Below are 144179 nucleotides of genomic sequence, written 5' to 3' on the forward strand. Positions count from 1 at the left end.
ATTATATACTGGTGGTCAGCAAAATTATGCACGGTCTTCCTACTATATATATACTGTGCAAAACTGAAATGCACCACAGGTATGGATGGATAGTATACTTGACGACACAGAGGTAGGTAGAGCAGTGGCCTACTGTACCGTACTGCTATATATTATATACTGGTGGTCAGCAAAATTATGCACTGTTCTCCTACTATATATATACTGCGCACACTGAAATGCACCACAAGTATGTATGTATAGTATACTTGACGACACAGAGGTAGGTAGAGCAGTGGCCTACTGTACCGTACTGCTATATATTATATACTGGTGGTCAGCAAAATAATGCACTGTCTTCCTACTATATATATATATATACTGTGCAAAACTGAAATGCACCACAGGTATGGATGGATAGTATACTTGACGACACAGAGGTAGGTAGAGCAGTGGCCTACTGTACCGTACTGCTATATATTATATACTGGTGGTCAGCAAAATTATGCACTGTCCTCCTACTATATATATACTGTGCAAAACTTAAATGCACCACAGGTATGGATGGGATAGTATACTTGACGACACAGAAGTAGGTAGAGCAGTGGCCTACTGTACCGTACTGCTATATATTATATACTGGTGGTCAGCAAAATAATGCACTGTCTTCCTACTATATATATACTGTGCAAAACTTAAATGCACCACAGGTATGGATGAATAGTTTACTTGATGACACAGAGGTAGGTAGAGCAGTGGCCTACTGTACCGTACTGCTATATATTATATACTGGTGGTCAGCAAAATTATGCACTGTCCTCCTACTATATATATATACTGTGCAAAACTTAAATGCACCACAGGTATGGATGGATGGTATACTTGACGACACAGAGGTAGGTAGAGCAGTGGCCTACTGTACCGTACTGCTATATATTATATACTGGTGGTCAGCAAAATTATGCACTGTTCTCCTACTATATATATACTGCGCACACTGAAATGCACCACAAGTATGTATGTATAGTATACTTGACGACACAGAGGTAGGTAGAGCAGTGGCCTACTGTACCGTACTGCTATATATTATATACTGGTGGTCAGCAAAATTATGCACTGTCCTCCTACTATATATATACTGCGCACAACTGAAATGCACCACAGGTATGGATGGATAGTATACTTGATGACACAGAGGTAGGTAGAGCAGTGGCCTACTGTACCGTACTGCTATATATTATATACTGATGGTCAGCAATATTATGCACTATCCTCCTACTATATATATATACTGTGCAAAACTTAAATTCACCACAGGTATGGATGGATAGTATACTTGACGACACAGAGGTAGGTAGAGCAGTGGCCTACTGTACCGTACTGCTATATATTATATACTGGTGGTCAGCAAAATTATGCACTGTCCTCCTACTACATATACTGCGCACACTGAAATGCACCACAAGTATGTATGTATAGTATACTTGACGACACAGAGGTAGGTAGAGCAGTGGCCTACTGTACCGTACTGCTATATATTATATACTGGTGGTCAGCAAAATAATGCACTGTCTTCCTACTATATATATACTGTTCAAAACAAAAATGCACCACAGGTATGGATGGGATAGTATACTTGACGACACAGAGGTAGGTAGAGCAGTGGCCTACTGTACCGTACTGCTATATATTATATACTGGTGGTCAGCAAAATAATGCACGGTCTTCCTACTATATATATACTGTGCAAAACTGAAATGCACCACAGGTATGGATGGATAGTATACTTGACGACACAGAGGTAGGTAGAGCAGTGGCCTACTGTACCGTACTGCTATATATTATATACTGGTGGTCAGCAAAATTATGCACTGTTCTCCTACTATATATATACTGCGCACACTGAAATGCACCACAAGTATGTATGTATAGTATACTTGACGACACAGAGGTAGGTAGAGCAGTGGCCTACTGTACCGTACTGCTATATATTATATACTGGTGGTCAGCAAAATAATGCACTGTCTTCCTACTATATATATATACTGTGCAAAACTGAAATGCACCACAGGTATGGATGGATAGTATACTTGACGACACAGAGGTAGGTAGAGCAGTGGCCTACTGTACCGTACTGCTATATATTATATACTGGTGGTCAGCAAAATTATGCACTGTCCTCCTACTATATATATACTGCGCACACTGAAATGCACCACAAGTATGTATGTATAGTATACTTGACGACACAGAGGTAGGTAGAGCAGTGGCCTACTGTACCGTACTGCTATATATTATATACTGGTGGTCAGCAAAATTACGCACTGTCCTCCTACTATATATATACTGCGCACACTGAAATGCACCACAAGTATGTATGTATAGTATACTTGACGACACAGAGGTAGGTAGAGCAGTGGCCTACTGTACCGTACTGCTATGTATTATATACTGGTGGTCAGCAAAATAATGCACTGTCTTCCTACTATATATATACTCTGCAAAACTTAAATGCACCACAGGTATGGATGCGATAGTATACTTGACGACACAGAGGTAGGTAGAGCAGTGGCCTACTGTACCGTACTGCTATATATTATATACTGGTGGTCAGCAAAATAATGCACTGTCTTCCTACTATATATATATACTGTGCAAAACTGAAATGCACCACAGGTATGGATGGATAGTATACTTGACGACACAGAGGTAGGTAGAGCAGTGGCCTACTGTACCGTACTGCTATGTATTATATACTGGTGGTCAGCAAAATTATGCACTGTCCTCCTACTATATATATACTGTGCAAAACTTAAATGCACCACAGGTATGGATGGGATAGTATACTTGACGACACAGAGGTAGGTAGAGCAGTGGCCTACTGTACCGTACTGCTATATATTATATACTGGTGGTCAGCAAAATAATGCACTGTCTTCCTACTATATATATACTGTGCAAAACTTAAATGCACCACAGGTATGGATGGATAGTTTACTTGATGACACAGAGGTAGGTAGAGCAGTGGCCTACTGTACCGTACTGCTATATATTATATACTGGTGGTCAGCAAAATGATGCACTGTCCTCCTACTATATATATACTGTGCAAAATTTAAATGCACCACAGGTATGGATGGGATAGTATACTTGATGACACAGAGGTAGGTAGAGCAGTGGCCTACTGTACCGTACTGCTATATATTATATACTGGTGGTCAGCAAAATAATGCACTGTCTTCCTACTATATATATACTGTGCAAAACTTAAAAGCACCACAGGTATGGATGGATAGTTTACTTGATGACACAGAGGTAGATAGAGCAGTGGCCTACTGTACCGTACTGCTATATATTATATACTGGTGGTCAGCAAAATTATGCACTGTCCTCCTACTATATATATATACTGTGCAAAACTTAAATGCACCACAGGTATGGATGGATAGTATACTTGACGACACAGAGGTAGGTAGAGCAGTGGCCTACTGTACCGTACTGCTATATATTATATACTGGTGGTCAGCAAAATTATGCACTGTCCTCCTACTATATATATATATATATACTGTGCAAAACTGAAATGCACCACAGGTATGGATGGATAGTATACTTGACGACACAGAGGTAGGTAGAGCAGTGGCCTACTGTACCGTACTGCTATATATTATATACTGGTGGTCAGCAAAATTATGCACTGTTCTCCTTCTATATATATACTGCGCACACTGAAATGCACCACAAGAATGTATGTATAGTATACTTGATGACACAGAGGTAGGTAGAGCAGTGGCCTACTGTACCGTACTGCTATATATTATATACTGGTGGTCAGCAAAATAATGCACTGTCTTCCTACTATATATATACTGTGCAAAACTTAAATGCACCACAGGTATGGATGGATAGTTTACTTGATGACACAGAGGTAGGCAGAGCAGTGGCCTACTGTACCGTACTGCTAAATATATTATATACTGGTGGTCAGCAAAATTATGCACTGTCCTCCTACTATATATATATACTGTGCAAAACTTAAATGCACCACAGGTATGGATGGATAGTATACTTGACGACACAGAGGTAGGTAGAGCAGTGGCCTACTGTATCGTACTGCTATATATTATATACTGGTGGTCAGCAAAATTATGCACTGTTCTCCTACTATATATATACTGCGCACACTGAAATGCACCACAAGTATGTATGTATAGTATACTTGACGACACAGAGGTAGGTAGAGCAGTGGCCTACTGTACCGTACTGCTATATATTATATACTGGTGGTCAGCAAAATGATGCACTGTCCTCCTACTATATATATACTGCGCACAACTGAAATGCACCACAGGTATGGATGGATAGTATACTTGACGACACAGAGGTAGGTAGAGCAGTGGCCTACTGTACCGTACTGCTATATATTATATACTGGTGGTCAGCAAAATCATGCACTGTCCTCCTACTATATATATACTGCGCAAAACTTAAATGCACCACAGGTATGGATGGATAGTATACTTGACGACACAGAGGTAGTTAGAGCAGTGGCCTACTGTACCGTACTGCTATATATTATATACTGATGGTCAGCAATATTATGCACTATCCTCCTACTATATATATATACTGTGCAAAACTTAAATTCACCACAGGTATGGATGGATAGTATACTTGACGACACAGAGGTAGGTAGAGCAGTGGCCTACTGTACCGTACTGCTATATATTATATACTGGTGGTCAGCAAAATTATGCACTGTCCTCCTACTATATATACTGCGCACACTGAAATGCACCACAAGTATGTATGTATAGTATACTTGACGACACAGAGGTAGGTAGAGCAGTGGCCTACTGTACCGTACTGCTATATATTATATACTGGTGGTCAGCAAAATAATGCACTGTCTTCCTACTATATATATACTGTGCAAAACTTAAATGCACCACAGGTATGGATGGGATAGTATACTTGACGACACAGAGGTAGGTAGAGCAGTGGCCTACTGTACCGTACTGCTATATATTATATACTGGTGGTCAGCAAAATAATGCACGGTCTTCCTACTATATATATACTGTGCAAAACTGAAATGCACCACAGGTATGGATGGATAGTATACTAGACGACACAGAGGTAGGTAGAGCAGTGGCCTACTGTACCGTACTGCTATATATTATATACTGGTGGTCAGCAAAATTATGCACTGTTCTCCTACTATATATATACTGCGCACACTGAAATGCACCACAAGTATGTATGTATAGTATACTTGACGACACAGAGGTAGGTAGAGCAGTGGCCTACTGTACCGTACTGCTATATATTATATACTGGTGGTCAGCAAAATAATGCACTGTCTTCCTACTATATATATATACTGTGCAAAACTGAAATGCACCACAGGTATGGATGGATAGTATACTTGACGACACAGAGGTAGGTAGAGCAGTGGCCTACTGTACCGTACTGCTATATATTATATACTGGTGGTCAGAAAAATTATGCACTGTCCTCCTACTATATATATACTGCGCACACTGAAATGCACCACAAGTATGTATGTATAGTATACTTGACGACACAGAGGTAGGTAGAGCAGTGGCCTACTGTACCGTACTGCTATATATTATATACTGGTGGTCAGCAAAATTACGCACTGTCCTCCTACTATATATATACTGCGCACACTGAAATGCACCACAAGTATGTATGTATAGTATACTTGACGACACAGAGGTAGGTAGAGCAGTGGCCTACTGTACCGTACTGCTATATATTATATACTGGTGGTCAGCAAAATAATGCACTGTCTTCCTACTATATATATACTGTGCAAAACTTAAATGCACCACAGGTATGGATGCGATAGTATACTTGACGACACAGAGGTAGGTAGAGCAGTGGCCTACTGTACCGTACTGCTATATATTATATACTGGTGGTCAGCAAAATAATGCACTGTCTTCCTACTATATATATATATATACTGTGCAAAACTGAAATGCACCACAGGTATGGATGGATAGTATACTTGACGACACAGAGGTAGGTAGAGCAGTGGCCTACTGTACCGTACTGCTATGTATTATATACTGGTGGTCAGCAAAATTATGCACTGTCCTCCTACTATATATATACTGTGCAAAACTTAAATGCACCACAGGTATGGATGGGATAGTATACTTGACGACACAGAGGTAGGTAGAGCAGTGGCCTACTGTACCGTACTGCTATATATTATATACTGGTGGTCAGCAAAATAATGCACTGTCTTCCTACTATATATATACTGTGCAAAACTTAAATGCACCACAAGTATGGATGGATAGTTTACTTGATGACACAGAGGTAGGTAGAGCAGTGGCCTACTGTACCGTACTGCTATATATTATATACTGGTGGTCAGCAAAATGATGCACTGTCCTCCTACTATATATATACTGCGCACAACTGAAATGCACCACAGGTATGGATGGATAGTATACTTGACGACACAGAGGTAGGTAGAGCAGTGGCCTACTGTACCGTACTGCTATATATTATATACTGGTGGTCAGCAAAATCATGCACTGTCCTCCTACTATATATATACTGCGCAAAACTTAAATGCACCACAGGTATGGATGGATAGTATACTTGACGACACAGAGGTAGTTAGAGCAGTGGCCTACTGTACCGTACTGCTATATATTATATACTGATGGTCAGCAATATTATGCACTATCCTCCTACTATATATATATACTGTGCAAAACTTAAATTCACCACAGGTATGGATGGATAGTATACTTGACGACACAGAGGTAGGTAGAGCAGTGGCCTACTGTACCGTACTGCTATATATTATATACTGGTGGTCAGCAAAATTATGCACTGTTATCCTACTATATATATACTGCGCACACTGAAATGCACCACAAGTATGTATGTATAGTATACTTGACGACACAGAGGTAGGTAGAGCAGTGGCCTACTGTACCGTACTGCTATATATTATATACTGGTGGTCAGCAAAATAATGCACTGTCTTCCTACTATATATATATACTGTGCAAAACTGAAATGCACCACAGGTATGGATGGATAGTATACTTGACGACACAGAGGTAGGTAGAGCAGTGGCCTACTGTACCGTACTGCTAAATATATTATATACTGGTGGTCAGAAAAATTATGCACTGTCCTCCTACTATATATATACTGCGCACACTGAAATGCACCACAAGTATGTATGTATAGTATACTTGACGACACAGAGGTAGGTAGAGCAGTGGCCTACTGTACCGTACTGCTATATATTATATACTGGTGGTCAGCAAAATTACGCACTGTCCTCCTACTATATATATACTGCGCACACTGAAATGCACCACAAGTATGTATGTATAGTATACTTGACGACACAGAGGTAGGTAGAGCAGTGGCCTACTGTACCGTACTGCTATATATTATATACTGGTGGTCAGCAAAATAATGCACTGTCTTCCTACTATATATATACTGTGCAAAACTTAAATAAACCACAGGTATGGATGCGATAGTATACTTGACGACACAGAGGTAGGTAGAGCAGTGGCCTACTGTACCGTACTGCTATATATTATATACCGGTGGTCAGCAAAATAATGCACTGTCTTCCTACTATATATATATATATATACTGTGCAAAACTGAAATGCACCACAGGTATGGATGGATAGTATACTTGACGACACAGAGGTAGGTAGAGCAGTGGCCTACTGTACCGTACTGCTATGTATTATATACTGGTGGTCAGCAAAATTATGCACTGTCCTCCTACTATATATATACTGTGCAAAACTTAAATGCACCACAGGTATGGATGGGATAGTATACTTGACGACACAGAGGTAGGTAGAGCAGTGGCCTACTGTACCGTACTGCTATATATTATATACTGGTGGTCAGCAAAATAATGCACTGTCTTCCTACTATATATATACTGTGCAAAACTTAAATGCACCACAAGTATGGATGGATAGTTTACTTGATGACACAGAGGTAGGTAGAGCAGTGGCCTACTGTACCGTACTGCTATATATTATATACTGGTGGTCAGCAAAATGATGCACTGTCCTCCTACTATATATATACTGTGCAAAACTTAAATGCACCACAGGTATGGATGGGATAGTATACTTGATGACACAGAGGTAGGTAGAGCAGTGGCCTACTGTACCGTACTGCTATATATTATATACTGGTGGTCAGCAAAATAATGCACTGTCTTCCTACTATATATATACTGTGCAAAACTTAAATGCACCACAGGTATGGATGGATAGTTTACTTGATGACACAGAGGTAGATAGAGCAGTGGCCTACTGTACCGTACTGCTATATATTATATACTGGTGGTCAGCAAAATTATGCACTGTCCTCCTACTATATATATATACTGTGCAAAACTTAAATGCACCACAGGTATGGATGGATAGTATACTTGACGACACAGAGGTAGGTAGAGCAGTGGCCTACTGTACCGTACTGCTATATATTATATACTGGTGGTCAGCAAAATTATGCACTGTCCTCCTACTATATATATATATACTGTGCAAAACTGAAATGCACCACAGGTATGGATGGATAGTATACTTGACGACACAGAGGTAGGTAAAACAGTGGCCTACTGTACCGTACCTCTATATATTATATACTGGTGGTCAGCAAAATTATGCACTGTTCTCCTTCTATATATATACTGCGCACACTGAAATGCACCACAAGAATGTATGTATAGTATACTTGATGACACAGAGGTAGGTAGAGCAGTGGCCTACTGTACCGTACTGCTATATATTATATACTGGTGGTCAGCAAAATAATGCACTGTCTTCCTACTATATATATACTGTGCAAAACTTAAATGCACCACAGGTATGGATGGATAGTTTACTTGATGACACAGAGGTAGGTAGAGCAGTGGCCTACTGTACCGTACTGCTAAATATATTATATACTGGTGGTCAGCAAAATTATGCACTGTCCTCCTACTATATATATATACTGTGCAAAACTTAAATGCACCACAGGTATGGATGGATAGTATACTTGACGACACAGAGGTAGGTAGAGCAGTGGCCTACTGTATCGTACTGCTATATATTATATACTGGTGGTCAGCAAAATTATGCACTGTTCTCCTACTATATATATACTGCGCACACTGAAATGCACCACAAGTATGTATGTATAGTATACTTGACGACACAGAGGTAGGTAGAGCAGTGGCCTACTGTACCGTACTGCTATATATTATATACTGGTGGTCAGCAAAATCATGCACTGTCCTCCTACTATATATATACTGCGCAAAACTTAAATGCACCACAGGTATGGATGGATAGTATACTTGACGACACAGAGGTAGTTAGAGCAGTGGCCTACTGTACCGTACTGCTATATATTATATACTGGTGGTCAGCAATATTATGCACTGTCCTCCTACTATATATATATACTGTGCAAAACTTAAATTCACCACAGGTATGGATGGATAGTATACTTGACGACACAGAGGTAGGTAGAGCAGTGGCCTACTGTACCGTACTGCTATATATTATATACTGGTGGTCAGCAAAATTATGCACTGTCCTCCTACTATATATATACTGCGCACACTGAAATGCACCACAAGTATGTATGTATAGTATACTTGACGACACAGAGGTAGGTAGAGCAGTGGCCTACTGTACCGTACTGCTATATATTATATACTGGTGGTCAGCAAAATTATGCACTGTTCTCCTACTATATATATACTGCGCACACTGTAATGCACCACAAGAATGTATGTAAAGTATACTTGATGACACAGAGGTAGGTAGAGCAGTGGCCTACTATTCCGTACTGCTATATATTATATACTGGTGGTCAGCAAAATAATGCACTGTCTTCCTACTATATATATACTGTGCAAAACTTAAATGCACCACAGGTATGGATGGATAGTTTACTTGATGACACAGAGGTAGGTAGAGCAGTGGCCTACTGTACCGTACTGCTATATATTATATACTGGTGGTCAGCAAAATTATGCACTGTCCTCCTACTATATATATATACTGTGCAAAACTTAAATGCACCACAGGTATGGATGGATAGTATACTTGACGACACAGAGGTAGGTAGAGCAGTGGCCTACTGTACCGTACTGCTATATATTATATACTGGTGGTCATCAAAATTATGCACTGTTCTCCTACTATATATATACTGTGCAAAACTTAAATGCACCACAGGTATGGATGGGATAGTATACTTGACGACACAGAAGTAGGTAGAGCAGTGGCCTACTGTACCGTACTGCTATATATTATATACTGGTGGTCAGCAAAATTATGCACTGTCCTCCTACTATATATATATACTGTGCAAAACCTAAATGCACCACAGGTATGGATGGATAGTATACTTGACGACACAGAGTTAGGTAGAGCAGTGGCCTACTGTACCGTACTGCTATATATTATATACTGGTGGTCAGCAAAATTATGCACTGTTCTCCTACTATATATATACTGCTCACACTGAAATGCACCACAAGTATGTATGTATAGTATACTTGACGACACAGAGGTAGGTAGAGCAGTGGCCTACTGTACCGTACTGCTATATATTATATACTGGTGGTCAGCAAAATAATGCACTGTCTTCCTACTATATATATATACTGTGCAAAACTGAAATGCACCACAGGTATGGATGGATAGTATACTTGACGACACAGAGGTAGGTAGAGCAGTGGCCTACTGTACCGTACTGCTATATATTATATACTGGTGGTCAGCAAAATAATGCACTGTCTTCCTACTATATATATACTGTGCAAAACTTAAATGCACCACAGGTATGGATGGATAGTATACTTGACGACACAGAGGTAGGTAGAGCAGAGGCCTACTGTACCATACTGCTATATATTATATACTGGTGGTCATCAAAATAATGCACTGTTCTCCTACTATATATATACTGCGCAAACTGAAATGCACCACAAGTATGTATGTATAGTATACTTGACGACACAGAGGTAGGTAGAGCAGTGGCCTACTGTACCGTACTGCTATATATTATATACTGGTGGTCAGCAAAATGATGCACTGTCCTCCTACTATATATATACTGCGCACAACTGAAATGCACCACAGGTATGGATGGATAGTATACTTGATGACACAGAGGTAGGTAGAGCAGTGGCCTACTGTACCGTACTGCTATATATTATAAACTGGTGGTCAGCAAAATCATGCACTGTCCTCCTACTATATGTATACTGTGCAAAACTTAAATGCACCACAGGTATGGATGGATAGTATACTTGACGACACAGAGGTAGGTAGAGCAGTGGCCTACTGTACCGTACTGCTATATATTATATACTGGTGGTCAGCAAAATAATGCACTGTCTTCCTACTATATATATATACTGTGCAAAACTGAAATGCACCACAGGTATGGATGGATAGTATACTTGACGACACAGAGGTAGGTAGAGCAGTGGCCTACTGTACCGTACTGCTATATATTATATACTGGTGGTCAGCAAAATTATGCACTGTCCTCCTACTATATATATACTGTGCAAAACTTAAATGCACCACAGGTATGGATGGGATAGTATACTTGACGACACAGAGGTAGGTAGAGCAGTGGCCTACTGTACCGTACTGCTATATATTATATACTGGTGGTCAGCAAAATAATGCACTGTCTTCCTACTATATATATACTGTGCAAAACTTAAATGCACCACAGGTATGGATGGATAGTTTACTTGATGACACAGAGGTAGGTAGAGCAGTGGCCTACTGTACCGTACTGCTATATATTATATACTGGTGGTCAGCAAAATGATGCACTGTCCTCCTACTATATATATACTGTGCAAAACTTAAATGCACCACAGGTATGGATGGGATAGTACACTTGATGACACAGAGGTAGGTAGAGCAGTGGCCTACTGTACCGTACTGCTATATATTATATACTGGTGGTCAGCAAAATAATGCACTGTCTTCCTACTATATATATACTGTGCAAAACTTAAATGCACCACAGGTATGGATGGATAGTTTACTTGATGACACAGAGGTAGGTAGAGCAGTGGCCTACTGTACCGTACTGCTATATATTATATACTGGTTGTCAGCAAAATTATGCACTGTCCTCCTACTATATATATATATATACTGTGCAAAACTTAAATGCACCACAGGTATGGATGGATAGTATACTTGACGACACAGAGGTAGGTAGAGCAGTGGCCTACTGTACCGTACTGCTATATATTATATACTGGTGGTCAGCAAAATTATGCACTGTCCTCCTACTATATATATATATATATATATATATATATACTGTGCAAAACTGAAATGCACCACAGGTATGGATGGATAGTTTACTTGACGACACAGAGGTAGGTAGAGCAGTGGCCTACTGTACCGTACTGCTATATATTATATACTGGTGGTCAGCAAAATTATGCACTGTTCTCCTTCTATATATATACTGCGCACACTGAAATGCACCACAAGAATGTATGTATAGTATACTTGATGACACAGAGGTAGGTAGAGCAGTGGCCTACTGTACCGTACTGCTATATATTATATACTGGTGGTCAGCAAAGTAATGCACTGTCTTCCTACTATATATATACTGTGCAAAACTTAAATGCACCACAGGTATGGATGCGATAGTATACTTGACGACACAGAGGTAGGTAGAGCAGTGGCCTACTGTACCGTACTGCTATATATTATATACTGGTGGTCAGCAAAATAATGCACTGTTCTCCTACTATATATATACTGCGCACACTGAAATGCACCACAAGTATGTATGTATAGTATACTTGACGACACAGAGGTAGGTAGAGCAGTGGCCTACTGTACCGTACTGCTATATATTATATACTGGTGGTCAGCAAAATGATGCACTGTCCTCCTACTATATATATACTGCGCACAACTGAAAAGCACCACAGGTATGGATGGATAGTATACTTGATGACACAGAGGTAGGTAGAGCAGTGGCCTACTGTACCGTACTGCTATATATTATAAACTGGTGGTCAGCAAAATCATGCACTGTCCTCCTACTATATGTATACTGTGCAAAACTTAAATGCACCACAGGTATGGATGGATAGTATACTTGACGACACAGAGGTAGGTAGAGCAGTGGCCTACTGTACCGTACTGCTATATATTATATACTGGTGGTCAGCAAAATAATGCACTGTCTTCCTACTATATATATATAGTGTGCAAAACTGAAATGCACCACAGGTATGGATGGATAGTATACTTGACGACACAGAGGTAGGTAGAGCAGTGGCCTACTGTACCGTACTGCTATATATTATATACTGGTGGTCAGCAAAATTATGCACTGTCCTCCTACTATATATATACTGTGCAAAACTTAAATGCACCACAGGTATGGATGGGATAGTATACTTGACGACACAGAGGTAGGTAGAGCAGTGGCCTACTGTACCGTACTGCTATATATTATATACTGGTGGTCAGCAAAATAATGCACTGTCTTCCTACTATATATATACTGTGCAAAACTTAAATGCACCACAGGTATGGATGGATAGTTTACTTGATGACACAGAGGTAGGTAGAGCAGTGGCCTACTGTACCGTACTGCTATATATTATATACTGGTGGTCAGCAAAATAATGCACTGTCTTCCTACTATATATATACTGTGCAAAACTTAAATGCACCACAGGTATGGATGGATAGTTTACTTGATGACACAGAGGTAGGTAGAGCAGTGGCCTACTGTACCGTACTGCTATATATTATATACTGGTTGTCAGCAAAATTATGCACTGTCCTCCTACTATATATATATATATACTGTGCAAAACTTAAATGCACCACAGGTATGGATGGATAGTATACTTGACGACACAGAGGTAGGTAGAGCAGTGGCCTACTGTACCGTACTGCTATATATTATATACTGGTGGTCAGCAAAATGATGCACTGTCCTCCTACTATATATATATATATATATATATACTGTGCAAAATTGAAATGCACCACAGGTATGGATGGATAGTTTACTTGACGACACAGAGGTAGGTAGAGCAGTGGCCTACTGTACCGTACTGCTATATATTATATACTGGTGGTCAGCAAAATTATGCACTGTTCTCCTTCTATATATATACTGCGCACACTGAAATGCACCACAAGAATGTATGTATAGTATACTTGATGACACAGAGGTAGGTAGAGCAGTGGCCTACTGTACCGTACTGCTATATATTATATACTGGTGGTCAGCAAAGTAATGCACTGTCTTCCTACTATATATATACTGTGCAAAACTTAAATGCACCACAGGTATGGATGCGATAGTATACTTGACGACACAGAGGTAGGTAGAGCAGTGGCCTACTGTACCATACTGCTATATATTATATACTGGTGGTCAGCAAAATAATGCACTGTTCTCCTACTATATATATACTGCGCACACTGAAATGCACCACAAGTATGTATGTATAGTATACTTGACGACACAGAGGTAGGTAGAGCAGTGGCCTACTGTACCGTACTGCTATATATTATATACTGGTGGTCAGCAAAATGATGCACTGTCCTCCTACTATATATATACTGCGCACAACTGAAATGCACCACAGGTATGGATGGATAGTATACTTGATGACACAGAGGTAGGTAGAGCAGTGGCCTACTGTACCGTACTGCTATATATTATAAACTGGTGGTCAGCAAAATCATGCACTGTCCTCCTACTATATATATACTGTGCAAAACTTAAATGCACCACAGGTATGGATGGATAGTATACTTGACGACACAGAGGTAGGTAGAGCAGTGGCCTACTGTACCGTACTGCTATATATTATATACTGGTGGTCAGCAATATAATGCACTGTCTTCCTACTATATATATATACTGTGCAAAACTGAAATGCACCACAGGTATGGATGGATAGTATACTTGATGACACAGAGGTAGGTAGAGCAGTGGCCTACTGTATCGTACTGCTATATATTATATACTGGTGGTCAGCAAAATTATGCACTGTTCTCCTACTATATATATACTGCGCACACTGAAATGCACCACAAGTATGTATGTATAGTATACTTGACGACACAGAGGTAGGTAGAGCAGTGGCCTACTGTACCGTACTGCTATATATTATATACTGGTGGTCAGCAAAATGATGCACTGTCCTCCTATTATATATATACTGCGCACAACTGAAATGCACCACAGGTATGGATGGATAGTATACTTGACGACACAGAGGTAGGTAGAGCAGTGGCCTACTGTACCGTACTGCTATATATTATATACTGGTGGTCAGCAAAATCATGCACTGTCCTCCTACTATATATATACTGCGCAAAACTTAAATGCACCACAGGTATGGATGGATAGTATACTTGACGACACAGAGGTAGTTAGAGCAGTGGCCTACTGTACCGTACTGCTATATATTATATACTGGTGGTCAGCAATATTATGCACTGTCCTCCTACTATATATATATATACTGTGCAAAACTTAAATTCACCACAGGTATGGATGGATAGTATACTTGACGACACAGAGGTAGGTAGAGCAGTGGCCTACTGTACCGTACTGCTATATATTATATACTGGTGGTCAGCAAAATTATGCACTGTCCTCCTACTATATATATACTGCGCACACTGAAATGCACCACAGGTATGGATGGGATAGTATACTTGACGACACAGAGGTAGGTAAAGCAGTGGCCTACTGTACCGTACTGCTATATATTATATACTGGTGGTCAGCAAAATAATGCAATGTCTTCCTACTATATATATACTGTGCAAAACTGAAATGCACCACAGGTATGGATGGATAGTATACTTGACGACACAGAGGTAGGTAGAGCAGTGGCCTACTGTACCGTACTGCTATATATTATATACTGGTGGTCAGCAAAATTATGCACTGTTCTCCTACTATATATATACTGCGCACACTGAAATGCACCACAAGTTTGTATGTATAGTATACTTGACGACACAGAGGTAGGTAGAGCAGTGGCCTACTGTACCGTACTGCTATATATTATATACTGGTGGTCAGCAAAATAATGCACTGTCTTCCTACTATATATATATACTGTGCAAAACTGAAATGCACCACAGGTAAGGATAGATAGTATACTTGACGACACAGAGGTAGGTAGAGCAGTGGCCTACTGTACCGTACTGCTATATATTATATACTGGTGGTCAGCAAAATTATGCACTGTCCTCCTACTATATATATACTGTGCAAAACTTAAATGCACCACAGGTATGGATGGGATAGTATACTTGACGACACAGAAGTAGGTAGAGCAGTGGCCTACTGTACCGTACTGCTATATATTATATACTGGTGGTCAGCAAAATTATGCACTGTTCTCCTACTATATATATACTGCGCACACTGTAATGCACCACAAGAATGTATGTATAGTATACTTGATGACACAGAGGTAGGTAGAGCAGTGGCCTACTATTCCGTACTGCTATATATTATATACTGGTGGTCAGCAAAATAATGCACTGTCTTCCTACTATATATATACTGTGCAAAACTTAAATGCACCACAGGTATGGATGCGATAGTATACTTGACGACACAGAGGTAGGTAGAGCAGTGGCCTACTGTACCGTACTGCTATATATTATATACTGGTGGTCAGCAAAATAATGCACTGTCTTCCTACTATATATATACTGTGCAAAACTTAAATGCACCACAGGTATGGATGGATAGTTTACTTGATGACACAGAGGTAGGTAGAGCAGTGGCCTACTGTACCGTACTGCTATATATTATATACTGGTGGTCAGCAAAATTATGCACTGTCCTCCTACTATATATATATACTGTGCAAAACTTAAATGCACCACAGGTATGGATGGATAGTATACTTGACGACACAGAGGTAGGTAGAGCAGTGGCCTACTGTACCGTACTGCTATATATTATATACTGGTGGTCAGCAAAATTATGCACTGTTCTCCTACTATATATATACTGTGCAAAACTTAAATGCACCACAGGTATGGATGGGATAGTATACTTGACGACACAGAAGTAGGTAGAGCAGTGGCCTACTGTACCGTACTGCTATATATTATATACTGGTGGTCAGCAAAATTATGCACTGTCCTCCTACTATATATATATACTGTGCAAAACTTAAATGCACCACAGGTATGGATGGATAGTATACTTGACGACACAGAGGTAGGTAGAGCAGTGGCCTACTGTACCGTACTGCTATATATTATATACTGGTGGTCAGCAAAATTATGCACTGTTCTCCTACTATATATATACTGCGCACACTGAAATGCACCACAAGTATGTATGTATAGTATACTTGACGACACAGAGGTAGGTAGAGCAGTGGCCTACTGTACCGTACTGCTATATATTATATACTGGTGGTCAGCAAAATAATGCACTGTCTTCCTACTATATATATATACTGTGCAAAACTGAAATGCACCACAGGTATGGATGGATAGTATACTTGACGACACAGAGGTAGGTAGAGCAGTGGCCTACTGTACCGTACTGCTATATATTATATACTGGTGGTCAGCAAAATAATGCACTGTCTTCCTACTATATATATACTGTGCAAAACTTAAATGCACCACAGGTATGGATGGATAGTATACTTGACGATACAGAGGTAGGTAGAGCAGTGGCCTACTGTACCGTACTGCTATATATTATATACTGGTGGTCATCAAAATAATGCACTGTTCTCCTACTATATATATACTGCGCACACTGAAATGCACCACAGGTATGTATGTATAGTATACTTGACGACACAGAGGTAGGTAGAGCAGTGGCCTACTGTACCGTACTGCTATATATTATATACTGGTGATCAGCAAAATGATGCACTGTCCTCCTACTATATATATACTGCCACAACTGAAATGCACCACAGGTATGGATGGATAGTATACTTGATGACACAGAGGTAGGTAGAGCAGTGGCCTACTGTACCGTACTGCTATATATTATAAACTGGTGGTCAGCAAAATCATGCACTGTCCTCCTACTATATATATACTGTGCAAAACTTAAATGCACCACAGGTATGGATGGATAGTATACTTGACGACACAGAGGTAGGTAGAGCAGTGGCCTACTGTACCGTACTGCTATATATTATATACTGGTGGTCAGCAAAATAATGCACTGTCTTCCTACTATATATATATACTGTGCAAAACTGAAATGCACCACAGGTATGGATGGATAGTATACTTGACGACACAGAGGTAGGTAGAGCAGTGGCCTACTGTACCGTACTGCTATATATTATATACTGGTGGTCAGCAAAATTATGCACTGTCCTCCTACTATATATATACTGTGCAAAACTTAAATGCACCACAGGTATGGATGGGATAGTATACTTGACGACACAGAGGTAGGTAGAGCAGTGGCCTACTGTACCGTACTGCTATATATTATATACTGGTGGTCAGCAAAATAATGCACTGTCTTCCTACTATATATATACTGTGCAAAACGTAAATGCACCACAGGTATGGATGGATAGTTTACTTGATGACGCAGAGGTAGGTAGAGCAGTGGCCTACTGTACCGTACTGCTATATATTATATACTGGTGGTCAGCAAAATAATGCACTGTTCTCCTACTATATCTATACTGCGCACACTGAAATGCACCACAAGTATGTATGTATGTATACTTGACGACACAGAGGTAGGTAGAGCAGTGGCCTACTGTACCGTACTGCTATATATTATATACTGGTGGTCAGCAAAATGATGCACTGTCCTCCTACTATATATATACTGCGCACAACTGAAATGCACCACAGGTATGGATGGATAGTATACTTGATGACACAGAGGTAGGTAGAGCAGTGGCCTACTGTACCGTACTGCTATATATTATATACTGGTGGTCAGCAAAATTATGCACTGTCCTCCTACTATATATATATATATATATATATATATACTGTGCAAAACTGAAATGCACCACAGGTATGGATGGATAGTTTACTTGACGACACAGAGGTACGTAGAGCAGTGGCCTACTGTACCATACTGCTATATATTATATACTGGTGGTCAGCAAAATAATGCACTGTTCTCCTACTATATCTATACTGCGCACACTGAAATGCACCACAAGTATGTATGTATAGTATACTTGACGACACAGAGGTAGGTAGAGCAGTGGCCTACTGTACCGTACTGCTATATATTATATACTGGTGGTCAGCAAAATGATGCACTGTCCTCCTACTATATATATACTGCGCACAACTGAAATGCACCACAGGTATGGATGGATAGTATACTTGATGACACAGAGGTAGGTAGAGCAGTGGCCTACTGTACCGTACTGCTATATATTATAAACTGGTGGTCAGCAAAATCATGCACTGTCCTCCTACTATATATATACTGTGCAAAACTTAAATGCACCACAGGTATGGATGGATAGTATACTTGACGACACAGAGGTAGGTAGAGCAGTGGCCTACTGTACCGTACTGCTATATATTATATACTGGTGGTCAGCAAAATAATGCACTGTCTTCCTACTATATATATATACTGTGCAAAACTGAAATGCACCACAGGTATGGATGGATAGTATACTTGACGACACAGAGGTAGGTAGAGCAGTGGCCTACTGTACCGTACTGCTATATATTATATACTGGTGGTCAGCAAAATTATGCACTGTCCTCCTACTATATATATACTGTGCAAAACTTAAATGCACCACAGGTATGGATGGGATAGTATACTTGACGACACAGAGGTAGGTAGAGCAGTGGCCTACTGTACCGTACTGCTATATATTATATACTGGTGGTCAGCAAAATAATGCACTGTCTTCCTACTATATATATACTGTGCAAAACTTAAATGCACCACAGGTATGGATGGATAGTTTACTTGATGACACAGAGGTAGGTAGAGCAGTGGCCTACTGTACCGTACTGCTATATATTATATACTGGTGGTCAGCAAAATGATGCACTGTCCTCCTACTATATATATATACTGTGCAAAACTTGAATGCACCACAGGTATGGATGGGATAGTATACTTGATGACACAGAGGTAGGTAGAACAGTGGCCTACTGTACCGTACTGCTATATATTATATACTGGTGGTCAGCAAAATAATGCACTGTCTTCCTACTATATATATACTGTGCAAAACTTAAATGCACCACAGGTATGGATGGATAGTTTACTTGATGACACAGAGGTAGGTAGAGCAGTGGCCTACTGTACCGTACTGCTATATATTATATACTGGTGGTCAGCAAAATTATGCACTGTCCTCCTACTATATATATATACTGTGCAAAACTTAAATGCACCACTGGTATGGATGGATAGTATACTTGACGACACAGAGGTAGGTAGAGCAGTGGCCTACTGTACCGTACTGCTATATATTATATACTGGTGGTCAGCAAAATTATGCACTGTCCTCCTACTATATATATATATATATATATATATACTGTGCAAAACTGAAATGCACCACAGGTATGGATGGATAGTTTACTTGACGACACAGAGGTATGTAGAGCAGTGGCCTACTGTACCGTACTGCTATATATTATATACTGGTGGTCAGCAAAATTATGCACTGTTCTCCTTCTATATATATACTGCGCACACTGAAATGCACCACAAGAATGTATGTATAGTATACTTGATGACACAGAGGTAGGTAGAGCAGTGGCCTACTGTACCGTACTGCTATATATTATATACTGGTGGTCAGCAAAATTATGCACTGTTCTCCTACTATATATATACTGCGCACACTGAAATGCACCACAAGTATGTATGTATAGTATACTTGACGACACAGAGGTAGGTAGAGCAGTGGCCTACTGTACCGTACTGCTATATATTATATACTGGTGGTCAGCAAAATAATGCACTGTCTTCCTACTATATATATATACTGTGCAAAACTGAAATGCACCACAGGTATGGATGGATAGTATACTTGACGACACAGAGGTAGGTAGAGCAGTGGCCTACTGTACCGTACTGCTATATATTATATACTGGTGGTCAGCAAAATAATGCACTGTCTTCCTACTATATATATACTGTGCAAAACTTAAATGCACCACAGGTATGGATGGATAGTATACTTGACGACACAGAGGTAGGTAGAGCAGTGGCCTACTGTACCGTACTGCTATATATTATATACTGGTGGTCATCAAAATAATGCACTGTTCTCCTACTATATATATACTGCGCACACTGAAATGCACCACAGGTATGTATGTATAGTATACTTGACGACACAGAGGTAGGTAGAGCAGTGGCCTACTGTACCGTACTGCTATATATTATATACTGGTGGTCAGCAAAATGATGCACTGTCCTCCTACTATATATATATACTGCGCACAACTGAAATGCACCACAGGTATGGATGGATAGTATACTTGATGACACAGAGGTAGGTAGAGCAGTGGCCTACTGTACCGTACTGCTATATATTATAAACTGGTGGTCAGCAAAATCATGCACTGTCCTCCTACTATATATATACTGTGCAAAACTTAAATGCACCACAGGTATGGATGGATAGTATACTTGACGACACAGAGGTAGGTAGAGCAGTGGCCTACTGTACCGTACTGCTATATATTATATACTGGTGGTCAGCAAAATAATGCACTGTCTTCCTACTATATATATATACTGTGCAAAACTGAAATGCACCACAGGTATGGATGGATAGTATACTTGACGACACAGAGGTAGGTAGAGCAGTGGCCTACTGTACCGTACTGCTATATATTATATACTGGTGGTCAGCAAAATTATGCACTGTCCTCCTACTATATATATACTGTGCAAAACTTAAATGCACCACAGGTATGGATGGGATAGTATACTTGACGACACAGAGGTAGGTAGAGCAGTGGCCTACTGTACCGTACTGCTATATATTATATACTGGTGGTCAGCAAAATAATGCACTGTCTTCCTACTATATATATACTGTGCAAAACGTAAATGCACCACAGGTATGGATGGATAGTTTACTTGATGACGCAGAGGTAGGTAGAGCAGTGGCCTACTGTACCGTACTGCTATATATTATATACTGGTGGTCAGCAAAATAATGCACTGTTCTCCTACTATATCTATACTGCGCACACTGAAATGCACCACAAGTATGTATGTATAGTATACTTGACGACACAGAGGTAGGTAGAGCAGTGGCCTACTGTACCGTACTGCTATATATTATATACTGGTGGTCAGCAAAATGATGCACTGTCCTCCTACTATATATATACTGCGCACAACTGAAATGCACCACAGGTATGGATGGATAGTATACTTGATGACACAGAGGTAGGTAGAGCAGTGGCCTACTGTACCGTACTGCTATATATTATATACTGGTGGTCAGCAAAATTATGCACTGTCCTCCTACTATATATATATATATATATATATATACTGTGCAAAACTGAAATGCACCACAGGTATGGATGGATAGTTTACTTGACGACACAGAGGTAGGTAGAGCAGTGGCCTACTGTACCGTACTGCTATATATTATATACTGGTGGTCAGCAAAATAATGCACTGTTCTCCTACTATATCTATACTGCGCACACTGAAATGCACCACAAGTATGTATGTATAGTATACTTGACGACACAGAGGTAGGTAGAGCAGTGGCCTACTGTACCGTACTGCTATATATTATATACTGGTGGTCATCAAAATGATGCACTGTCCTCCTACTATATATATACTGCGCACAACTGAAATGCACCACAGGTATGGATGGATAGTATACTTGATGACACAGAGGTAGGTAGAGCAGTGGCCTACTGTACCGTACTGCTATATATTATAAACTGGTGGTCAGCAAAATCATGCACTGTCCTCCTACTATATATATACTGTGCAAAACTTAAATGCACCACAGGTATGGATGGATAATATACTTGACGACACAGAGGTAGGTAGAGCAGTGGCCTACTGTACCGTACTGCTATATATTATATACTGGTGGTCAGCAAAATAATGCACTGTCTTCCTACTATATATATATACTGTGCAAAACTGAAATGCACCACAGGTATGGATGGATAGTATACTTGACGACACAGAGGTAGGTAGAGCAGTGGCCTACTGTACCGTACTGCTATATATTATATACTGGTGGTCAGCAAAATTATGCACTGTCCTCCTACTATATATATACTGTGCAAAACTTAAATGCACCACAGGTATGGATGGGATAGTATACTTGACGACACAGAGGTAGGTAGAGCAGTGGCCTACTGTACCGTACTGCTATATATTATATACTGGTGGTCAGCAAAATAATGCACTGTCTTCCTACTATATATATACTGTGCAAAACTTAAATGCACCACAGGTATGGATGGATAGTTTACTTGATGACACAGAGGTAGGTAGAGCAGTGGCCTACTGTACCGTACTGCTATATATTATATACTGGTGGTCAGCAAAATGATGCACTGTCCTCCTACTATATATATATACTGTGCAAAACTTGAATGCACCACAGGTATGGATGGGATAGTATACTTGATGACACAGAGGTAGGTAGAACAGTGGCCTACTGTACCGTACTGCTATATATTATATACTGGTGGTCAGCAAAATTATGCACTGTCCTCCTACTATATATATATATATATATATATACTGTGCAAAACTGAAATGCACCACAGGTATGGATGGATAGTTTACTTGACGACACAGAGGTATGTAGAGCAGTGGCCTACTGTACCGTACTGCTATATATTATATACTGGTGGTCAGCAAAATTATGCACTGTTCTCCTTCTATATATATACTGCGCACACTGAAATGCACCACAAGAATGTATGTATAGTATACTTGATGACACAGAGGTAGGTAGAGCAGTGGCCTACTGTACCGTACTGCTATATATTATATACTGGTGGTCAGGAAAGTAATGCACTGTCTTCCTACTATATATATACTGTGCAAAACTTAAATGCACCACAGGTATGGATGCGATAGTATACTTGACGACACAGAGGTAGGTAGAGCAGTGGCCTACTGTACCGTACTGCTATATATTATATACTGGTGGTCAGCAAAATAATGCACTGTCTTCCTACTATATATATACTGTGCAAAACTTAAATGCACCACAGGTATGGATGGATAGTTTACTTGATGACACAGAGGTAGGTAGAGCAGTGGCCTACTGTACCGTACTGCTATATATTATATACTGGTGGTCAGCAAAATTATGCACTGTCCTCCTACTATATATATATACTGTGCAAAACTTAAATGCACCACAGGTATGGATGGATAGTATACTTGACGACACAGAGGTAGGTAGAGCAGTGGCCTACTGTACCGTACTGCTATATATTATATACTGGTGGTCAGCAAAATAATGCACTGTCTTCCTACTATATATATATACTGTGCAAAACTGAAATGCACCACAGGTATGGATGGGATAGTATACTTGACGACACAGAGGTAGGTAGAGCAGTGGCCTACTGTACCGTACTGCTATATATTATATACTGGTGGTCAGCAAAATAATGCACTGTCTTCCTACTATATATATACTGTGCAAAACGTAAATGCACCACAGGTATGGATGGATAGTTTACTTGATGACGCAGAGGTAGGTAGAGCAGTGGCCTACTGTACCGTACTGCTATATATTATATACTGGTGGTCAGCAAAATGATGCACTGTCCTCCTACTATATATATACTGTGCAAAACTTAAATGCACCACAGGTATGGATGGGATAGTATACTTGATGACACAGAGGTAGGTAGAGCAGTGGCCTACTGTACCGTACTGCTATATATTATATACTGGTGGTCAGCAAAATAATGCACTGTCTTCCTACTATATATATACTGTGCAAAACTTAAATGCACCACAGGTATGGATGGATAGTTTACTTGATGACACAGAGGTAGGTAGAGCAGTGGCCTACTGTACCGTACTGCTATATATTATATACTGGTTGTCAGCAAAATTATGCACTGTCCTCCTACTATATATATATATACTGTGCAAAACTTAAATGCACCACAGGTATGGATGGATAGTATACTTGACGACACAGAGGTAGGTAGAGCAGTGGCCTACTGTACCGTACTGCTATATATTATATACTGGTGGTCAGCAAAATTATGCACTGTCCTCCTACTATATATATATATATATATATATATATACTGTGCAAAACTGAAATGCACCACAGGTATGGATGGATAGTTTACTTGACGACACAGAGGTAGGTAGAGCAGTGGCCTACTGTACCGTACTGCTATATATTATATACTGGTGGTCAGCAAAATAATGCACTGTTCTCCTACTATATCTATACTGCGCACACTGAAATGCACCACAAGTATGTATGTATAGTATACTTGACGACACAGAGGTAGGTAGAGCAGTGGCCTACTGTACCGTACTGCTATATATTATATACTGGTGGTCAGCAAAATGATGCACTGTCCTCCTACTATATATATACTGCGCACAACTGAAATGCACCACAGGTATGGATGGATAGTATACTTGATGACACAGAGGTAGGTAGAGCAGTGGCCTACTGTACCGTACTGCTATATATTATAAACTGGTGGTCAGCAAAATCATGCACTGTCCTCCTACTATATATATACTGTGCAAAACTTAAATGCACCACAGGTATGGATGGATAGTATACTTGACGACACAGAGGTAGGTAGAGCAGTGGCCTACTGTACCGTACTGCTATATATTATATACTGGTGGTCAGCAAAATAATGCACTGTCTTCCTACTATATATATATACTGTGCAAAACTGAAATGCACCACAGGTATGGATGGATAGTATACTTGACGACACAGAGGTAGGTAGAGCAGTGGCCTACTGTACCGTACTGCTATATATTATATACTGGTGGTCAGCAAAATTATGCACTGTCCTCCTACTATATATATACTGTGCAAAACTTAAATGCACCACAGGTATGGATGGGATAGTATACTTGACGACACAGAGGTAGGTAGAGCAGTGGCCTACTGTACCGTACTGCTATATATTATATACTGGTGGTCAGCAAAATAATGCACTGTCTTCCTACTATATATATACTGTGCAAAACTTAAATGCACCACAGGTATGGATGGATAGTTTACTTGATGACACAGAGGTAGGTAGAGCAGTGGCCTACTGTACCGTACTGCTATATATTATATACTGGTGGTCAGCAAAATGATGCACTGTCCTCCTACTATATATATATACTGTGCAAAACTTGAACGCACCACAGGTATGGATGGGATAGTATACTTGATGACACAGAGGTAGGTAGAACAGTGGCCTACTGTACCGTACTGCTATATATTATATACTGGTGGTCAGCAAAATAATGCACTGTCTTCCTACTATATATATACTGTGCAAAACTTAAATGCACCACAGGTATGGATGGATAGTTTACTTGATGACACAGAGGTAGGTAGAGCAGTGGCCTACTGTACCGTACTGCTATATATTATATACTGGTGGTCAGCAAAATTATGCACTGTCCTCCTACTATATATATATACTGTGCAAAACTTAAATGCACCACTGGTATGGATGGATAGTATACTTGACGACACAGAGGTAGGTAGAGCAGTGGCCTACTGTACCGTACTGCTATATATTATATACTGGTGGTCAGCAAAATTATGCACTGTCCTCCTACTATATATATATATATATATATATACTGTGCAAAACTGAAATGCACCACAGGTATGGATGGATAGTTTACTTGACGACACAGAGGTATGTAGAGCAGTGGCCTACTGTACCGTACTGCTATATATTATATACTGGTGGTCAGCAAAATTATGCACTGTTCTCCTTCTATATATATACTGCGCACACTGAAATGCACCACAAGAATGTATGTATAGTATACTTGATGACACAGAGGTAGGTAGAGCAGTGGCCTACTGTACCGTACTGCTATATATTATATACTGGTGGTCAGGAAAGTAATGCACTGTCTTCCTACTATATATATACTGTGCAAAACTTAAATGCACCACAGGTATGGATGCGATAGTATACTTGACGACACAGAGGTAGGTAGAGCAGTGGCCTACTGTACCGTACTGCTATATATTATATACTGGTGGTCAGCAAAATAATGCACTGTCTTCCTACTATATATATACTGTGCAAAACTTAAATGCACCACAGGTATGGATGGATAGTTTACTTGATGACACAGAGGTAGGTAGAGCAGTGGCCTACTGTACCGTACTGCTATATATTATATACTGGTGGTCAGCAAAATTATGCACTGTCCTCCTACTATATATATATATACTGTGCAAAACTTAAATGCACCACAGGTATGGATGGATAGTATACTTGACGACACAGAGGTAGGTAGAGCAGTGGCCTACTGTACCGTACTGCTATATATTATATACTGGTGGTCAGCAAAATTATGCACTGTTCTCCTACTATATATATACTGCGCACACTGAAATGCAAAAACAAGTATGTATGTATAGTATGCTTGACAACACAGAGGTAGGTAGAGCAGTGGCCTACTGTACCGTACTGCTATATATTATATACTGGTGGTCAGCAAAATGATGCACTGTCCTCCTACTATATATATACTGCGCACAACTGAAATGCACCACAGATATGGATGGATAGTATACTTGACGACACAGAGGTAGGTAGAGCAGTGGCCTACTGTACCGTACTGCTATATATTATATACTGGTGGTCAGCAAAATCATGCACTGTCCTCATACTATATATATACTGTGCAAAACTTAAATGCACCACAGGTATGGATGGATAGTATACTTGACGACACAGAGGTAGTTAGAGCAGTGGCCTACTGTACCGTACTGCTATATATTATATACTGGTGGTCAGCAATATTATGCACTGTCCTCCTACTATATATATATATATACTGTCCAAAACTTAAATTCACCACAGGTATGGATGGATAGTATACTTGACGACACAGAGGTAGGTAGAGCAGTGGCCTACTGTACCGTACTGCTATATATTATATACTGGTGGTCAGCAAAATTATGCACTGTCCTCCTACTGTATATATACTGCGCACACTGAAATGCACCACAAGTATGTATGTATAGTATACTTGACGACACAGAGGTAGGTAGAGCAGTGGCCTACTGTACCGTACTGCTATATATTATATACTGGTGGTCAGCAAAATAATGCACTGTCTTCCTACTATATATATACTGTGCAAAACTTAAATGCACCACAGGTATGGATGGATAGTTTACTTGATGACACAGAGGTAGGTAGAGCAGTGGCCTACTGTACCGTACTGCTATATATTATATACTGGTGGTCAGCAAAATATTGCACTGTCTTCCTACTATATATATACTGTGCAAAACTGAAATGCACCACAGGTATGGATGGATTGTATACTTGACGACACAGAGGTAGGTAGAGCAGTGGCCTACTGTACCGTACTGCTATATATTATATACTGGTGGTCAGCAAAATTATGCACTGTTCTCCTACTATATATATACTGCACACACTGAAATGCACCACAAGTTTGTATGTATAGTATACTTGACGACACAGAGGTAGGTAGAGCAGTGGCCTACTGTACCGTACTGCTATATATTATATACTGGTGGTCAGCAAAATAATGCACTGTCTTCCTACTATATATATATATACTGTGCAAAACTGAAATGCACCACAGGTATGGATGGATAGTATACTTGACGACACAGAGGTAGGTAGAGCAGTGGCCTACTGTACCGTACTGCTATATATTATATACTGGTGGTCAGCAAAATTATGCACTGTCCTCCTACTATATATATACTGTGCAAAACTTAAATGCACCACAGGTATGGATGGGATAGTATACTTGACGACACAGAAGTAGGTAGAGCAGTGGCCTACTGTACCGTACTGCTATATATTATATACTGGTGGTCAGCAAAATTATGCACTGTTCTCCTACTATATATATACTGCGCACACTGTAATGCACCACAAGAATGTATGTATAGTATACTTGATGACACAGAGGTAGGTAGAGCAGTGGCCTACTATACCGTACTGCTATATATTATATACTGGTGGTCAGCAAAATATTGCACTGTCTTCCTACTATATATATACTGTGCAAAACTGAAATGCACCACAGGTATGGATGGATTGTATACTTGACGACACAGAGGTAGGTAGAGCAGTGGCCTACTGTACCGTACTGCTATATATTATATACTGGTGGTCAGCAAAATTATGCACTGTTCTCCTACTATATATATACTGCACACACTGAAATGCACCACAAGTTTGTATGTATAGTATACTTGACGACACAGAGGTAGGTAGAGCAGTGGCCTACTGTACCGTACTGCTATATATTATATACTGGTGGTCAGCAAAATAATGCACTGTCTTCCTACTATATATATATATACTGTGCAAAACTGAAATGCACCACAGGTATGGATGGATAGTATACTTGACGACACAGAGGTAGGTAGAGCAGTGGCCTACTGTACCGTACTGCTATATATTATATACTGGTGGTCAGCAAAATTATGCACTGTCCTCCTACTATATATATACTGTGCAAAACTTAAATGCACCACAGGTATGGATGGGATAGTATACTTGACGACACAGAAGTAGGTAGAGCAGTGGCCTACTGTACCGTACTGCTATATATTATATACTGGTGGTCAGCAAAATTATGCACTGTTCTCCTACTATATATATACTGCGCACACTGTAATGCACCACAAGAATGTATGTATAGTATACTTGATGACACAGAGGTAGGTAGAGCAGTGGCCTACTATACCGTACTGCTATATATTATATACTGGTGGTCAGTAAAATAATGCACTGTCTTCCTTCTATATATATACTGTGCAAAACTTAAATGCACCACAGGTATGGATGCGATAGTATACTTGACGACACAGAGGTAGGTAGAGCAGTGGCCTACTGTACAGTACTGCTATATATTATATACTGGTGGTCAGCAAAATAATGCACTGTCCTCCTACTATATATATATACTGTGCAAAACTTAAATGCACCACAGGTATGGATGGATAGTATACTTGACGACACAGAGGTAGGTAGAGCAGTGGCCTACTGTACCGTACTGCTATATATTATATACTGGTGGTCAGCAAAATTATGCACTGTCCTCCTACTATATATATATATATATATACTGTGCAAAACTTAAATGCACCACAGGTATGGATGGATAGTATACTTGACGACACAGAGGTAGGTAGAGCAGTGGCCTACTGTACCGTACTGCTATATATTATATACTGGTGGTCAGCAAAATTATGCACTGTTCTCCTACTATATATATACTGCGCACACTGAAATGCACCACAAGTTTGTATGTATAGTATACTTGACGACACAGAGGTAGGTAGAGCAGTGGCCTACTGTACCGTACTGCTATATATTATATACTGGTGGTCAGCAAAATAATGCACTGTCTTCCTACTATATATATATATACTGTGCAAAACTGAAATGCACCACAGGTATGGATGGATAGTATACTTGACGACACAGAGGTAGGTAGAGCAGTGGCCTACTGTACCGTACTGCTATATATTATATACTGGTGGTCAGCAAAATAATGCACTGTCTTCCTACTATATATATATACTGTGCAAAACTGAAATGCACCACAGGTATGGATGGATAGTATACTTGACGACACAGAGGTAGGTAGAGCAGTGGCCTACTGTACCGTACTGCTATATATTATATACTGGTGGTCAGCAAAATTATGCACTGTCCTCCTACTATATATATATATATATATACTGTGCAAAACTTAAATGCACCACAGGTATGGATGGATAGTATACTTGACGACACAGAGGTAGGTAGAGCAGTGGCCTACTGTACCGTACTGCTATATATTATATACTGGTGGTCAGCAAAATTATGCACTGTCTTCCTTCTATATATATACTGTGCAAAACTTAAATGCACCACAGGTATGGATGCGATAGTATACTTGACGACACAGAGGTAGGTAGAGCAGTGGCCTACTGTACCGTACTGCTATATATTATATACTGGTGGTCTGCAAAATAATGCACTGTACTCCTACTATATATATATACTGTGCAAAACTTAAATGCACCACAGGTATGGATGGATAGTATACTTGACGACACAGAGGTAGGTAGAGCAGTGGCCTACTGTACCGTACTGCTATATATTATATACTGGTGGTCAGCAAAATTATGCACTGTCCTCCTACTATATATATATATATACTGTGCAAAACTTAAATGCACCACAGGTATGGATGGATAGTATACTTGACGACACAGAGGTAGGTAGAGCAGTGGCCTACTGTACCGTACTGCTATATATTATATACTGGTGGTCAGCAAAATTATGCACTGTTCTCCTTCTATATATATACTGCGCACAATGAAATGCACCACAAGTATGTATGTATAGTATACTTGACGACACAGAGGTAGGTAGAGCAGTGGCCTACTGTACCGTACTGCTATATATTATGTACTGGTGGTCAGCAAAATGATGCACTGTCCTCCTACTATATATATACTGCGCACAACTGAAATGCCCCACAGGTATGGATGGATAGTATACTTGATGACACAGAGGTAGGTAGAGCAGTGGCCTACTGTACCGTACTGCTATATATTATAAACTGGTGGTCAGCAAAATCATGCACTGTCCTCCTACTATATATATACTGTGCAAAACTTAAATGCACCACAGGTATGGATGGATAGTATACTTGACGACACAGAGGTAGTTAGAGCAGTGGCCTACTGTACCGTACTGCTATATATTATATACTGGTGGTCAGCAATATTATGCACTGTCCTCCTACTATATATATATACTGTGCAAAACTTAAATTCACCACAGGTATGGATGGATAGTATACTTGACGACACAGAGGTAGGTAGAGCAGTGGTCTACTGTACCGTACTGCTATATATTATATACTGGTGGTCAGCAAAATTATGCACTGTCCTCCTACTATATATACTGCGCACACTGAAATGCACCACAAGTATGTATGTATAGTATACTTGACGGCACAGAGGTAGGTAGAGCAGTGGCCTACTGTACCGTACTGCTATATATTATATACTGGTGGTCAGCAAAATAATGCATGGTCTTCCTACTATATATATACTGTGCAAAACTGAAATGCACCACAGGTATGGATGGATAGTATACTTGACGACACAGAGGTAGGTAGAGCAGTGGCCTACTGTACCGTACTGCTATATATTATATACTGGTGGTCAGCAAAATTATGCACTGTTCTCCTACTATATATATGCTGCGCACACTGAAATGCACCACAAGTATGTATGTATAGTATACTTGACGACACAGAGGTAGGTAGAGCAGTGGCCTACTGTACCGTACTGCTATATATTATATACTGGTGGTCAGCAAAATAATGCACTGTCTTCCTACTATATATAGACTGTGCAAAACTTAAATGCACCACAGGTATGGATGGGATAGTATACTTGACGACACAGAGGTAGGTAGAGCTGGGGCCTACTGTACCGTACAGCTATATATTATATACTGGTGGTCAGCAAAATAATGCACTGTCCTCCTACTATATATATACTGTGCAAAACTGAAATGCACCACAGGTATAAATGGATAGTATACTTGACGACACAGAGGTAGGTAGAGCAGTGGCCTACTGTACCGTACTGCTATATATTATATACTGGTGGTCAGCAAAATTATGCACTGTTCTCCTACTATATATATACTGCGCACACTGAAATGCACCACAAGTATGTATGTATAGTATACTTGACGACACAGAGGTAGGTAGAGCAGTGGCCTACTGTACCGTACTGCTATATATTATATACTGGTGGTCAGCAAAATAATGCACTGTTTTCCTACTATATATATATACTGTGCAAAACTGAAATGCACCACAGGTATGGATGGATAGTATACTTGACGACACAGAGGTAGGTAGAGCAGTGGCCTACTGTACCGTACTGCTATATATTATATACTGGTGGTCAGCAAAATTATGCACTGTCCTCCTACTATATATGTACTTGGCAAAACTTAAATGCACCACAGGTATGGATGGGATAGTATACTTGACGACACAGAGGTAGTTAGAGCAGTGGCCTACTGTACCGTACTGCTATATATTATATACTGGTGGTCAGCAAAAAAATGCACTGTCTTCCTACTATATATATACTGTGCAAAACTTAAATGCACCACAGGTATGGATGGATAGTTTACTTGATGACACAGAGGTAGGTAGAGCAGTGGCCTACTGTACCGTACTGCTATATATTATATACTGGTGGTCAGCAAAATTATGCACTGTCCTCCTACTATATATATACTGTGCAAAACTTAAATGCACCACAGGTATGGATGGGATAGTATACTTGATGACACAGAGGTAGGTAGAGCAGTGGCCTACTGTACCGTACTGCAATATATTATATACTGGTGGTCAGCAAAATAATGCACTGTCTTCCTACTATATATATACTGTGCAAAACTTAAATGCACCACAGGTATGGATGGATAGTTTACTTGATGACACAGAGGTAGGTAGAGCAGTGGCCTACTGTACCGTACTGCTATATATTATATACTGGTGGTCAGCAAAATTATGCACTGTCCTCCTAATATATATATATACTGTGCAAAACTTAAATGCACCACAGGTATGGATGGATAGTATACTTGACGACACAGAGGTAGGTAGAGCAGTGGCCTACTGTACCGTACTGCTATATATTATATACTGGTGGTCAGCAAAATTATGCACTGTCCTCCTACTATATATATATATATATATATATACTGTGCAAAACTTAAATGCACCACAGGTATGGATGGATAGTATACTTGACGACACAGAGGTAGGTAGAGCAGTGGCCTACTGTACCGTACTGCTATATATTATATACTGGTGGTCAGCAAAATAATGCACGGTCTTCCTACTATATATATACTGTGCAAAACTGAAATGCACCACAGGTATGGATGGATAGTATACTTGACGACACAGAGGTAGGTAGAGCAGTGGCCTACTGTACCGTACTGCTATATATTATATACTGGTGGTCAGCAAAATTATGCACTGTTCTCCTACTATATATATACTGCGCACACTGAAATGCACCACAAGAATGTATGTATAGTATACTTGATGACACAGAGGTAGGTAGAGCAGTGGCTTACTGTACCGTACTGCTATATATTATATACTGGTGGTCAGCAAAACAATGCACTGTCTTCCTACTATATATATACTGTGCAAAACTTAAATGCACCACAGGTATGGATGCGATAGTATACTTGACGACACAGAGGTAGGTAGAGCAGTGGCCTACTGTACCGTACTGCTATATATTATATACTGGTGGTCAGCAAAATAATGCACTGTCTTCCTACTATATATATACTGTGCAAAACTTAAATGCACCACAGGTATGGATGGATAGTTTACTTGATGACACAGAGGTAGGTAGAGCAGTGGCCTACTGTACCGTACTGCTATATATTATATACTGGTGGTCAGCAAAATGATGCACTGTCCTCCTACTATATATATATACTGTGCAAAACTTGAATGCACCACAGGTATGGATGGGATAGTATACTTGATGACACAGAGGTAGGTAGAACAGTGGCCTACTGTATCGTACTGCTATATATTATATACTGGTGGTCAGCAAAATAATGCACTGTCTTCCTACTATATATATACTGTGCAAAACTTAAATGCACCACAGGTATGGATGGATAGTTTACTTGATGACACAGAGGTAGGTAGAGCAGTGGCCTACTGTACCGTACTGCTATATATTATATACTGGTGGTCAGCAAAATTATGCACTGTCCTCCTACTATATATATATATACTGTGCAAAACTTAAATGCACCACTGGTATGGATGGATAGTATACTTGACGACACAGAGGTAGGTAGAGCAGTGGCCTACTGTACCGTACTGCTATATATTATATACTGGTGGTCAGCAAAATTATGCACTGTCCTCCTACTATATATATATATATATATATATATACTGTGCAAAACTGAAATGCCCCACAGGTATGGATGGATAGTTTACTTGACGACACAGAGGTATGTAGAGCAGTGGCCTACTGTACCGTACTGCTATATATTATATACTGGTGGTCAGCAAAATTATGCACTGTTCTCCTTCTATATATATACTGCGCACACTGAAATGCACCACAAGAATGTATGTATAGTATACTTGATGACACAGAGGTAGGTAGAGCAGTGGCCTACTGTACCGTACTGCTATATATTATATACTGGTGGTCAGGAAAGTAATGCACTGTCTTCCTACTATATATATACTGTGCAAAACTTAAATGCACCACAGGTATGGATGCGATAGTATACTTGACGACACAGAGGTAGGTAGAGCAGTGGCCTACTGTACCGTACTGCTATATATTATATACTGGTGGTCAGCAAAATAATGCACTGTCTTCCTACTATATATATACTGTGCAAAACTTAAATGCACCACAGGTATGGATGGATAGTTTACTTGATGACACAGAGGTAGGTAGAGCAGTGGCCTACTGTACCGTACTGCTATATATTATGTACTGGTGGTCAGCAAAATTATGCACTGTCCTCCTACTATATATATATACTGTGCAAAACTTAAATGCACCACAGGTATGGATGGATAGTATACTTGACGACACAGAGGTAGGTAGAGCAGTGGCCTACTGTACCGTACTGCTATATATTATATACTGGTGGTCAGCAAAATTATGCACTGTTCTCCTACTATATATATACTGCGCACACTGAAATGCAAAAACAAGTATGTATGTATAGTATGCTTGACAACACAGAGGTAGGTAGAGCAGTGGCCTACTGTACCGTACTGCTATATATTATATACTGGTGGTCAGCAAAATGATGCACTGTCCTCCTACTATATATATACTGCGCACAACTGAAATGCACCACAGGTATGGATGGATAGTATACTTGACGACACAGAGGTAGGTAGAGCAGTGGCCTACTGTACCGTACTGCTATATATTATATACTGGTGGTCAGCAAAATCATGCACTGTCCTCATACTATATATATACTGTGCAAAACTTAAATGCACAACAGGTATGGATGGATAGTATACTTGACGACACAGAGGTAGTTAGAGCAGTGGCCTACTGTACCGTACTGCTATATATTATATACTGGTGGTCAGCAATATTATGCACTGTCCTCCTACTATATATATATATACTGTCCAAAACTTAAATTCACCACAGGTATGGATGGATAGTATACTTGACGACACAGAGGTAGGTAGAGCAGTGGCCTACTGTACCGTACTGCTATATATTATATACTGGTGGTCAGCAAAATTATGCACTGTCCTCCTACTATATATATACTGCGCACACTGAAATGCACCACAAGTATGTATGTATAGTATACTTGACGACACAGAGGTAGGTAGAGCAGTGGCCTACTGTACCGTACTGCTATATATTATATACTGGTGGTCAGCAAAATAATGCACTGTCTTCCTACTATATATATACTGTGCAAAACTTAAATGCACCACAGGTATGGATGGATAGTTTACTTGATGACACAGAGGTAGGTAGAGCAGTGGCCTACTGTACCGTACTGCTATATATTATATACTGGTGGTCAGCAAAATATTGCACTGTCTTCCTACTATATATATACTGTGCAAAACTGAAATGCACCACAGGTATGGATGGATTGTATACTTGACGACACAGAGGTAGGTAGAGCAGTGGCCTACTGTACCGTACTGCTATATATTATATACTGGTGGTCAGCAAAATTATGCACTGTTCTCCTACTATATATATACTGCGCACACTGAAATGCACCACAAGTTTGTATGTATAGTATACTTGACGACACAGAGGTAGGTAGAGCAGTGGCCTACTGTACCGTACTGCTATATATTATATACTGGTGGTCAGCAAAATAATGCACTGTTTTCCTACTATATATATATATACTGTGCAAAACTGAAATGCACCACAGGTATGGATGGATAGTATACTTGACGACACAGAGGTAGGTAGAGCAGTGGCCTACTGTACCGTACTGCTATATATTATATACTGGTGGTCAGCAAAATTATGCACTGTCCTCCTACTATATATATACTGTGCAAAACTTAAATGCACCACAGGTATGGATGGGATAGTATACTTGACGACACAGAAGTAGGTAGAGCAGTGGCCTACTGTACCGTACTGCTATATATTATATACTGGTGGTCAGCAAAATTATGCACTGTTCTCCTACTATATATATACTGCGCACACTGTAATGCACCACAAGAATGTATGTATAGTATACTTGATGACACAGAGGTAGGTAGAGCAGTGGCCTACTATACCGTACTGCTATATATTATATACTGGTGGTCAGCAAAATAATGCACTGTCTTCCTTCTATATATATACTGTGCAAAACTTAAATGCACCACAGGTATGGATGCGATAGTATACTTGACGACACAGAGGTAGGTAGAGCAGTGGCCTACTGTACCGTACTGCTATATATTATATACTGGTGGTCAGCAAAATAATGCACTGTCCTCCTACTATATATATATACTGTGCAAAACTTAAATGCACCACAGGTATGGATGGATAGTATACTTGACGACACAGAGGTAGGTAGAGCAGTGGCCTACTGTACCGTACTGCTATATATTATATACTGGTGGTCAGCAAAATTATGCACTGTTCTCCTACTATATATATACTGCGCACACTGAAATGCACCACATGTTTGTATGTATAGTATACTTGACGACACAGAGGTAGGTAGAGCAGTGGCCTACTGTACCGTACTGCTATATATTATATACTGGTGGTCAGCAAAATAATGCACTGTCTTCCTACTATATATATATATACTGTGCAAAACTGAAATGCACCACAGGTATGGATGGATAGTATACTTGACGACACAGAGGTAGGTAGAGCAGTGGCCTACTGTACCGTACTGCTATATATTATATACTGGTGGTCAGCAAAATTATGCACTGTCCTCCTACTATATATATACTGTGCAAAACTTAAATGCACCACAGGTATGGATGGGATAGTATACTTGACGACACAGAAGTAGGTAGAGCAGTGGCCTACTGTACCGTACTGCTATATATTATATACTGGTGGTCAGCAAAATTATGCACTGTTCTCCTACTATATATATACTGCGCACACTGTAATCCACCACAAGAAAGTATGTATAGTATACTTGATGACACAGAGGTAGGTAGAGCAGTGGCCTACTATACCGTACTGCTATATATTATATACTGGTGGTCAGCAAAATAATGCACTGTCTTCCTTCTATATATATACTGTGCAAAACTTAAATGCACCACAGGTATGGATGCGATAGTATACTTGACGACACAGAGGTAGGTAGAGCAGTGGCCTACTGTACCGTACTGCTATATATTATATTCTGGTGGTCAGCAAAATAATGCACTGTCCTCCTACTATATATATATACTGTGCAAAACTTAAATGCACCACAGGTATGGATGGATAGTATACTTGACGACACAGAGGTAGGTAGAGCAGTGGCCTACTGTACCGTACTGCTATATATTATATACTGGTGGTCAGCAAAATTATGCACTGTCCTCCTACTATATATATATATATATACTGTGCAAAACTTAAATGCACCACAGGTATGGATGGATAGTATACTTGACGACACAGAGGTAGGTAGAGCAGTGGCCTACTGTACCGTACTGCTATATATTATATACTGGTGGTCAGCAAAATTATGCACTGTTCTCCTTCTATATATATACTGCGCACACTGAAATGCACCACAAGTATGTATGTATAGTATACTTGACGACACAGAGGTAGGTAGAGCAGTGGCCTACTGTACCGTACTGCTATATATTATGTACTGGTGGTCAGCAAAATGATGCACTGTCCTCCTACTATATATATACTGCGCACAACTGAAATGCCCCACAGGTATGGATGGATAGTATACTTGATGACACAGAGGTAGGTAGAGCAGTGGCCTACTGTACCGTACTGCTATATATTATAAACTGGTGGTCAGCAAAATCATGCACTGTCCTCCTACTATATATATACTGTGCAAAACTTAAATGCACCACAGGTATGGATGGATAGTATACTTGACGACACAGAGGTAGTTAGAGCAGTGGCCTACTGTACCGTACTGCTATATATTATATACTGGTGGTCAGCAATATTATGCACTGTCCTCCTACTATATATATATACTGTGCAAAACTTAAATTCACCACAGGTATGGATGGATAGTATACTTGACGACCCAGAGGTAGGTAGAGCAGTGGCCTACTGTACCGTACTGCTATATATTATATACTGGTGGTCAGCAAAATTATGCACTGTCCTCCTACTATATATACTGCGCACACTGAAATGCACCACAAGTATGTATGTATAGTATACTTGACGACACAGAGGTAGGTAGAGCAGTGGCCTACTGTACCGTACTGCTATATATTATATACTGGTGGTCAGCAAAATAATGCACTGTCTTCCTTCTATATATATACTGTGCAAAACTTAAATGCACCACAGGTATGGATGGAATAGTATACTTGACGACACAGAGGTAGGTAGAGCAGTGGCCTACTGTACCGTACTGCTATATATTATATACTGGTGGTCAGCAAAATAATGCATGGTCTTCCTACTATATATATACTGTGCAAAACTGAAATGCACCACAGGTATGGATGGATAGTATACTTGACGACACAGAGGTAGGTAGAGCAGTGGCCTACTGTACCGTACTGCTATATATTATATACTGGTGGTCAGCAAAATTATGCACTGTTCTCCTACTATATATATGCTGCGCACACTGAAATGCACCACAAGTATGTATGTATAGTATACTTGACGACACAGAGGTAGGTAGAGCAGTGGCCTACTGTACCGTACTGCTATATATTATATACTGGTGGTCAGCAAAATAATGCACTGTCTTCCTACTATATATATACTGTGCAAAACTTAAATGCACCACAGGTATGGATGGGATAGTATACTTGACGACACAGAGGTAGGTAGAGCAGGGGCCTACTGTACCGTACAGCTATATATTATATACTGGTTGTCAGCAAAATAATGCACGGTCTTCCTACTATATATATACTGTGCAAAACTGAAATGCACCACAGGTATAAATGGATAGTATACTTGACGACACAGAGGTAGGTAGAGCAGTGGCCTACTGTACCGTACTGCTATATATTATATACTGGTGGTCAGCAAAATTATGCACTGTTCTCCTACTATATATATACTGCGCACACTGAAATGCACCACAAGTATGTATGTATAGTATACTTGACGACACAGAGGTAGGTAGAGCAGTGGCCTACTGTACCGTACTGCTATATATTATATACTGGTGGTCAGCAAAATAATGCACTGTTTTCCTACTATATATATATACTGTGCAAAACTGAAATGCACCACAGGTATGGATGGATAGTATACTTGACGACACAGAGGTAGGTAGAGCAGTGGCCTACTGTACCGTACTGCTATATATTATATACTGGTGGTCAGCAAAATTATGCACTGTCCTCCTACTATATATGTACTGTGCAAAACTTAAATGCACCACAGGTATGGATGGGATAGTATACTTGACGACACAGAGGTAGTTAGAGCAGTGGCCTACTGTACCGTACTGCTATATATTATATACTGGTGGTCAGCAAAATTATGCACTGTCCTCCTACTATATATATACTGTGCAAAACTTAAATGCACCACAGGTATGGATGGGATAGTATACTTGATGACACAGAGGTAGGTAGAGCAGTGGCCTACTGTACCGTACTGCTATATATTATATACTGGTGGTCAGCAAAATAATGCACTGTCTTCCTACTATATATATACTGTGCAAAACTTAAATGCACCACAGGTATGGATGGATAGTTTACTTGATGACACAGAGGTAGGTAGAGCAGTGGCCTACTGTACCGTACTGCTATATATTATATACTGGTGGTCAGCAAAATTATGCACTGTCCTCCTAATATATATATATACTGTGCAAAACTTAAATGCACCACAGGTATGGATGGATAGTATACTTGACGACACAGAGGTAGGTAGAGCAGTGGCCTACTGTACCGTACTGCTATATATTATATACTGGTGGTCAGCAAAATTATGCACTGTCCTCCTACTATATATATATATATACTGTGCAAAACTGAAATGCACCACAGGTATGGATGGATAGTATACTTGACGACACAGAGGTAGGTAGAGCAGTGGCCTACTGTACCGTACTGCTATATATTATATACTGGTGGTCAGCAAAATAATGCACGGTCTTCCTACTATATATATATACTGTGCAAAACTGAAATGCACCACAGGTATGGATGGATAGTATACTTGACGACACAGAGGTAGGTAGAGCAGTGGCCTACTGTACCGTACTGCTATATATTATATACTGGTGGTCAGCAAAATTATGCACTGTTCTCCTACTATATATATACTGCGCACACTGAAATGCACCACAAGAATGTATGTATAGTATACTTGATGACACAGAGGTAGGTAGAGCAGTGGCCTACTGTACCGTACTGCTATATATTATATACTGGTGGTCAGCAAAATAATGCACTGTCTTCCTACTATATATATACTGTGCAAAACTTAAATGCACCACAGGTATGGATGCGATAGTATACTTGACGACACAGAGGTAGGTAGAGCAGTGGCCTACTGTACCGTACTGCTATATATTATATACTGGTGGTCAGCAAAATAATGCACTGTCTTCCTACTATATATATACTGTGCAAAACTTAAATGCACCACAGGTATGGATGGATAGTTTACTTGATGACACAGAGGTAGGTAGAGCAGTGGCCTACTGTACCGTACTGCTATATATTATATACTGGTGGTCAGCAAAATTATGCACTGTCCTCCTACTATATATATATACTGTGCAAAACTTAAATGCACCACAGGTATGGATGGATAGTATACTTGACGACATAGAGGTAGGTAGAGCAGTGGCCTACTGTACCGTACTGCTATATATTATATACTGGTGGTCAGCAAAATTATGCACTGTCCTCCTACTATATATATATATATATATATATATATACTGTGCAAAACTTAAATGCACCACAGGTATGGATGGATAGTATACTTGACGACACAGAGGTAGGTAGAGCAGTGGCCTACTGTACCGTACTGCTATATATTATATACTGGTGGTCAGCAAAATTATGCACTGTTCTCCTACTATATATATACTGCGCACACTGAAATGCACCACAAGTATGTATGTATAGTATACTTGACGACACAGAGGTAGGTAGAGCAGTGGCCTACTGTACCGTACTGCTATATATTATATACTGGTGGTCAGCAAAATGATGCACTGTCCTCCTACTATATATATACTGCGCACAACTGAAATGCACCACAGGTATGGATGGATAGTATACTTGACGACACAGAGGTAGGTAGAGCAGTGGCCTACTGTACCGTACTGCTATATATTATATACTGGTGGTCAGCAAAATCATGCACTGTCCTCCTACTATATATATACTGTGCAAAACTTAAATGCACCACAGGTATGGATGGATAGTATTCTTGACGACACAGAGGTAGTTAGAGCAGTGGCCTACTGTACCGTACTGCTATATATTATATACTGGTGGTCAGCAATATTATGCACTGTCCTCCTACTATATATATATACTGTGCAAAACTTAAATTCACCACAGGTATGGATGGATAGTATACTTGACGACACAGAGGTAGGTAGAGCAGTGGCCTACTGTACCGTACTGCTATATATTATATACTGGTGGTCAGCAAAATTATGCACTGTCCTCCTACTATATATATACTGTGCAAAACTTAAATGCACCACAGGTATGGATGGGATAGTATACTTGACGACACAGAGGTAGAGCAGTAGACTCCTGTACCGTACTGCTATATATATACTGGTTGTCAGCAAAATTCTGCACTGTCCTCCTACTATATACTACAATGCAGCACAGATATGGAGCCTTTTTTTTAGGCAGAGAACGTATACTGGCGGTCACTGGTCAGCAAAACTCTGCACTGTCCTCCTACTTTATAATACTGCTGGTCCCCAGTCCCCACAATAAAGCAATTAGCACACAGAGCACAGATATTTGCAGCACACTGAGCACAGATATGGAGCATTTTTTAGGCAGAGAACGTAGATATTTGCAGCACACTAAGCACAGATATTTGCAGCACACTGAGCACAGATATTTGCAGCACACTGAACATAGAAACTGAGAGGACGCCAGCCACGTCCTCTCACGATCATCTCCAATGCGCGGCTCCTTATATAGAATACGAATCTCGCGAGAATCCGACCGTGGGATGATGACGTTCGGGCGCGCTCGGGTTAACCGAGCAAGGCGGGAGGATCCGAGTCTGCTCGGACCCGTGCCAAATAGGGTGAAGTTCGGGGGGGTTCGGATTCCGAGGAACCGAACCCACTCATCACTAGTTTTAATATATTTTTATATATTATGTATTTTTTTTAAAATAAATTAATAACATGGAAAATAGATTTAAATTGAGAGATGCTATTGATTACATGACTGTCTTGTACCAGAGGGTATTGTAGGTCTGTTCATATAAATCATTCTGGTGTCAGTTAATTCTGCATGGTTTAATATTTTGAGCTACCTCAGTGTCAGAGATAATATATTCTGCTAATTTCTAGGCATGTCCAATTATCTGTATGTTCACTCACATGTCCGTGGCTATCTTAGAAAGATTTGAAAATGCATCTGCACGATCATTAATTTCTCAGTCTCCTGCAGCCACTGTAAACAACTACTGCTTAGCCTACAGCTGCACATCATCTCCAGCAAGGTAGGCATGACCTTTAACAAAACATAAAATGCCTTAGAAACTATGATTATATATAATGAATCATTGGGGAGGTGTGTTTGCCTGCTGGCTGATTTACAGTAAGACCTGGATCTTATGGTGAAAAAAAGAAACATTCCCCAATGTTTAGTTGTGGTACAGATGTGTCCTCCTAACACATCTTTGTCAAAAATCACCCTATGGTGTGGCGGTGCCGCATAGTGCAACGGAAAGCTCCCTTTCTGTAGCTAATAAGCGCAGTAGCGTGAGTATGCACTTTCCCGTGAACGCTAAGGCAAGCAATGTGATTAAAAGTATGGGCAGCAGAAACACAGCACCCCGCTGCCTGTACCAAACATCTGCCACCAGCTTCCCCTCCTGTATCGAGCAGTGAGGGCTTTGCTCCCCCGCTGTCTACGGCCACAAACACACATAACTTTGACAGTACAGGTTTCCTTGGCATGGCAAAATAACTTCATATGCAGATTACTTTGGCATGGCCGAAATACTTAGCACAGAATATCATCAGGTACAACACAGATGCAGGAATCCCGGAATCTTTCAAGGCAAAACGTAAAACATGAGTCAAAACAAGAGTTCCTTGGTTTGGCAGAATACTGGCATGACAGAATCAGTAAACATGAACAGGACCAGGAATCCAGAAAACGTGATCATCAATGACCTAGCCATGAGTGCTGGGCTCAAGCAGAATAAATAATGGCTTTCAACAGGCATTGGACATTGCCGTGCTCAAATGCAGGTAGTGACCCTCTAACTGGGTTCCAATGTATGAGCATGTGGTGAGAAGGAACAAAGGGCAGGTAGTGACTGGTTGCCGTTTAGGAAAACTGGAGTATAGTCAACAGGAAAGGGCCAGAACTACGCAGGCAATGTGGTACTAGGTGGTGGGCAGAATCCGGTCAAAGGACAGTAAAGTTAGAACACAAAGTTAGAACCAGGAGATCACTTGGAACTGTACTGGGGAGAAGGCAGAGATAATAGTCACACAAACCAAAACAAACACTGGGAATCAAACTGGATGGGGAGATGTACTAAGATTTGGAGAGTGATAAAGTGAAGAGAGATAAAGTATCAGCCAATCATCTCCTAACTGCCATGTTACAGGCTGTAGGAAGAGAAATGCAGATGCACACTCTAAGCACTAAGAACACTGATAGTAAAAATAATTTAAATAAACTCTCACAATTAACATGGAGTATAATTGAAGTTCTTAGCACACATTTGCACAAATATGCGGGCCCATGTACCGCCAGGTGACTACATCACATGGGTGCCTTCCAGTGTACAATATATACACAAATATAGTGGGAAAAAAAGGTGCTATCATGCTTCTAATACTAATACTCTAATACTGGCCGCGGTACATTTCTCTTCCTCCAGCATAGTATTAGAAGCCTCAGCATGATAGCACCTCTTGATATTTTTAGTAATAGGATGTGCAATCCAGGTCCCCCCCTTTTTCCATGTTACAGGCTGTGTAAGAACTTGGGTGAGGATTGGTTGGTAGCTTATTTCTCTCCACTTTATCACACTCCGAGGCTTATTACATCTAACCCTGGAAGTTTAGACAGGAACACAATAAGGTACATAGCCCAATACTCTGGCAGTTGAACAGTGCTCAGAGACTTCCTTTTATAGGGTGGAGATTTGAGTTTAGTGTGACTGTACCTTTAAATATTAAGCAGAGCTGCATGTGGGAGCTGGCCACTCTGTAACAGCTGCTGGGAGAAGAGAGTCCCTGGCAGTCCCCGCAGAAGTGATGAAGTCCTGGAAGCAGGGGGAAAGTCACCGAAGTGGACACTGGCCAGCATGAGTCCGGTACCCATCTGTCAGAGCTGCGCCTTGGTAAATTTCTGATTTTGACCTTCTGAACTGGCAGCACTGTACAGCGATTTGGTATAGAAGTCAAACTGAAATGCTCCGTTATAGCCTAGCATGGCTTTGTGAGTTGTAAATGTAGATAAACTGAAATACACTTATCATTGTATATGCTCAGTTTTGATGCATCTGATAGGCTAAAACAAAAAATAAGTAAAATAGTGCTGAAGTTTGATAGAGATACTAATCTTGTCACTACAGTATGTGGGACATGGCTGTGTTCCACTTAGCACAATGTGACCCTGCAAAATACAGGGTCTCTAGTGTCACTGTCACTGGGGTCATCCTGCTCCTACAAACCACTCCTGCATGAAGAACCTTTATGAAATCTAATTATTTGTACATTTGCACCATGGTTGCTGCAATGTTTACAATTTTTCACATGCTATAGTATTTGCATACTGTATATTATCGGGGCTGTGTAGGTGCTGCTACCAGCTATATCATAACTCCCCTGAACACTGCATTCACAGTACTGTAGCTTCCAGCATAGCTTACATTATTTAGAAGGTTAAAATATTATTTAGAATGGTTTTACCATTTGTTAAAAAGTCCTTGGAATACTGAGAAATCCATGTATTTCTGTTACCAGTAACTTCCCCAAAAATCTCCAAGAGAAGGTATGCATCCATTATAAAAATATGAGGCAATGGATCAGAAAGCAAGTTACTGTACTTTTTGCTCCCTAATTGGGGTAAATTTACTAGGATTGGTTGCTATGGGCAACATCCCATCTTAAATAGAACTCCCATCTTAGTAAATTTACCCCTAATTGTTTGTAAGAAAATAAAGGATGGTCAGTGTAATCTAATCTTGTCTTGCATAAACTACGATGCAATAGCATTAAGGCACCACCATGGATAGCAAAACTACAGATATTGCTGAAACTCATTAAGTTGTTTTCCTTGAAAAATGATGAGTGATTTTACAAGTGTTGTAATATTCTTGGAAATTACTCACTGCATCATTAAAATGCTTCACCTTGCTTACTGAGATATGTTTACACTAATGGCTACCGAAATGTGTGTTTGGGTGAACATCAGCAGAAAGAATTTCTTGCAATTTGAAAATAGAAAATTGTCCTCTGAGACCTGTTCCATATATGCAAAATACATCTGAATAAATGAGTTCCTTACTTAAAGTGGGAGCGTGCTGTATCTTCCATCTGTAGTCTGAATGATTGCCCCATTCCAAGCCTCCTGACTCTCATGGAGCCATCTGGTACATGTGCCATTGTGAATGGATGTAGGTAAGGGCTCTTGTTAACACAATGATCTTCAACCAACTGTGTATCTTGATGCTTAACATTTACATTCATTTATAAGCGCAAAGACCGGATGGAATCAATACACTCTCTTTATATCTCATTTATTCTAATACAGCTTCCAGTCTTGGGGATTTAAGTACTTTGGAGAGCAACTACAGCATTATAAATAGATAGAACATTTTAATAATATATCAATATCACAGTGGATACTCACAGATGTCGATACATACATATAGCATTATAAAATGACTGCAGAGTCTACCAAAATAAGTAAAAAGGCAAGAGTCTCAGAAAACTGTGACTATTTGTTACATACATCATACCATAGGCATAGCTACAGTAGGTGCAGGAGGTGTGGCTACTATGGGGTCCAGAACACCTCTGGGGCCCAGCCCTCTCCCTGCACTCAGCTAGACTGCCAGACCCTCCCTGATCCCCATGGGCGGCTTCCTCTTTCTTAGCAGTCTCTGCTAGCTCTGTCTCTTCTCACTGATGCTGGGAGGTGGTGTGGCCATGCTGAGTCTACTGGGACATCCCCAGACCACAGTCACACCTCCTCCCAGCATCAATCGTCAAAGTGACGAGAGAAAGAGCCGGCCAGGACAGCAGATGTGTCTGCAGCAGCACACTGCTAAAGGAGAAGCAGCCCACTGGGATCAGGAGGCGGGGCATTGTGGCCACAATTACACTATTGAACACATATTGTATCATCAAGCCCCAGAATTGCCTACTTCACTCAGCAAGTGGACACCATACAGGGGGCTGGCCTAGGCCTACCATCTAGGGAATTCCATGAAATTCACTAGTCACCAGGAGATTAGGTGAATAAGAGTGGTAGCATCAGGGCTGTATTTACTGCATCACATTGCAATAGTTAAAGTGTGACTAATTTAGCAACATATTCATGTACATTACTAGGGGCAATCTGTGTCCCATTAAAGGTTTTAGACAATCTGTCCCTATTGAGAGGGATCTTCTAATACTTCATCACAAGACCCTGTGTTTTTACCCTCCATGATATCTACATTGAACTGGGGCTAATGCTCAGCCACTCACCAGGGGCTCAGGCTATTGCCTGCCTACAGTACCTTAGGGTGCATAAAGTGATCTGAGACTAATGCCTAGTCACTTTTACTTGTGGCATGGGTAATCTGCTGACCAACATGCCCCACAGGCCTGAGGCCTGCTTGCACTTATGGGCCCAATGCCTGATACCTGGTGGTCTATGCATGCCGTGAAATTTAAACAAGTGCATTTACAGTATAAATTCCATTAAAGGATAATGGAGTAAACTGAGGAGGTTCTAAATATGAAAATGTCTGGAAGCGAAATTATTTATTACCAGTTATTTATATAGTGCACACATATTCCACTTTACAGAGATTATTTGGCCATTCACATCAGTCCCTGCTCCAGTGGAGCTTGCAATCTATATTCCCTACCACATGTACACGCACACACATTCACGCTAGGATTAATTTTTTGTTGGGGGCCAATTAACCTACCAGTATATTTTTGGATTGTGGGAGCAAACCGAAGTACACGGAGGAAACCCACGCAAGCATGGGGAGAATATACAAACTCCACACAGTTAGCTCCATGGTGGGAATGGAACCCATGACCTCAGTGCTGTAAGGCAGTAATGCTAACTATTACACCATCCGTACTGCCCATCATATGTATTGTGCATGGCGTAGTGGCGGATCTAGACTTTAGTTTTAGGGGAAGCGGTTTAAGAATTAATACTGACTCCTCTCCTCTCTACTCTTACTCCTCCCACTTACAGTTCTGCCCCTCCCATTTTCAACAAATAATTAAAAATATTTAAAAATAAATAAATCAACAAAACAGAATATACATGTCCCTTCTCCACTGTTTATAGACCACTTTTGACCGATCAACCAGATTGGTATACTGATGGATAAGCAGCTAGCCGTTATTACATCTGGGAAGTGTATTAAAATCTTGCACAGTATACTGTGCATAATTTATTGTTTTATTCTTCATCAGTGTTATTTACATATACAATATATATATATATATATATATATATATATCTATATATATATATATACACACACATAATTAATAATGAAGAAAAAAAAATATATAGACCTATAGAGTAACCTTTGCCTACACTAATGTGATGTTATTCACCCCTCTTTGTATATGCATTAATATCCTCCACATCTCCTTATCACCCCTCACTGTCCACCATATCCCCTTATCACCCCTCACTGTCCCTCATATTCCCTTACCCCCCTCACTGTCCCCCATATCCCTTAATGAAGCAATGGTGAATCTAGACCCCACTGCTGAAAATGGCGCACAGACGTGAATAGAGCCTTCAGATTTCAGCATCCTGGAAACTCTGACAACACGGCCTCGTATGCACATAAAAGAGGACCGGGCCCGTGGAAGATACAATAGAAACATAGAATTTGACAGCAGATAAGAACCAAATGGCCCATCCAGTCTGCATTTAGTTGTGTGGGTTAGGGCATTAGGGTAAGTTTAGGGGATGGGGTTAGGGCATTAGGGTAAGTTTAGGGGATGGGGTTAGGGTATTAGGGTTGGTTTAGGGGATGAGGTTAGGGTATTAGGGTTGGTTTAGGGGATGGGGTTACGGTATTAGGGTTGGTTTAGGGGTTAGGGTTAAGTCTGCTCAGTCTGGTGAACATCTTCATCCAGGGGAAACAGAGATTGCTCACACAGCCAATAATCAGAGAGCCTAGGGACAGTGACATGACCCATCGCCATAGCTGTGTCCAGCTGGTCACCTCTGCTGTCAGCAGCTATGTCATTCTGTGGCGTATGCCATCCTGGGTGTATTGGGATGGGGAGAGCTGATCCAATGCCTAAATCAGACAAAATAAGTGCAGGCATCCTCATGACTGGGAATGTGCATTATCTCAAGGGGTAGAGCCCAAAATATTAGGTGTGGTGGTATACTGTATCTTATCCAGATACAACCTCCATGGTCTTATACGCATGAAGGGAATACCACAACTACAAACCCAGAACAGTAAAAGGCTTCCCAAAGCCCCCAGTCTGTCACCATATCCCCTCCCACCTCTGCATCATGCAGAAATCATAGAATCCTTTCTGGAAGAGGTGGTGATGAGGAGCTAGAATGAGGAGGGGGGCAGACACAGATCGGCCACCCAGCAACGATGGAGGAGATGGGGAGAGAGTGTGTCAGATGTGCTGGGAAGGGGTGGTGGTGTTGTGCACAGACACCTACAACCAGAGACTAATGAGAGGGATGCAGCAATCACTTTCCTGATGGAGGGTCTGTGTTGGGGGACCTCAGGCAGGGACTGGGGTTGCAGGGTCACCATGTGCAGGGTGGATAGGGTGACCTGGGTAGCAGGGGTGCAGCAGTGTGATGGGGAAGACAGTCTGAGCGTCTCTCTGTGTGTACACAGAGGCAGCTGTCCTGGGACACAGATTCCCATCTCCCCGCTCGGTGCCCACAGCCTCCCTGCAGAGATTACAGTACCTGAGTGGCAGGACGTCACTCGCTGCAGCCTTGAATGGATGATTTGGATAGGCACTTGTAGAGAGAGGTGGAGCAGGGAAGAGCTGATCCCTTCTCCTCCGCGCACCGGTCTGCTGGAATACAGTGGGAGCAGTGCTGCTGGGAGGTTGGGCCTCAGCTTTCCCCGCCATCCTGAGAGCACAGGAAGAGGAAGCGGATGCCAGTGACTGGGGGCAGGGAGGAGTCTAGCTGCCCTGCACGGCGCTGCGGAGATTGGGATCCGCACAATGCCAACTTACATTGTGATCAGGACCAGTAAGTGGGCTTGGGGCTGTGTGTACGGGGGGCGATCACCCAGATCGCCCCCTGCTGGATCCGCCACTGGCATGGCGACATTTTGGTTAGATTAAAATCTGATGTCACCGTGAGTATACTTCAAAGAGGTGTAGATTTTTTTCTGGGGAGTCTCAATTAAAGTCAGAACAATTACCTGATTGAGGATCTAATTTTTTGTACATATTCATATACAGTAGCAGAGATGAAAATGCAAATTTGTTTATTATTGGGATATCTTTTTATGGCGCAAGAAATCAGAGTACACATTTTACTTCCAGAGATCCACAAATAGGAAGAGGCAGTTAAAGCAGTTTCCAGGTGCACCCTTTCCAAGCTGCAAATCCCCATAGAGACAGTGAAGCAATTAGATAGAAAACCTGGTGATCAATATGTGAGACTATAAACTGCCAGAAGATGAAAGTGCTGTGTGTTGAAATTGATTTTATTTTACAATTCATCAGATTGTAAATGTTTTATTTGTCAAAAGAACATTTATCGAATCAATGGCATCACCTTTATGAAAAAAGAGAAGGGCCATGATGAGACTAAACATAATCAAATGATTTATATTGAAGTTACAATATTAAATGAAGTTTTGCAGATTTTGGATTCCAATTGTTTAAAATAAATAATTTGAAATGAAACTCTTTTGAGCATAAGCACTGTCACTTACGGCTAATAGTGATTTTATCATGACTAAAGATGATAAGGGAATTCCAATTGCAGGGATTACATTGCTGAGGAAAAAAACAATTATCTATAACAACTAACTGTAAACAATAAGCTGTCGATCTCACTTGGCATATAAGATAACTTATTGATGTCATGGTGTAAGATGACTGGGTACCAGATATAACTGGAAAACACACTACAGATATTCTTGCAATTGAGCTTCAAAATATATTGATTTTCTTTCTACCCTTTACAGATGGATTCAGTATGAAATGCCGGCAGCTGGAATCCCGGCGGTCAGAAGACCGATGCCGGTATCCCGATGGTGTATATGCAGACAGAGGTGAGTTGAGGCTGTTCTCCCCTGTCTCTTATCAACTAACCCTAACCCTCCCTTCCTGCAGCCAATCCCTAACCTCCCCCTATAGTGCCTAGCTCTAACCTCCCTGCGGGGGTGCTAAAACCTAACCCTCCCTTCCCCGCAGCCTAACCCTAATCTCCTGGGGGGCAGCTAAACTAATCTTCCCACGGTCCTAAACCTAACCGCGGCGCTAAACTTACATAGGTCGGGATTCCGACTGTCGGAAATTACAACGTCGGTCTCCTGACCATTTTGGAATTTTGGTTCCGGCACTGTGACCGGTGTCGGGATTCCGGCATCGGGATTCCGACTGCTGGTAATTTAACCGCATTCCTTTACAGATGTGTTCTGTACTACTCATACACCTTACAGTACAAGATTCCTGGCGTGACTAAGCCTCTCTGAGAGGTGTAGCACACCATCTTTTTCTTTAGATTTTGCATCTAATTTGCATTACAGATTCATTGAAACACCACTCAAAGTGTACTAGGGATGCTGGGCTGCAACATTAACTGCGCCGTACTTAGTATTAAACGTACAAAGTCACAGATGAAGCTCAATGAAACTTGGCGTGTGAAAAAGGCATGTATAAAGATTTTACATACAGATGTATAAATGTTGCACATCAAATTGACCAGTGTAAACTAGCAAAGGGGTGTGGTATGCGTGACCGGCGGTCAAGAGGCCGCCGGTCAGCATACTGACTCGGGCATCCCGTGGAGGGTGGTGAGTGCAACAAGCCCCTTGCGGGCTGCGGTCGCCATGGGTTCTATTCCCACTCTGTGGGTGTCGTGGACACCCACGAGTGTGAACAGTCCCTGTTGGTCGGCATGCCGACTGCCGGGATTGCGAGTGGGCGGGATGTAGGGGGAGGTGACAAAACTACATCCCCTAGCAAAGTAATTTTGTCACTTCCAGTTGTTTTATTTATGCAAAAAAATAAGATTTTACTCACCGGTAAATCTATTTCTCGTAGTCCGTAGTGGATGCTGGGAACTCCGTAAGGACCATGGGGAATAGACGGGCTCCGCAGGAGACTGGGCACTCTAAAAGAAAGATTAGGTACTATCTGGTGTGCACTGGCTCCTCCCTCTATGCCCCTCCTCCAGACCTCAGTTAGGATACTGTGCCCGGAAGAGCTGACACAATAAGGAAGGATTTTGAATCCCGGGTAAGACTCATACCAGCCACACCAATCACACCGTATAACTCGTGATACTATACCCAGTTAACAGTATGAAATATAACTGAGCCTCTCAACAGATGGCTCAACAATAACCCTTTAGTTAGGCAATAACTATATACAAGTATTGCAGACAATCCGCACTTGGGATGGGCGCCCAGCATCCACTACGGACTACGAGAAATAGATTTACCGGTGAGTAAAATCTTATTTTCTCTGACGTCCTAGTGGATGCTGGGAACTCCGTAAGGACCATGGGGATTATACCAAAGCTCCCAAACGGGCGGGAGAGTGCGGATGACTCTGCAGCACCGAATGAGAGAACTCCAGGTCCTCCTCAGCCAGGGTATCAAATTTGTAGAATTTAGCAAACGTGTTTGCCCCTGACCAAGTTGCAGCTCGGCAAAGTTGTAAAGCCGAGACCCCTCGGGCAGCCGCCCAAGATGAGCCCACTTTCCTCGTGGAATGGGCTGTTACTGATTTAGGATGCGGCAATCCAGCCGCAGAATGCTCCAGCTGAATTGTGCTACAAATTCAGCGAGCAATAGTCTGCTTAGAAGCAGGAGCACCTATTTTGTTGGGTGCCTACAGGATAAAAAAACGAGTCAGTTTTCCTGACTCCAGCCGTCCTAGAAATATAAATTTTTAAGGCCCTGACTACGTCCAGTAACTTGGAATCTTCCAAGTCCCTAGTAGCCGCAGGCACTACAATAGGTTGGTTCAAGTGAAAAGCTGATACCACCTTAGGGAGAAACTGGGAACGAGTCCTCAATTCTGCCCTATCCATATGGAAAATCAGATAAGGGCTTTTACATGACAAAGCCGCCAATTCTGACACACGCCTGGCCGAAGCCAAGGCCAATAACATGACCACTTTCCACGTGAGATATTTCAAATCCACAGTTTTAAGTGGCTCAATCCAATGCGATTTTAAGAAAATCAACACCACGTTGAGATCCCAAGGTGCCACAGAAGGCACAAAAAAGGGGCAGAATATGTAGCACTCCCTTTACAAATGTCTGAACTCCAGGCAGTGAAGCCAGTTCTTTCTGGAAGAAAATCGACAGAGCCGAAATCTGGACCTTAATGGAACCCAAATTTAGGCCCATAGTCACTCCTGACTGTAGGAAGTGCAGAAAACGACCCAGCTGAAATTCCTCTGTTGGGGCCTTCCTGGCCTCACACCACGCAATATATTTTCGCCAAATACGGTGATAATGGTTTGCGGTCACTTCTTTCCTGGCTTTTATCAGCGTAGGAATGACTTCCTCCGGAATGCCCTTTTGCTTTAGGATCCGGAATTCAACCGCCATGCCGTCCAACGCAGCCGCGGTAAGTCTTGGAACAGACAGGGCCCCTGCTGTAGCAGATCCTGTCTGAGCGGTAGAGGCCATGGGTCCTCTGATATTATTTCTTGAAGTTCTGGGTACCAAGCTCTTCTTGGCCCATCCGGAACCACGAGTATCGTTCTTACTCCTCGTTTTCTTATTATTCTCAGTACCTTTGGTATGAGAGGCAGAGGAGGGAATACATAAACTGACTGGTACACCCACGGTGTCACTAGAGCGTCCACAGCTATTGCCTGAGGGTCCCTTGACCTGGCGCAATATTTAGTTTTTTGTTTAGGCGGGACGCCATCATGTCCACCTGTGGCCTTTCCCAACGGTTTACCAACAGTTGGAAGACTTCTGGATGAAGTCCCCACTCTCCCGGGTGTCGGTCGTGTCTGCTGAGGAAGTCTGCTTCCCAGTTGTCCACTCCCGGAATGAACACTGCTGACAGTGCTAAGACGTGATTTTCCGCCCATCGGAGAATCCTTGTGGCTTCTGCCATCGCCATCCTGCTTCTTGTGCCGCCCTGTCGGTTTACATGGGCGACTGCCGTGATGTTGTCTGATTGGATCAGTACCGGCTGGTTTTGAAGCCGAGGCCTTGCCAGACTTAGGGCATTGTAAATGGCCCTCAGTTCCAGAATATTTATGTGTAGGGACGACTCCTGACTTGACCAAAGTCCTTGGAAATTTCTTCCCTGTGTGACTGCCCCCCATGCCTCGAAGGCTGGCATCCGTGGTTACCAGGACCCAGTCCTGTATGCCGAATCTGCGGCCCTCTTGAAGATGAGCACTTTGCAGCCACCACAGTAGAGATACCGTGGTCCTTGGAGACAGGGTTATCAGCCGATGCATCTGAAGATGCGATTCCGACCACTTGTCCAAGAGGTCCCACTGAAAAGTTCTTGCATGGAACCTTCCGAATGGAATTTTGCTTCGTAAGAAGCTACCATTTTTCCCAGGACTCGTGTGCAGTGATGCACCGATACCTGTTTTGGTTTCAGGAGGTCTCTGACTAGAGATGACAGCTCCTTGGCTTTCTCCTGCGGGAGAAACACTTTTTTCTGTTCTGTGTCCAGAACCATCCCCAGGAACAGCAGGCGTGTGGTAGGAACCAGCTGTGACTTTGGAATGTATAGAATCCATCCGTGCTGTTGTAGCACTTCCCGAGATAGTGCTACTCCGACCAACAACTGCTCCATGGACCTCGCCTTTATAAGGAGATCGTCCAAGTACGGGATAATTAAAAACTCCCTTTTTACGAAGGAGTATCATCATTTCTGCCATTACCTTGGTAAAGACCCTCGGTGCCGTGGATAGTCCAAACGGCAGTGTTTGGAATTGGTAATGGCAATCCTGTACCACAAATCTGAGGTACTCCTGGTGAGGATGGTAAATGGGGACATGTAGGTAAGCATCCTTGATGTCCAGGGATACCATGTAATCCCCCTCCTCCAGGCTTGCAATAACCGCCCTGAGCGATTCCATCTTGAACTTGAATTTTTTTATGTATGTGTTCAAGGACTTCAAATTTAAAATGGGTCTCACCGAACCGTCCGGTTTCGGTACCACAAACAGTGTGGAATAGTAACCCCGTCCTTGTTGAAGTAGGGGCACCTTGACTATCACCTGCTGGGAATACAGCTTGTGAATTGCCTCTAGCACAGCCTCCCTGCCTGAGGGAGTTGTCGGCAAGGCAGATTTGAGGAAACGGCGGGAGGGAGACGCCTCGAATTCCAGCCTGTACCCCTGAGATACTACTTGAAGGATCCAGGGATCCACCTGTGAGCGAGCCCACTGATCGCTGAAATTTTTGAGGCGGCCCCCCACCGTACCTGGCTACGCCTGTGGAGCCCCCGCGTCATGCGGTGGACTCAGAGGAAGCGGGGGAAGAATTTTGATTCTGGGAACTGGCTGACTGGTGCAGCTTTTTCCCTCTTCCCTCGTCTCTGTGCAGAAAGGAAGCGCCTTTGACCCGCTTGCTTTTCTGAAGCCGAAAGGACTGTACCTGATAATACCGTGCTTTCTTAGGCTGTGAGGAAACCTGAGGTAAATTTTTTTCTTCCCAGCTGTTGCTGTGGATACGAGGTCCCAGAGACCATCCCCAAACAATTCCTCACCCTTATAAGGCTCTATGTGCCTTTTAAAGTCAGCATCACCTGTCCAGTGTTGGGTCTCTAATACCCTCCTGACAGAATGGACATTGCATTAATTCTGGATGCCAGCCGGCAAAATATCCCTCTGTGCATCCCTCATATATAAGACGACGTCTTATGTTCGCAAAATAGTATCCCTGTTTGACATGGTTACAGACCACGCTGCAGCAGCACTATCTGCAGGTCTCAGTCTACTACCTGAGTGTGTAAATACAGACTTCAGGATAGCCTCCTGCTTTTTATCAGCAGGTACCTTCAAAGTGGCCGTATCCTAAGACGGCAGTGCCACCTTTTTTGACAAACGTGTGAGCGCCTTATCCACCCTAGGGGATATCTCCCAGCGTAACTTATCCTCTGGCGGGAAAAGGTATGCCATCAGTAACTTTTTAGAAATTATCAGTTTCTTATCGGGGGAACCCACGCTTTTTCACACTTCATTCACTCATTGGGGTATATTTACTAAGGTCCCGATTTTGACCGAGATGCCGTTTTTTCTTCAAAGTGTCATCTCGGTCATTTACTAAACTCAAATCACGGCAGTGATGAGGGCATTCGTATTTTTTGGGTAGTCCATGAAAATAATTACGAATGAATACACCATCGCTCAAAATGCGGCTGTTTAAGTATGAATCTCGGTCATTTACTAAGAAGTGCAAAGCAAAAAAAAATAAAACACTGCCGTGAAAAATTACAACTCGTAAAAAGGTGCTAAAAAAAAACAGACCTGCTTTTTTAATCCGTGATTGTATAGGCATGCAGGGATCCATGAGATCCGGGCATGTATATCAGTGGGAAGGGGTGGGAAAGTGGTTATTTTCTTTAAAAAAATTGCGTGGGGTCCCCCCTCCTAAGCATAACCAGCCTCGGGCTCTTTGAGCCGATCCTGGTTGCAGAAATATGGGGAAAAAATTGACAGGGGTTCCCCCATATTTAGGCAACCAGCATCGGGCTCTGCGCCTGGTCCTGGTTCCAAAAATACGGGGGACAAAAAGAGTAGGGGTCCCCCGTATTTTTAAAACCAGCACCGGGCTCCACTAGCTGGACAGATAATGCCACAGCCGGGGGTCACTTTTATATAGTGCCCTGCGGCCTTGGCATCAAATATCCAACTAGTCACCCCTGGCCGGGGTACCCTGGGGGAGTGGGGACCCCTTCAATCAAGGGGTCCCCCCCCAGCCACCCAAGGGCCAGGGGTGAAGCCCGAGGCTGTCCCCCCCATCCAATTGGCTGCGGATGGGGGGCTGATAGCCTTTTGTGAAAATGAAAAGATATTGTTTTTAGTAGCAGTACTACAAGGCCCAGCAAGCCTCCCCCGCATGCTGGTACTTGGAGAACCACAAGTACCAGCATGCAGCGGAAAAACGGGCCCGCTGGTACCTGTAGTACTACTACTAAAAAAATACCCAAAAAAAGACAAGACACACACACCTTGAAAGTAAAGATTTATTACATACATCCACACAAACATACATACATACTTACCTTATGTTCACACGCAGGTCGGTCCTCTTCTCCAGTAGAATCCAAGGGGTACCTGTTGAATAAATTATACTCACCAGATCCAGGGTCCCAGGCTCCTCGTAGCATCCATTTGTAATCCACGTACTTGAATAAAATAAAAAAACGGACACCCGAGCCACGCACTGAAAGGGGACCCATGTTTGCACATGGGCCCCCTTTCCACGAATGCCAGAAACCCACTCTGACTGATGTCTAAGTGGGTTTCTTCAGCCAATCAGGGAGCGCCACGTTGTAGCACCCTCCTGATCGGTTGTGTGCTCCTGTACTGACTGACAGGCAGCACGCGGCAGTGTTACAATGTAGCGCCTATGCGCTCCATTGTAACCAATGGTGGGAACTTTCTGCCCTGCGGTTGACCGAAAGTGACCTCACCGCTGAGCAGAAAGTTCCCACCATTGGTTACAATGGAGCGCATAGGCGCTACATTGTAACACTGCCGTGTGCCGCCTGTCAGACAGAACAGGAGCACACAGCCGATCAGGAGGGTGCTACAACGTGGCGCTCCCTGATTGGCTGAAGAAACCCACTTAGACAGAAGTCAGAGTGGGTTTCTGGCATTCGTGGAAAGGGGGCCCATGTGCAAACATGGGTCCCCTTTCAGTGCGTGGCTCGGGTGTCCGTTTTTTTATTTTATTCAAGTACGTGGATTACAAATGGATGCTACGAGGAGCCTGGGACCCTGGAGCTGGTGAGTATAATTTATTCAACAGGTACCCCTTGGATTCTACTGGAGAAGAGGACCGACCTGCGTGTGAACATAAGGTAAGTATGTATGTATGTTTGTGTGTATGTATGTAATAAATCTTTACTTTCAAGGTGTGTGTGTCTTGTCTTTTTTTGGGTATTTTTTTAGTAGTAGTACTACAGGTACCAGCGGGCCCGTTTTTCCGCCGCATGCTGGTACTTGTGGTTCTCCAAGTACCAGCATGCGGGGGAGGCTTGCTGGGCCTTGTAGTACTGCTACTAAAAACAATATCTTTTCATTTTCACAAAAGGCTATCAGCCCCCCATCCGCAGCCAATTGGATGGGGGGGACAGCCTCGGGCTTCACCCCTGGCCCTTGGGTGGCTGGGGGGGGGACCCCTTGATTGAAGGGGTCCCCACTCCCCCAGGGTACCCCGGCCAGCGGTGACTAGTTGGATTTTTGATGCCACGGCCGCAGGGCACTATATAAAAGTGACCCCCGGCTGTGGCATTATCTGTCCAGCTAGTGGAGCCCGGTGCTGGTTTTAAAAATACGGGGGACCCCTACTCTTTTTGTCCCCCGTATTTTTGGAACCAGGACCAGGCGCAGAGCCCGATGCTGGTTGCTTAAATATGGGGGAACCCATGTCATTTTTTTCCCCATATTTCTGCAACCAGGATCGGCTCAAAGAGCACGAGGCTGGTTATGCTTAGGAGGGGGGACCCCACGCAATTTTTTTTTACGTTTTACAGTGTTTATTTAAAAAAAAAAAAAATGAACCCCAGCACGGATCACACAGATCCGGCCGAGATTCATTTTGAAAAAGTCGGCAGTGTTTTGCAAATCACTGCCGTAAAAAAACAGAAAAAAAAGACGAATGACATCGACATCGGAAAACCCGAAAAGGCAAAATACGGCAGCTTAGTAAATTAGTCGTAATCAATTCAAAAAGTTGCAATTTTACACTGTCGATGTCATTCGTGATTGAACTTTGACCTTTTTCCGAAAATTACGAATGTTAGTAAATATACCCCATTGGATGGGGGAACAAAACACTGCCTGCTTTTTCTCCCCAAACATAAGACCCTTTTTTAGTGGTACTTGGGTTAATGTCAGAAATGTGTAACACATTTTTTATTGCCGGGATCATGTAACGGATGTTCCTAGTGGATTGTGTATATGTCTCAACCTCGTCGACACTGGAGTAAGACTCCGTGTCGACATCTGTGTCTGCCATCTGAGGGAGCGGGCGTTTTTGAGCCCCTGATGGCCTTTGAGACGCCTGGGCAGGCGCGGGCTGAGAAGCCGGCTGTCCCATAGCTGTTACGTCATCCAGCCTTTTATGTAAGGAGTTGACACTGTCGGTTAATACCTTCCACCTATCCATCCACTCTGGTGTCGGCCCACAGGGGGCGACATCCCATTTATCGGCATCTGCTCCGCCTCCACATAAGCCTCCTCATCAAACATGTCGACACAGCCGTACCGACACACCGCACACACACAGGGAATGCTCTGACCGAGGACAGGACCCCACACAGCCCTTTGGGGAGACAGAGAGAGAGTATGCCAGCACACACCAGAGCGCTATATAATGTAGGGATAAACACTATCACTGAGTGAATTTTCCCCAATAGCTGCTTGTATAAACAATATTGCACCTAAATTTAGTGCCCCCCCCCCTCTCTTTTTAACCCTTTGAGCCTGAAAACTACAGGGGAGAGCCTGGGGAGCTGTCTTCCAGCTACACTGTGAAGAGAAAATGGCGCCAGTGTGCCAAGGGAGATAGCTCCACCCCTTTTTCGATGACTTTTCTCCCGCTTTTTTATGGATTCTGGCAGGGGTAAATATCACATATATAGCCTCTGGGGCTATATATTGTGATTATTTTGCCAGCCAAGGTGTTTTTATTGCTGCTCAGGGCGCCACCCCCCCCCCCCCAGCGCCCTGCACCCTCAGTGACCGGAGTGTGAAGTGTGTATGAGGAGCAATGGCGCACAGCTGCAGTGCTGTGCGCTACCTTGGTGAAGACTGAAGTCTTCTGCCGCCGATTTTCCGGACCATCTTCATGCTTCTGGCTCTGTAAGGGGGACGGCGGCGCGGCTTCGGGAACGAACACCAAGGACGGGTCCTGCGGTCGATCCCTCTGGAGCTAATGGTGTCCAGTAGCCTAAGAAGCCCAAGCTAGCTGCAAGCAGGTAGGTTCGCTTCTTCTCCCCTTAGTCCCTCGTTGCAGTGAGCCTGTTGCCAGCAGGTCTCACTGTAAAATAAAAAAACCTAACATATACTTTCTTTCTAGGAGCTCAGGAGAGCCCCTAGTGTGTATCCAGCTCGGCCGGGCACAGAAATCTAACTGAGGTCTGGAGGAGGGGCATAGAGGGAGGAGCCAGTGCACACCAGATAGTACCTAATCTTTCTTTTAGAGTGCCCAGTCTCCTGCGGAGCCCGTCTATTCCCCATGGTCCTTACGGAGTTCCCAGCATCCACTAGGACGTCAGAGAAAAAATGTTGGCACAACTGAAGCCACAATGTATGAGCATACTTCTCTATATAGCGATCACATATGCTTTCATATACCATCATGTACACTAATTGTGGCCCTCATTCCGAGTTGATCGCTCGCAAGGCGATTTTAGCAGAGTTACACACGCTAAGCCGCCGCCTACTGGGAGTGAATCTTAGCTTCTTAAAATTGCGACCGATGTATTCGCAATAATGCGATTACTAACTACTTAGCAGTTTCAGAGTAGCTTCAGACTTACTCTGCCTGTGCGATCAGTTCAGTGCTTGTCGTTCCTGTTTTGACGTCACAAACACACCCAGCGTTCGCCCAGACACTCCCCCGTTTCCCCGGCCACTCCTGCGTTTTTTCCGGAAACGGTAGCGTTTTTTCCCGTACGCCCATAAAACGGGCTGTTTCCGCCCAGTAACACCCATTTCCTGTCAATCACATTACGATCGCCGGAGCGATGAAAAAGCCGTGAGTAAAAATACTATCTCCATTGTAAAATTACTTGGCGCAGTCGCAGTGCGAATATTGCGCATGCGTACTAAGCGGAATTTCACTGCGATGCGATGAAAAATACCGAGCGATCAACTCGGAATGAGGGCCTGTGTTATGCATTGCTTCTGTACTAGTAGTAGACACAGCTGCATGTCTTAAAGACATTAAAGATTCTTTCTACAGAGACTTGACAGTCTTAGATTTGATAATAATTTTTATAGTCAAAACTCTAGAGTATACTGGAGATGGCAGGTGAGGCTCTGCTTACCTTTTACCGCATATCACTGGCACACACTGGTTGTACAAAGCTTTTTTATACCTGGTCCCTATGTGAAAGGAAAGCAAATGTGTAGGAATGCTTGCTTGGGTATTATCTGCTATTTTCTGATTATCTTTTATTGTTTAGACATGTTGGGTAAGAATTATTTCATATTAGATTTTTCCCCAAACATATTTTTATGTATTCATTGGAGCAAAAAATGTGTACAGGTAATGAAAATGATACTACACATATTGGACTGTACTTTTTTTTTTAATGATGTCTTGCTAAGTGTAAAAACATTTCTATGTCGAGATAGAGATTGCTAGCAGATTCTCAGAAAGGATCACTTTCACTAACACTAATATATGCACAAATAAAACAGTCACTAATGAAACTGAGGAAAAAAAGCATGTTACTTACAATCTTCATTACTGAAAATAAGATTAATGATAATATGTTTTCCATGTAGCACATTATAGGCAAACAGCATGCACGTAATACATACTTGCCTACTTTTGAAAAAGCATTTCAGGGAGATTGTGAAAGTAAAGGTGCATACACACGGTGAGATTTTAACTATCTTCGATTTTGACTATGCGATTTCCCTTGAACTCCCACAGAGCCCAGAACCACCGATTTCGACTCTCTGTACCTTCGATTTTGACTATGGGGGTCATTCCGAGTTGTTCGCTCATTATTTTTTTTCACTACAGAGCGATTAGTCACAAACTGCGCATGCACAATGTACGCAATGCGCCTGCGCCAAGTAAATTAGCACAAACGTTTAGTATTTTACTCACGACGTTACGAAGTATTTTCATTGTTCTGCTGATCGTAGTGTGATTGACAGGAAGTGGGTGTTTCTGGGCGAAAACTGTCCGTTTTCTGGGAGTGTGCGGAAAAACACAGGCGTGTCAGGGAAAAACGCGGGAGTGTCTGGAGAAACGGGGGAGTGGCTGGCCGAACGCTGGGCGTGTGTGTGACGTCATTCCAGGAACGAAACTGACTGAACTGATCGCAGTGTAGGAGTAAGTCTCGAGCTACTCAGAAACTGCTAAGAAATTTCTATTCGCAATTCTGCTAATCTTTATATATATCACCAATTCTCTGTGCTGGTGTAGCTTGGTTGACAAAGGTCTCCACAATAGGGCTGGCTAGGACTCAAAGATACATTCAATCATTGGGAAAAGTAGCATCACCGGATTTCAGACTAAGCAAAGTCTTGAGGTGAAATTAGTAGTTACCGGTAGGCCAAGGTAATGGTGCAGTCCCCTTATTTCCTCAGCTAGGAAAGAGTTCTCTGTAAAGCGGGGAATCCATTCGGCCAAAGGTGCTTGAAATCCCAGAAAGGCAAGAAGAGGTTCCAAATTTCGCCAGAATGCAAGTAGGAGATCCAGATGACAATGCACAGTGGTGGATAGGTTCAATGCGTTTCACTGGTATAATGTGACCAGCTTCCTCAGAAGCATATACCAAATGATCACCAAGTTCTCCTTTTATACCCTATTGGGTGTTTAAGTTCATTTCACCTGTCTAGATCAATTAAGGTAGTCAAAACATATATACAAGCTGTTCATCAAAACACTAAAATATCATATCTGAGAGAATCTTATTCAGTCCCAAACATTGCATGTGAATAAGTAATTCAAAAACGGTCAGTTGTTATACTAAAAATGATGATAAACTTAGATCAAAATTGTCCAGTCTTCCGATCACGTGACTGGTAAGGTCACATGAACAGAGCTAGGGCTGCATCATACACAGGGGCAGTCAATCGGAGGATATATATATTACAGGCATACAGATCTTACTATCACACACTAAACATGTGTTGTGATGTTAGTGTATTAGAATGCTTAATATTTGTAGACACTCCCTTACTAACATGTGTAAGCCTGAATCTTCAGTGATGGTCCCTGGGACCAGGGGAATGCTGGGAAGTGGGTGGTCCAGTGTGCCTGGAGTTGGTGAGGGAATAAACAGCACAGCAGTGAACTCACATGTCTCTGTGTCCTGATGACTGGATTTACAAACATATGAACAAAACATGGTGTCAGAAGAAGTGTAACTTGGACTGCTAGTGCTCTTAGAGTGTGAAAGAATTTTGCAGAAGTCTGTAAGGCTGTGATACTCAGTGTCTGCAAGCCTGCCGTGTGCTCCTATCTTCAAACAGTGATTAACGATGGATAAACTAGCTCCTCCAGCCGGCATGCTGATGTCTGGTAACTTGTCTGAAAACTAGAAAAGATTTAAGCAAAGGTTTAATATATATCTTGCTGCATGTGGAGCTGATTCAGAGGCTGACAAAATGAAGGCATCCATTTTCCTCCATGTGATAGGAGAGGATGTGCTGGACATTTATAATAGTTTTCAGTTTGCTGAGGGGCAGAATATGGTGCTATCTTCCATAATGCAAAAGTTTGAAGATTGCTTTGTGCCAAGGAAAAATGTGACATATGAAAGATATAAGTTTTTCACATGTGATCAGAAGTCTGTAGATGGATTTGATCAGTATGTTACAGAGCTGCAATCACTCAGTAAAACCTGTGAGTTTGGTGATTTAAAGGATTCACTGATTAGAGATCGTATTGTCTGTGGAATACCTGATAATGGACTCAGAGAGAGACTGCTGAGAGAGCAAGACCTAACACTAGACAAGGCAGTGACTATGTGTAGATCTGCAGAAATAACTAGATTTCAAGCCAAAACGTTACACAAGGAAGTTGATGCTGCTGTCCATGTAGTGCAGAACACAGAGCCAAGCAAACCTCCATTCTCAAGAATGAAGCAGTCTAAGCCAGTCTAATAAGGAAATGTGTAGTAGATGTGGAAATGCTCACAATCCTAAAATGTGCCCTGCTTATGGTAAAACCTGCATGAAATGTGGTAGACTTAATCACTTTGCCAAATGCTGTAAAATTAAAAGTAAAACAACCAAAGTGCATGCTGTTAAACAAACAGATGAATTCTTTGTGGATTGCATTGAACTTTGCAGTGCAGATAAGAAAGAATGGATTGTCCCTTTAACTGTGAACGAGATTGTCATTCCCTTTAAGCTTGATACTGGTGCGCAGGTGAATTTAATATCATTTCAAGACTATAAGACTTTTAGAGTAAAACCTAAAATTCATCCAGCCAAAGTGAAACTTACAGGGTACACTGGGGAGGAAATTCCTGTGAAAGGTACATGCTTAGTGACAATGAAATATAAGGGATAACAGTTTATAACATCTCTACTGATTGTGGATAAAAATGTGCAACCGATTCTAGGATTAAGTTCCTGTGAGAAACTAAGCTTGCTAAAGAAAGTTTTTATGGTGACATCACAAGTAGAAGATGACTGCAAATCGATGTTTACAGAATACAGAGACTTGTTTGAAGGTCTAGGTTGTTTGCCTGGAGAGCATAAAATAAATATAGACACGCAAGTTTCTTCAGTGATACACCCCTGTAGAAAAGTGGCGTTTGCGCTGAGAGAAAAACTGAAACAAGAGTTAAATCGCATGGAAGCCTTGGGTGTGATACAGAAAGTTGATGAGCCTACTGAATGGGTAAGCTCCTTAGTAATTGTTGAAAAGAAAAATGGACAACTCAGAATATGTCTAGACCCCAGAGATTTAAACAAAGCTTTTAAACGAGAACATTTCAAACTACCAACCAGAGATGAAATCATGTCGCAATTTGCGGGAGCAAAATGGTTCAGTAAATTGGACGCATCTTCAGGATTCTGGCAAATGAAGCTAAATGAGGCCAGCTCAAAGCTTTGTACATTTAATACACCAGAAGGTCGATACAGATTTCTTAGACTACCATATGCAATTTTGTCTGCTCCAGAAGTATATCACAAAAGGATACACATGATTTTTGAACATATTCCAGGTGTTGAAACAATGATGGATGACATTATTGTCTGGGGATCTACAAAGGAAGAACATGATTCTAGATTGAGACAAGTAATGGAACTTGTCAAAAAAGTGAATCTAAAGCTAAACAAGGACAAATGTGAATTTGGCGGGAATACACTTACCTTTATGGGCGACGTGGTCTCGGATCAAGGTGTAAAACCAGACCCAAGGAAAATATCAGCCATAGTGAACATGGAACGTCCTAACAACAAAGACGATATCAGAAGATTCCTAGGAATGATTACTTACTTAGGAAAGTTTATTTCTCAACTCTCTGAATGTACAGCCTCTCTTAGATGGTTGTTGGACAAAGATAACGAGTGGATGTGGTCACATGAACAAGAAGAGAGTTGGCAAAACTTGAAACAGATCATTACAGAGCAACCGGTGCTAAAATTCTTTGATCCTGCGAAAAGAATAAGAATTTCAGCAGATGCTTCGCAATTTGGCCTAGGCTCAGTGCTGTTACAAGAACATGAGGATACATGGCAACCAGTAATCTATGCATCAAGCGCACTGACAAGTGCTGAAACAAGGTATGCTCAGATAGAAAAAGAACTTCTAGGGATCACATATGCATGTGAGCGATTTCATCAGTTTGTGTATGATCAAACATTTACAGTGGAAACTGACCACAAGCCATTGGTAGCTATCATGACTAAATCATTGCATGACTGTCCCATGAGAATTCAACGAATGCTTATCAGACTACAGAAATATGATGTATATTTGCTGTACTGTCCCGGCAAATACATGTACATTGCTGATACACTTTCTCGTGCTGTGGACAAAAGTGAAGGTTCCAAAAGTCTGATGGATGAAGAGATAGAAGCCTATGTTAAATGGATCGTAGCTTCTCTACCAGTGTCTCTTGCAAGACAAGAACAGATTAGGAAAGAAACTGAGACAGATGACACAATGAAAGTGTTGAAAAATATCATTCTGAAAGGTTGGCCAGCAGAAAAACATGCATGCCCGCTGTCTATCCATGATTATTGGATGTACCGCAGTGACCTTACAGTTGTCGATGGTATTATTTACAAAGGCAATGGGTTTGTCATACCTGCATGACTAAGAAAAACTATGCTGTGCAAGATACATGAAGGCCACTTAGGAGAAGAAAAATGTAAGCGGAGAGCACGTGAAGTAATGTATTGGTCAAGAATGAACCAAGACATAGCACAGACTACAGCTACATGTGAATTATGTCTTACATATAGACCGAAACAACAAGTCGAGCCACTGAGTCCTCACGCAGTGCCAGAGAGACCATACCAGAAAGTTGGCACAGATTTGTTTGATTGTAATGGGAAAACATACATTGTCGTGACTGATTATTACTCTAACTACCCTGAGGTGAAGACACTACATACAACTACTAGTAAAACCGTAATCAATTGCATGAAGTCAATCTTTGCAAGGCATGGTGTTCCTATGGAAGTGTTCACTGACAATGGTCCTCAGTTTTCCAGTGCTGAATTTAGACAATTTGCTGATGAGTGGGAATTTGTCCATACTATGTCAAGTCCCCACTATCCATGCTCAAATGGGTTGGTGGAAAGTTCAGTAAAAACTGTAAAGAGTCTCATGAAAAAAGCTCAAGAAGGTAAAGAAGATTTCTACAAAAGTCTTTTAATCTACCGCAGTACACCTTTACAGAATGGACTTTCTCCTGCACAAATGCTGATGGGAAGGAGGATTAGAGCAAATCTCCCGATACATGATGAACTGCTTAATACACATAACTCAGCGTTGGTCAGACTGAGTAAGGAACAACAACAGGCGAAACAGAAACTGTTCCATGACAGGCGAGCAAAAAGCTTATCTGATCTAAAATCGGGTGACCAAGTCCGTCTCAGAGACCACGAGAAAGGTATTTGGGTGCAGAAAGGTATTGTGCAAGCACAAGTAGCACCAAGATCTTATACTATACGTACAGAGCGTGGAACGGAAGTAAGAAGAAATCGGGTGGATTTAAGATCTCAACCATACCATAATGAAGACAACATGACTGAAGAATACCCTTCATCTGGCATGTATGATGATCCTGATAATGGTGAACAAACCACGATTCTAGACAGGTCCAATATGGTCGATGAAACGCAGACTGTGTATGAAAGACCCAAAAGGGAAATACGCTGACCTGAGAGACTCATTGAAACGTGTTAGATGATGTTCTTAATATGACGTTAATTGTTGCATTGAAGCGTACAGGGCTTATCTTTAAAGAAAAGAGGATGTAATGTTAGTGTATTAGAATGCTTAATATTTGTAGACACTCCCTTACTAACATGTGTAAGCCTGAATCTTCAGTGATGGTCCCTGGGACCAGGGGGATGCTGGGACATGGGTGGTCCAGTGTGCAGTGTGCCTGGAGTTGGTGAGGGAATAAACAGCACAGCAATGAACTCACATGTCTCTGTGTCCTGATGACTGGATTTACAAACATATGAACAAAACATGTGTGATGGTATTGCAAAGCATCATGGGAGATGTAGTCCTCACTGATATAATAAGAGAAATTAATACAGGCAATGGCATTCTTGTGTTCACATATATTTTCATTTTTCACCACTAGTGCTGCTCCAGTGTATCATGGAATTTGTAATCCTGGGGATAGATAAAGAATAAAGATCTCCAAGGTAATTAAACAAGCAGTATAAGTTTAAAATTATCCGGGGCTCAGCTGATGCGACTAAATTTCACATGATCTGAGCTCCGACTAGATCATATCTGGAAGCAGCCATTCAAAGATAAAAAGACATAACAGGCACAGAGATCATCCTATCACACACTATCCAAGTGTGATAGTAATACAAAGCATCATGGGGAATGTAGTAATGATTGAGAGATATCTCCCAAGGATTTTAGCATAGTATTTAGCTTAAATCCGTGCCACATCACACCTAAAATAATAAACTGATATAATAAAAGAAATACTACTACTACTACTACTACTAATAATAATAATAATAATAATAATAATAATAATAACAACAGCAGCAACGTTCTTCTATTCACATGTATTTTCACTGCTAATACCACCCCAGTGCATCATGAAATTTGTAGTCCTGGTGTTGGATTGAGAAGGCATCTCCTAGTTGATTAAACAAGCCATGTAATCACATGATCAGTGAAGTAGAGAGCTCATTCTGATCATGTGTAGGCAATATATCAGCACACTTCTTGTTTTATTTTATTTTCTATCACATTATCAAAAGGGATAAAAAACTTAGGAAAACTTATGATGATGTATAAATTAGTCATGATTATTATATACCCAATCAGCGATGTTTGTCTGTTATGATTATAATCATATGGTTCTATAGAGAGAGATAAAGCAGTAGGGAAGAGCAAATGTGAGGAAGAAAAATTCATATATGTATATTAGATCAAGGTATATCCATATATGTAATAAATCTGTGTACACATACATACATACATACATACATACATACATACATACATGCATAAACAGAGATATATTAAAAAAATAAAAATAAAATATATTTATCGCACTCAGATCAAAACCTACAAAAATGATCTGCTAAAATTTAAAAAAGAAAAATGTAAAAAGGTACAAGCAGACTATACCCAACATCGAGTGTACACGTGGTTAAGTGGAACCACTGGCCCCTTAAAACGGGCTTTCTCAACAGCTGCTCGTAGGGGAACACAGAGAGTGTGCTTCTCAAGTACTTCTGCAAGTGAAACAGAGGATAGCAACAGCACCACTACTCCTGCAGCAAAGATCCCTTTAGAAACAAGTACTCGGTCAGCGGCGGCAGGCCGAGGAAGAAATTCACGCGACCGGGAGGTCAGAATAGGAGACAGAACGGCCAACAAGTCAAAGAAAAACAGCAAAAAGAGTTAATTTCGAACTTATCTTCTGTTCCTTTGATGGCGCTGGAGAAACAGGTGTTATCAAAGCGACTTACATTTGTGCCTACCAATCGCCCTGATGGCTTCACATGGAAGGTTGATTCATACAAGTTTATCTATTCCTTAAAGATCAAAGAGCACTTTTCCAAGCAACAGACACTTTCTGCACGGTCACTTTTACCTGTGAGATTGGCACAGTTGAGGAAGACATCATGTTTTGATCCCATTTCCAATAACGCGTCCATTAAAACGTTTCACGGGCTACTGGATAAAGTACCCACGATGGTAAAAAACCCCTATAAACCCAATTTGTCGATAGGGGAACGAAAAGCACTAACTGAATTGGGCAAAAGGCGTGATATTATTATCCGTGGTGCGGACAAAGGCGGGTCAATTGTAATGTGCAGAAATGGTGAAACAAACCAACCAAGGTTGGAAAGGGCGCTTTAAGTGTTTTCCAATTAAAAAGTGCAGCAGCTGCCTGTATAGGATAGTTACACCTATGTAAAAAGACCAAACTAAAATACAACAACAATAAGGCTGCGCTTAGAGAGATGAATTGTCTGGATAACAATATAAAATTTATTAAACTTAAAATCCGTCCGTTGGACAATTAATATAGAAATACACTGTGATAAAATGCCTCTAAACACCTTTTTTTAACCATCACATAAGCTTATTCCAAATGGACCAAAGGGCCCTGTATACTTGAAACCAATTTTATCCTGGGGCTATAGCATAGTCCCTGGGCTGGAAAATTAAGTCCCAACGCTGGAGGATTAGCAGTTCCAATATTTTATCATGAAGTCAAGGAAAGTCCTCACCAGTATTGCGTTTTGGTAAACAAAAAGTCCAGTCCTTAGTTGTGGATATGGTTCAAGTCTGGCAGATTCTGGGGTCCGCGATGGTCCGGGCTTGCAGTGATAAATTGTGATGGGGTGATGAAGAGGCTCACACCTGACGCGTTTCACAGCTCCTGCTGTTTTATCAAAGGTGACTTTAGCTTGTAACTGGCAGTGTATTTATACCCTAGTTGATTATCTCATTCAGAACAAATGTGTAGACAATTCATCTCTTTTGTGTGTGCACAAACTTTCAGAAAGAATACAATTCATTATTTTAATTAGACTCAGAGGCATAATAGAACAATATTTAAGCTTATTTTATTAAAATTCATTTAAAATATATAGTGTGAGGGAGCTGCGGGTGTTGGAACGCACGCAGACTCACTCACTTCCGGCCTTTGAACCGCATCTGTTGCTATAGCGATGGAGCCTATTTATCGCTCCAATCTTGCGGCGCCGGTATAGTCACGTGACCGGACTTGTGTGACGTGATAGCCATGTCTTAGGCCATATACTGACTCACACCCTTCCGGTCTGTGAGCCGCAGCTGTCTCTATGGAGATGGAATGTATTTCCACCTTCCTTATGGGGCTCTACACGGTCACGTGATCGGACTCTACAGACTTCACAAATAGTAACATAAATATCTTAGGGAGAAGGACACAATCTTACTTGCTAATAAAACGCTACATGATTCTTTTACTGTTTCAACTAGATCAGAACAACATTGTATCGCATTTTTAATGCAGATTATTACTGCCTGTCAGTTAGTTCTTTTGTTATATAAATATAGCGGCAGTAAATAGATATATAGCCTTAGTCTTTCTAGGTGAAACATTGTGATTTTCGGATCTGTTAACAACAATTTTTACCCTAGAACACATTTCTACCTATATAATTTGTAAATATTTATACATTCTTTATGTTCTAAACATTATCTAAAACAGATTTCTTACGGACGATTCTATTAGGGAGCAGTTCTGTTTAACACAGAAAATACATTGATTGCTGGAATTAATGAAAAGGGACCAATCAAATTCTATTATTTATTATGATTAATACATGAAAGCTGCATCTTAGATTTTAAATAGTTCCAACGTTTTTCTTTTTTATATTAGCCATAAAGCACCTAAATCAAATGACACAATTAAGTTCAACTGTTTCATTTAAACCTGCGGGGAATATACTGTTCATTTTTAGCATCCAGTAAACTTCCTGTCTGCAAAGGGTTTTATACCGATCTCCACCACGTGTGGTTCTAGGTATAAATTCTAAGCCTACTACTTTGAGACATTTGGGATTGCCATGATGAATATCGGCATAGTGTTTTGACACGCTATGTGTGGAGATTTTTTTGATAATATTCCTACGATGCTCGAGGAATCTTATTCTCAGTAAACGGGTGGTTCTACCAACATACTTTAAGCCGCAACCACATGTTAGCATGTAAATTATGTAGGGAGTGTTGCAATTCATATATGTTTTTAACTCATAAAAATTCTCCCCCTCATCAATATTGATCTTTATTGTGTGGTCGGCTGTATATTTACAGGTCAAACATCTATTACCTCCACATTTATAAAATCCTTTTATTTTCATATTGTGTTGTGATAACCAATTAGTGTTTGTGGAACTGCTATCTTCCTTAATCCCTTTTAGATAACTTGGTGCTAATATATTTTTGAAAGACCTGTTCTTACGAAAAATAAAATTTGGTTCTTTAGGGAGAAGATTTATTAGTATATTATCTTGTTTCAGGATATCGTAGTTCTTGGTGACAATCTTCTTAATATCTGTATGGCAGCTATTATAAGTGGAGATAAATGATATATCAGTCTTTTTATCACAATCTCTCTTGTTTTGTTTCTCCTTTGAAGGATTGAGAAGTTCATCTCTATCTAACCCCCAAACTTCTTTCAGTGCCTTTTGTACTAAGTGGTCTGGGTATCCTCTATCTAGAAATGAATTAACCATTGTTTTAGCTTGAATATCAAAAGAATGGAGATCTGAGCAATTTCTCCTAATACGTAATAATTGACTTTTTGGGATACTTTTTTTCCAAGCTGAGTGGTGTGCACTATTAAAATGTAAATAAGAATTTGTGCCTGTCTCTTTAATGTAGTTACGCGTAGAAATTTCTTGATTTATGATTTCTAACGAGACATCCAAAAAATTCATGCAGGAAGTGCTATAAGAGTGAGTAAAAGTGAGGTGAAAAGAATTGTTATTCAAGTGAGTGACAAATGAAAGGGCAGAAGTGTAATCTCCATCCCAAATAATAAACAGATCATCAATTGTAATACAGGACACTGCCAAATATATCGCTGAGTGTGAACGCCTGTTAGGGGACACAGAAACTTATTTCCGGCTTACGAAAGACCCTACTCATGAGTATAAGGGGAAGTTGTACTTGATGATCCAGAAGGCGACTGAGGAGGGACTCCTCACCAAAGACATGGGATCGAAATTGATTACTGACTTCCCATTGGTACCTATTTTTTACACCCTGCCCAAGATACATAAAATTGCACAGTGCCCTCCTGGCAGACCTATCATATCAGCCAGGGGTTCACTGTGCGAACCTGTGGCAATGGTGTTGGATTTTTATTAACAACCATGTATACAGGACATGTTTACGTATCTGAAGGATACGGATATGTTGCTTGAGAAATTAAGAGGTCTGGAAGGTTTACCAGAGGAGACCATAATGACATCTCTTGATGTCACAAGCCTCCACACGTGTATCCCCATGAGGGGGGATTAGAGGCAGTTAGACAATTACTAATGGGTAACCCTAAGTACACAGGTCCGGACTTACAGTTCTATTTGCAATTGCTGGAATTTACCTAAAAGCATAATTATTTTCTGCTTAATGGCGCTTACCACCGCCAAATGACCGGGTGTGCCGTGGGTTCCCCGGTAGCACCGGCCTTTGCAAATAACTATATGTGGCAAACTGAAAGAACCATATTTTTTGAAGATCCAGTGGTTTCTATCTGTTTGATTTTGTATTATGGATACATAGATGACCTGTTGGTCTTTTGGAAAGGTGATATAGATGTATAAAGGATGTTGATTGAATCTCAAAATAGATCAGTAAGTCCCATTAAATTTACAATGACTTGTAGCAAAATGGAGATCTGTTTTCTATATGTTTGTATACAAATTAAGAATGGGCTTATCAACACGTGCTTATATACTAAGACAACAGATCGCAATACATTATTACATCACCAGAGTTTCCATCCAATATCCACAGTAAAGGGATTGCCATACTCTCAGTTTTTGAGGGTTTGCAAAATCACGAGTGAAAAGGAAGTCAGGGAAAGGCAGTTGGAGAACATGATTACCAAATTCATTGAGAGGGGGTACCCATGGAGAGACTTGATTAAGGCCAAAAACAAAGCGGTTGCTAATAGCAACAGACAGGCCATGCGAAAAACCTCTAAGATCCAGAAAAAAATTCTGTGAGTTAATCAATATGATAATATCAGTGTGCAGACCTCCAAAAAATCTAAAGAGCTCTGGCAGATTTGTGGCATCTGATCCATACTTAAAATGTTTTCATAACACCAAAGTTATGCCTAGTTACAAATGTGCTAGAAACATCAAAGGTATTGTAGTCAAAACAGACGTAACAGGCTTCAACAAAGTTCCACCTGTAAAAAATTTCCTTACTAGGAAAAATGGGTGTTTCAAATGTTTGGGGTGCACCGACGAAGCCGTAGACGAAACGCGTTAGGACGGAGCTTCGTGAGGTAATCTCGATACGGCGTGTGTGGTCCCGAGTGAGCAGCTGTAGTGGTCCGGCCCATGGCGATCACCGGTGGAGGTCAGCGGCAGGTGAGAGATCCGACAGCTTCGTGCAGCGGTGTTCCAGACATTGCTGTGAGGTCACACAAATTCTGTCATGTGGTAACCAGCCCACATTGGTTACAGAGCGGTACGAGCAAAAGTCCTGTACCTTTTTAATGTGTTTTATTAAAGTATCAGTTTTACGCTATGAGGCGCCCCCTCTCTATGTTTAATCAATATATATATATATATATATATATATATATACTAGGACCCTAAAAGGTATCTAAATATTTCAAGATCTAAATTATACCCACATGAATTACACACATTTATTACAGTATATATTCAATGTACAGAATTTAATTCAATGGTTCATTGAGGCCATCAGGATGAAGCGAGTTACATTTGAGCATCCAAAAAACTTCTCATGCACAAAGTTTTAAACCTAACTCCGCCCCTGGAGGTGGGACTAATATGTTCTAAACATATAACAGAAAGGTGAATGGGATCAGCATGGTGTTTCATGGAAAAATGTCTAGACACGCTGTGTGTTTGACATTAATTCATGATATTTCTGCGATGTTCCAGAAAACGGACCCGCAGCTGTCTGGTGGTGTGACCAACATAATGGAGGCCGCAGCTGCAGGTCAGGAGGTATATTACATAATTCGAGTCACAATTCATGAAGGTTGTGAGATTGTATTCTTCCTTAGTAAATGGTAAAGTCACCTTAGTAATCTTTGTCTGCATATAAGAACACATGATACATCTCGATTTGCCACATTTATGGAAGCCAATCGTTTTTTTACTTAACCATTCAGAACTCTTTTCTGAAGGGATATTTTTAATGGTTTTCAGGTGGCTGGGGTCCTAAGATTGTTTTAAGAGACTTGTTTTTCTTATAAACCACCTGCGGTTGAGCAGGTAAGAGAGTATTTAGTATGTGATCCTGTTTCAAGATTTTGTAGTTACGTGTAAATATAGTTTTTATTTCTTGAGCACATTTATTATATTTACAAATAAAGGAAAATTCTCTATTATCTATTTTATTGTCTCTCTGTGGTTTTTTTCTTTTAGAAAAAGTTTTTGTCTATCCATATTGTGCACTTCTTTACAGGCCTGTTCTAATAGTATTTCAGGATATTCTCGTATCCTAAATGATTCTAGTAATTCACGAGCTTGTGAAGAGAAGGTCTCCAAGTTGGTACAATTATGTCTCAAACTCATCAGTTGACCCTTAGGTATGTTCTTTTTCCAAGGTAAGTGATGTGAGCTTTTGTAATGTACTGTAGATAAGAAAAATACTCACTTGTTTAACAAAGTTTGATGTGACAAAAAATGTGGTCATTTATTATTTCAAGGGTCAGGTCCAGGAAGTCAATATGATATCTGCTATATGTGAAGGTGAAGGACAAATAATATGTATTGGAATTTAAGGAGGTGACAAAGGAGGTGGTTGAATCTAAATCCCCATCCCAAATAATAAATAAATTAATAATGGTTAGATTTGCAATTGCGCCTGAGATGAACAATACTTGATAAATGGAATACAGATGATATATGATTAGGTTGCTTTACTAATCAAAAATGAACCTCTGTTTTACAGGATAATTTACATATGCAGACGATGGGAATCGGGGAAGGGGAAGGAATGGAAAAGGGGTATGGGGACAGAATAAATCACAATGCAATGCATTTTTGTTCAGAGTCAGTATAAAAGTCCAATAAAAATGGTGAGAGAATAAGTAAACTGTCCACTCAAGGGTGACGTCCCACCTATCTGCTGAGTGGATAATGTTTTAATCTGGTAATGAATTTGATCAGAGCTAGTAAAAAATCCACTGTATTTGAATAAGAAGGTGAAAATAACAGTACGGCAGGAAGGTGTTACAAGTCTCTATGTCACATTTGGGGTACCCATGTCTTCCTAGTTGGGGGATCGGATTCAGGGTTCAAATGTGAGGACTCCGGACTTACCGTCCTCACCAGTGATCCAGCAATAACCGTGATGATGCTATGTCACAAGCGCATCGCGGTCGACAGAAACACTGGGAGGCGGTCACAGTCTTAGAGGGGGACAAGGGCACCGCTTCAAGACCTAACCAGGACTGTCCGCGGTGTCCTCACCCCTCTTACAGAGTCTTACATGTCCCTCCTGATCCGTGTCCCAGCATCCGCCTCCGTTCGTCTTCGCCGCACGTCAAGCGGCTGCTGCTCTCTCCTGCTGTCCTCCTTCACTTCCTGGTTCCGACTTTGCCGGTAACATGACCAGGGCCCTGCGTCCTTGTACAACAACTTCCCTCTGTAGATTAGGATTGTGTTAGATAGTATTAGAGCTCTTTGGGTTAGTATAGGTGCAAAGTAAATTGTGGGAATATAGGGGGTCATTCCGAGTTGTTCGCTCGCAAGCCGTTTTTAGCAGCTTTGCACACGCTAAGCCTACGCCTACTGGGAGTGAATCTTAGCTTCTTAAAATTGCGAACGATGTATTCGCAATATTGCGATTACACACCTCGTAGCAGTTTCTGAGTAACTTCAACCTTACTCGGCATCTGCGATCAGTTCAGTGCTTGTCGTTCCTGGTTTGACGTCACAAACACACCCAGCGTTCGCCCAGACACTCCCCCGTTTCTCCGGCCACTCCTGCGTTTTTTCCGGAAACGGTAGCGTTTCTTCCCACACGCCCATAAAACGGCCTGTTTCCGCCCAGTAACACCCATTTCCTGTCAATCACACTACGATCGCCAGAACGATGAAAAAGCCGTGAGTAAAAATCCTAACAGCATAGCAAATTTACTTGGCGCAGTCGCAGTGCGGACATTGCGCATGCGCATTAAGCGGAAAATCGCTGCGATGCGATAAAACTTACCGAGCGAACAACTCGGAATGACCCCCATAGTCTTGTAAATGCTTGGTGGTGCTCCTACGCGTATCAACTGGTCTGGGCCTTCGTCAGGGAGTCTGTGGTGGTCATCTCTGAAGTGGGCTATTTAAGCCCATTCAGTGTGACATGATTTAATGTCCATGTAAACAGGGAGAGGGGGAGGAGCAAGAAAGCATACTGAAAAAGACACATAATGAAAAACTTAAATATCAAAATTTGATAATGGTAAAGATGATAACATGTAAGACTTTATTATTATGATAATATACATGATGTAATGGTTGCAGAAAATACACTAAATGGAGTTTAGTAAATTAATATAAGAAAATATGATAATTTATGTAAATAACCTGCATATACATAATGACTGTAAGGATGATGATATTTAAACTACTAATAACGTCGAGGGAAATTAACTTGGTTAAATAATTATCTTTAAGTTATTGCAGTCATTTTATGTTAATTTATTAATCTTTTTCAGATGGTTAGCTAAGAACAATATTTTTTCAGATTACAGGTTGGATTAATAGCTTGTTTCTCTCTCACTCCTGGTGGTAGAGTCCTATTTACCTGTTATTACTGCTCTTACTTCGTTGTCCAAATTTAGACCATATGGTCTCAAGGTTTTAAGTGTAAGAATCCATTTTAATTCTTCTTTGTTTATTTTTTTTAAAGAAATCCCCTCCTCTCCAATTCTGCTGCACTAATTTGATTCCTAAATGTTTCATCCCCACTGGGTTTTGCTGGCGTTTTTCTTTAAAATGATTTGAGAGATATGTGTGTCTCTAAGCCTCTTTTTATGTTCTTCATATGTCCGGATATTCTCATTTTTAATGGTCTGACTGTTCCTCCAACATATTGTAGGTGACATGGGCATTCTGTCAAGTAGATTGCCCCTTTGGTCTGACATTACATATGCTCCTGAATATTATAGGATTTGTTTGTTTTGTTTGATTCAAAGTTCAAAACTTATTTCGTGGTTGTGTCATGTGTTCTACTATATTGGCATGATCCACAGTAGAGAAAACCATTACTGAGTTTCTGGCCAAGTATGGTAGTTTGTATTGTTTCTCTTTTGCCTAAATGGCTATGTGTCAGTTTAGATTTCAAATCTGGTGCCTTCCTGTACACCACCCTGGGCTTGTCTGACATGATATCTGCTAGTGATTCATCTTCTAAAAGGATGCGCCAATGTTTACGTAAAACTTTTTCAAGTCTCCTGTTATCATTGCAATATTGAGTTAGAAAAATGGTTTTGAAATCTTCACTCTGTTTTGTTTTTTCTTTGTAGGTTAGTAATGTCTCCCTTTCTGTGTTGGTGATCACTTCTAAATCTCTCTAAATTCTCTTCTTTATATACTTTGTCTAGGAACTGTTGTTTAATTTTTTTGGCTTGTGTTTCAAAATCTTCCAATTTTATGCAGTTGTGTCTTATTCTATTGAATTGTCCTAGCAGTACACTACGTAACCAGTTGGGATGCTGTCCACTTGTGTTAAGAATGTAACTGTTGACATCTACACTTTTCTGGTATGTTTTAGTGCATAGTGTTTTCCCTTCTACAAAGACGGTTATGTCCAGAAAATTTACTGAAGTCTGGCTGTATTCTGTTATGAACACCAAGTTGTTGTTGTTGGAATTGATGTAGCTCAGAAATTCCTGCAGTCTGTCTTCTGTGCCCTGCCACACGAAAATCACGTCATCAATATATAGTTGCCAGAGGACTAGGTCTGCCCCAAAGCCAAGCCCACTCCAAATATTCATGTCCTCCCACCTTCTCATGTATAGATTAGCATAGCTTGGGGCAAACCTAGTCCCCATAGCTGTGGCTGTTGTCTGTCTGCAATGGGTGTCTTGAAACCAAGAGTTATTATGTTGTAAGATGAAGTCCATGCAATTTATGATGAACGTTGCCTGTATTGTATCCATTGTGGGGTCTGTTGTAAGAAAATGATGCATTGACTCTAATCCCTGTTTCTGGTCTATGACTGTATATAAGGATGTCACATCACTCGTGCATATCCAATAATCACTCGACCATTTGATGGTACTAAGGGTCTTGATAATGTCTGTCATGTCTCTTATGTATGATTTTTGTAATTGAATATATGTCTGTAAGTATGTGTCAATGTACTGTGACATGTTAGCTGTGAGAGAGCCTATCCCAGATATTATTGGGCGGCCAGGCGGTTTCGTTTTGTTCTTATGTACATTAAATAGGTAACAAAAGACTGGAATAATGGGATTTTTAGTATCCAGAAAGCTGTGTTCTTTTTTTGTCAGTATTCCTTTCTCAAGCCCATCTTTAAGAAGGTGCCCTAACAATTTCTGGCATTCTGTTGTAAGGTCTTGTTGGAGTGTTTCATATGTGTTTTTGTCACTTAGGAATTCTATGGGACTCATCTATATATTCTTTCCTATCTAGAAGGACTATCCCCCCTTATCTGATGGCTTGATCACTAAGTCCCTATTATCAGTAAGTACTTTGAGTGCATTTTTCTCCTGTGATGTCAAGTTGGGTTTTCTGTTTGTTGTGTTTATTTTGTCCATATCTCTTGTCTATATATTGTCTCTTGTCTATGTAATGGCCATAGAAGACTAGGGATGACGCCCAGCCGCCCGCCCACACATGGGTTTCCTCAAAGTTGCCCATGTATAGGTTGGTGTAACTGGGCGCAAACCTGGTCCCCATGGCCGTCCCCATAGTCTGTAAATAATAACTATAAAAAAAAGTATAATAATTATGTGACAAAATTAATTGAATGCACTGTAAAAGAAATGATCTTTGATCCACACTGAGATCCCCATCCAAAATCAGGCATGTAAGGACGGCCTCACATCCTGTTGAATGGGGAATGTGAGTATATAAGGCTTTGATATCTAAAGTAAAAAATGAATAAGAATCACACCAGTGTATGGATTTTATGTTATTGAGAAAATCACTCGTATCTCTTATATGTGATCTCAGTGTGGATACTCGGGGTTGGAAAAAACTATCTATATAAAATAAAAGGTTGGACATGAGGGAGTGAATGCCCAAAATAATAGGGCGACCAGGTGGGGACATGAGGGATTTGTGAATTTTGGGAAGAAAATAAAAAGTGGGTGTGACAGGATGAAGAGGGAGCAGAAATCGATATTCCTTCCTGGACAAGACTACTTTAGAAACAGCTGTATCTAGAAGATCACCCAAGTCTTTAAGGAAGGCAGATGTAGGGTCTCTATCCAACACAAGGTAATTTTTGGTGTTCACCCAATTGACTAAGGGCTTTGTGAGGAAGATGAAATATGACAGCAGTCATCCTGTTGCAAAGCAGATAACTGAGGCCTTGACACTTATGTTGGTGTTAGACGTGCGCCCGGTATCCGCCACTAGTGCAGTGGGATTTAAACAATTGATGGAGGTATTGTGTCCCCGGTACCAAATCTCATCTAGATTCCACTTCACTAGGCAGGCGATAGCGAGATTTTGCCATTTAATTCCAGTGATTTGGACGTATAATTACAGTGATTTTGCCAATTAATTTCAGTGATTTATAATGATTAATTCCAGTGATCTTGCCAATTAATTCCAGTGATTTGGATGTATAATTCCAGTTGGAATTGTTTGTGTCGCTTGGCTTAGTCATACAGCTACCTCATTGCACCTCTTCGACATCTTTGCATGAGGTGCTGTTTGGGGCCTAGTTTTTGAAAAGTGCCATCCTGTGTGACACTGCCGTATGAGTCCAGGGGTACTGCTGTATTAGTCCTGGGGTACTGCCGTATAAGTCCACCAATTGCAGATTTTTTTTTAAAGTGACTGGAGCGTGCTGGAGATGCTGTCAGTGGACCGAACAATTGCGGCCCACTCTCGACATTCAGCCACTGCGTGACACTACTAGATGGGCCAGGTGGTTGTGTTGCTTAGCTTAGGCCTACAGCAACCTCGGTGCACCTTTTTTTCTTCTTTGCATCATAAGCTGTTAGGGGCCTTTTTTTATATCTTCCCTCCTGTCTGCCACTGCAGTGCCACGCCTAGATGGGCCAATTGTTTGTGTCGCTTGGCTTAGTCATACAATTCTTTTTCTTCTTTGCATGATGTGCTGTTTGGGGCCTTTTTTATTTTTTTATATCTGCCCTCCTGTCTGCCACTGCAGTGTCACGCCTAGATGGGCCAATTGTTTGTGTCACTTGGCTCAGTCATACAACTACCTCATTGTAATTCTTTTTCTTCTTTGCATGATTTGCTGTTTGGGGCCTTTTTTTTAATATCTGCCCTCCTGTCTGCCACTGGAGTGCCACGCCTAGATGGGCCAATTTTTTGTGTCGCTTGGCTTAGTCATACAACTACCTCATTGCAATTCTTTTTCTTCTTTGCATGATGTGCTCTTTGGGGCCTTTTTTTTATACCTGCCCTCCTGTCTGACACTGCAGTGCCACGCCTAGATGGGCCAATTGTTTGTGTCGCTTGGCTTAGTCATACAACTACCTCATTGCAATTCTTTTTCTTCTTTGCATGATTTGCTGTTTGGGGCCTTTTTTTATATCTGCCCTCCTGTCTGCCACTGCAGTGCCACGCCTAGATGGGCCAATTGTTTGTGTCGCTTGGCTTAGTCATACCACTACCTCATTGCAATTCTTTTTCTTCTTTGCATGACGTGCTGTTTGGGGCCTTTTTTTATATCTGCCCTCCTGTCTGACACTTCAGTGCTACTCCTAGATGGGCCAGGTGTTTGTGTTGTCCACTTGTGTCGCTTATCTTAGTCATCCAGCAACCTCGGTGCAACCTTTTGGCCTAAAAACAATATTGTGAGGTGTGAGGTGTTCAGAATAGACTGGAAATGAGTGGAAATGATTGTTATTGAGGTTAATAATACTGTAGGAGCAACATTACCCCAAATTCTGGGATTTTAGCTGTTTTTATGTTTTTTTCAGAAATCATCCAGATCCAAAACCAAAACCAAAACACAAAAGGATGGTTTTGGCAAAACCAAGCCAAAACCAAAACACGAAAGTGGAATTAGAACCAAAACCAAAACACAAAACACGAAAAGTGCCCGCCGCACAAATTATAATCATAATAGACAAACATCGCTGATTGGGCATATAATAATCATGACTAATTTATACATCATCATAAGTTTTTCTAAGTTTTTTATCCCTTTTGATAATGTGATAGAAAATAAAATAAAACAAGAAGTGTGCTGATATATTGCCTACACATGATCAGAATGAACTCTACTTCACTGATCATGTGATTACAGGGTTCCTAGGAGATGCCTTCTCAATCCAACCCCAGGACTACAAATTCCATGATGCACTGGGGTGGTATTAGCAGTGAAAATACATGTGAATAGAAGAATGTTGCTGCTGCTGTTATTATTATTATTTGCATTATTCCTTTTATTATATCAGTTTATTATTTTAGATGTGATGTGGCACGGATTTAAGCTAAATACTATGCTAAAATCCTTGGGAGATATCTCTCAAGTATTACTACATTCCCCATGATGTTTTGTATTACTATCACACTTGCATAGTGTTTGATAGGATGATTTCTGTGCCTGTTATGTTTTTGCTCTTTGAATGGCTGCTTCCGAATATGATGCAGTCGGAGCTCAGATCATGTGACCTTTAGTCGTATCATCTGACCCCCGGATAATTGGAAACTTATACTGCTTGTTTAATTACCTGGGAGATGTTTTCTTTATCTAACCCCAGGACTATAAATTTCATGATACACTGGAGCAGCACTAGTGGTGAAAATATATGTGAACACAAGAGTGCCATTACCTGTATTAATTTCTCTTATTATATCAGTGAGGACTACATCTCCCATGATGCTTTGCAATATCATCACACATGTTTAGTGTGTGATAGGAAGATCTGTATGCCTGTAATATCTCTATCCTCTGATTGGCTGCCCCTGTGTATGATGCAGCCCTAGCTCCAATCATGTGACCTTACCAGTCACGTGATCGGAACACTGGACAATTTTGAAATAATTTATCATCGTTTTTTTTTAAACGACTGACCATTCCTGAATTAATTATTAACATACTATGGGGGAGATTCAAATGTTTGAAAAGTCAGTTGGGAGTCTGTTTTTTCCTATCTAATAGACAGGAAAAAACAGACACCCAGACGACTTTTCAAACATTTGAATCTCCCCCTATGTTTGGGACTGAATAAGATTCTCTCAGATATGATTTTTTTAGTGTTTTGATGAACGGCTGGTATATATGTTCTGATTACCTTAATTGGCCTAGACAGGTGAAATGAATATGAACACCCAATACGGTATAAAAAGGAGACCCTGGTGGTCATTTGGTATATGCTCCTGAGGAAGCTGGTTACATTATACCAGCAAAACGCGTTGAGCTTACCCACCATTGTGCCTTGCCATCTGGATCTCCTACTTGCATGCTTGCGATATTTGGACCCTCTTTTTGCCTTTCTGGGATTGTTCTGGGATTTCAAGCACCTTTGACCGAACGGATTCCCCGCTTTACAGAGAACTCTTTCCTAGCTGAGGAAATAAGGGGATTGCACTATTACTTTGGCTTACCGGTATCTATTAATTTCACCTCAAGACTTAGCATAGTCTGAAATCCGGTGATGCTACTATTCCCAATGATTGAATGTATCTGAGTCCTAGCCAGCCCTATTGTGGAGACCTTTGGCAACTAAGCTACACCAGCACAGAGAATTGGTGATATATATTCATATTCATGAATTTTTGATTATTCATGTTGTGTGTCATTTTAATAAATTGTTATATATGTATTTGTGATATTACAAGCCGTTCTATTTTTCTGTCTTTCTATAAACAGCCAGCGCCGGTATACACACTTTCCTTTTTGTTATATACCCATACGGGAACTGACTCTCCCCTTACCGGCTGCTGTTGATTGCGCACCTGATAATACTTATCTACTATTTGTACACACCTTAACCCCTATCAATATGGACGTGTACTGCTACATCTGAAAGGCATGTCATAAAAATGACTTACATCCAAATGTAAATGAGCCCCAAAGTTAGTAAGATCTACTTGCTGAAGGAAAGACACTGATGTTTTGCAGGATTTGTTTGTGTATTGTTTTTTTACAAGAGATTCCATATATTGTAAGTGGCCACCAGAAACCTTAGTCAAAATGCATGTATCCAACTATCCATAGGGATCATTGGGGCAGATGTATTAAGCCTGGGGATGTGATAAAGAAGTGATAAAGCAGTGATAAGTACAAGGTGATAACACACCAGCCAATCAGTTCCAATATTTAAATTGACAGTTAGGAGGTGATTGGCTGATGCGTTATTACCTTCCACTTATCACTGCTTTATCACTTCTCCAGGCTTAATACATCTGCCCCATTGTGCCTTATAACCAATGCAGGGAAATGGCACTGGTGATCACTTTGAATGTATATATTTCTGATTTATTTTACCCCAAGAATGTAACAGCTATATAATTGGGGAAAGGTGCAATCAGGGAGATTGCTGGACTATTCAGGGATTCGGAGAGATTGCTACTAATTCAGGGAGTCTCCTGCAGAATGCGGGAGGGTAGGCATCTATGACGTAATATGTTACAGACTTACTATAACACTTGCTGCTACCTAAACACTAAAATCAGCATCTAGCCTTACAACCTAATTATCCTCTTTACCAAGGTGATTAAGGATGCCAATTTCAAACATCCTACTATTACATTTTCTTGTGAGTGCCTCAACACATTTTCAACTTGATGTAACCTTGATGTAAGGAAAAAATATTAACTTGTATGTAATGATAGAAATTGTACTAAACTATGGGGTCCATGTACTTAAGAGAAATAAGGGGGCCTAATGAAAAAAGGCAGAGAAAATCCATGTGCGTATCACGTCTTGGTATGTACTGAAAGGATTTCTCTTTCTTCAGCCTGCTAGTGCTATTAGTAGGCTAGAATATCAGCGCTGCACCTGGGTTTACAGTGCTAAGTGCCCCAGGTGTGACTAAAGCTGGGCATACACTATATAAATATCTGGCAAATTATCTGCCAGATCTGGCTGGTTGTAATGAAAATCTGGTAACGGATGAGAGCCAATGACAATCGGACAAAAACTATTGTTCATGCAAATGTGTTAAAGCCGTGATTTAATCAATTTGTCTAAATGACAGGTTTTGTCCATTATCCAGTGTTTGTGAACAAATAGTCAATTATCTTTTGCACTCATACATTACAAGATTTTCATTACAACCAGCCAGATCTGGAAGATAATCTGCAGATCATTGTATAGTGTATGTCCACCTTAAGAGGACAGGTTACTTACCGTCAGGTGTCTTCTCCAGATCCGGTATCACCCCTTGTAGCTGCCGTCATCTGCATTTCCATGCTATTTATATAATTGTTTTTCTTTCACTCCAGAGTTTGTGGATAAACACTATGACACATATGACTTTGACATTCCGAATAAAGATTTCTTTAGTTGGGAGTCTAGTTATATTCTTTTTATTTCCACAAATATTCATGTAGTAAAATCTATGTAAGTATAACAAAAAGTATCAGCAAGGATCTTCATATGGTTTCTGTTAGTTTGCATTGTTATTGTGTATTATTAAATTTCAAATGTGTTTTTGACAGTGTTTCAGTCTACAGTATTTTCTTATTAAAGCTCTGAACTGTCAGTAGATCTAATGGTAGCAAATGTAAATAAAAATTCTAAACATGTAGTGAACATGAGGCTAGCAAAATGCTATGCAAAATGCAAAAAAAAAATGCAAAAACCTATGCTATTATATACCCATATATACCCAGGGTGCATTGGGAAGAAGACTTTGGTGAAAGTCTATGAGGTTCACAGTCAGACTAAGCTGATTTCAGGCTGACTGCTAGGTGGAGCTTACACAGAATAAGTGCATAAAACAGTGATTCTCAAACTGTGTGCCTAGGCACCCTGGGGTGCTTCAGGGCACTTGCAGGGGTGCCCTGAGTTGATGATCCAGGACCAATACAAATTATTTATGTTTAATGTAATAGGCAAAACTAGGGCTGGTGGCTGTCTATCAAAAAAATATGTGGACAAACAGAAGCAAATCTTGTCCCTCACCACATAATTGAACCTAAGGATGACATATAAACGCAATTTACTTAATTTAATATTTATTTCTACATTTCTAAATAAGAAACTTTTGGCATAGGGGGGCCATGAAAAAAATTCTGATGCTTTAGGGTGCCGTGGTTCAAAAAAGTTTGGGAACCACTGGCATAAAACAAACAAAATGATGCTGAAGACATAACAGGTAACAAAGAAGATTTAAGCACACATGTGCATTCTGGGTAGTAATGGAGTAAAGTGGTTTGGTGAACCATTTGTGGACAGCACATTGACATAATGTACAATACAGTGTAATATTTGCATTATAAAAACAAAATATCTATAAGAACAGTGAAGAATTGTGAATTTATCCATGCAAAGACAGATTGGAATTTGTTTCTTTTTTTGGGAAAGAATTTCTTTTTTTTTTTCTTAGAGAATTTATTATCTCATATATATTTGTCCATATCTGTGACTCTATGACTCATTTGCTAACGCTGGGAGTGGCTAGGAGCTCTGAGTCATAGAGTCACAGATCTGGATAGGAGAGACCAGGCCTGCAAGTGTGGCGGTACGCTCGGGTACGGCATACCGTTAAGAATCTAGCCACCCGAACGCCATACCCGTGGTCCGCCACTCACACACCCCATAGGCACCTTTAGCAGCTATAACGGTAAAAGCTGCCGATGTGCTGCTCTTCGCCTTCCCAGCCCGCTGCTGTGTCAGGGAAGGAGAGGAGAGCGGAGCGCGGTCCTGTCCCTCAGCGCTGCTCAGTCAAACTTTGGTCTCCGACTGCGGCATGTATCTTCTCAAATGACCACCGGTTCGTTAGCCAATCAGAGCTCGCAGACTGGCAGCCAATCAGGAGCCGCCGCGGCCGGTCCTCGAGCTCTGATTGGCTAACGAACCGGTGCTCAGTTAAGTAGATACACGCCATGGCTGGAGACCACCAGAGTCTGACTGAGCAGCAGTGAGGGATGGGCCCGCGCTCCGCTCTCCTCTCCTCTCCGTCCCCCGACCCTGACACAGCAGCAGCGGGTGAGCAGCGGGAGGGAGGTGTGGGGTGGGTAGGGCATATGTATAACTGGTATTGTGGGGCATATCTGGCACTGGGGGCATATGTATATCTGGCATTGTGGGGCATATGTATATCTGTCATTGTGGGGCATATGTATAACTGGGACTATGGGGCATATCTGGCACTGTGGGGCATACGTATAACTGATACTGTGGGGCATATGTATATCTGGCATTGTGGGGCATATCTGGCACTGTGGGGCATATGTTTATCTGGCATTGAGGGGCATATGTATATCTGGCATTACGGGGCATACTGTATCTGGCACTGTGGGGCATATGTATAACTGGCACTGTGTGTGTGTTGGGAGATTATTGCTCATATACTGTATATATATATATATATATATATATATATATATATTAAAATTTCTTTGGGGTCATTCTGACCCGATCGCTCACTGCAGTTTCTCGCAGCGCAGCGATCGGGTCGGAACTGCGCATGCGCTGCAGTGCACCGGCGTATGGCAGCCGTCGTTGCCTAGCGACCGCCTCTGAGACAGAGGCGGCCGCTGGGCGGGAGGGGGTTGGATGGCGGTGTTAAGTCGCCGTTTAGGGGGCATGGTCCGGCCAACACAGGCATGGCCAGACCATTGGGGGGCGGTCTGTGGCGGCTGCGTGACATCACACGCAGCCGCTGCGAGCCGGGGAGTGACGAGTGGCTCTCGGCCAGCACGCTAAAGCTGCGCTGGTCGGGAGCTACTCTTGAAGTGCAAAGGCACCGCCGCTGTGCGATGCCTTTGCACTTCTGCGGGGGGAGCCAGCACTGACATGTGACGCGGACTAGTCCTGTGCTGGGCGTCCCCCCGCATGCCAGAGTGAATGATCGTAGATGTGCTAATTTTAGCACAGCTACGATCAACTCGGAATGACCCCCTTTATACCTACATTATGTACACATAACATTATTAACACACTAGGTCATTCAGCGTGCCCTGCATCCACTCTTCACGCCGTCGCAAGGGCCTACGCCCTCTTGACCATCGCACGCCCTTTGCCGGTAAAATATTTAACCACTAACAACATTATGCTTGAAGGTAATACTCCATATAATACAAATATTGCCTGCCCCTTGCGACGGTGTGAAGAGCACAGATTACATAAAATTTAATGAGTGTTAACAAACATAGCTACAGTAGCTAATTGGTGTCCTCACTGCAGTGAGGCAGTGACTGCATTATATTTATTTCCATTGTCATTTTGTTGTAACAGGGGCATATTTATTAACATTATTTTTACTAAAAGAATTTGAAAAAAAGTGTTTTCACACCCTTTTCACATTATTTTAGTATTATTTAAATGTATTAAAAGGGTTTTGGAGCAGTTTTCGTGAAGAACTGCTCCAAACACTTAATTCACTTTTTTTTAGTAACCCGGAACGCATTCCCCATACTTATAATGGGAAATTCGATCTGGGCAAATATAAAAAAAATAAAAAATTGTGAAAAAACACAGCAATGAGCACTGTGATGATTACGCCAGCATCAGCTGACGTTATCACAGGTCTCACTGCGATATGCAGCTTTCTGCACAGCTGTGCAGGGACCTGGCAAGTGTCATCAGCTATGTGTGTACAATGGACACAACAATGGCCAACAACAACAGGCATCGCCGGTCAGCGACAGGATGATGCGAAAATTTAATTTGCACGGGCGTTCGCAAGATTATTGACAGGAAGAGGCTGTTTGTGGGTGGTAACTGACCATTTACTGGGAGTGTCCGGAAAAACGCAGGGGATCCCAAACGTTTTCAGGGAGAGTGTCTGACGTCAGCTCCGGACCCGTTCAGCCCATTCTCATTGCACTGTAGGAGAAAGTCCTGGTCTGTGCAAAGACTTCACACAATGGATTTTTACAGCTCGGCGTACACATGCGATCGCACACTTGCATGGCAAATTTACACTCCCCCTTGGGCGGTGACTATCTGAACGCAGGACAGCAAAGTTAGCATCCCAGCGATCAGCTCTGAATTAGGCCCAATGCTAGTACAGCATTCTCACCCCCTGTTTGCAGTTCTGTGCAACTCCACTGTATGTTTTACTGGTAAACTGACTTGTGGTAAACTGGCTGTGACTGGCTGACTGACTGTGGCTGTCTGACTTGTGTTTATCTCACTGTCTACAGTTTTCTATGTGTAGTTGTTTTCCTACCTATCTACCCATGTGTCTCCACTCCCACCACATACTTGCCTCTATTCCTTCCCTATGTTTGCCTCCGACCACTCCACATATGTACCCATGCCACCCACGCGATTTGTTCCTTTGTAACCAGGGCTGCCATATGGAGCCCTGGACTGACAAAATAGGCAGGGTCGTAGGCCACCATAGGAAAAAGCAAACGCACACAAAGGGTGCTGTAGGCAAAAACCCTAATGCACTCATAGACCAGTGCAGGAAAGAAACCAAACGCACACATAGAACACTTCAGAAAAGAAACCCAAACGCATACATAGGCCACCACAGGAAAAAAATATACGCACACTAGCCCTCATATGAAAAAACCCCCACATACTGTACAACTAAAATAAAAACTTACATTCAGTATCAATGATAACACTTACTGTCTCTCTGGGCTGTGGTGGACTGCTGTGGCATCCTCCATGTGATTGCTTGGAATTGGTGGCTAGTGCAGAAAGAGTGCACAGTGACAATCCTCTCCTATCTTTCACAACTACAATTACAGTGCTGTTGTACTGTGCCAGCCTCCCCCCCCTCACAATTACAATGCTGTACCAGCACCCATCTCTCTTTCACACTATTACAGGCCAGCCCTCCTCTCACAATTATAGTGCTGTGCCAACCCCCCCTTTCAAAACTACAGTGCTGTGCCAGTCCCCACCTCAATTACAGTGCTGTGCCAGCCCCCTCACACAATTACAGTGCTGTGCCAGCCTCCCTCTCACAATTGCAGTGCTGTGCCAGCACCCCTCTCTCTCACACATAATTGCAGTGCTGTGCCAGCTCAGCCCCCTTCACATTTACAGTGCTGTACTATCCCCCCCACATATTTACAGTGCTGTGCTAGCTCCCCCCCCCCTCTCACATTTACAGTGCTGTGCCAGCTTCTTCTTCCCAGAACAGAGAGATGGTGTTTGTGGCTGTGCCTGCCTCCTGAGTACTTTCCTCCATTGAAATGCTGCAGCGGCAGGCATTAAGCAGATCAGTCAGTGCCAGGATGCACTGGCGGCCGGGAAGGGGGGTGGGGGCAGTGGAAGCCGCATGTCAGGTTTGGTGAAGTCGGGGTGGGAGACGGTACCATACACAGCTGCATAATGATAAAAAATGTAGTCTCAAACCTGCGCTCCAACTCAAAGCTGCTGAAGTGGTCACCTCCACTCCCAAAACTCCTCAATACAAGTACACAGTTTTGCAGATGCGCGCTCCTTCTGGAATAACTTGGGATATTTAACCACTGGGAAATCTTCAAGAGTCACTCAATCTCAAAATGAAATATAATAGCTCTTCTCTGGGATGTTATCTCCCCACGTCCATTTTCTTTATGAGCGCAAGGGATGCCCCTACAGATGCTCTTTTCACCACTGGTAAACAGCAGGATGCAGATCTCTAATAATTAATAGCTGTCCACTATGCCCAGTGTCAGCTCAGCAGAGTCCGGAGGATGGGGCTGGGGGTGGGGGCAGTGGAAGCAGTATGTCAGGTTTGGTGAAGTCGGGGTGGGAGACGGTGCCATACACAGCTGCATAATGGGACGTTCAGCCCTGGTTGTACGAGCCAGATCATCTATCAGATCCCAGGACTACAGTCCTGGCTGTACTCCCCTGATGGCAGCCCTGTCTGTAACTTTTCCAGGGTGGGGAGGTCACCAACCACAGTGAGAATGAAGATACCTTCTGGTTGCGTAGTCTAAACTATGCACACTTGTACTGCACATGTCCATAATAAAGCTGTACGGTATGTACTACATATACACATATGCAGATTTGTTTGCATATGACACTATTGCTTGCTTGCAACTGGAGAAGCGGAATGGGGGAGAATAGCGGTGGTCAAGCTTATCTGTTGCTGTTTTTGCACATTATGATGACTGTCGCCAACACTACCTGGTCGCTTCTTATTAGATGATTGTGAATTCACCTCTGGAATAGATAGGTGCTCTCCTCATTTATAGTGTATACCATATATCTTTGTGGATGCTAATTCTACTTTCTTTGATATGCAAGATTGTGTAATGTACCTGCTTTACTATAGAGATTTTTTAAATTCAAAGCAAACCTAATAGCCTGGAGCATATACTGCCAATAAAGAAGTGAATGCACTTTGTCCTTTGTACACATATGGCCGGAAATATGCTAATTTTCTGCACACTTTTTTTGTGCATTATATACATTTCAACTTCAAGCCGTTGACGTAATTTTCTGCATCTATTTGATTCAGATTGTAAATGAAGCAATGCCCAAAATGAATTACTCATTTCCAATTGCAGTCATAATTGCCTTTAGAAATAAGCTCAAAGTATTTTTTTATTTCTAAAATTAGTCAGTTACTGAAAACAAATAATTTCTTTTATGTTCCTGCTATAATGTATTAACCTTAGAAAACATGCTTAATGTGTTTTAAATGCAAAGTTGGTCGTTCTCTCCAATTTGCCAGTGAAGTTGCTCATAATTTGAAAATCTTAAATACAAAAGGCTTAATTTAAAGAGAAATTGCAATCTGCACATCTAATTCACAATCAAGATCCTCCAAGTAAGTATGACTGCATCTCTGATTGCTAATTTAATCAGGCACCCAGAGCACTTATATGAAGAACCCCAAACACACAGCGAATGTGTGTTAAGAATGGTGCAGCAAGAAGAGTTTTAAAAATATGTTTTACATTAGCAATACACTATTACTTAACACTGTATTTTCTTGTACAGCCTTCTTACAAAACCATACGGTATTTGGTAAAGTTATGACTTCACAGAAAATGTACAACATAATTCTAGCATTTCACTTGTTACCATATGGTTGGTTGTACTACCCAATAGTCTCAACATTATCATGTACAGTGAACTGCATAACTTCTTCACAGAGGCACAATTTTTTACAGAGGTTCTTGATCAGGTGATCTAGATGCCAACATAGGTGGCAATACCATTTCAGGATAGGTGGAAATAGCATTTCAAGTTGATCCTCATGAATTTCTTTTTGCAAATCTATTTTGTTCAACCAAGAAATGTACATTAACACCTCAACAGAACACACTCTGCATAACTCCAAACTAGAAATGTGCGCCGGACTGCTCGTTAACTGTGGGGCTTACCGCCATATATGAGGCTTACTCTGGGATATAATTGAATATATCTGGGCACTTATTGCAGGGTTTTAGCAGCTGGGTTAAGTCCTGTGGCTAACTGAATATGCCCCTAAGACATTCATTGAGTGTCTGATTTTATCTATGGACTGTAGCCCCAATAGTAAAATCCGCCAGCAGCAGTGAGACAGGGAGTCTTCTGACAGTGGCAGTGCTTTCTATTAGAAGTGCTCCCTGCTTATCAGAGCCAGATAGGTAGTCCCAGAAGGAGGTTTTCTCCCCCTGGGACTGCCAGTATGGAATGTGATTAGTAGAGACGGCGCTTCCAGTGAGAAGCTACTCCTTTACCTTCCATGAGCCATATCCAGCTTACCAGGGGCTGCAGATGATGCAGTCCCTACAAGCCAGTACTGTGTGCATATGCTGGCCGCGGGCCCTGCCAGGTGCATTGTGCATGAGCAATGTACCTGGCAGGCACTGAAGAGAGCAGGATCCAGCCGAACTGCTGCACGACATCCTTCCTGACACAAAAATGTAGGAGCTGCCACTGATTGAGAAGAGCCCCTTATAAATATTGCACCAGGTAGAGCCCCTTATACACATTACGTCAGGAAGAGCCCCTTTTATGCACATTATGCCTTGTAGAGCCACTTTTATACACGTTACACCAAGCAGAGCCCCTTTTATACACGTTATGCCAGGCAGAGCCCCTTACACACATTGTGCCAGGCAGAGCCCCTTACATACATTGCGCCAGGCAGAAACCCTTACACACATTGCACCAGGTAGAGTCCCTTATACACGGTACACCAGATAGAGTCACTTCTACATGTTGCGCGAGGCAGAGCCTCTTATACATATTACACCAGTTAGAACCTCTTATACACATTGCACTAGGTATATCCTGTTATACATATTGCGCCAGGTAGAGCGCTACACACATTGCGCAAGATAGCCCATTATATACACTGCACCAGGTAGCCCATTATACGCATTGCACCAGGTAGCCCCTTATACACACTGCACCAGGTAGCCCATTATACACACTGCAGTAGCCCTGTTATACACATTGCAACAGGTAGCCCCTTATGCACACTGCACCAAGTAGCTCATTATACACACTGCACCAGGTAGCCCCTTATGCACACTGGGTCAGGTAGCCCATTATACACACTGCACCAGGTAACCCATTATACACACTGCAGTACCCCGGTTATACACACTGCACTAGGTAGCCCCTTATGCACACTGCACCAGGCATCCCATTATACACACTGCACCAGGTAGACCCTTATGCACACTGCACTAGGTAGCCCATTATACACACTGCATCAGGTAGCCCCTTATACACACTGCACCAAGTAGCCCCTTATACACACTGCACCAGGTAGCCCATTATACACAGTGCACCAGGTAGCCTCTTATACAGACTGCACTAGGTAGCCCATTATATACACTGCACTGAGTAGCCCCTTATACATATTGCACAAGATAGCCCATTATACCCATTGCACAAGATAGCCCATTATACCCATAGCCGATTATACACATAGCAACAGGTAGCCCCTTATACACATTGCACCAGGTAGCCCCTTATAAACTTTGCAACAGATAGCCCATTATACATATTGCACCAGGTAGCCCCTTATACAGCAGTAGGAAGTGACCAGGGGGTCGGTTTGGTATGGGACGCAGGAGTTGGGGTGGGTGCATGCAGCGGAGTACGAAACCTCTTTCGGGACGGTAGTTCGACAAAGAACTCATTAAAGGGATGCTCACTTTCTGATAAAATACTCCTAGCTCTGCTTAAAACCCTACCCCTGTACAACTCATCAATGATAGGCAGCGGCATACCAATGATTTTACTAGCAGTTTTTCTAATTCTCTCTAATGCACACCGATCTTTTGAAGTACAGCCTCCATACCATGTCACAATACCATAACTCAGGATGCTCTCTATCGAGCACCTATAAAAGTTTAACATGGTCTGCGCACCAACACCTGCTGCCCTTAAGTGTCACAGGTAAAAAAGTCGTTGTTGTGCTTTTTTTTACTATCAATTGCAAGTGCGCTGACCATGTCAAGCATGATGAAATCTGGATGCCTAAGAAGCGGAATGAAGCAACCATTTAGACTGCTTGATCACCAACAAACACTGGCGATTTCTGCAGCTGTCCTTTCCTAAAGTCCACGATCAGTTCTTTAGTTTTCCCACTATTTAAAAATAAATGATTTTCAATACTCCAACTAACTTCGAAACTTCCGTCCTATAAGCTGACTCATCATCGCCGTTAATTAAACCTACTACAGCAATATCATCTGTAAATTTAATCATTTTAACAGATGCATCTGCTGACACACAGTCATGAGTAAACATCGAATATAAAAAAGGGCTAAGGACACAGCCGTGGGGTACACCCAGGGCCGGCGCCACCATTAGGCAGCTTTAGGCAGCTGCCTATGGGCGGCGGCCACTGCAGGGCGGCACTAAACACTGGCCATGAGTGGATGCTGTCTTTATTATTACACAGTTACACTTGCCTCAGCAGTCAGCCAAGCTCCACCTCCCCTCCTCCCCCGCGATTGAGCTCCCAGACTCCAGTATGTCACCTGCTCCCCCCTCCGTAATTGGGCTCCCGCATGCCGCTTCTTGTCACACGCACCCCCCCCCCCCACGACTCTGCTCCCGCTGCATGTTACCCGCTCCCATTCGGCTCGTGCAACTTGTAACCCGCTCTCACCCCCCCGCCCCCCGCGACTCTGCTCCCGGTGTCTGTTACCTGCTACCACTCGGCTCCCTGCAACTTGTAACCCGCTCCCCCCCCCGCGTCTCTGCTCCCGCTGCCTGCTACCCGCTCCCACTCGGCTCCAGCAACTTGTAACCCCCCCCCCCCCCCGCGACTCTGCACCCGCCGCCTGTTACCTGCACGGTAGATGTGTATAAATATATATGGAGACAGTGTGTATGTACGGAGGCAGTGTATGGCTGCATATATGTGTGTATGTATGGAGGTACTGTATGGATGTATATATGTGTTTATGTATGTATGGAGACAGTATGTTTATATACATATATGTATGTATGTATGGATGTATATATGTGTGTATGTATGGAGACAGTGTGTATATATGGATGTATGTATAGAGGCAGTGGATGGATGTATATATGTGTGTGTGTATGTATAGAGGGAGTATATGGATGTATATATGTGTATGTACGAAGGTAGTGTATGGATGTATATATGTGTACGTACGTACGTACGTACGGAGGTAGTGTATGGATGTATATATGTGTGTATGTATGGAGGCAGTGTATGGATGTATAGATGTATATATGTATGGAGGCAGTGTATGGATGTATGTATGGAGGTAGTGTATAGATGTATATATGTGTGCATGTATAGAGGTAGTGTATGGATGAATATAGGCTTAGTGTCTGCCTGCGCTGCGTGTAGGAAAATAGAGGAGGGCCCCAGGGAAAGAAGCGCGGCCGGTGTCTGCCTCAGCCACCAAATTGCCATCTCCTGCAGCCACTTTCAAAAGGAATCGGCCACCATGGAGGAACCACCCCCAGCCACAGCCATTCAACTAAAGGTAAATACACAGCTCCTCAATCAGATCCGCACACACAGCCCTACCCTCCTCACACAAAGGGGGACGCTGTCTGCCGTAATGTGTAAAAAGGGGGACGCTGTCTGCCGTAATGTGTAAGAAGGGGGACGCTGTCTGCCGTATTGTGTAAGAAGGGGGACGCTGGCTGCCGTAATGTGTAATAAGGGGACGCTGGCTGCCGTAATGTGTAAAAAGAGGGACGCTGTCTGCCGTAATGTGTAAAAAGGGGACTCTGTCTGCCGTAATGTGTAAAAAGGGGGACGCTGTCTGTTGTAATGTGTAATAAGGGTACGCTGGCTGCCGTAATGTGTAAAAAGTGGGACGCTGTCCACCGTAATGTGTAAGAAGGGGGACGCTGGCTGCCGTAATGTGTAATAAGGGGATGCTGGCTGCCGTAATGTGTAAAAAGGGGGACGCTGTCTGCCGTATTGTGTAAGAATGGGGACGCTGGCTGCCGTAATGTGTAATAAGGGGACGCTGGCTGACGTAATGTGTAAGAAGGGGGATGCTGGCTGCCGTAATGTGTAATAAGGGGGACTGGCTGCCGTAATGTTTAAAAGGGGCTCTACCTGGTGTAGTGGCGCTACTGTGCAGCGTAATTTGAATAATGGAGACTACTGTGCACGGTAGTATGAATTGGTATTATTTTGTGGCCACACCCCTTCCCCATGAAGCCACGCCGCCCCTATTTTTTTGCGCGCGCCTACAGCGCACACTGCCCGTGTTTTACGTAAGGGGGTGCGCCAATGCCGTTTCTTCCACACAGCGCTAAAATGCCTAGTTACGGCACTGCCCCCTTGCACATACAGTAGTGGCCCGTGTTGTTAGTTGCAGAGGGGGTCAGATGAATAGTAAAAATTTTTTAAGGGGGTGGCCATGCCTCTCCATATTTTGCCACACCCCACCAGTATGTCGATCCATATCCGCTCTCCGCTGCCCTGACCCTGCCCCCTATTTAGGGCTGCTTCCAGAAATTTCCCAGGCTGGTTTTGTATCCCAATCTGCCCCTGTGGATATGTATGTATGTTTGAGAGACGAATGAAATAGAAAGAGATAGGCAGCTGTGTAGGGTGCCAGGATCTGGGAACGGGGTGCCACTAGGTGTACCCATCAATTAATTAAGGATGTCTTTGAGAGATACATCCTTGTTGTACTCAATGCAGTCAGACGGCTGGAAAACATATAAGACGCCGCTTATGTACTTTCACTTTAGTGACTGGGAAAGTGAGTAATTGATGGTGTTGGGGTGCAGTAGGCAGAAAATTTGCCTAGGGTGTCAAGAAACCTTGCACCGGCCCTGGGTACACCTGTGTTTATCAGCACCTCCCCGGACCTAACACTACCTATTTTAACCATCTGTGGGCGATTTGTCAAAAATTCTAAAATCCAATTACAAATAAAGCTTTCAAGGCCTAACACAGATAATTTGTTCGTCAAAGACACAGGAATCACTGTGTTAAAGGCCGAACTAAAATCAACAAATATAATATCCTAGCATAGGCATTCCTCTCTTCCATATGAGACAGAATAGAGGGGGTAATTCCAAGTTGATCGCAGCAGGAATTTTTTTAGCAGTTGGGCAAAACCATGTGCACTGCAGGGGGGGGCAGATATAACATCTGCAGAGAGAGTTAGATTTGGGTGGGTTATTTTGTTTCTGTGCAGGGTAAATACTGGCTGCTTTATTTTTACACTGCAATTTAGATTGCAGATTGTACTCACCACACCCAAATCTATCTCTCTCTGCACATGTTATATCTGCCTCCCCTGCAGTGCACATGGTTTTGCCCAACTGCTAAAAAATTTCCTGCTGCGATCAACTTGGAATTACCCCCAGAGTGCAGCAATATAATAATCGCGTCATCAGTACACCGGTTCCGTCTATAGGCTAATTGGAATGGGTCAAACTCAGCGGAAAACAAACATTTAATATGGCTCAAAACTAGTCTCTCAAAGCATTTCATTATGAGGGACGTTAATGCTATAGGCCGGTAACATTAAAACATTTAGCTAACCCTTTCTTGGGGACTGGGACAATACTTGTCAACTTAAAACTCCTTGGCACTACACAGTGCATAAGTGACAAGTTGAACAAGACAATATTTAGGTTGACCACTATAGGTCGACAGTCACTAGGTCGACAGGGTCAGAAGGTCGTCCGAGTCAGAAGGTCGACAGGTCAAAAGGTCGACACAAGTTTTTTTTTTTGGTGTCGTTTTCTTCGTAGAGTGGCCGGGAACCCCAGTTAGTGCACCGTGTGCTTCGCTCGGCACAGATTACCGTTCCAATCGTAGTCCACGTGGATCGTTAAGTATGAAAAGTAAAAAATGTTTTTTAAAAAAACCTAATGTCGACCTTTTGACCTGTCGACCTAGAACATGTCGACCTTCTGACCCTGTCGACCTATAGTGGTCGACCTAAACATTGTTGACCTAGACACTGTCGATCTTCAGACTGGATCCCCCACTCAATTGCTCCGCACATTCACAGCATCGCGGCCGCCCGCCATGCTAGCCTGCACCTAAAACTGCCACTGCATACAGTGAGTTCTGGGTACTATAAGAATCACCAACAAATTAAATTGATTATTTGGATAAATTGGTGAAAAATGAAAATGAGTCCATTATTGAATGTTTATTATTTGAAAATTGTAGTTTTACATATACCAGAGCATCAAGCCTCTAGACTATACTTTGCACATCATTCCCATGGATAGCAAATTAGTGGTACTCAACAAGTCTGTGCCAGCTATGTGAGATGCATGTACCAAAATTAATACATAAATACATGTATCACTTTTCACACCAAATTTCAAGTATTCCTCTATAATTCCCTTTGGCAATGTTCATGTGGTTCACTTGCAGAACACCTAAGAAAAAAGCTACAAACATCTGCTACTGTACATACTGTACTGTATCCAAATTGAAAATACAATGTAAATAGTACAATGTATAGTATACCACGATTTTTGTGAAGCCCTGTATGCTCATCCAGTTTACATACTTTTTCTTGGGGTTCAAAATATCTCCCTGGATAATAATGGAGTGATTAGTTATTTCCTTTAAGGAAGTGTAAATCGTATTGGATCTATATACTCTAAACTGTTTTTCCCAATGTATTTAATTTTTTTTTTTTAGTTTTAATATATTTTGCTGCCATCTTCATAACCTCTTCATTGATTGCTGCTGAGTGTAGTAAAAGGCAGAGATGTGCCCTGGTTTTGGTTCTAATTCATCATACGGTTTTGATTTTGGATTCAGTTTTAAATGTATCTAAAAAAAGCTAAAATCACATAAATTGGGCTTTTTTCGTCCCTAGATAATTATTGACCTCAATAACATTCATCTCTACTCTACTTTCCAGTTGATTTCGACCTCCCCACAGCTCACAATATTGTTTTCATATGCTTTAGGCCAATAGCTGCAGCGAGCTGATTACTAAGTGACAGAGCAGCGCCCTCAAACACATGGCAGTTTATAGCACAGAAATATTACCACACAGCAATGGCAGAAATGGAAAGTGGTGCAAGATGGAATTGTAATTGTGCTTTCCCATCCACCCTTATGTTAGATATTTAAAAGGGCATTCACAGTTTAACAGAACAAGCACTTTGGCTACAGGGACTACCACTTTTGTGGCTGAAGTGCTTGGTTTGTTTGGGCTCCCACAAAAAACTATTTTTTGGAAGGACTACCTCCGATTATTAATGAGGAGGTTGATGATGAGGGTGTCAATTACATTATAATCTTATAAAATAAATTTCATGAACTTGCTGCAAATTGCGTAAAATGGAGGACTTTCCTAGATGGCTAACAGCCCTACAACTACTAACTTTGGCCTCACATATGGAGCAGAGGCCTTCACAAATATTGTTAGGATTTGGGTAAAAATAATTCCACACCTAAGAGGTTGCTTTTTTGTTATTATGCCAAGGCATCACAGTGGATTTCTTTTTATCACAGGCAAGAACCGCAGCCACTGGTGGCTGGCTTACACAAAAAGCACCATCAACATCCTTAGTGTCAGATAGTAGTAGTACACACATATCCCCCTCATCCTGTTCCACTTCCACACAAGAATCTTTAATTTCTATTATGTCCTCATCATCATCATCATCATCATCATCATCATCATCTTTACTTGTACTGCTCCTCACATGTGCAAATGGTGCAGAAATGGTGGAAGGAGGTGAAAGAGGCTTCTCTACAAGAACAGTGTGAGAATTGTCAGACTCGCACATAGCTAACGTGGACACCCCTAGACTCCCCTTAGGGATATGTGACAGTTCTGAACACATACTTTTTTCGATTGCCTTAGTGAGTCTTCTAGTGAGTGAAAAATTCTTACATCATCATGAGAGGCAGAAGAAAATGCCTCACTGACAGTTACAGAACCACCACTCATATATAAAAGCCAAGAACTGAGTCTTTTCTTGCCACTGTGTGTGGCGAATGACATGTTGGCAATTTTATGTTTTTCTGCACCAAACTTTACATTTATCAGAGGTGTTTTTTCTTTACCACTGTATATTTTTATTTTATTTTAGATACCCTGACTTAGACCCACTATGCCCTTGAGCATCAGCTTGAGTATATGATTTTGAAGGACTATTATCATCATCATGACCGGTAGCAGCAGCTGCATCGCTAGTATTTGGTTGCTCTTATCTAAACTGATCATTTTCCAATTTGCAGATCACCGTGTTGAGTCACAGGGCTTATATATGCATGTGAACAAAGCGAACTAGGGTAAAGCGCACCAAACGTTACAAACAATAGATCTATATTTTTTATTATTTTTTTAATTGTGGCCCTGTTCAACTGCATGAAGTCAGATGGCATTGAACAACCAACACTAGGGTAAAGTGCACCAAACAATACAAACAATAGAACTTAACTATATATATATATATATATATATATATATACACACAGTATATATATATATATATATATATATATATATTTATTATTTTTTTTCTATTTCTTTCCACAGTTGACAATGACAATATACACTGTAGTGCTGCTTGTGAACACACAGTTCAGCGAATTTAACAAGATTGTAAAATTTAACATCACATTTCCCCATAAGCAGCTTATGTCACCAGTCTCATATAAACTAATTAGTACAATGTCTCAGCTGCTACCTTCACCTGAGGTTTAGCAATCATGCAGGGCACACACTTCTATTTTAAGTATGTCTAGACTAAAATGTCCATCTACATCATTTGTTTTAATGTATGCCTAGTGATTCTGATTTATTTTGTTTTTATTGTTTTTCCTTACTCTGAAGGGCAATGAAATATCAGCTATATAAATAAAAAAAAAACATCTAGTGATCCTTAAGGTTACCTGTGGATGCTTAACATTTTAATTTTACTTAAAAATGAATGCATTAATTGCAATGTTAATGTTAAAAGCACTTCCATGAAATTGCTGCAGTGTCTACAACAGTGCTGCAATGTCGTCCACACTCTTACATTTTTCCTATAAGCAGTGCTTCTTATCCCCCACCCAGCAGTGCTCCCTATTATCCACATATAACTAGTGTCTTCTCCACCCCAGTTACATTTAGCTTATAGCCAGTGCCCCCTCTCCCTTATTAAATTTATCCTACAGTCAGTGCCACCCTCTACAACTTACATTTATGCTATAGCCAGTGCCACCACCCTCCCAGTTACATTTATCCTATAACCTGTGTCTCCTCTCCGCTGACCTACATTTCTGCCATAGCAGAGTGCCCCCTCTTCCTGCTAAGTATGCTTAACTTATAGGAGTACAGTGAGTACCATAATTAGTGCTGTTGGTGGCTCCAGGCTCTATTGAGTCCATTCACTCTTCTGTCTTCCCTCACTCTCTCGTTGATGAGCTGTCAAGACAGACAGATAGATAGATAGATATAGAAAGATAGATAGATAGATAGACATTTGACAGTGGAACTGTGATACAATTCTGTAAGTTTATATATTCAGTTCCCATAAAGAAAGAAAAGGAGAGTTATGGTAGACTTACCGTGGTTAACTCTCTTTCTGCAAGGTACACTGGGTTCCACAAAGAATACATTGGGGTGTAGAGTGGGATCTTGGATCCAGAGGCACCATCAGGCAAAGCTTTGACTGTCCCAGGATTCAATGGGGCCTCCTCTATAACCCCGCCTCCAGGCACTGAGAGCTCAGTTTCGTTAACCAGTCCAATGCAGGAGCAGGTAAAAGAGAAGGCAGATGTTAGTCACATAGAACCACAATCCCATGACAGGAGAGGGTACCAGAGGCTAATGCTATACAACCCAAAGAAGCTTGGTGCGTTAGGGTGGGCGACCTGTGGAACCCAGTGTACCTCACAGAAAGAGAGTTAACCATGGTAAGTCTACCATAACTCTCCTTTTCTGCAGCGGGGTACACTGTGTTCCACAGGGAATACATTGGAAATCTCCTAAAACAGTTCCTCAAGGCAGGGGATGTGCCTTAGCGGGTAAGAGATCCCGGCGTCCAAAGGAAGCATCCTGGGAGGCGGAAGCATCATAGGCATAGAACCTAATGAACGTTATCACTGAGGACCATGTTGCCGCCTTGCACAATTGTTCTGGGGAAGCGCCATGGCGGTCCGCCCAAGAAGGTCTAACAGAACAAGTAGAATGGGCTTTAACTGCAGCAGCAGCTCGAAGTCCAGCCTGCGCATAAGCTTGTGCAATCACCAGTCTAATCCACCTGGCCAAGGTTTGCTTATTCGCAGGCCAGCCACGTTTGTGAAAACCAAACAAAACAAAAAGGGCATCTGACCTCTCCACATAGATACAGAGAGCCCTAACTACATCCAAAGAACGTTCTTTGGGGGACAAATCTGAAGAGACAACGGCCGGAACCACAATCTCTTGGTTAAGGTGAAAAGATGACACCACGTTAGGCAAATGACCTGGGCGAGTTCGTAGAACTGCCTGGTCCTGGTGGAATATGAGAAAGGGCAGACGACAGGACAAAGCACCTAAGTCCTAAGTCCTACACCCGTCTTGCAGAGACAATAGCCAGCAAGAACAGAACCTTGGATTTGAGCCATTTAAGGTCCACCGATTCAAGAGTTTCAAATGGAGACTCTTGCAGACCAGTTAGCACAACAGACAAATCCCAAAGTTAAGTTTTAATTTCTTTATTTACACATTGTAACTAATTATGCCAAGAGTGCGCCCACAAAGAAGTCTTCTTTCTTCTTCTTGCTAACAGGTGTACAAATCCCATGGAGCCACAGGAGGGACATAGGGAAATTGAATCCTTAAAACACCCTGAGTGAAAGTATGAACGTCAGGTAGATACCAAATTTTTCTCTAAAACCATATTGACAAGGCTGAAATATGAACCTTGAGGGAGGCCAGACGAAGGCCTAAGTCCTGCCTCTTTGCATAAAAGCCAGTGTCCTGGAAGTTCTGAATCTATGGACATTCTTCTCAGCACACCAAGTGAAGTAAGAATTCCAAACCCTATAATAAATCCGGGCAGATGCTGGTTTACGGGCTTTCAACATCGTTTGAATAATCGTCTCTGAAAATCCTTTGACTCTCCGGAGTGATGCTTCAAGAGCCGCGTCATCAAAGCCAGTCTGGCCAGGTCTGGATAGAGACATGGGCCCTGTACGAGGAGGTCTGGTCGTTGAGGAAGTAGAAGGGGAATCCCCTTCGATAGACCCTGCAGGTCTGAGAACCAATGCCATCTGGGCCACGCTGGAGCAACTAGAAGCAGCATTCCTCTTTTCTGTTTGAACTTCCATAGAACCCTGGGCAGGAGTGACACTGGAGGGAACACGTAAGGCAGCCGAAAGTTCCATGGAATTGGCCAGTGTGTCCACGAACGCTGCTTGAGAATCCCTTGTCCTTGACCCGAAGACCGGAACCTTGTGATTGTGTCGAAATGCCATTAGGTCTACGTCCGGTAGACCCCACCTGTCCACTAGGAGTTGAAAGACATATGGATGAAGATTCCACTCTCCAGCGTGTATGTCCTGGCGACTGAGGTAGTGCGCTTCCTAGTTCAAGACACCTGGAATGAACACTGCCGATATACTTGGCAAATGACATTCTGCCCAACAAAGGATTTTTGACATTTCCTTAATAGACATGCGGCTTCGAGTGCTGCCTTGATGGTTTATGTATGCCACTGTCGTGGCGTTGTCTGACCGTACCTGAACCAGTCTGTTCCGTACCAGAGGCAGGGCAAGTGATAATGCATTGAACACTGCTTTCAGCTCTAGGATGTTTATTGGAAGGAGTGATTCTTCCTTGGTCCAACAACCCTGAAAATAGTGTAGCTGCAACACCGCTCCCCATCCCCTCAGACTGGCATCCATCGTCAGGAGGACCCAGAAGGGACAGCCCCTGCAAAATTGCTGGTCCTGAAGCCACCAGGTCAGCGACAAACGAACCTCCAGAGTCAACAAGATCCTTTGGGATCTGATCCGATGGGGCAGGCCATCCCACTTGGCAAGAATTAATCATTGCAGAGGGCGGGAATGAAATTGAGCGTACTCCACCATGTCACACGTTGACACCATCAAGCCAAGTACCAGCATCGCCGAGTGGATCGACACTCTGGGGTGACGGATGAAGTGTCTTATCCTGTCCTGGATTTTCAGGACTTTGTCTGGAGCCAGGAACAGTCTTTGATTGTGTGTGTCCAGAAGCACCCCTAGGTGCACCATGTTCTGAGCTGGGACCAGCGAGGACTTCTTTCAATTGATCAGTCATCCGTGGGCTTGTAAGCAACTCTCGTCCATGGGCTTGTAGATGACTGAGGAGGACATCGTGGGAACTCGCCAGAATCAGCAGGTCGTCCAAGTATGGCAGGATTCTGACTCCCTGGCGATGGAGGTGCACCGTCATCACAGCCATAACCTTGGTGAAGATCCAAGGAGCCGTGGCCATGCCGAACGGCAGAGCCTGGAATTGGTAGTGACTGTCGCCAATAGCAAACCGCAGGAACTGCTGATGCGATATGACAATAGGAATATGCAGATAAGCATCCTGTATATTCAGGGATACCATGTAATCTCCGGGTTCCACTGCCAGTAGAGCGCAATGTTTCTATACGAAACCTGGCGACCCTCACAAATTTGTTCAGTGACTTCAGGATGAGTATAGGCCGAAAAGACCCATTGGGTTTCTGCACAAGAAACAGGGTCGAATAATAGCCTCTGCCATGCCGGGACTGAGGTACTGGCACAACCACTTCTGAGGAAGCTGGACGACCTAGTCCAGGGAAACGCGTTAAGGCCTATGCTGAGGAACTTTTGCACTTTCTACCATCTAATATCGATCTGGATAAGGACTTTTCCCTTCTCATTGGAATACAAAAAAAACGCAGATACTCCCTGTGTTGAGCACTTCCAGCAATCTATGGAAACCCCTTCAATCACCTACACAGACGAATATTGAGAGTCATCTTTTTCGTGGAACTGTGGATGAGGTATATCTAGGGTATTACCAGCTGACTGTGCTTTTTACTGCTATTTGAGGAGGAGCGGATTTTCACTTAAGTCCGGGATCTTTTAAATTGATGGTACTGTTCCTATCAGCAAAACCTAATATTTTGATTACTTCAGAGCCATACAGGATTAACTAATGTTTCCTCATTTTTTATTTATATGCTGTTATTGACTATTTAGTCTTTATTACGGTTTTTAGTAATGTTTTAATAATATTATTTTATACCCAATAAGTAAAATAAAGATACTGATTAACTGATCCAACTGTTTCCTATCAATACTTTGGTTAAAACAACTCTTAGCGCTGGTCTTTTTTTGCTTTATTTATTTACCTTCTGGAGGTCTGACAAACCCCTTCCAGCAGCTGTGACTTTTCAGTGGGTCTATATACATTTTATTCTTTTCACTGGCACAACCACTCCTGTACTCAGGAGAGAACCTACCACCGTTTATAGAGCCTGCGCCTTCAACGGATCCGAAGGGAGTGCTGTAGTGCAGAACTGGTGAGGGGGACATCTCTTGAAGGAGACAGCGTACCTGTGAGAGACAACTTCCAGTACCCAGTGTCTGAAGTGGTCTTTAACCATACGTGGGTGAACTGTAGAAGTTGGCCTCCCACCCTGGGGTCCCCCAAGGGGAGGCCCGGCCCGTCATGCAGCAGGCTTGTCTTGTTTCAAAGCAGGCTGACGGGTTGCTCAGGACTGTTTCATCTTGGGCTTGGTGGTCTTGAGAGCACGAGACTGTTTGGGGTAAGACTGACCCTTGGCTTTCCCTTGAGGTCGAAAGGAACAAAAAGTGATAGTCTTTGCCTTCAGAAGGATTAGTAGGAGGAAGAAAAGCAGTCTTAGCAGCTGCTAATTCAGACACTATTTTATTGAGGTCCTCTCCAAATAAAATGTCTCCAGTAAAAGGGAGTACCTCCAAGGTCTTCTTGGAGCCCAAATCCACTTTCTCATACGTCCTAGAGGATGCTGGGGATGACATCAAGACCATGGGGTATAGACGGGATCCGCAGGAGACATGGGCATTCTAAAGACTTTTCATTGGGTGTGAACTGGCTCCTCCCTCTATGCCCCTCCTCCAGACCTCAGTTTTAGAAATGTGCCCAGGTCAACTGGATGCACTCTGAGGAGCTCTACTGAGTTTACCTGAAAAGACATATGTTAGGTTTATTATTTTCAGGGAGATCTGCTGGCATCAGACTCCCTGCTTCGTGGGACTGAGGGGGCAGAAGCAGAACCAACTTCCTCAGAGTTTCATGGCTCTGTTTCTGTCTGACAGGACACCATTAGCTCCTGAAGGGAACTGAATGCTAGCCGTGTCTAGATGCTCACTCCCACAGCATGCCGTCACCCCCTCATAGAGCCAGAAGTCAGAAGACAGGTGAGTATGAGAAGAATGATCTTCAATCAAGCAAGTGATGGTTGAGGTGCGGCGCGGCTGGTGGGAGCGCAGTGTGCCATTGTTGCCCACACACACAGGCACTGCAGGGTGCAGGGCGCGGGGGGGGGGGGGGGGTGCCCTGGGCAGCAAGAAAAATACCTCAAACTGGCTAAAAGGGGGCATAAGATGCCACTGGCACAGCCCTACCCCCACCAGTATAAATATTGTCATGGATACTGAGGGGCAGAGATTTTTCCTCAGGCAGCCAGCACACTACTCAGCACCATTTTCTCTCTCTCCTCAGGCTGCAGAGAACACTCTGGTCCTCTCCTCCACTTCTGACAAGTACAGGGTGCTATAAAGGGGGGGGGGCACAAAGCGATTGTGGTGCATTTGATAGTGTATATTACTATTTAAAAGCACTTTTGGGCTATGGACATACTGTGTTCACAGGAAATACTGGCGCTGGGTTTGTGAACTGGCTGCTACTATCCTGTGTCCCTCTGACAGATTTTACTGTGGGTCTGTCCCCAAAATAAGTCCCAGTGTGTCTGTGAGTGTGGTGTACACGTGTGAGGCATGTCTGAGGCAGGGAGTTCCTCTCCGGAAGAAGCCATTTTAGGGACACAGAGTTTTAATGTGGTGGCACTACTGGCACACCAAGAGCCTGCATGGGTGAAAGAGCTACATGACAGTATGCATCTGATTAACTGTAGATTAGATACGTCTGAATCTAAGGCTGCATGCTGGAGAAAATCTGTGGAAGATGTGATTTTTCAGGATGCTGTTATTCCTTATGCGGGCGGCCCCTCTGGGTCACATCAGAGACCATTTGCAAATGTTGTAAACACTGATACAGACACGGATTCTGATTCTTGTGTCGACAATAGTGAATCCAGGGAGATAGATCATAAATTGGCAAAAAGTTTACAATATATGATTGTGGCTGTAAGGGACGTGTTGGAGGTTACAGAAAGCACTCCTGTACCTCAGGAGAAAGCTTATTTATGTAAGGAAAAGAAATCCAAAGTCACGTTCCCTCCTTCACACAAACTAAATGCTCTGTTTGAAGGGATGTGGGTGAATCCTGATAAAAATGTCGTATTCCCAATAGGATTCACATAGCTCATCCTTTCCCGGTTGAAGACAGGAAAAAATGGGAGTTACCCCCTGTGTTAGACAGTGCACTTTCCAGGTTGACAAAGAAGGTAATTCTCCCTGCTCCTGGCACGGCTTCTCTTAAAGAGCCGGCAGACCGTAAAATGGAAACGACATTGAAATCCATTTATGTTATCAATGGTATACTGCTCAGGCCCACTATTGCCTGCGCATGGGTGAGATAATCCTTAAGTTAGGGAATATCAAGGACGCTGCCGCCCACATGCTGGAAGCAATGAAGGATATTGGACTCTTGAGTTCACAAGCTGCTACCATGGCAGTATCGGCTAGGTGGGCGTTACGGATTCGCCAGTGTAACGCGGATGCAGATTCCAAAAGAAACATGGAGGCTCTCCCATATAAAGGTGAGGCCTTATTTGGCGATAGCCTGGATGCGTTAGTCGCGGCGGCTACCGAAGGTAAGTCAACATTTTTGCCCTCTGCGCCTGCACCGGCAACAAAGACCTATCACCCGCAAATGCAGTCCTTTCGGCCCAATAAATACAAAAAGGCGAGAGGTTTCCCCCTTCTTTGCAGGTAGGGGAAGGGGAAAGAAGCCCACATTGGCTCCAGGTTCCCAAGAGCAGAAGTCTACCCCTAATTCTGCCAAATCCCCAGCATGACGCTGGAACTCCCTTGCGGGAGGCCGCTCGGGTGGGGGCACGTCTCAAGCTCTTCAGCCAGGATTGGATTCTGTCTGGCCTGGATCCCTGGGTGTTGCAAATAGTATCCCAGGGATACAAACTAGAGTTTCAAGACGTTCCCCCATGCCGATTTTTCAAATTGACCTTGCCAGCTTCTCCACCAGAGAGAGAAGCAGTAACAGCGGCAATCCAAAAATTATGTCAAGACCAGGCTATAGTCCTGGTACCGTTGTCAAAACAAGGGCGGGGTTTTTATTCAAGCTTCTTTGTTGTCCTGAAGCCGGACGGCTCGGTCAGACCGATCCTAAATCTAAAAAATCTGAATTTCTTCCTGAAAAGGTTCAAGTTCAAGATGGAATCACTTCGGGCGGTGATTGCCAGTCTGGAGGAGGGGTACTACTTAGTGTCGGTGGACATAAAGGATGCTTACCTGCATGTTCCCATTTATCCTCCTCACCAGGCTTATCTGAGATTCGCGATTCAGGATTGCCATTACCAATTCCAGACGTTACCTTTCGGTCTCTCCACGGCGCCGAGGGTATTCACCAAGGTTATGGCGGAGATGATGGTCCTCCTTCTGTCAGAAAGGAGTCAATATAATCCCTTATCTGGACGACCTCCTGATAAAGGCGAGATCCACGGAGCAGTTATTACAAAACATATCCCTCTCCCTGTCAATGGGGGTAATTCCAAGTTGATCGCAGCAGGATTTTTTTTAGCAATTGGGCAAAACCATGTGCACTGCAGGGGAGGCAGATATAACATGTGCAGAGAGGGTTAGTTTTGGGTTGGTTATTTTGTTTCTGTGCAGGGTAAATACTGGCTGCTTTATTTTTACACTGCAAATTAGATTGCAGATTGAACACACCACACCCAAATCTAACTCTATCTGCACATGTTATATCTGCCTCCCCTGCAGTGCACATGGTTTTGCCCAATTGCTAACAAAAATCCTGCTGCGATCAACTTGGAATTACCCCCAGTACTCCAACAACATGGGTGGATCATAAATTACCCAAAGTCACAGTTGGAACCGAAGACAAGGTTGTCTTTCCTCGGGATGATTCTGGACACAGAAGTTCAGAGAGTATTTCTGCCGTGGGAAAAGGCTTTGGAAATCCAGAATATGGTAAAAAAGATATTGAAACCATCAAGTGTGTTGATCCATCAATGCATTCGGTTGTTGGGGAAGATGGTGGCGGCCTACGAGGCCATACAGTTTGGCAGGTTCCATGCCAGAGTATTCCAGTGGGACCTGTTGGACAAGTGGTCGGGGTCACACCTACACATGCATAGAAAGATAATCCTGTCGTCAAAAACCAGGATTTCGCTCCTGTGGTGGTACATAGCCTCTCAGGGAGAAAACTTCCAGGGACGTTGGTCACAACAGGAAGCCTGCCTTCACATAAACGTTCTGGAGCTAAGAGCCATTTACAACGGCCTTCAACAAGCGGTACATCTTCTTCAAGACCGTCCCATGCAGATCCAGGCGGACAATGTATGTAACAGCAGTCGCATACATAAACAGGCAGGGCGGAACGGCAATGGCAGAGGCGACAAAAATCCTCCTCTGGGCAGAAAAACATCTACAAGCTCTGTCAGCAATATTCATTCCGGGAGTAGACAACTGGGAAGCAGACTTCCTCAGCAGACACGATCTCCATCCCGGGGGTATATTTACTAAAATTCGTATTTTTCTGAATTAAGTAAAAGTTCAAAGACGAATGACATCGAATGTGTGAATTTGCAACTTTTTGAATTTTGTACGCCTCATTTACTATGTCGTATTCTGCATTTTCGTTTTTTCCGATGTCGATGTCATTCGTATTTTCGGACAGTGTTTTACGGGAGTGAATAGTAAAACACTGCCGAAATTAACACAATGAATCTCGGCCGGATCTGTGAGATTCGTGCAGGGCTTCATTGTGCACCTTTAAAAATAAAATTAAAGTATTCAAAATCAAGAAAAAATTTGCGTGGGGTCCGCCCTCCTAAGCATAACCAGCCTCGGGCTCTTTGAGCCGGTCCTGGTTGTAAAAATATGGGAAAAAATTGACAGGGGTTCCCCCATATTTTAACAACCAGCACCGGGCTCTGCGCCTGGTCCTGGTGCAAAAAATATGGGGGACAAAAAGCATAGGGGTCCCCCGTATTTTTTGAACCAGCACCGGGCTCCACTAGTCAGAGAGATAATGCCACAGCCGGGGGACACTTTTATTTTGGTCCCTGAGGCCCTAGCATTAAATCACTAACTAGTCACCCCTGGCCGGGGTACCCTGGAGGAGTGGGAACCCCTTAAATCATACTTTCTTTCTTTTTTAAGAAGAATTTTATTGGTCGATTCACAGTAATACACATAAACGGTTTGTTTCATAAGCATAGCAAACATTTTAGTACTAAGATGTACACAACTAGGAAATAACAGTAATCAAGTGAGTAAATATTTTTTTCTTTTTTTAAAGTGAGACAACAGAGATAGTGCGAGAAAGCAAAGAGTCCTCTAGGTCCATGGTGTGGCCAACCAGCCCAGGGGAGTTAGAGAACGGGAAAAGGAAGAAACAAGATTGTGGGCAAAAGGGAAGGTAGAAAGAAGAGGAGGGGAGGTCCGAGTGGCGGGATCCGGGCAGCCAACATAAAAATAAGGGTGCGTAACTTAATCAGTTACCGAATGGGGAGGGGGCATTTTGAGAAGTGAGCCAGGGTGCCCAGATTTTATCGAACGCCCTGGCAGATTGTCTAATAAGACTAGTCATATATTCCATCTTATAAACGTACCAAATGTAAGTGACAACGGATTGTAGGGACGGTGGGGAGGGCAACCTCCAGGCCTTCGCTATTTGACATGTTGTGGCAGTAGCCACATGACGTAATAACTTGTTCTGATGTGTAATCAAAGTCGGAAGGTCCAGAGGCAGTAGAAAGTATTTAGGGTCCAGCAGTGGCGTAAGTTTTTCCCAGTTGCACGGAGGCAAGAAAAATATTGGTGCCCTATATATATATTTATATATATATATATACACACACATATTTGCTCCTGCATAGCAAGCCGGCAGGTTCTAACTATATGAAGCTACTACAGAACTGTTGCAGCTAGGCAGAACTATGTAGGGTCCAGCCACACACTACATAGATCTGCTCAGTCACTCACAATGCTGATTATTTCTCTGACAATTAATTTGCAAGTGACATATTCAGGATTAGAACACACAACCTATTACACTGGAAGCATGCACCATACTGATGGAGATATCTGCTCTTGCATAGGAAGTATGAGAATTCTAACTACAGTATATGAATTTACTTGTAACTGTCTGAGAAATAACTTCATATAGTTAGAATTCTCATGCTTCCTTTTTAGGGGCAAATAGCTTCATCAGTAAGGTATCTGCTTCCAGTGTATCTAATAAAGAGGGTGTGATTTGTAAGGTGTAGTGACTAGTGGAGAAGTCGGCTACGGAAGAGATACCGGCTGCTGTCATTTAACGTAATTGATTAATGTTGCTGAACACATGTAACAGGAGGAGAGGTGCCCCCCTTCAAAGCAGGAGCCCGGCGGCAGCTGACTCCGTTGCCTCCCAGAGTTCTGCCTCTGGGGTCCAGGGGAATTGGGGTGGAGAATAGGGATGAAAGAAGTCAGACAACTTACTTCCATAAAGGTATTAATTTCGGGCAGGTCCACCAGATATGCATATATGTCCCCTCAGAAGCACAGCCAGCCCCTCCAACAGCCATCCGTAACATCAGGGAACATCGCCTTCAATCGCGAAGGTACATAGTACCAACGATATACCAGTTTATATACATTTTCCTTTATCCTGACACAGATAGAGTTAGAGGACGCATTACTCCAGATTTCATCCCATTCCTCCTCATCCAAAGTGACACCCAAGTCTCTCTCCCAGGCCAATTCTCTGTGATCTCTGGGGGTAGCAGAGCCCTGCAATAGCAAAGTATAGAGATCTGATAGAAAACCTTTCGTAGAAGAGCGTCGCCAACATGTATTTTCAAGAGTGGTGAGAGGCCTAGAAGAGAGAGTGATATGAACCCCGGAGTGAAAGTGTCTAAGTTGGAGGTAACAGAAAAATCCACTATGAGGGAGAGAGTATTGTGTCTGAATCTGGGTAAATGAAGGAAAGGGTGTAGTAGAGGCAATGTCGTTAAGAAAGGCAATGTTTCCCTGTTTCCAGAGTGAGAAAGCAGATTTAACCATTCCAGGAGGGAAGGCAGGGTTGTGGAACAGAGGTATGAGGGGGGATGGGTTAGGGGCCAATTGATGTTTCCTCACAACAAAATCCCAAATGTATAAAGAACGGGCCACCATTGGGTGAGATGAGGTGGCACAAGGGTGGTCGGTTCTTTGAAGCCACAAGAGGGAAGAAAACGTGGAGAGTCCCAGCTCGCCGGCTTCAATAGCTATCCACACCTTGTCCGCCCCCGGGCCACACCACTGAACACAGGATGCCATCTGGGCTGCGTGGTAATAGTATTTGAAGTTGGGTATGCCTAAACCTCCGCCCCTTTTGTTGGTGGATAGAATGGATAGTATCAATGGACCTTCTGGTATTATCAGAAGCCTGTCGGCCTGGAATAAATCCAACCTGATCGGGATGTACCAGTGCAGGGAAAAGGGGGGCCAATCTCAGAGCTAGGATTTTTGCATACATTTTCAGATCGACATTGAGCAATGAGATGGGCCTATAATTACCGCACTGAGTGGGGTCTCTGTCAGGCTTAGGGATCACGACTATATCAGCTTGAGTAGTCGCCAGAGCAAAGGACGCGCCCCCCAATATCTGATTAAAGAGGGCGGTAAGGTGATGGACTAATATTTTAGCAAAGTGTTTATAGTAGTGTGCCGTGAAACCATCAGGACCAGGAACGGCTGAGGACCGCATGGATTTCACAGCTGTTAACGTCTCCTCTACTGAGATATCTTGGTTTAGTGTGTCTGATTGAGCTGTGGATATGCCCTGCAGAGGGGTTGAGGACAGGTAGGAACGTAACCTCTCCGGTTCGAGGGGAGGGGAATGTGTCGGAGTCGTCAAGTTATAAAGAGAGCTATAGTAATCCCTAAACTCATCAACAATTTGTTTAGGATCATAAGTAGGCCCACCCAGAGTTCGGGAATACAATTTGTCGATTGCGTTGTCGCCTGTTTGTGTCCCAATTTATTCGCCAGCAGGGAATCTAACTTGTCCGCCTTGTCATATAATTTCTGATTTAATTTCCGCAGAATGAGAGCCGCACGACGGGACAAAAGCGCGTTCAGTTGGCCTTGTAAGTTAGTGATTTGTGTCAGTGGCGTCACAAGGGGGGTGCGGGGGGTGCGGCCCGCTCCCGGGTGTCACCCGCCGAGGGGTGACACCAAAATGCCAGCTCCTGCTTAGAGACAGGAGCTGGGTGCTGCACTGTTACATTATGTGCAGCACTCGGCTCCTGTCACTCTGTAGGAGCCAGCACTGCAAGCACAGCACTCCCCGGGAGTGAGCCTACACCTCCTAAACCCCCCAAGTGACTAAAAAAAACGGGTGTCGGGACGCGAAGCTCCGCCCCTTCTCAGAAAGCACCGCCCCTTTCCAGTCATTCAAGCAGTGAAAACGGATGCCAGCCCGTGAAGCCCCGCCCCTTCTCGCGAAGCCCCGCCCCCTCTTTTGCCGCCGCACCGGGTGTCCAAGAGGTGAGTGACGCCTCTGATTTGTGTAAGTAAGGCAGGACAGGAAGTTAGTGTATGTTGGGCGGTTAAGGTGGCTATTTGGGATTCTAGCGAGTGTATCTCCTGCGTCGCTTTCTTGCGCAGCGAGGAGGTCCGTGCCAAAAGGAGACCTCTCAAGGTGGCCTTATGAACCTCCCAAATTATACCCGAAGAGATATCAGGCGTGGTATTCTCAGTAAAATATTGTTCTATCGCCAGTCGTATTTCCGAGGAGATTGACGAGCTAAGCAACAGGGATTCATCGAATCGCCATTTGCGAACAGTGTGTGCGGAATGATACAGATCCAGGAGAACATAAACACCGGAGTGGTCAGTCCAAGTGAAGGGTTAGTCCTGTGTCAGTAATTCTAGAGGCAATGGATGACGAAATATGTAACATATCAATCCGGGTGTAGTGTTGATGCGGGGCCGAATAGTGGGTATAGTCTCTGGCTCCAGAGTGGCAGGTCGTGAAACTTAATGGAGGATGCAAGCATGCGTGAAGTTCTAGAGGCAAGGGGGGGACCAGTCCTATCTAAACTGGGGTCAAGAATGGTGTTAAAAACCCCACCCAACACAATGTGGCCCTGTGCAACCTTGCTAATGTGACGGAAAAGAGAGTGGAAAAACTAAGGCTGATCCTGGTTAGGAGCATATACAGAAATAAGTGTCAAGACTTCAGAACGGGGGGTACCAATAACCATCAAGTACCGACCGTTTGGATCCGCTACAGTTTTGCTGTGTGTAAATGGAACGTGTCGATTAATTAAAATTGCAACCCCACGTTTCCTACAATCTGCTGAGGCAAAAAAAGTCTGCGTAAATTGCCTACCGCAGAGTTGCGTATGGGAGCCCGCAAGGTGAGTCTCCTGAAGAAAGACTACATCAGCCTTCTCACGTCTACAGGCGCCCAGGAGCACCGTCCGCTTTTTGGGGGAGTTGAGGCCATTTACATTAACGGATAGTGGGCCTAATTCTGAGTTGATCGCAGCATCAAATTTGTTAGCAGTTGGACAAAACCATGTGCACTGCAGGAGGGGTAGATATAACATGTGCAGAGAGAGTTAGATTTGGGTGTGGCGTGTTCAAACTGAAATCTAAATTGCAGTGTAAAAATAAAGCAGCCAGTATTTACCCTGCACAGAAACAAAATAACCCACCCAAATCTAACTCTCTCTGCAAATGTTATATCTGCCCCCCCTGCAGTGCACATGGTTTTGCCCAATTGCTAACAAACTTGCTGCTGCGATCAACTCAGAATTACCCCCAGTATCTTTAGGGGCAACATCTGAGTAGCAACATCTCATTGAGAGCCATAAAAAAGGGGGCACGAAAACAAAGACTTCCCAGGATCCAACAACCCATAAAGGAATAAGAGCAAGTAGAATGGGTACCCAGATGCCACCACAAGGACAAGGGGAGAAAAGGAAGATGAGAGAAAAGAAGGCCACAGAAGAAAAGTAAAGAAGAGCCAGAAGAAAGGAGAAAAAGCCCGTCCGGGCAAAAACCCTGTAGCAATGGGGCCCGTAACAGGACCGCCAAACTAAAGAAAAACATGGTCAAAAATGCAATCAAGGCAGGGAGCATGGTGGTAGTGGCACGAACCACCATATCAGGCTGTGCGGCCTGACCGAGAACAGAATGGCCGAGGCCAAAAAACTATAGCATACGAAGACAAAACCTGTGTCAAGGGAGGAAAGGAAAAAGGGAGAGAAGGGGGAGGGGGGGAAAAACCGGGAAGGAAGGAGCGGGAAGGAGGGAATCAAGAGGAATAGTATGGCAACAACATGTGGTCCACATGGTAGGGTAGGCATCATAGGACCAAACCACCAAAACAACTGGTCATCCTGTGAACATAAACCTGAAAGCAAAACGTACAATAGCAGACATGAAACGAGGTGAAACATTTAAAGAACCTTCATATATAGTGCCTGAGATAAACTAGGAGGGTCCATGAAGCAGGGACCAGGTCAACCCACTCCGTGAAGGGCCCCCAGTACAAAAAACAAACAAACAAACAAACAAACAAACAAAACAAAACACCAGGCAAACAACAAATGTCATTGGATATAGAATATTAAGGGCAAGACATCCAGCAACGTATAGAAAAAACAAACAAAAAACAAAGGAGGTCCAAAGAACCGGGGATGGTCAGTCCAGTCCAGGGGGAACCTCCAGCAAACTGGAACAATGGCATACTGAAACCGGTAGAAGAAAAGAAGGCAGACAATGAAGGGGGAGCATCATCTTCACCTCTATGACGAGATACTCTCGTCCAGTCTGGCTGAGGCGGACGGGGTCGTTGTGGAGAGACAAAGATATAACTGTCATGCCCCCTAATAGAGGGTAGCGACCGTTTGTGGACTTTCAGCAGGTGAGAGCATAACAGCTCGCGGGTAGCGGAAGACCTTTTGTGGATGGCAAATAGGAGGTGTGGGGGGGAGAGAATGAGGTGTCCCATACATCAGATCCCCGAGCTTGGTCAGATCCCAGATCACTCTGGTTGCAGCATCCACTGGGTACTTGCGGGAGTGGGGGGGGGGGTACAGCAGGTCCTTGAGTGCTGCAGGGGAGCTGCAGCGGGAGAAGCCCAGAGTCAGGAGTGAGGAGTGGGGACTATACTAGCAGGGGGGTAGCAATATAGAACAGCACCATCCAAACATACCAGTCTGCTTTCAATTAAAAATATAATTAGGGTAGGCCCTGGTAAAAATGTGCAGCAGCCTTATGCACATATATGGGGGCCACGGAGCTTCAGCCCCTCCACAACAATATGCACCAGGTGAGAGAGGCAGACGACTGGGATCCCTCACACCCTGCAGTCTCCACAGGGAGCTCCAGCTCTCCCACACTCCACAGAGACCAGGAGATACAGGGAGCAGTGGGAGACTCACGTACTCCCCGCAGCACGCTATGATCCACCCGCAGCCGCGGGCTGGCTTCTGCCTCTACGCGCTGAAAGGCTAGCGGGGGGAAGGGGTGACTCACCGGCCGCACGGGGCCGCCGCTTCCACTGCCACGTGATCCAGACATCGGCCGCCGGGACGCAGAGGGAGCGGTCTCTGGTGCCTCCTCTATTCACAGGGGTAGCTGTGTCTCTCCTCGGCTCATCCGCCGAGCGGCCTGCACCGCCGCACTTCCGGTCGGGAGGAGAGCACACTGCAGTCCCCGGCTTCAGGTGGAGGGAAAGGCCGCAACCCACAGGTACCCGGAAAAGGGCTCCCAGCTCCGTAACCTAGACCCTCCAATACTCAGCAGTATAAGGAGAAGTCAGCTGGGGATATAGAAAGTTAGGACCCCCTACAGGCACTACAGGTACCAGCGGGCCTGTTTCCCCCCCCACATGCTGGTACTTGTGGTTCTCCAAGTACCAGCTTGCTGGGGAGGCTTGCTGGGACTTGTAGTACTGCTACAAAAAACAATATTCTTTTTTTTTACACTATGGCTATCAGCCCCCCATCCGCCGCCCTTGGATGGGGGGGACAGCCTCGGGCTTCATCCCTGGCCGTTGGGTGGCTGGAGGGGGGGACCCCTTCATTTAAGGGGTTCCCACTCCTCCAGGGTACCCCGGCCAGGGGTGACTAGTTAGTGATTTAATGGTAGGGCCGCAGGGACCAAGATAAAAGTGTCTAGTGGAGCCCGGTGCTGGTTCAAAAAATACGGGGGACCCCTACGCTTTTTGTCCCCTGTATTTTTTGCACCAGGACCAGGCGCAGAGCCCGGTGCTGGTTGTTAAAATATGGGGGAACCCCTGTCAATTTTCCCCCATATTTTTACAACCAGGACTGGCTCAAAGAGCCCAAGGCTGGTTATGCTTAGGAGGGGGACCCCACATAATTTTTTTTTCTACTTTTTAACACTTTCCCACATCTTCCCACTGATAAACATGTACGGATCTCATGGATCCATGCATGACTATCAGAACACGGTAAAAAAAAGCAGGTCTGTTTTAAAACTGCCTTTTTTTACGATTTGTATTTTTTCACGGCAGTGTTTGTGAGTGCCGGCAGTGTTTATGAATTTGAATTTTTAGTAAATTACCGAGTTCTATACCTAACCAGCCGCGTTTGACCGATAGTGTATTCATTCGTATTTTTTATCTTTGACTTTCAAAAAAATACGAATGCCCTCATCACTGCCGAGATTTCAGTTTAGTAAATTCCCGAGATGACACTTTGATGAAAAAACATCAAATCGGTCAAAATCGGGAGCTTAGTAAATATACCCCCAGGAGAGTGGGGCCTCCACCAAGAAGTCTTCGCAGAGGTGACAAGTCTTTGGGGAGTTCCTCAAATAGACATGATGGCGTCTCATCTCAACAAGAAGCTTCAGAGATACTGTTCCAGGTTGAGAGACCCTCAAGCAGTAGCAGTGGATGCACTGGTGACCCAGTGGGTGTTTCCGTCAGTGAATGTTTTCCCTCCACTTCTGCTGATCCCAAAAGTACTGAGGATCATAAGAAAGACAAGGGTTCGAGCAATCTTCATTGCCCCAGACTGGCCAAGAAGGGCTTGGTACCCAGATCTTCAGCAGTTACTCAAAGGAGATCCTCGGCCTCTTCCTCCTCGGGAGGACCTGCTGTAGCAGGAGCCCTGTGTGTACCAAGACTTACCGCGGCTACGTTTGATGGCATGGCTGTTGAGCGCCGTATCCTAGCCAGAAAGGGTATTCCCAAGGAGGTCATCCCCACCCTTATTCAGGCCAGAAAGGGAGTAACGTCAAAACATTACCACCGTATTTGGAGAAAATATGTGTCTTGGTGTGAATCCAAGAAAGCTCCTACGGAAGAGTTTCACTTAGGACGTTTTCTCCATTTTTTGCAGGATGGTGTGGAGACGGGCCTACGATTGGGATCAATCAAGGTTCAGATTTTGGCCTTGTCAGTGTTCTTCCAAAAACAATTGGCCTCTCTTCCAGAGGTTCAGACCTTCGTGAAAGGGGTTCTGCACATCCAGCCTCCAGTGGCACCATGGGACCTTAACGTGGTATTGCAGTTCCTTCAATCGGATTGGTTTGAGCCTCTACAAAAGGTAGAGTTGAAGTTTCTCACTTGGAAAGTGGTGATGCTTTTGGCATTGGCATCCGCAAGGCGGGTGTCGGAATTGGGGGCCTTGTTTCACAAGAGCCCTTACCTGATTTTCCATGAAGATAGGGCAGAGTTGCGAACTCGCCAACATTTTCTTCCAAAGGTGGTTTCTGCTTTTCACATAAACCAACCTATTGTGGTGCCAGTAGTTACTGACACATTTACTGATTCAAAGTCTCTAGATGTGGTTAGAGCTTTTAAAATCTATGGCGCTAGAACAGCTCGTATACGGAAAACAGAGGCTCTGTTTGTTCTGTATGATCACAACAAGATTGGCTGTCCTGCTTCCAAGCAGACTATTGCACGTTGGATTAGAAATACGATTCAGCAAGCTCATACTATGGCTGGATTGCCGTTACTGACGTCAGTAAAGGCCCACTCCACTAGGAAGGTGGGCTCATCCTGGGCGGCTGCCCGGGGGGTCTCGGCATTACAACTTTGCCGAGCAGCTACTTCGTCAGGGTCAAACACATTTGCTAAGTTCTACAAGTTTGACACCTTGGCCGATGAGGACCTAAAGTTTGGTCAATCGGTGCTGCAGGGTCATCCGCACTCTCCCGCCCATACTGGAGCTTTGGTATAAACCCCATGGTCTTGATGCCATCACCAGCATCCTCTATGACGTATGAGAAAATAGGATTTTGATAACCTACCGGTAAATCCTTTTCTCCTAGTCCGTAGAGGATGCTGGGCGCCCGTCCCAGTGCGTACTTTACCTGCAGTTTAGTTATTACAGTTACACAAGTTGTGTTATCTTGGTTTCAGCATGTTGCTGCAATTAGTTCATGCCTGTTGGCGTGTGTTATGTTGAATGCCATGTGTGCGGCATGGTTGAGGGTGTGAGTTGGTAGATATCTCACCACTAGTTAAGTAATTCATTTCCTCGAAATGTCAGTCTCCCTTGGCACAGTTCCTACAACTGAGGTCTGGAGGAGGGGCATAGAGGGAGGAGCCAGTTCACACCCAATGAAAAGTCTTTAGAGTGCCCATGTCTCCTGCGGATCCCGTCTATACCCCATGGTCTTGATGTCATCCCCAACAACCTCTACGGACTAGGAGAAAAGGATTTACCGGTAGGTTATCAAAATCCTATTTTCCACGACCTTAACCACAGTATGCGACAAACCAGATCAGACATGGATGACGCTTTGGCTGCCAGAACCCCCGCCTCGGAGGATACCTCCTGAATGTAATAGGCGGCGGTGCATATGTGAGACAGGTATTGTATGGCTTTGTCAAAAATATCCTTGGGCAGCTCATCCCCTAATGCCTGAACCCACGGCTCAATACCCTTCGCGGCCTAAGAGGCAGCTATGGTGGGCCAATGAATGGCCTCTGCGAGGGAATATATAGACTTCAGGCATCCCTCCACACGCTTATCTGTCAGTTCCATCAGGGAGGTGACAGGCAGAGTAGACGACACCACGAGACTGGTGACGTGAGAATCCACTGGCGGAGAGTTTTCCTATTTACCACATAACTCTGCAGGGAGAGGATAGCGAGCCAAAGCCTGTTTGGGTAGCTGGAATTTCTTACCAGGGGTAGACCAGGGTTCCTTCGTGATGTCCACAAGATGATCAGAATGGGGTAATACAGTTTTAACCACCTTCTGCTATTTAAACATATAATTTTTCTTGGCCACTGTAGTGGAATTCTCATCCTCAGTGATTTGAAGGATCTGCTTAATAGCATCCACCAGGGCAGGGACATATTAACCTGTAAGGTAGAATTCTCATCAGTAACACATGATTCAGAGTCTGACAGAACCACATGCCCCCCCCCCCCCCTCGTCAAATGAAACATCAGAGAGGTTAGTGGATTGTGAAGAGGAAGCAGCCCGAGGACCCAGAGATGCGGGAGTGACCTGTAGTAGATTTCTGCCTAACCAAAGCCTGATTTAACTGTTGCAGCTTGGTAGACAAATTTACTATAGGGACAAGTTGTGGTGGCAGTGATACTGGAGGACGCATGGGTAGGGGAGCTAAATGGTACACCAGAGTACCCAGGAGGGTGGTGAACATAGCCCAGGGTGGCTCCATTGTAATTACAGGAGCTACAGGCTGACTGGGAGGTATATTACATTTAGCACACAGACCATCATACAATACTTACCCCTCAGGTAAACCTCTGGAGCATACCTTGCAACTTACAGGAGATTCCAGAGTTTTACTGCCCTTATTGTTAGACATTGTAATAAAGCAACAATTAGGCTATTAGTACGATGAAGCTAGACAGAGTACACAACTTGCGGACAAAGTACACAAACAGCGTCAGAATACACAAATTTGTGAACTAAATCCCGGTGTACGTGACTGTAACACAGTAAAATATCCGTATACCGATAGGTACTGTGTACCATTAGAGGACCATGACACACCTAGTCCCTTCGGGTATAGACTGTAGTGATAGCTACCTTAGATGGGATACACATGAGAGTGAAACCAAACAAGCAGGTACAGGCACACACAGTCACAGGCAATGCAGAGATTATTTTAAACACAACAAAACTGCACTGGACTAGTATATATATATATATATATATATATATATGTATATAGTAGTGATGAGCGGGTTCGGTTTCTCGGAAACCGAACCCCCCCGAACTTCACCCTTTTTACACGGGTCCGAGGCATACTCGGATTCTCCCGTATGGCTCGGTTAACCCGAGCGTGCCCGAGCGTCATCATCCCGCTGTCGGATTCTCGCGAGATTCGGATTCTATATAAGCAGCCGCGCGTCGCGCCATTTTCACTCGTGCATTGGAAATGTTAGGGAGAGGACGTGGCTGGCGTCCTCTCCATGTATTGTTGATGCAAATATTTGTGCTTGCTTTACTTATTGCTTAATTGTGGGGACTGGGGAGCAGCTGTATATTAATATAGGAGGAGTACAGTGCAGAGTTTTGCTGATCTGTGACCACCAGTTTTATCCGTTCTCTGCATGAAAAAAACGCTCCTTATCTGTGCTCAGTGTGCTGCATATATCTGTGCTCACACTGCTTAATTGTGGGGACTGGGGAGCAGCTGTATTATATAGCAGGAGTACAGTGCAGAGTTTTGCTGACAGTGACCATCAGTATACGTTGTCTGCCTGAAAAACACTCCATATCTGTGCTCAGTGTGCTGCTTTATTGTGGGGACTGGGGACTACCAGTATAATATTATATAGGAGGAGTACAGTGCAGAGTTTTGCTGACCAGTGACCACCAGTATACGTTGTCTGCCTGAAAAACACTCCATATCTGTGCTGCATTGTAGACAGTATATAGTAGGAGTACAGTGCATAATTTTGCTGACCACCAGTATATAATATATAGGAGTACGGTACAGAAGGCCACTGCTGTACCTACCTCTGTGTCGTCAAGTATACTATCCATCCATACCTGTGGTGCATTTCAGTTTTGCACAGTTTGCTGACCACCAGTATATAATATATAGCATTACGGTACAGTAGGCCACTGCTGTACCTACCTCTGTGTCGTCAAGTATACTATCCATCCATACCTGTGGTGCATTTCAGTTTTGCACAGTTTGCTGACAACCAGTATATAATATATAGCATTACGGTACAGTAGGCCACTCTGTACCTACCTCTGTGTCATCAAGTATACTATCCATCTACATTCTATACCTGTGGTGCATTTTAGTTTTGCAGTTTGCTGACACAGTGACCACCAGTATATATAGCAGTACGGTACGGAAGGCCACTGCTGTACCTACCTCTGTGTCGTCAAGTATAGTATCCATCTAGATTCTATACCTGTGGTGCATTTCAGTTGTGCAGTTTGCTGACACAGTGACCACCAGTATATATAGCAGTACGGTACGGAAGGCCACTGCTGTACCTACCTCTGTGTCATCAAGTATACTATCCATCTACATTCTATACCTGTGGTGCATTTTAGTTTTGCAGTTTGCTGACAAAGTGACCACCAGTATATATAGCAGTACGGTACGGAAGGCCACTGCTGTACCTACCTCTGTGTCGTCAAGTATACTATCCATCTACTTTCTATACCTGTGGTGCATTTTAGTTGTGCGCAGTATATATAGTAGTAGGCCATTGCTATTGATACTGGCATATAATTCCACACATTAAAAAATGGAGAACAAAAATGTGGAGGTTAAAATAGGGAAAGATCAAGATCCACTTCCACCTCGTGCTGAAGCTGCTGCCACTAGTCATGGCCGAGACGATGAAATGCCATCAACGTCGTCTGCCAAGGCCGATGCCCAATGTCATAGTAGAGAGCATGTAAGATCCAAAAAACAAAAGTTCAGTAAAATGACCCAAAAATCAAAATTGAAAGCGTCTGATGAGAAGCGTAAACTTGCCAATATGCCATTTACGACACGGAGTGGCAAGGAACGGCTGAGGCCCTGGCCTATGTTCATGGCTAGTGGTTCAGATTCACATGAGGATGGAAGCACTCATCCTCTTGCTAGAAAAATGAAAAGACTTAAGCTGGCAAAAGCACAGCAAAGAACTGTGCGTTCTTCTAAATCACAAATACCCAAGGAGAGTCCAATTGTGTCGGTTGCGATGCCTGACCTTCCCAACACTGGACGGGAAGAGCTTGCGCCTTCCACCATTTGCACGCCCCCTGCAAGTGCTGGAAGGAACACCCACAGTCCAGTTCCTGATAGTCAAATTGAAGATGTCACTGTTGAAGTACACCAGGATGAGGATATGGGTGTTGCTGGCGCTGGGGAGGAAATTGACAAGGAGGATTCTGATGGTGAGGTGGTTTGTTTAAGTCAGGCACCCGGGGAGAAACCTGTTGTCCGTGGGACGAATATGGCCATTGACATGCCTGGTCAAAATACAAAAAAAATCAGCTCTTCGGTGTGGAATTATTTCAACACAAATACGGACAACATGTGTCAAGTCGTGTTGCCTTTGTCAAGCTGTAATAAGTAGGGGTAAGGACGTTAACCAACTCGGAACATCCTCCCTTATACGTCACCTGCAGCGCATTCATCATAAGTCAGTGACAAGTTCAAAAACTTTGGATGACAGCGGAAGCAGTCCACTGACCACTAAATCCCTTCCTCTTGTAACCAAGCTCCTGCAAACCACACCACCAACTCCCTCAGTGTCAATTTCCTCCTTACCCAGGAAAGCCAATAGTCCTGCAGGCCATGTCACTGGCAAGTCTGACGAGTCCTCTCCTGCCTGGGATTCCTCCGATGCATCCTTGAATGTAACGCCTACTGCTGCTGGCGCTGCTGTTGTTGCTGCTGGGAGTCGATCGTCATCCCAGAGGGGAAGTCGGAAGACCACTTGTACTACTTCCAGTAAGCAATTGACTGTCCAACAGTCCTTTGCGAGGAAGATGAAATATCACAGCAGTCATCCTGCTGCAAAGCAGATAACTCAGGCCTTAGCAGCCTGGGCGGTGAGAAACGTGGTTCCGGTATCCACCGTTAATTCAGAGGCAACTAGAGACTTGATTGAGGTACTGTGTCCCCGGTACCAAATACCATCTAGGTTCCATTTCTCTAGGCAGGCGATACCGAAAATGTACACAGACCTCAGAAAAAGAGTCACCAGTGTCCTAAAAAATGCAGTTGTACCCAATGTCCACTTAACCACGGACATGTGGACAAGTGGAGCAGGGCAGACTCAGGACTATATGACTGTGACAGCCCACTGGGTAGATGTATTGCCTCCCGCAGCAAGAACAGCAGCGGCGGCACCAGTAGCAGCATCTCGCAAACGCCAACTTGTTCCTAGGCAGGCTATGCTTTGTATCACCGCTTTCCAGAAGAGGCACACAGCTGACAACCTCTTACGGAAACTGAGGAAGATCATCGCAGAATGGCTTACCCCAATTGGACTCTCCTGGGGATTTGTGACATCGGACAACGCCAGCAATATTGTGCGTGCATTACATTTGGGCAAATTCCAGCACGTCCCATGTTTTGCACATACATGGAATTTGGTGGTGCAGAATTATTTAAAAAAACGACAGGGGCGTGCAAGAGATGCTGTCTGTGGCCCGAAGAATTGCGGGCCACTTTCGGCATTCAGCCACCGCGTGCCGAAGACTGAACCACCACCAAACATTCCTGAACCTGCCCTGCCATCATCTGAAGCAAGAGGTGGTAACGAGGTGGAATTCAACCCTCTACATGCTTCAGAGGATGGAGGAGCAGCAAAAGGCCATTCAAGCCTATACATCTGCCTACGATATAGGCAAAGGAGGGGGAATGCACCTGACTCAAGCGCAGTGGAGAATGATTTCAACGTTGTGCAAGGTTCTGCAACCCTTTGAACTTGCCACACGTGAAGTCAGTTCAGACACTGCCAGCCTGAGTCAGGTCATTCCCCTCATCAGGCTTTTGCAGAAGAAGCTGGAGACATTGAAGGAGGAGCTAAAACAGAGCAATTCCGCTAGGCATGTGGGACTTGTGGATGGAGCCCTTAATTCGCTGAACCAGGATTCACGGGTGGTCAATCTGTTGAAATCAGAGAACTACATTTTGGCCACCGTGCTCGATCCTAGATTTAAAACCTAAGTTGTATCTCTCTTTCCGGCAGACACAAGTCTGCAGAGGTTCAAAGACCTGCCGGTGAGAAAATTGTCAAGTCAAGCGGAACGTGACCCGTCAACATCTCCTCCTTCACATTCTCCCGCAACTGGAGCTGCGAGGAAAAGGCTAAGAATTCCGAGCCCACCCGCTGGCGGTGATGCAGGGCAGTCTGGAGCGAGTGCTGACATCTGGTCCGGACTGAAGGACCTGCCAACGATTACTGACATGTCGTCTACTGTCACTGCATATGATTCTCTCTCCATTGAAAGAATGGTGGAGGATTATATGAGTGACCGCATCCAAGTAGGCACGTCAGACAGTCCGTACGTATACTGGCAGGAAAAAGAGGCAATTTGGAGACCCTTGCACAAACTGGCTTTATTCTACCTAAGTTGCCCTCCCTCCAGTGTGTACTCCGAAAGAGTGTTTAGTGCAGCCGCTCACCTTGTCAGCAATCAGCGTACGAGGTTACTTCCAGAAAATGTGGAGAAGATGATGTTCATCAAAATGAATTATAATCAATTCCTCCGTGGAGACATTCACCAGCAGCAATTGCCTCCAGAAAGTACACAGGGACCTGAGATGGTGGATTCCAGTGGGGACGAATTAATAATCTGTGAGGAGGAGGATGTACACAGTGAAAGGGGTGAGGAATCGGAGGATGATGATGAGGTGGACATCTTGCCTCTGTAGAGCCAGTTTGTGCAAGGAGAGATTGATTGCTTCTTTTTTTGGTGGGGGCCCAAACCAACCAGTCATTTCAGTCACAGTCGTGTGGCAGACCCTGTCGCTGAAATGATGGGTTCGTTAAAATGTGCATGTCCTGTTAATACAACATAAGGGTGGGTGGGAGGGCCCAAGGACAATTCCATCTTGCACCTCTTTTTTCTTTCATTTTTCTTTGCATCATGTGCTGTTTGAGGACAATTTTTTTGAAGTGCCATCCTGCCTGACACTGCAGTGCCACTCCTAGATGGGCCAGGTGTTTGTGTTGGCCACTTGTGTCACTTAGCTTAGTCACACAGCGACCTTGGTGCGCCTCTTTTTTTCTTTGCATCATGTGCTCTTTGGGAACTATTTTTTTGAAGTGCCATCCTGTCTGACACTGCATTGCCACTCCTAGATGGGCCAGGTGTTTGTGTCGGCCACTTGGGTCACTTAGCTTAGTCACACAGCTACCTCATTGCGCCTCTTTTTTTCTTTGCATCATGTGCTGTTTGGGGACAATTTTTTTAATCTGCCATCATGTCTGACACTGCAGTGCCACTCCTAGATGGGCCAGGTGTTTGTGTCGGCCTCTTGGGTCGCTTAGCTTAGTCACACAGCTACCTCATTGCGCCTCTTTTTTCTTTGCATCATGTGCTGTTTGGGGACAATTTTTTTAATCTGCCATCCTGTCTGACACTGCAGTGCCACTCCTAGATGGGCCAGGTGTTTGTGTCGGCCACTTGGGTCGCTTAGCTTAGTCACACAGCGAACTTGGTGCGCCTCTTTTTTTCTTTGCATCATGTGCTGTTTGGGGATAATTTTTTTGAAGTGCCATCCTGCCTGACACTGCAGTGCCACTCCTAGATGGGCCAGGTGTTTGTGTCGGCCACTTGTGTCGCTTAGCTTAGCCATCCAGCGACCTTGGTGCAAATTTTAGGACTAAAAATAATATTGTGAGGTGTTCAGAATAGACTGAAAATGAGTGTAAATTATGGTTATTGAGGTTAATAATACTATGGGATCAAAATGACCCCCAAATTCTATGATTTAAGCTGTTTTTAGGTTTTTTTGTAAAAAAAAAACGAATCCAAAACACACCCGAATCCGACAAAAAAATTTCAGGGAGGTTTTGCCAAAACGCGTCCGAATCCAAAACACGGCCGCGGAACCGAATCCAAAACCAAAACACAAAACCCGAAAAATGTCCGGTGCACATCACTAGTATATAGATAGATATAAAACACAGCGTGGTCTTAGACCGGAGGTATATATCAGAATACTTGTACAATATATTCTGTAATAGGTACACTCTTTTTTAACTAACGCTGTCTGTAAGAAGACATGTAGAATACTCAAGTGTCTGTAAAGTCTCAGCACTGTGGACAGGTGTCTTTAGAGGGGAGACCTGGCCCTGCAATCCCAGAGACCAGTAGCAGCTAAGCTCAGAAGATGGTGCCCAGCGTCTCTGTCTTGAAATAAGGGAGAGTGTGAGACATCTCCAGGGCAGGAAATATGTGAAGGAGATGGTGCCCTGGGCAGGGGGAGGGGCTGCAGGTCAACGCCAACTCCCCTATGCTGGGCCTCACCGCCGGTACTACGGAGCCTTTCCAAGAGGGGCGTTAGTACACCCGACCTTTACCCCTTTGCCCTGGTGGATATAGTGGGGTCACTGCTCAGTAACATTGTCCACGCCAGTGTCACAGTCCATCTCCCTAGACTGCAACAGGAATGCGATTTAGTGGCGGGTCCCACCTGGGGGACCATCTTACCTCCTCCCTTCGTAATCTACTTCAAAGGCCTTTCACACTGAGACTTTTCACACCTACACAGTAGGAATTGGCTTCTAACACCTTTCCAAAAGACTGTCTATCCTAGGATAATTCACTACATCAGCAGTTATTTTATTTATTACTTGCTTCAAATATACCCAATAGGTTATAGCAATAACTTTGTTCATAATCCCATTATAATTTTGGATCACATACTGAATTGGAAGAAAACAAAACACAAAAAGGGGAAAAAAAAACCCCACTGCTTTCTCTCCCTCTCTCATCATCATATGCAGCTCAAATTTATAGTAATCTGTCATTGATGACCAAATGTATACGTATTGCTCCAGCTTCACGTTCTGCAGTTCCTATCACACTATCACAGGCTTCTATTCTCCAATCCCTTGGCATTTTAAAAAGAAAACACAGGCGCATTCGTGGGAAGCGAGCAGGCCGGAAATGTATTTCCCCCGGTAACCATCTAAGTCCTTTGCCCACCTGCTCACCCCCATACTCAAAGAACAATCAAATAGAAGTGATACCCAAAAGACGGCCCTGTGTTTGGAAGGACAGAACTGTCAACTCTCACTTTGTGACCCCCATACCCAGAGCTCCTGCACTTAACATAAAGAAAACTGAAGGCCCTCTGGTATGCCCAATCAGGTCAGTCCTTTGTAATGCCAGATCTATAAGAAACAAGACTGCAACAATTGCTGACCTTATTGAATCTGCAGATCTAGCCTGTATTACAGAGACCTGGCTAGATGAAAATGCAGCACCTATATTGGAGGCTGCAGTACCAACAAACTACTCTGTCATCCACAACCCAAGACTGGACCGCAGGGGTGGCGGGGTGGCTATCTGTTTAAAAAAAGAACTTAAACTTAGGGTCCACCCTATTGAAACTACTCGCTCATTCGAGTGCATTGCTGCCCGGAGTTCGACAGGATTAGGTTTCAGAGTACTTCTCATTTACCGGCCACCTGGAGATGGAAAGATATTTCTACAAGAAATTGCAGACACTGTTGCTGGCCTGGTTCTGGAACATCAAAGATGGCTCATCCTCGGGGATTTCAATGCATGGGTGGATGATGAGCTCTCACGCCTTGGCCAAGACCTCCTGTGCACAATGAATGGTCTGGGCTTCACACAGGTCATTCCCTCTGCCACACATAAAAGTGGTCACACTCTCGACCTTGTCTTTCAGATTGGATTAGAAGTCACTGACCTAAAAATAAACCCAGTCATCTGGTCAGACCACTACTCCCTCTGGTTCTCAGTTGCAACCCCTCAAATAAGATCTCTGCCCGTGGAGTTGACCAGGTATCGTCCAAGGAGGGGTATGACTCCCCAGGCTCTTGCAGCAAATCTTGATCTCTCTGCTATACTGGGTGCCTGTGAAGATCCCTGTTCCCTAGTCCGTTATTATAATTGGGATGTTATGGCTGCAATTGATATTATCGCCCCTGTGCGTTTAAGACCTCGTAAACCACAACGTCAAGGTCCATGGTTCGACAACAGTGTTAGTGAGCTCAAGAAAAGGTGGCGTAGACTGGAAAGACGATGGAGGAAGACTAACCTAGTGGATGACAAATTAAAACTAATAAAGCATAACGAAGAATATCAATCGTCAATCACTCGTAAGAAAGCACAGTTCCTGTCAAATGAGATCACAGAAGCAAACAATAGGCCAGCTCAACTTTTCCGCACAGTGGAGATGCTTTGCAAGCCAGCATGCCTGCAGACTGATGAGACCCTCTCCCAGGCAAGATGCAACAAGTTTGCAAACTTCTTTAGAGATAAAATATCCACCATACGGGCTGGAATCTCCACAGTGCCATCAAAGGAGTGCCAAACTACAAAGCCTGCCAATATAAGCTACCTGCCTTCATGGACCAGCTTTGACCCAGTGGATGTAAAGGACATTGCTGAAATTGCTCGGATTTTGCGTCCCACCACCTGTGATCTGGACCTAGCCTCAACCAAGCTTCTAATAGGTTGTATGGATATAATTGGTCATGTCTTTACAAAAATTGTTCAATGCTCTTTGCAGACAGGCATTTTTCCTGGACCCCTAAAGGAAGCAATTGTTAGACCGCTTCTTCAAAAACTTAATTTAGATCCTGACTGCATGACCAACTACAGACCGGTATCAAACCTTCCTTTCTTAGGAAAGGTTATTGAGAAAGTCGTTGCAAATCAACTGGAAACCCGCCTGACAACCCATGATATTTATGATCCATTTCAATCAGGATTCAGGAGAAGACATAGCACTGAAACAGCCCTGGTGTGTGTGTTAAATGATCTTCTGATGGCAAAAGACAGAGGTGACTGTTCAATATTAATCCTTCTGGATCTCTCGGCAGCATTTGATACCGTGGACCATGGGCTTCTGATTGAGCGACTGATACACTTCTGTGGTCTGGATGGCACAGTCCTAAGCTGGTTCAAATCATTTCTCACAGGCAGGTCACAGAGAGTATCATCTGGATTATACTCATCACCACCAGTGCCATTGCCATGTGGTGTCCCACAAGGTTCTATACTATCCCCCATGCTTTTTGCAGTATACATGCTCCCATTGGGCAAAATAATCAGGTGCCATGGCCTGGTCTACCACTGCTATGCAGATGATACACAACTGTACTTGTCCTTTGCTCCGGGCACTGATAACCCAATAGTAACCCTAAATGGCTGTGTCAAAGTCAAAAAATATTGTAATGCATACACCATGTACTAACCCCATGCACATGCCCGCTGCACGTGCACTTAATCCGCCGTGCGTGCACATATCCGCAATTTGAGTAGGATCGCTCCTGCGATCATGCGCGTGGTATGGGTATTTACGGCGGGGTTTGTGAGCGCATAGAGGGTTATTAGAACATTACATATTTCACCCAAGAGGTGCACATTTTACACAGTCACCCCGCACCACATCAGCAAGTATCAACAGTATAAACAGTTCCAGGACTAAGGGATTCGCCTTTGCATGATAGGAAGGGTCAGATAAAGGTTAGAAGGTGATGTCTAGTATCCAACTGTAGGGTATTTTAAGGGTAACATTCCGGTATTGGTTAGAGAAAGATCGCATGTTCCAGCGTATAGTTATGTGCAGAAGTAGAATATAGCTATAAACTGTATTTACTGTATATTATGTATGCGGCGGGAATCCAGAGGATACCACCCCCAAGAGCAGTTGAGAAAGACATCGCCCACCTTTTCAAATCAACCTATGACCTCTCCTGTAATGTAAAAACACATCTCTGTGTCCAATGGACAATGAGATTACAGTGACCATTGTATTGTGTATGTAAATTGTGTATAAAAAGCCCGTTGTTGCCTGGCCGGTCAGAAGACTCTGAACGCTTTCTACCTGATAAGCGGAGGACTGGTCCAGGTTGCGCTTGTGAACATTCTAACGTATGTACATTCTCTGTAGCCATTATTCTGTTTTAGATTTATCTTGTTAGCCTGTAGTGTATGATTTGTACTGTTTTACCTTTTGAAATAATCCACTGTGGCCTTAGAACCCTGTGGTTCAACTACAAATCTGTGTTGTGTCCTCACTTTCCTGCAAGGGTTTAAAGCGTATTTAACTGTATAAGGTTTATAAGTATTGATAAGGTGTACGCACTGCGGGTACTTTATACCATCAGCGCTACTTAAGGTTTAAGGTATTACATCCTTTCAGTGCTTTACTGCACATGGTTTAGAGTGTAAGAATAGACAGAAAGAGATCCTGGCGCCGGCTGGATCTCAAGATAAAGAACGGAAACAGTTTTATCAGTTATAAAATTAACCATACATTTATTAAGACTAATCTAAAAAAAGTATATAACATATAAAATGTCAAAAGGGTAGTCAGTAATAAGGGTTGAGAGTCTCTCAAATTATCTAAAAGACCACTTGTATATCCAATAGGGCAATATGCACCAATAATCTGGCTAGAACTCAGTCCTCCAAGATATCCTCATAAGGTTTCAGGCATAAATATTACCATGGTCTCAGAAGAAAGTCCCCTTGGTTCTCAACTGCAGATCGAGGTCCAATGGCAGCAGGGGAATGAGCAGAGACTGCAAATAAATGATGTTTGTAGAGGTTCTGGAGTGTTCAAGAGTCCACAGATTGCCAGGTGGTTTTAAAGTAAAAACAGGTGCAGTGCCCGTGGTCAGGATGGTGAAGGTCTCACCATCCTGACCACGGGCACTGCACCTGTTTTTACTTTGAAACCACCTGGCAATCTGTGGACTCTTGAACACTCCAGAACCTCTACAAACATCATTTATTTGCAGTCTCTGCTCATTCCCCTGCTGCCATTGGACCTCGATCTGCAGTTGAGAACCAAGGGGACTTTCTTCTGAGACCATGGTAATATTTATGCCTGAAACCTTATGAGGATATCTTGGAGGACTGAGTTCTAGCCAGATTATTGGTGCATATTACCCTATTGGATAAACAAGTGGTCTTTTAGATAATTTGAGAGACTCTCAACCCTTATTACTGACTACCCTTTTGACATTTTATATGTTATATACTTTTTTTTAGATTAGTCTTAATAAATGTATGATTAATTTTATAACCGATAAAACTGTTTCCGTTCCTTATCTTGAGATCCAGCCGGCGCCAGTATCTCTTTCTGTCTTGAATTTAACCTGTTTTTGGGACTAACCATCCCTATACAGGCTGCCGCTGACAGCGCACTCACCAATTGCTCTGCTGCTCCTCTTGCTTAGAGTGTAAGAATAATCATATCACATTGTACTACTAATAAGGTTTAAAGGTTATCAATTGTGTGTGCGCGCGCTGTGCGTACTCTGTACACTCAGCGCGGCGTGTGTACGCCAAGTACGTACCACGTACGGGACTCTGTACGCAATTAGCGTACAAAGTGCATAGCGTGTGTATTCAGTCTAGCGGCCATAGCGGCTCCACGGTAAAAGTGTATCTAGAGGTTTAGCTTTATGGTTTAAGATAATATCGACATTATCAATTGGGGGCATCGTCCGGTTTTTCCTCATACCCGCAGCCTAGCAGCTTTACGCAGACTTTATCTATCAGCAAAGGGTGGAAAGGTATCCCACATAAACCTTCTCCTGGTTGGTGGATACACTAGTGCTGTAAGCGTCTGCCCTGCATGGTTTGTAGGGATGCTGGAGGGATCCGTAAGGTAAGAACGAAAAGCTATTTTTAAAGTCTGTAAATTTCTGTTTTGGCGCCAAATGCGCACACAAGACACGCATAAACCTATATTTTGTACTTTGCATATCTGCTCGCATTATTGCCATAAGTAGTGATTATTAGATTCATTTTGACCTGTACTGAAAAATTTGTTGCTATTTAGTTAAAATATAGAGTTAATATTTAATGTAGTAAGTGTAAGACGCACACGCAGCCTGGCCTAGTTGTAAAGGTTTATACAGAAGAAACTGTGTGTTGTGTTAAGTGAGCGATTATAGTTAATATCGTTTACATTGATAGAAGTGTGGGATTTGTAGTACTGCGGACGTACGGCCTTTGTACACGTGTCTTGGACAAAGTACGGGACTGCGTACGCAACGTAAAGGCATATACACGTGGCGTGTTTATGCAACGTGCGTAAAGGTACGACCACTAAGTACAAATCACACAATAGCATTGTTTTAGTTTAGGCGCGAGATGGTAGCCACGCGATAATAGCACAAATTGATCAGTTTCCAATATTTAGTTTAAAAACCTTTTTTACTGTATTACCTCTGACACTAAGGCTGTTTTATCTAAATGAAAGTTAATTTTCTGTACAGAAAAACCAAAGTGTATATGAGTGAACGTGAGTGTGCAAACAAAAGGTTTTGTGGACCCAGGGAATTCGGGATCCCGTAGGAGACCACACCAGGTGAGTGGACACTTGGTGGCGTGAGAGTGGCATGCTCACGTTAACATTGATTAAAGTACAAAGGAGCAAAGTAGTAGATATCGCAGACCAAAGGTCAGCGAAGGTTGAGAGTACCGCAGACCAAAGGTCAGCGAGGTTTTTGTTTAGAGATCGCAGCCCAGGGGGTTAGCGAAGAACCCATATAGGCCCGTTCAGATACGCTCCGGCTGAGGTTTCGCAGCCTGAAAAACGATTCCATTGGTCGTACGGCGGATAAGTAACAGTTACCTATACACTGTGCGATTGGACCGCGCGTTCGTGGGTGCAATACTTAGCTCAACGTGATACCTTTTTACGAGCTTTGCGTAAAATTGCAGGATCATTAGCGCTGGGTGTAGCATACGCAAGCGTGATTTGTGTAAAAAGTTTTTTTGTTTTAAGGGAGTTTCGCTGGTCACTCAGGAAATCTCCAACAACCAATATTTACTGGGAAGGGTAAGTCACTCCTATATACTTTCAGCAAATAGAGGTTACACAGGGGCCCGAGGTTGGGTACATTACCTGCGCTATCAACAGTGTATGGTAGTATTGGCCAACAGTGGCGTGAGTGGGTGAAAGCACTCGTTGAACTTTCACCGTTGCCTTATATTGAGTATTTTGTATTTTTGTAAGAATTAGCTGAGAAGGCAATATCTGCAAAATATGGGGGCCAGTTGCTCAAGTAAGGGACGTTCAACCAGGGTTCAGGTTGATGTTCCGCGGCCCAGAGGGTCAGCGAGGTACATAATGTGTGAGAAGTACGGATCACACACAGAGGTTTTTATGCAATGAATGGGAATGTATGACTGCGGAAGATAGGGAACCATTCCCTAGGGTAGGCAGTTTTGAACCAGAGGTGTTGCAGAATTTAAGGGTTAGGGTATGTCTGATAAAGTCCCAAAAGAAAAGGGTCAGACACACAAACTGTTTAAATTTATGGCAGCAAGAGGGCGATATGCAAGAGAAATTAACATATGCAACCGGTTCCAAATCTAGCGGGAATGAGAACACAAACACACCATTGTCGGCACCGGTCGAAGGGGAACAGAAGGCTACAGTCAATGATACATCCGTAAATGATAGTAATATGAAAGAGCAATGTATTAACCCTAACTTTTGCAAAATGTATCCTGTTTTGAAGTCTCTCCAAGGTTTTAGGTCACAGGAAGATGAAGGATTCAGCCAAATCGCAGCTCTCCTCCAAGCAGTCACTTTGCAGGACACTCAGGTGGGGCCTGTCCAACCAGGTAGCGCAGTAATAATATTCCCTAATGAAAGAACTGGTGAGGTCACAGCTACCGGTAAGTATGAGACAGTTCATTGCACAGAAACAACACCACCACACAGTAATCAGATTAGGAACGGAACGGTAGGATTACACCCTGTTTTGGAAATAGTAACTCCCAATGGGGGAACCGATAGACAGGAAGTAGTCCTCACCAGGAATAATGCAATGTATTGCCCGTGGCCCAGAGATGAGCTGCGATCAATCATTTCAGAATTCCCCGACCCTCAGAAGCATTTAGCCAGATGTCAGAAATTTATCAGAGATCTGGGTAATGTGTATGAACCGACAAACCAACATTGGCGGACATTTTTGAAAGCCTGCCTACCCCCTAATATTGACACCCTAAAATGAATCACTGATTGTAGATTAGAATTGGATAGTCCTATGACTGACAGAAACAATCAGGAAAATATAGAACGAATTAACAGACAACTAGAGTTGTATTTCCCCACAACTGCTAAATGGAGGAAAATTTTCTCCATAAAGCAGAGGGAAAACGAAATGGCATCTTAATATTTCCATCGGGCCCTACACATAATGGATAGATACATAGGGGTATAGGATGCAGGGAATGATGAAAATTACAGAGAGGTGGTTGTCTCTGCGCTGATGGACGGAATCGATAAAACAGTGAGGGACAGAGTACAAACCTCTTTGCCTGGTTGGAGAGGGGTCACAGTAGCTTGCCTTAGAGAGTGCGCAACTGAACACCATAGGAATATTACTAGGCGTAGAAAACTGCGAGAGGAGAGGTTGAGGATTGAAAGTATGCAGGCTCTTACACCAAAGTCTCATCAGCCCAAACCCCAAAACCCTAGTAGTAACAAAAGACCTAAGATATGTTACATTTGTAAAAATTAAGGACATTTTGCTAGAAATTGTAGGAGTAGTAGAGCACATAGCCAATATAGACCCCTAGACAGAATAAATAAGCCACGTTATTAAACACATAGACAGGATCAAGGGACATATAGTAAGGAATCACGATACAGTATAGAAAAACACAGATTCGGTTAATGGGAAGAACAGAATAAATGCAACTTTACCCTTTTGACAGAATTTACGGAGATTAGGAGGAGGATTCTAAACTTCTGCTTCTCTCTCTCTAGCAGAAGTGACCTCTAAGTAATTTAACAGGAGTTGTGTTAGAGATGGTATACATATAGAGTGCTCCCACCCAGGAAGCACAAAATATGTTAAAATACCCACGAAGACTAATATTGCATTTCACTGTTTTAGAAGCATGTCCATCACAGGTAGAGGAAATTATCTCAAAGATACCGGGTTCCCTATGAACTTAGAATGGACAAGACACTGGATTGAGGGCTGGGATAGTCCCAGTAGAGATATAACACACATAGAATTTTTTTTAAGGGAACAGACTGATTAGGGAATCATTCCCCGTAGTGCCCAATCCAGATGTCAAACTTTGTAAAATCTTCTTTGTTACTAAACTCTGTAATTTGTCTTCAAAGTTTCCTCTTCATCTCTGACGTTCACCGACAGAATTACAGCTCAAACGTCACATGTCTACTCGGTCTTTTCAGAGGTCTGCCCAAACCCAGTATATCTCACCAGCATCACTGTGCCTGGCCATGCACAAAGGGTGAAGAGTGGAAATACTGGTGAAAGGAGACTGTGTATAGATACCGATAGACATGATGATGTGACAGCCTGATGGTGAACGCAAATCTGACAAATTTTCTTTTTATTATTCTCTCTCTCTCTTTTTCATTTTCCACGGATGGTTTACTTCACACAGCTGATAATATATAACAGTTAAACACAATGTAATGCAAGATTTATGTTCCCTATAGAAAGGTCGCTGACTCGGAGAGAACATCATATCACTGGAGTGTCGGTTCCGGGAAGGCTGAGAGGCAGGACTGTTGTCACGGCACCTGAAGCACGGAAAACAACAAGACCAGAGGCGGTTGTCGCACCAAATTTCTTTTTCCTTTTTATTATTTTCTCCATCTCCCATTACCCTCCTCCCCACCCCCACCCCCTTCTTGCTCCCTTTTCTCTCCCCTTAACAAGATGGACTTACCCCAAGAGACTGCGTTCCGGGTTTTCCTGTTGACCCTGTTGTTGACCAGAGCAGTCTGTTTCGGTAAGAGTACCAGAGAGGTCGAGAAAGGATCTGGAATGGGTTCTGATGGCAAGGACGGATTTGTAGAATTCCAAGAGCAACACATCCACCGAGCAAAGGCGAGTATCAGAAAACGATCTGGTAGTCAAGAAACTAGGAGGCACTGTGAAGGGTTATTGGCTGAGGAAAATTGTGTTTGTAGAAACTGTGAAAACATAGTTGAGGACGGGTGCATACAGAGATGTCAGTCCAGCCTTAATATCAACATGGACCATCATCCATTGAGTGATTACCACTCATTAGTGGGTAATGTTTTAAACCAAACAGAATGCTGGGTGTACTCACAAGTACCTCAAGGTCAGAGCAAGTCAGGACTAGTGCCGTATCCTTTAACAATAGATGAGGTACTTGCATTACGGGGTGGGAGACCGGTGGACAAGAAATTTAATATTTCTAGGCCCCCTAGTTTGAAGCTCCACCAGTACCATGTAGATAGATCCTTAGTATGTTTCAACATTTCCAATTCCCGAAAGCCGGGAAATTGGGAGGTGACATGGAATAACCAAACCATGGCATTTTCACACAGAGCTGACAGAATGCCCGTAGACTCTGAACTTATACGCCAAATAGCCGACGGTGGAAGGTATTTTCGGTATAGGTATACTCTAGGAAGTAGGACCATGCGGGTTGGAGAAGTATCACCAGGGTACTGTGCGCATATCATACAGTCTGATACGTGTACTGAACAGATGAGAGAACTAGGGATTGGGTTTTTCACTTGGAAAGTTTGCAATATGGTAATGTCATATTCTGTCCCATATGTTCTCCCCAATGATGCATATTTCATATGCGGGAGGAAGGCTATAAGTGGCTTGTCCCAAACTCAGAGGGATTGTGTTACATAATTACCATAACCCATGATAAGATGAAAGACGTTCACCGCAATCCTCAAGCTCCTTACACTCATACTCACTATGAACACATCGTTAAGAGGCCCCTCACAGATAGGACAGAGCACGCAGCCTCTGATTTAATCCACGAATCCACCGGGATTCAATTCCTACTCGCGTTAGACATCACCCGTACCGCCAGAGGAATTATAAATTATAGGTATATCCACGCGCTAGCGAACCTAATAGATAATATCACCGAGATGTATGATGACACCTTCAGGTATACAGGAAGGGAGTTGCAAGCTTACAAAACGGAACTGATCCAGCACAGGATGGTCCTCAATTATATCACAGCGGTGACAGGTGGGTACTGTGTCACTTTGGCAACTCAGTATGGTGTGAAGTGCTGCACTTATATTACGAACAGCACTGATGACCCATCCGAGGTCATAGATCAAAAGATGGACGATATCTTGCAGTTGAAGTGGGAGTTCCGAAGGAGACACAACCTTACCCTTACTGCTGTGAGTAATGAACTGACCGGCTGGGTCTCATGGTTGAACCCACGCAATTGGTTCTCAGGTTTAGGAGAGTGGGCTCAAAATGTTATCATGAGTGTGGGAAAGTTTCTCCTTTGTATCCTGGGAGTTGTCATAATTATTGGCTTGATATTTAGGTGTGTTCGAATTTTAACGCGGCGCAAGCACGGTACCAAAGTGATGAGTTTAAGGAGCGGGGGCATTGGTACAGCAGCAGATTTAATTTATGACCCCTCAATAGAGTCAATGTTCTGATAAGACGTGATTCCACGGTCCGTTTCTTTCACCCGTTTCTCCTTTGTTTTCCCTCAGCAAAAATACACCCATCCGGAGAAGACTTCAATCAACACCCAAGAATGATTAGGCAAATGTTATGTGAATGTATTTTTGATATGTGTCTTATCTTCATCTCTACAACCTTCAGGTAGTGACACACATAGTCGACAGGTGATATCCACATATTAGCATTCACATGTGTTCCCCCTCCATGTATCATCAACTAAATGTGCACCCCATTTGTTGGAACAAGAAGCCGAAAAGAGCTCGGTAGTGTTTGTTGGCCCACTTACAGACCCTTAATACGGGATAAGAAGGATTTAATGTATACTTCGCAATACCTCGAAGCTTATCTAGAACATATATGGCACGATGATACATGCCCCATAGACATGGATTTCATACATACATGCTTTTACTATCCCACTAGGTCATACATTTCCCGCCTACACCTCTCCTCCTACCATCCAATCATCTGTGGATAATGTATTGTATATTTTTATCCAATCATCTGTAGATATTGTATTGTATATTTTTCTGTTTAATGTTTAGATAGTGGCAGTTATTGTTGACTGCCAAAGGGTGGACTGTCAAAGCCGAAAAATATTGTAATGTATACACCATGTACTAACCCCCATGCATATGTCCGCTGCGCGTGCACTTAATCCGCCGTGCGTGCACATGTCCGCAATTTGCGTAGGATCGCTCCTGCGATCATGCGCGTGGTATGGGTATTTACGGCGGGGTTTGTGAGCGCATAGAGGGTTATTAGAACATTACATATTTAACCCAAGTAGTGCACATTTTACACATAGTCACCCCGCACCACATCAGCAAGTATCAACAGTTTAAACAGTTCCAGGACTAAGGGATTCGCCTTTGCATGATAGGAAGGGTCAGATAAAGGTTAGAAGGTGATGTCTAGTATCCAACTGTAGGGTATTTTAAGGGTAACATTCCGGTATTGGTTAGAGAAAGATCGCATGTTCCAGCGTATAGTTATGTGCAGAAGTAGAATATAGCTATAAACTGTATTTACTGTATATTATGTATGCGGCGGGAATCCAGAGGATACCACCCCCAAGAGCAGTTGAGAAAGACATCGCCCACCTTTTCAAATCAACCTATGACCTCTCCTGTAATGTAAAAACACATCTCTGTGTCCAATGGACAATGAGATTACAGTGACCATTGTATTGTGTATGTAAGTTGTGTATAAAAAGCCCGTTGTTGCCTGGCCGGTCAGGAGACTCTAAACGCTTTCTACCTGATAAGCGGAGGACTGGTCCAGGTTGCGCTTGCGAACATTCTCACGTATGTACATTCTCTGTAGCCATTATTCTGTTTTAGATTTATCTTGTTAGCCTGTAGTGTATGATTTGTACTGTTTTACCTTTTGAAATAATCCACTGTGGCCTTAGAACCCTGTGGTTCAACTACAAATCGGTGTTGTGTCCTCACTTTCCTGCAAGGGTTTAAAGCGTATTTAACTGTATAAGGTTTATAAGTACTGATAAGGTGTACGCACTGCGGGTACTTTATACCATCAGCGCTATTTAAGGTGTAAGGTATTACATCCTTTCAGTGCTTTACTGCACATGGTTTAGAGTGTAAGAATAATCATATCACATTATACTACTAATAAGGTTTAAAGGTTATCAATTGTGTGTGCGCGCGCTGAGCGTACCCTGTACACTCACCGCGGCGTGAGTACGCCAAGTACGTACCACGTACGGGACTCTGTACGCAAATAGCGTACAAAGTGCGTTGCGTGTGTATTCAGCCTAGCGGCCATAGCGGCTCCATGGTAAAAGTGTATCTAGAGGTATAGCTTTATGGTTTAAGATAATATCGACATTATCAGCTGTCTAGCTGAACTACAGGAGTGGATGAGCGCCAGTTGGCTGCGACTGAACCCGGATAAAACAGAGGTCCTTATGATACGACCGCAACATCAAAGGACAAGACTGCAGCATAGCCAACCAACTGTACTTACACTCGGGGATTCAGAATTACAGACCAGTGATCATGTGCGGAATCTTGGCGTTGTCCTGGATGATGGTTTGACACTTAAACATCAGATATCAGCCACAATCAAATCCTCATTCTTTCACCTGAGGAACATAGCCAGAATCAAGCACTTAATTCCCTCAGATGATATGCCAAAAGTCATACATGCATTTGTATCATCTCGTTTAGACTACTGTAATGCCCTCTACCTTGGTCTCCCAGCAAAAGAATTGCGACGCTTACAGCTGGTGCAAAACACAGCTGCCAGGCTATTAACCAACCAGCCCCGTTCTAGCCACATAACACCCATCCTCTACTCCCTTCACTGGCTACCTGTAAGATGGCGAATCATCTTCAAGATTGGCTTACTGAGTTTCAAAGCATTACATGACCAAGGCCCAAGGTACCTGAAACAGCTTCTGACCCCATACTGCTCCACTCGATTACGGCGATCTGTAGATGAAGGACTTTTAGCAGTACCTAGAATCTACCGTAATTCATCTGGGGGTCGAGCTTTTAGTCATGCGGCTCCGACTCTATGGAACTCACTTCCCCGCACAGTGCGAGAGGCCTCAACTATAGAATCCTTCAAAAGTAGACTCAAGACTTTTCTGTTTACTCAAGCATTTTCATAATGTCCCTTTTAGTATCTTCATGCTTCTGTATTTTATGAAAATGTACTTCATTATTTTTTGTACTATATTATGCTATGTATCTGTTAAGCGCCTTGAGTCCTATTGGAGAAAGAGCGCTATATAAATAAAATTATTATTATTATTATTATTATTATTATTCACATGAACCAGGAGAGCATCTGCAACTGTGTGCCTAAAACGGAGCGTCTCCGCCACAAGTACCCGGGATCTGAGCCTCGGGAGTATGCGACGCCGCTTTGGAGGTGACGGAGACGCAGCACTGAATGTCACCCTGACATAACAGCACTGCATCTCTTGAAGTCTTCTACAGCTATTTCAGGACTGTTCAGTGCAGCCCGCCTGTTAGGTGACCTGCTGCCTGCAGGCACCACTCGAAACTGAGCTCTTATAGAGGAGGACCCATTGCATCCTGGGACAGTCACAGCTTTGCCTGATGGTGCCTCTGGTTCCAAGATCCCGCTCTACACACCAATGTATTCCCTGTGGAACACAGTGTACCCCGCTGCAGAAACATAGCTTCAATGTTGGATCCAGCAATATTAGATTAGGTTGACCATGGTCTTACCTAGGGTAGTGCACAGAGCACAGGATGCCCTGGGGGCTGTACCAGCCACTGCAATATCTGTTTGCTGGATTCCCACTGAAATGTTTTAATTAGCAGTGCTCCCAGCTCCTTCTCCGTACTCTCTGCAGTTGACTCTGGAGCTCTGCTTTGCAATTCTTGCACAGTGTGTAGGGAGAGATATCATGATGTCTCTTCAACAAAGTTGCTTGAGGAGTTGTTGGGCATACTACTGTGTGGCAAAATGTGAATAAGGGGTTCTACTGTGTGGTGTAATGTGTATAAGCGGTATTACTGTATGCAGGCCCGGCGCTACCCGCTCAGCGAAGGGATGCAAAGCAGATAGGCGCCAGGCAGCAGAGGCGCTCTACCTGCCTTGCATCCCCGCTGCTGCGCCTGCCGCATGTCCCCTGCTGCTGCCGGCTTCTGTACCTGTCACCGAATGGCAGGCAGCAGCGCCGGCAGCTGGTAGCCTCCTCCTCCTCCTCTCTGTGTGAAGCGGCTGGGGCTGTGTGCAGTGCGGGTTGCGGGTCCCGGAAAGGGCGCGGAGCTACACGGTGTGCAGGGGGCGGAGCTACACGGGACCAGGCAGCTGTTCTGAGGGGGCGTCAACAGTGGTGGCCTGTCAGACTTGGTAAGAGAAAAATGTGTGTGGGGAGTGTGTCGGAGTGTGTGTATGGTGTGTGTGTGTGTGGGGAGTGTATGGTGTGTGTGTGTCGGGGTGTGTGTGTGTGTGTGTGTGTGTGTGTGTCAGGTGTGTGTGTGTGTGTGTGTGTGTGTGTGGTGTGTATTTTTCTTCTTTAGTCTAAACATTGCTTTCTTAATTAGACATTCAAAAACATGTTTTATTTCACTACTATA

This window comes from Pseudophryne corroboree, chromosome 5, assembly GCF_028390025.1.
Source record: "Pseudophryne corroboree isolate aPseCor3 chromosome 5, aPseCor3.hap2, whole genome shotgun sequence".
NCBI lineage: Eukaryota > Metazoa > Chordata > Amphibia > Anura > Myobatrachidae > Pseudophryne > Pseudophryne corroboree.